Consider the following 126,702-nt stretch of genomic DNA (forward strand, 5'->3'; position numbering starts at 1 on the left):
GGACATGTTAGATGAAACAACTTATTAGTAGTCTAATTATTAGTAGTCTAATTATTACACTTCTAAATAAAGGACTATAAATGACTTGATAAGATGATTTCTCATGATTTGTCTGACTAATCATAGGCTGGTGCCACCAACAAAGTTAGAGGCACCAGTGACACCAGGGGAAAATTAGTTGGCGGCTAGTGCAGTGATGTGGGCTGGTGTGGATAAAACACCAGGGCTGAATTCTTGTCCCCTGCACATGGCAATATGGATCAGCACAGTGTGCCAGAAAGAGGCCTTTGAAGTAGAGGTGAAAAGTGTGTCAATGGAAATGGAAGCGGGAAGGTGGGACCTGTTGCAAAGGGAATACACAACATGAGCACTGACTGGTAAAAAAACTATAGGTGCTTCAGAATGTGGCACATGTGCAATAGGTCTACAGTGAGGGAAAAAAGTATTTGATCCCCTGCTGATTTTGTACGTTTGCCCACTGACAAAGACATGATCAGTCTATAATTTTAATGGTAGGTTTATTTGAACAGTGAGAGACAGAATAACAACAAAAAAATCCAAAAAAATGCATGTCAAAAATGTTATGAATTGATTTGCATTTTAATGAGGGAAATAAGTATTTGACCCCTCTGCAAAACATGACTTAGTACTTGGTGGCAAAACCCTTGTTGGCAATCACAGAGGTCAGACGTTTATTGTAGTTGGCCACCAGGTTTGCACACATCTCAGGAGGGATTTTGTTCCACTCCTCTTTGCAGATCTTCTCCAAGTCATTAAGGTTTCGAGGCTGACGTTTGGCAACTCGAACCTTCAGCTCCCTCCACAGATTTTCTATGGGATTAAGGTCTGGAGACTGGCTAGGCCACTCCAGGACCTAAATGTGCTTCTTCTTGAGCCACTGCTTTGTTGCCTTGGCCGTGTGTTTTGGGTCATTGTCATGCTGGAATACCCATCCACGACCCATTTTCAATACCCTGGCTGAGGGAAGGAGGTTCTCACCCAAGATTTGACGGTACATGGCCCCGTCCATCGTCCCTTTGATGCGGTGAAGTTGTCCTGTCCCCTTAGCCGAAAAACACCCCCAAAGCATAATGTTTCCACCTCCATGTTTGACGGTGGGGATGGTGTTCTTGGGGTCATAGGCAGCATTCCTCCTCCTCCAAACAGGGCGAGTTGAGTTGATGCCAAAGAGCTCGATTTTGGTCTCATCTGACCACAACACTTTCACCCAGTTCTCCTCTGAATCATTCAGATGTTCATTGGCAAAATACAGACGGGCCTGTATATGTGCTTTCTTGAGCACGGGGACCTTGCGGGCGCTGCAGGATTTCAGTCCTTCACGGCGTAGTGTGTTACCAAATGTTTTCTTGGTGACTATGGTCCCAGCTGCCTTGAGATCATTGACAAGATCCTCCTGTGTAGTTCTGGGCTGATTCTTCACCGTTCTCATGATCATTGCAACTCCACGAGGTGAGATCTTGCATGGAGCCCCAGGCCGAGGGAGATTGACAGTTCTTGTGTTTCTTCCATTTGCGAATAATTGCACCAACTGTTGTAACCTTCTCACCAAGCTGCTTGGCGATGGTCTTGTAGCCCATTCCAGCCTTGTGTAGGTCTACAATCTTGTCCCTGACATCCTTGGAGAGCTCTTTGGTCTTGGCCATGGTGGAGAGTTTGGAATCTGATTGATTGCTTCTGTGGACAGGTGTCTTTTATTCAGGTAACAAACTGAGATTAGGAGCACTCCCTTTAAGAGTGTGCTCCTAATCTCAGCTCGTTACCTGTATAAAAGACACCTGGGAGCCAGAAATCTTTCTGATTGAGAGGGGGTCAAATACTTATTTCCCTCATTAAAATGCAAATCAATTCATAACATTTTTGACATGCGTTTTTCTGGATTTTTTTGTTGTTATTCTGTCTCTCACTGTTCAAATAAACCTACATTAAAATTATAGACTGATCATTTCTTTGTCAGTGGGCAAACATACAAAATCAGCAGGGGATCAAATACTTTTTTCCCTCACTGTATCTGTGTAAACATAGACTTAAATTGTAAACATAAGAGTGAACATGGCTCAGGTAGGCAGTTTGGACTGGCTCTCTGTGTGTGTAAACAGATAATAGATAAACAAAGTAAACAAGTGCGTGTGTGTGTGTATATGGTGGGGTGGGTGGTGGGTTTGATTAGGATATAAACGGGTCAAGTAAAGTAACATGATTGTCTGAGACTTTGTCCCAAATGTCAACCTATTCCCTATATAGTGAGCTACTTTTGACCAGAGCTCTGGTGAAAAGTAGTGCACTATAAAGGGAATAGGGTCCTATTTGGGATATAACATGGGTGTCTTTATGGGACATAGACAGCTTAAACAACAACTAGGCCATCTAGTGGCTAGCTAAAATGCCACTGACACTGGGTCCCACAGTTGTGTCAAGTTGGCTGGATGTCCTTTAGGTGGTGGACCATTCTTCATACACATGGGAAACTGTTGAGCGTGAAAAACCCAGCAGCGTTGCAGTTCTTGACACAAACCTGTGCGCCTGGCACCTACTACCATACCCCGTTCAAAGGCACTTCAATATTTTGTCTTGCCCATTCACCTTCTGAATGGCACACATGCACAATCCATGTCTCAATTGCCTCAAGGCTTAAACATATTTTTTTAAACCTGTCTCCACCCCTTCATCTACACTGATTGAAGTGGATTGAACAAGTGACATCAATAAGGGATCATAGCTTTCACCTGGATTCAACTGGTCAGTCTATGTCCTGGAAAGAGCAGGCGTTCTTAATGTTTTGTACACTCAGTGTGTATGAGAGGCACACTCACTCAGCAGACATTTGATAAGATGGCTCAACAATGGAAAGTAGACAACTAATTTTCCTGAATTACCTAATACCCCGTTATCATGACAGCTTTGCACACTCTTGGCATTCTCTCAACCAGCTTCACCTGGAATGCTTTTCCAACCGTCTTGAAGGAGTTCCCACATATGCTGAGCACTTGTTGGCTGCTTTTCCTTCACTTAGCGGTCTGACTCATCCCAAACCATCTCAATTTGGTTGAGGTTGGGGGATTGTGGAGGCCAGGTCATCTGATGCAGCACTCCATCATTCTCCTTCTTGGTAAAATAGCCCTTACACAGCCTGGAGGTATGTTGGGTCCTTGTCCTGTTGAAAAACAAATGATAGTCCCACTAAGCCCAAACCAGATAGGATGGCGTATCGCTGCAGAATGCTGTGGTTAAGTGTGCCTTGAATTCTAAATAAATCACAGACAGTGTCACCAGCAAAGCACCCCCACACCAGAACACCTCCTCCTCCATGCTTTACGGTGGGAAATATGCATGTGGAGATCATCTGTTCACCCACACGCGTCTCACAATGACACGGCAGTTGGAACCAAAAAACTCTAATTTGGACTCCAGACCAAAGGACAAATTTCCACCGGTCTAATGTCCATTGTTCGTGTTTTTTTGGCTCAAGCAAGTCTCTTCTTATTATTGGTGTCCTTTAGTACTGGTTTCTTTGCAGCAATTCGACCATGAAGGCCTGATTCATACAGTCTCCTCTGAACAGTTGATGTTGAGATGTGTCTGTTACTTGAACTCTGTGAAGCATTTATTTGGGCTGCAATTTCTGAGGCTGGTAACTCTAATGAACTTATCCTCTGCAGCAGAGGTAATTCTGGGTCTTCCATTCCTGTGGCGGTCCTCATGAGAGCCAGTTTCATCATAGCGCTTGATGGCATTTGCGACTGCACTTGAATAAACTTTTAAAGTTCTTGAAATGTTCCGTATTGACTGATCATCATGTCTTAAAGTAATGATGGACTGTTGTTTCTCTTCGCTTATTTGAGCTGTTCTTGCCATAATATGGACTTGGTCTTTTACCAAATAGGGCTGTCTTCTGTATACCCCCCCTACCTTGTCACAACACAACTGATTGGCTCAAATGCATTAAGGAGGAAATAAATTCCACAAATTAACTTTTAAGAAGACACACCTGTTAATTGAAATGCATTCCAGGTGACTACCTCATGAAGCTGGTTGAGAGAATGCCAAGAGTGTGCAAAGCTGTCATCAAGGCAAAGGGTGGCTATTTGAAGAATCTCAAATATAAAATATTTTTTGGTTACTACATGATTCCATATGTGTTATTTCATAGTTTTGATGTCTTCACTATTATTCTACAATGTAGAAAATAGTAAAAAATAAAGAAAAACCCTTGAATGAGTAGGTGTTCTAAAACGTTTGACCGGTAGTGTATGTGAAATCCACTTTTGTAGCATCATGTGCTCTTAATATCACTATACCCCATAAATGTGAAATCCTGGTTTTAGATGTGACCATGAGCCAAAACGTGCATATATTTGTTGCTGGACTGTATAGGCCTCCTGCTGCTTTAGTTGATGCGATTAGTATCATAGCTGAGCATTTAAAACCTTTCTAGCATCTGAACTGGTGGTCTTAGGTGACTTTAACCTGGACTGGCTGACACCTATCTCAGATAACTTTAAGAACATTTGTCTTGATCTTAATCTAACCCAGCTAATCACAAAACCCACTCGGTTAAATGTGAAAAATCTAGATAGATCCTCATTATTAGGTTTAATTCTCACAAATAACCCCCATAAGTACATGTATTTTGGTATGTTTGCAAGTGACCTTAGTGATCATTTTCTTATAGCCTGTATTAAAGATACTAGACAGCATAATTCGGATCCCCGTATTATTAGGAAGATACATTTTAAAAACGCATGTAAAAAATGTTATGAATTGTTTTGCATTTTAATGAGGGAAATAAGTATTTGACCCCTCTGCAAAACATGACTTAGTACTTGGTGGCAAAACCCTTATTGGCAATCACAGAGGTCAGAAGTTTCTTGTAGTTGGCCACCAGGTTTGCACACATCTCAGGAGGGATTTCGTTCCACTCCTCTTTGCAGATCTTCTCCAAGTCATTAAGGTTTCGAGGCTGATGTTTGGCAACTCGAACCTTCAGCTCCCTCCACAGATTTTCTATGGGATTAAGGTCTGGAGACTGGCTAGGCCACTCCAGGACCTTAATGTGCTTCTTCTTGAGCCACTCCTTTGTTGCCTTGGCCGTGTGTTTTGGGTCATTGTCATGCTGGAATACCCATCGACGACCCATTTTCAATGCCCTGGCTGAGGGAAGGAGGTTCTCACCCAAGATTTGATGGTACATGGCCCCGTCCATCGTCCCTTTGATGCAGTGAAGTTGTCCTGTCCCCTTAGCAGAAAAACACCCCCAAAGCATAATGTTTCCACCTCCATGTTTGACGGTGGGGATGGTGTTCTTGGAGTCATAGGCAGCATTCCTCCTCCTCCAAACACGGCGAGTTGAGTTGATGCCAAAGAGCTCCATTTTGGTCTCATTTGACCACAACACTTTCACCCAGTTCTCCTCTGAATCATTCAGATGTACATTGGCAAACTTCAGACGGCCCTGTATATGTGCTTTCTTGAGCAGGGCGACCTTGCGGGTGCTGCAGGATTTCAGTCCTTCACGGCGTAGTGTGTTACCAATTGTTTTCTTGGTGACAATGGTCCCAGCTGCCTTGAGATCATTGACAAGATCCTCCCGTGTAGTTCTGGGCTGATTCCTCACCGTTCTCATGATCATTGCAACTCCACGAGGTGAGATCTTGCATGGAGCCCCAGGCCGAGGGAGATTGACAGTTCTTTTGTGTTTCTTCCATTTGCGAATAATCGCACCAACTGTTGTCACCTTCTCACCAAGCTGATTGGCGATGGTCTTGTAGCCCATTCCAGCCTTGTGTAGGTCTACAATCTTGTCCCTGACATCCTTGGAGAGCTCTTTGGTCTTGGCCATGGTGGAGAGTTTGGACTCTGATTGATTGATTGCTTCTGTGGACAGGTGTCTTTTATACAGGTAACAAGCTGAGATTAGGAGCACTCCCTTTAAGAGTGTGCTCCTAATCTCAGCTCGTTACCTGTATAAAAGACACCTGGGAGCCAGAAATCTTTCTGATTGAGAGGGGGTCAAATACTTATTTCCCTCATTCAAATGCAAATCAATTTGTAACGTTTTTGACATGCGTTTTTCTGGATTTTTTTGTTATTATTCTGTCTCTCACTGTTCAAATAAACCTACCATTAAAATTATAGACTGATCATTTCTTTGTCAGTGGGCAAATGTACAAAATCAGCAGGGAATCAAATACTTTTTTCCCTCACTGTAAACGATATAGACTAAAGAATAGATCAAATCCTTAGTTTTCTACAGAACTCTCAGATATCTTCAGAACAAGAAATCATGCCTGGGCCAGAGCTAGACTAACTGATGCTGTTGTGGACTGGCAGCTTTTCAGGCAACTGAGAAATAAATGCACGTCCTTAGTAAAAAATACTAAATCAAGCTACTTCTTAAGTTCTATCGCTGACTCTGCTGGTGATCCATCCTACATTTTGGAAAACAGTTAAGGCGTTAAAGCGTGGAAATTCCTCTCCTTCCCTACCCAAGCAAGTTATACTGAACTCTGACATCATTATTGAAAAGAATGAGATAGGTCATGCTTTTAATCAACATTTTATGTCAACCGGTTTTCTGTTTGAAATAAATCTTGGTTTAATAGACCCGGATCAGTCAGTAAACTGCTCGTCCCTCTCCCAGCCGCTAGTCAACTTGATAGAGGACCAGACAACCCCCAGTGAATCCTTGTACTCTCTGGAGCAACTGTCTACTTCTGATGTATTGGAACAACTACTTATGATTGATGTAAAAAAAAAATCTACTGGGGCTGATATGCTTGATCCCTTCTTATTACAGCTTTCTGCTCCATTGTGTCAAAGGCGTCAGTGAATTGCGGTGGGCGAAGTCAAACGCAGGACACAGAGCTGATCAGAAAACGTACTTTACTAGAAAGTAATCTGAGAATACACAATCTCCACACAGGGAGGAAATAACCCGCACACTAACGACTGCCGATAACAATAACAATCACACACAACACACAGTGTAAGACAGAGGGTTAAATAGGGAAGACAATACTACATAATGGGAAACAGGTGTAACCAATCAAGACAGAACAAGTCAAACATAGAAACATAGATCGGTAGCAGCTAGTACTCCGGTGACGACGAACGTCGAAGCCTGCCCGAGCAAGGAGGAGGGGCAGCCTCGGCTGAATCCGTGACACATTGATTGCGGAAGCATTAACACATATTTTTTACTTGACAATTATATCGAGTACTATTACTAGAGTTTGGAAGGCGGCCCATGTGCTTCGTCTACGTAAATGTGGCGACCCGAGTGATCTAAATAATTATAGTCCCATTTCCAAACTCTCTTGCCTAGCAGAAATCTTGGAATCATTGATTAATACTCAGCTTAGATCCCTTTAACATATTTTCTGAATGTAAAAGTCAGGGTTCAGACCAGATCATAGTACCATCTCTGCTACTTCTATGGTTTTAAATGATTTCATAAATTGTTTAGATACGAAGAAACACTGTGCTGCCCTCTTCATTGACCTGTCCAAGGCATTCGACAATGTGAATCACACCTTACTTATTCAGAAACTCTCTACGATTGGCTTAGATCGGGCTGCTTGTAGCTGATTTGAGAATTATTTAAAAGACAGAACACAGTGTATACAGTGGCTATAGAAAGTCACCACCCCCTTTCAAAATGTTCACATTTTGTTGCCTTACAGCCTGAAATTAAAACACATAAAATCAGACTTTTTCCGGCTTTATTTACACACAGTAACCCACAATATCCAAGTGGAAAACAAATCTAAAAAACTCAGAAAATGATTTAAAATGAAAACAGTAAAATACCCTATTTGGATAAGTGAACACCCCCCTGAGTTAATACTTGGTGGAACCACCTTTTGCTTGAATTACAGCCACGAGTCTCTTTGAATACGTCTCTACTAACTTTGCACACCTAGACTGTGCAATATTTGCCCATTGTTCCTTGCAGAATTATTCAAGCTCAGTCAAATTGTATGGTGACCGCTCATGGACTGCACACTTCAAGTCATTCCACAGATCCTCGATGGGATTTAGATCGGGGCTCTGACTAGGCCACTCAAGGACATTCACCTTCTTGTCCTTCAGCCACTGTACGGTTGCTTTGGCGGTGTGCTTTGGGTCATTGTCATGTTGAAACGTGAACCATCTTCCCATTTTCAAATTCTTGGCAGAGGGCTGCAGGTTTTCCTCAAGAATCTGTCGATATTTTGCACTGTCCATTTTCCCTTCTATCCTGACAAGCGCTCCAGTCCCTGCTGAAGAGAAACACCCTCACAACAGGATACTGCCACCGCCGTGCTTCACTGTAGGCATGGTGTTCTTTGGGTAGAAAGATGTATTGGGTTTTCGCCAGACATATCGTTTTGCGTTCAGGCCAAAAAGTTCAATTTTGGTCTCATGACCACAGCACCTTTTGCCACTTGGCCTCGGAATCTACAATGTGCTTTTTGGCAAAGCTCAAACGAGACTTGATGTTGCCTTTTTTAAAGAGTTGTTTTGTTCTAGGTCTCAATGTGTTTTTCCCTGGTTAAATAAAAGTTAATAATACAAAATTATAATAATTATGATGATTATTTAGAGAATGTAGGTGTGAGCTTTACCAAATGTGGTCCTATAAAGCTTCCCAAAACAGGGAAGAGTCTAGGACGGTTACTAACACAGTTCCCAAAACACAAATCTGGTCCAGTTATATTGATATTCATTCAGTCAAAACCCCAGCAGCATTGCAGTTCTTGACACAAACTGGTGGCTAGCCAGCTGCGTAGCTAACAAGAACAGAAACGATTCACTGGAAATATACCCTTGTCCTCGCTATCTCTGTGACACGGATTGAGTTGCTATGTCTCTTCTCTTGGAGGCTTCCCCGTTCAGAGGAAAAAGCGAGCGTTTCATGCACTGCAGGAGCTGTATTTACTATCCTCTCTTCCGGGACAATGTGGACCGACCAGAATTCCGATGCAACAATTGTTTACTTGCTGAGGACTATAGGGAAGAAGTGGCTACTCTTAGCAAACAGATTAAGAACTTGCACTACTGGGGAAAGTACCCCCACCCACCTTCTCCTTCTCTAGGCTACACCACAGGCTGGACGCCGTTCCGATGTGTTGAAAGTATCACCGCCATGTCAACACTCCTTGACTGAATGGCCAAATGCCTTCCAGGGAACCCTCCCCGAAGAAGTCTCCCACTCCCCTGGGAAATAGAATAGTACCGTCACTTCAGGTGGATTTAGTGGATGATACTGTCACCAACCCTGCCATGGAAGCACGTCACCCGCCAAAATGGAGGGAAGCGGCCTGTGGTGCATCTTTGGCGTTGAGAAGCCCGGCCCAAATTCAGTTTTCGACCAGCTTTGCCTTCCTGGCTTCAGAGGTTCCCACGCCATCGCCCTCTATCCGGACTCCTTCCCAGGGGGATTCTGCCTCCGATTCTGTCTTGGACTTGGATCCTCCACGTTCCCGGGGGGACTCGGCCTCGGACTCCTCCTCTCACTGGATCTCGAGGGTGTCTGACGCACCGGCTCCTCCGTCAACCACAATGGGTTTTGCAGCCAGCTCGAGGCACAAAAACCGCCAGACCTCCTTTGTCATCTCACCAGCCGTTAACGGCAGTTCTATGGGGAGAAACATCTCAGTTCCCGGGGCAAAAATGTTGTGCTATCTTGGGGCTCGGGTACAGGACATCACTAGGACACAGGGGTCGTAGTCACTGTCGTAGTCCATGTGGGATCTTATGACATTAGAATGGCTAGCTCGGAATGGCTGAAACGGGATTTTAAAGAACTGGTTGGAACTCTAAAAGACTCCAACAAGCGTCCAATTACACTACCAGTCAAAAGTTTGGACACACCTACTCATTCAAGGGTTTTTCTTTATTTTTACTATTTTTTACATTGTAGAATAATAGTGAAGACATCACAACTATGAAATAACACATATGGAATCATGTAGTAACCAAAAAAGTGTTAAACAAATCAAAATATATTTCACATAGCCACCCTTTGCCTTGATGACAGCTTTGCACATGCTTGGCATTCTCTCAACCAGCTTCATGAGGTAGTCACCTGGAATGCATTTCAATTAACAGGTGTGCCTTCTTAAAAGTTAATTTGTGGAATTTCTTTCCTTCTTAATGCGTTTGAGCCACTCAGTTGTGTTGTGACAAAGTAGGGGGGGTATACAGAAGACAGCCCTATTTGGTAAAAGACCAAGTCCATATTATGGCAAGAACAGCTCAAATAAGCAAAGAGAAACGACAGTCCATCATTACTTTAAGACATGAAGGTCAGTCAATACGGAACATTTCTAGACAACGTGGGTAAGAGCGTTGTGCCAGTAACCGAAAGGTCGCTGGTTCTAATCCCCGAGCCGACTAGGTGAAAAATCTGTCGATGTGCCCTTGAGCAAGGCACTTAACCCTAATTGCTCCTGTAAGTCGCTCTGGATAAGAGCGTCTGCTAAATGACTAAAATGTAATGTAAATGTTGAAAGTTTCTTCAATTGCAGTTGCAAAAACCCTCAAGCGCTATGATGAAACTGGCATGAGGATCGCCACAGGAATGGAAGACCCAGATTTAACTCTGCTGCAGAGGATAAGTTCATTAGAGTTACCAGGCTCCGAAATTGCAGCCCAAATAAATGCTTCACAGACTACAAGTCACAGACACATCTCAACATCAACTGTTCAGAGGGGACTGTGTGAATCAGGCCTTCATGGTCGAATTCCTGCAAAGAAACCACTACTAAAGGACACCAATAAGAAGAAGAGACCTGCTTGGGCCAAGAAACACGAGCAATGTACATTAGACCGGTGGTCTGGAGTCCAAATTGGAGATTTCTGGTTCCAACCGCCGTGTCTTTGTGAGACGCGGTGTGGGTGAACGGATGATCTCCGCATGTGTAGTTCCCACCGTAAAGCATGGAGGAGGAGGTGTTATGATGTGGGGGTGCTTTGCTGGTGACACTGTCTGTGATTTATTTAGAATTCAAGGCACACTTAACCAGCATGGCTACCACAGCATTCTGCAGCAATACACCATCCCATCTGGTTTGGGCTTAGTGGGACTATAATTTGTTTTTTAACAGGACAATGACCCAACACACCTCCAGGCTGTGTAAGGGCTATTTTACCAAGAAGGCGAGTGATGGAGTGCTGCATCAGATGACCTGGCCTCCACAATCCCCCAACATCAACCCAATTGAGATGGTTTGGGATGAGTCGGACGGCAGAGTGAAGGAAAAGCAGCCACCAAATAAAGAAAACCCCTTGAATGAATAGGTGTTCTAAAACCTTTGACTGGTACTGTATTTCAGGGCCAGTGCCATCACTGAGTCATGGCAGCGAAGGATTCAGTAGGTTGCTGGCACTACACGACTGGCTACGAGCCCACTATAGCTATTTTGGAGTTACTTTTGTGAATAACTTTGAGACCTTTTGGAAACAGAAGATGCTCTACAGCAGTGGTCACCAACATTTTTTGAGTCGAGATTACTTTCTGAGTTAAAATGCAAGCCTAGCTGTACCGTAACATATATTTTTTACATGACTTAAAAAACGTAAGCCTATGCAACATGAACCTATTAAAAACAGTACTGTAGTAATGACGTATGTGCAGTAGGCTATAGGCCCAAAACATTATCACCACATATTGGCTTTGCTTGAATTGCCCTGCCAATGCATTGTTGTTCTTCTCAGACCATTTTTAAAATTATATTTCAAGATTTGAGGTAGGCTATATGATCACACCGGTAATAGATCAGTTGTTGTATTACTTGTGAAGCACAGCTGAGTGAATATACATTTAAATAATTCGCTTTTTTATTTGATTTTACTGGGCTGATGGAGCCTGCATTTGATGGTCAGTCTCAGCGGAGGGAGAGGGCAGAAGACTGAGGTGTCCACGTCTCAACGTCCACTGACACTGACCAAAAAGGGACACCGTCTTCAAGGCGAAACTCAAGTCATCCCGCATTCATTTCTGCCTCATGCACAAATTCATGTTGTTACTTACTCCTATGGCCAGAGAAAGTGAAATATTCCTCGATATAAAAAAACACCCAAGCCGTTAATAATAACAACGCAAGCCTATCGATTCACTTTCCTACTCATTCGTTGCAGCTGCAGTGCTAGTTTTAGCGGGAGTGGAAGTAGGGAGAACACACATTTTATAGCTTATGAAAGTGCTGAATAGAAAGTGTTGACAGAGCTGAGTAAAAACTTAAACATGAACTCATTCATAAAAACAGCAGCTCTTTGCTGTATTTGTTGACAGTCTCTGTCAGTAGCTGAGTGTAGATGCGGTGAGGAAATCAAGCGCAGGAAACACGGGCGTTCGTCAACAGACTTTAGTTAACAAAATGCAGCACCAAACAGGCGAATAGCCAACCCAACCGGGAGGCAAAATACAAATTACGCACAACACACACAGTGCGTAAAATGAAGATAGCGCACACAGTGCGGACTCTCGGAAAACAACAAACACGAGAGTAATACAAAAAGAGCAACAGCTTGACAATAAACAATACCACATAACACCTGCCCCCACACACGAAAACTAAATAGGCAACCAAATCAAACTCTAACAAGGGACAGGTGTACAAACAGACAAAACCAAACAAACATGAAACATCGAACGGTGGCAGCTAGTACTCTGGGGACGACGACCGCCGAAGCCTGCCCGAACAAGGAGGAGGAGCAGCCTCGGCCGAAACCGTGACAGTACCCCCCCTTGCGCGGCTCCAGCCGTGCGCCGATCCCGGCCTCGGGGACGACCAGGACGACGCGGAGCAGGGCGCGTAGGGATGACCCCGATGGAACTCGGTCAGCAGGGACAGGTCTAATATGTCCCTCCTCGGCACCCAGCACCGCTCCTCCGGGCCGTACCCCTCCCACTCCACGAGATATTGGAGACCCCCATCCGGCGTCTCGAATCAAGGATGGACCTCACAGTGTACGCCGGAGCCCCCTCGATGTCCAACGGGGCGGAGGAGTCTCTTCTATCTCATAGTCCTGGAGTGGACCAGCTACCACCGGCCTGAGGAGAGACACATGGAACGAGGGGTTAATATTCCTGTAATCAATAGGCAGTTCTAACCTGTAACACACCTCGTTCAACCTCCTCAGGACTTTGAATGGCCCCACAAACCGCCGACCCAGCTTCCCGGCAGGGCAGGCGGAGGGGCAGGTTTCTGGTCGAGAGCCAGACTCGATCTCCAGGTGCGTACACAGGCCCCTCACTGCGGTGGAGATCGGCGCTCGTCTTATGCCGACGGATGGCCCGCTGCAGATGAACGTGGGCAGCGTTCCATGTCTCCTCCGAGCGCCGCACCCACTCATCCACCGCAGGGGCCTCGATCTGGCTCGTGCCAAGGTGCCAGAACCGGCTGGTACCCTAACACACTGGAAAGGGGTTAGTTGGGTGGAGGAGTGGCGGAGAGAGTTCTGTGCCATCTCGGCCCACGGAACGTATCTCGCCCACTCCTCCGGCCGGCCCTGGCAATAAGACCTCAGAAACCTACCCACATCCTGGTTGACACGTTCAACCTGCCCATTACTCTCCGGGTGGTAACCCGAGGTAAGGCTCACCGAAACCCCCAACCGTTCCATAAACGCTCTCCACACTCTGGAGGTGAACTGGGGGCCTCGATCAGACACTATATCCTCGGGTACCCCGTAATGCCGGAAGACATGGGTAAACAGAGCCTCAGCGGTCTGTAGGGCAGTAGGGAGACCCGGCATGGGAAGGAGACGACAGGCCTTCGAGAACCGATCCACAACGACCAGGATGGTAGTATTCCCCTGTGAGGGGGGAAAGGTCTGTAACAAAATCCACGAGAGGTGGGACCAGGGTCGTTGTGGAACGGGCAGGGGTTGTAGCTTACCCCTGGGCAAATGTCTGGGCGCCTTACACTGGGCACACACCGAACAGGAGGAGACATAAATCCTCACATCCCTGGCTAACATTGGCCACCAGTACTTAGTGCTAAGGCAGTGAACTGTCCGGCCGATACCTGGATGTCCAGAGGAGGAGGACGTATGAGCCCAATAAATGAGGCGATCGCGTACCTCGAGCGGAACGTACGTCCGACCCACTGGACACTGTGGAGGACTTGGGTCGGTGCGTAACGCCCGCTCGATCTCTGCATCGACCTCCCATACCACCGGTGCAACCAGACAAGACTTTGGTAGTATGGGAGTGGGCTCAACGGACCTCTCCTCCGTGTCATACCGCCGAGACCGGGCATCTGCCTTCCCGTTCTGGGACCCAGGGATGTAAGTGATTTTAAACACAAACCGGGCTAGAAACATAGTCCAGCGGGCCTGGCGAGGATTCAGTCTCCTAGCTGCCCGGATGTATTCCAGGTTACGGTGGTCAGTCAAAATGAGGAAAGGGTGTTGAGCCCCCTCAAGCCAATGCCTCCACACCTTTAGGGCCTGTACCACGGCTAACAGCTCCCTGTCCCCCTACGTCATAATTCCGCTCCGCCGGACTGAGCTTCTTAGAATAAAAAGCACAGGGGCGGAGTTTAGGTGGTGTGCCAGACCGTTGTGAGAGAACGGCCCCAATACCGGCCTCGGACGCGTCTACCTCTACCTGGAATGGTAAAGCGGGATCCGGATGCGCCAACACCGGCGCCGAGGTAAACAGGTCCTTCAGTCTCCCAAAAGCCCTGTCCGCCTCAGCTGACCACCGCAAGCGCACCGGACCCCCCTTCAACAGAGACGTTATGGGAGCTGCCACCTGTCCAAAACCCCCGGATAAACCTCCGGTAGTAATTCGCAAAACCCAAGAACTGTTGCACCTCTTTCACAGTGGTTGGGGTTTGCCAATTACGCACAGCTGACACCCGGTCAACCTCCATCTTCACCCCTGACGCAGACAACTGATAACCCAAAAGGAGACCGACTTCTGAAAGAACAGACATTTCTCTGCCTTGACATATAGGTCATGCTCCAACAGCCTCCTCAACACTCGGCGCACCAGGGCTACATGCTCTGCTCGGGTAGAACTGTACACCAGAATATCGTCTATGTACACGACTACTCCCTGCCCCTGCATGTCCCGGAAAATCTCATCGACGAAGGATTGGAAGACTGAGGGAGCATTCATTAACCCATATGGCATGACGAGATACTCGTAATGACCGGAGGTCGTGCTAAACGCTGTCTTCCATTCATCGCCCTCTCTAATGCGCACCAAGTTATATGCGCTCCTGAGATCCAATTTTGTGAAGAACTGAGCACCGTGTAATGATTCCGTCATAGTCGCAATCAGAGGAAGTGGATAGCTGTACTTCACCGCAATCTGATTGAGACCGCGGTAATCAATACACGGGCGCAGACCTCCATCCTTTTTCTTCACAAAAAATAAGCTAGAGGAAGCGGGTGAAGTGGAGGCCCGTATGTATCCCTGTCTCAGAGACTCAGCGATGTAAGTTTCCATCGCCTTCCTCTCCTCTTGAGACAAGGGATACACATGGCTCCGCGGGAGGGCTGCTCCTAACTGGAGATCTATCGCACAATCCCCCTGTCTATGAGGCGGCAGCTGCGCCGCCCTAGTCTTACTAAACACCAGTGTCAAATCCTCATACTCGGGGGGAATATGCAGTGCAGGCATTAGATTCGGACTTTCCACTGAGGTCGCCCCTATGGAAACACCCAGACACAGCCCCTCACACTGAGCAGACCACCCTTTAAGAGCTTTCTCTCGCCACGAAATAGTAGGGTCATGGGTAATCAACCAGGGAAGCCCCAGCACCACGGATACGCAGGAGAGTCAATCAGATAGAGCTGAATCGTCTCCTCATGACCCCCCTGTGCCTCCATCTTAAGGGGCGCTGTGACCTCCCTAATCAACCCAGATCCTAACGGACGGCTATCTAGGGCATGTACAGGGAAAGGCTTATCAACGGGAAGGAGAGGAATCCCTAATTCTACACAGAACTGGCGATCTACAAAGTTCCCAGCTGCGCCTGAATCAACTAGCGCCTTATGCTGGGAACGAGGTGCTACCTGTGGAAAACAAACAGGCAAGGTTATGTGAACGACAGAAAGCTCTGGGTAAGTAGGGCGCCTACTCACCTGGGAGGACTCCCCAATGCATGGCCTGCCTTCACCTCCACCGGGGGACCTTCCCCAACACCTAGCCGCGGTGTGCCCTCCACGGCCACAGTTGGTGCAGGGGACGGCCCCCCTCGGGTTCCTACTCCTCCTTTCTCTAGCGCCAGGTGCTGGAGGGTGAAATGGGCGACCCCCATCCGGGACGTCCACGGGTGGCGAGCAGGGTGTCCAACCGAATGGCCATGTCGACTAGTTGGTCAAACGTCAACATGGTATCCCTGCACGCCAACTCTCTTTGGACGTCCTCCCGGAGGCTACAACGGAAGTGGTCTATGAGGGCCCGCTCATTCCACCCTGCATCTGCCACTAGAGTCCGGAACTCCAGGGCAAAATCCTGTGCGCTCCTCATCCCCTGTCGGAGGAAGAACAGACGCTCCCCCGCCGCCTTCCCTTCTGGTGGATGGTCGAACACGGCCCGGAAACGGCGGGAGAACTCCGCATAGGTGATGGTAGCGGCGTCCATTCTCCTCCATTCGGCGTTGGCCCACTCCAACGCCTTGCCGGTGAGACAGGAGATGAGGGCGGAGACGCTCTCGTGTCCCGAGAGCGCCGGGTGTACGGTGGCGAGGTAGAGCTCCACCTGTAGCAGGAACCCTTGACACCCGGCAGCGGAGCCGTCGTACGCCCTCGGGAGCGAGAGCCGAATCCCACTGGGTTCCGGAATGTGGACAGGAGGACTGACCGATGGGGATGGTCCGGTAGGTTGGGGCGTGGGTACCCCGCTGCTTTCCCATCGGTGGAGAGTGTTCATCACCCGATCCAAGGCGTGACCGATCAGGTTAATCCGGTCCTCCTGTCCACGAAGACGGTCCTCCATGACCTCTGTCGGCGCGGGTGCTCCTGCTGACTCCATGATGTGATGTGGTATTCTGTCAGTAGCTGAGTGTAGATGCGGTGAGGAAATCAAGCGCAGGAAACACGGGCGTTCGTCAACAGACTTTAGTTAACAAAATGCAGCACCAAACAGGCGAATAGCCAACCCAACCGGGAGGCAAAATACAAATTACGCACAACACACACAGTGCGTAAAATGAAGATAAGCGCACACAGTGCGGACTCTCGGAAAACAACAAACACGAGAGTAATACAAAAAGAGCAACAGCTTGACAATAAACAATACCACATAACACCTGCCCCCACACACGAAAACTAAATAGGCAACCAAATCAAACTCTAACAAGGGACAGGTGTACAAACAGACAAAACCAAACAAACATGAAACATCGAACGGTGGCAGCTAGTACTCCGGGGACGACGACCGCCGAAGCCTGCCCGAACAAGGAGGAGGAGCAGCCTCGGCCGAAACCGTGACAGTCTCTCATTAAAAGTTGAGAAATCTCACAGTATCAACTTTGCTGTAGTTTTTTTTACGTCTGCTACGTTACTGCAGACATGGTAATCTGAGCCATCTGATTGGCCAGTGGTAGGTCTATAGTGCACTTGATTTGCTCCGCCCAGGCCCGCTGGGAAGGCAGTTTGTACCTTCAGACATAGGAAATGGTTCAAAATGGGAGCACGTCGCCTACCCGGTGCGCAGGGCAGCTGAATCGGGTGCACCTACTGCCAACAGCACGTGATCGACTAGGAATGCCTTGGAGATCGACTAGTCGAACGTGATCGCTCTGTTGGTGACCACTGCTCTACAGAGAGGATGGGGTCCATCCAAATCATCATGGTGCCTGGACCCTGTCCTCGCATTTCAAGGCTGCGCAGAGACATTGATTTATCAACACCCCAAGTCCCGCTCAGGTGGTAATCCCAACCATAAATTATCAGCATTATCATTATACTGCAGGCCGGCAAACAATTAACCATAATTGACTCTTGTTTTAACCCACGTCCTCGCTCGAGGCATAGGCACAATGGTACAGTTCTAGACAATCTTGTATCTATACCAATTCAAGCTAGCCCTATGGTATTTTCAAATAAGGAGTTGCCAACTGAGCATAGAATGCTTGTATTAGAGACTCCGTTTGATCTGAAATCCTGCAGCTGCGGCATTGGACTGATTCATGTACAGTACCAGTCAAATGTTTGGACACACCTACTCATTCAATGGTTTTTTCTTTTATTATAATTTTTATTTCACCTTTATTTAACCAGGTAAGCCAGTTGAGAACAAGTTCTCATTTACAACTGCGACCTGGCCAAGATAAAGCAAAGCAGTGCGATAAAAACAACAACACAGAGTTACATATGGGGTAAACAAAACATAAAGTCAAAAATACAACAGAAAATATATATACAGTGTGTGCGAATGTAGTAAGTTATGGAGGTAAGGCAATAAATGGGCCATAGTGCAAAATAGTTACAATTTCGTATTAACACTGGAATGATAAGATGTGCAAAAGATGATGTGCAAATAGAGATACTGGGGTGCAAATTAGCAAAATAAATAACAATATGGGGATGAGGTAGTTGGGTGGGCTAATTTCAGAATGGCTGTGTACAGGTGCAGTGATCGGTAAGCTGCTCTGACAACTGACGCTTAAAGTTAGTGAGGGAGATAAGAGTCTCCAGCTTCAGAGATTTTTACAGTTCGTTACAGTCATTGGCAGCAGAGAACTGGAAGGAATGGCGGCCAAAGGAGGTGTTGGCTTTGGGGATGACCAGTGAGATATACCTGCTGGAACGCAGACTACAGGTGGGTGTTGCTATGGTGACCAGTGAGCTAAGATAAGACGGGGATTTGCCTAGCAGTGATTTATAGATGACCTGGAGCCAGTGGGTTTGGCGACGTAGTGAGGGCCAGCCAACAAGAGCGTACAGGTCACAATGGTGGGTAGTATATGGGACTTTGGTGACAAAATGGATGGCACTGTGATAGACTACATCCAATTTGCTGAGTAGAGTGTTGGAGGCTATTTTGTAAATGACATCGCCGAAGTCAAGGATCACTAGGATAGTCAGTTTTACGACGGCATGTTTGGCAGCATGAGTGAAGGAGACTTTGTTGCGAAATAGGAAGCCGATTCTAGATCTAACTTTTGATTGGAGATGCTTAATGTGAGTCTGGAAGGAGAGTTTACAGTCTAACCAGACACCTAGGTATTTGTAGTTGTCCACATACTCTAGGTCAGACCCGCCGAGAGTAGTGATTCTAGTCGGGTGGGCAGGTGCAAGCAGCGTTCGGTTGAAGAGCATGCATTTAGTTTTACTAGTGTTTAAGAGCAGTTGGAGGCTACTGAAGGAGTGTTGTATGGCGTTGAAGCTCGTTTGGAGGTTTGTTAACACAGTGTCCAATGAAGGGCCAGATGTATACAAAATGGTGTTGTCCGCATAGAGGTGGATCCGAGCGTCACCAGCAGCAAGAGCGACATCATTGATATACACAGAGAATAGAGTCGGTCCGAGAATTGAACCCTGTGGCACCCCCATAGAGACGGCCAGAGGTCCAGACAATAGGCCCTCCGATTTGACACATTGAACTCTATCTGAGAAGTAGTTGGTGAACCAGGCGAGGCAGTCATTAGAGAAACCAAGGCTATTTAGTCTGCCAATAAGAATGCGGTGGTTGACAGAGTCGAAAGCCTTGGCCAGGTCGTTGAAGACGGCTGTGCAGTACTGTCTTTTATCGATTGCGGTTATAATATCGTTTAGGACCTTAAGCGTGGCTGAGGTGCGTATGAGTATGACCAGCTCGGAAACCGGATTGCATAGCAGAGAAGGTACGGTGGGATTCGAAATGGTCGGTGATCTGTTTGTTAACTTAGCATTCAAATACTTTCGAGTATACTTTTTCTTTATTTTCACTATTTTTTACATTGTAGAATAATAGTGAAGACATCAAAACTATGAAATAACGCATATGGAATCACATAGGAACCAAAAAAGTGTTAAACAAATCAAAATATATGTTATATTTGAGATTCTTCAAATAGCCACCCTTTGCCTTGATGACAGCTTTGTAGTGCACATGCCATTAGTTTGATCTCGAAAATTGACTTTATTATAACCTCTCAAACCAATGTGGACATTCTGGTAATATCTGATCATAATTATGTGCAGGATACTGATGTGTCTCTGACTGGTTATAATGTTTTTAGATCTGACAGAGTTGGCAGAGGTGGAGGTGTCGCCATATTTACAAAGGACAACTTAAAGATGTACTGTGCAGAAATCGCTACGCCATTTTCTGGTTGCAAAAATTCTAATAGTTAGCCTAATTTCAGTTCATGTGACAAAACAAGCAATTGTAGTGTAGAGAATCATTGCGCCATCTAAACCGTTGTGAAATATATTTTCCATAACCAAAAATATTATATTTTCAGCTGTTTGAAGCTGGTGTACAAAACCGAAAGTAAAAGACGCAAAAACGAACAGCTCTAACGCTTCTTAGACTTGCTTTCAATGATAATGACAGATATACAGTATAACACACATTTCTATGTGAATTTGGTTGGGTCGCCAAAAAAGTGACATATTGCAGCATTAAATGTTTCTGTATCTCTCACTACCTCTGTCCCTATGCAACTTGAATGTCTTGTCCTAAATGTGGGCCTTGGTAATAATGCCCAACTTACTCTAGTTGGAATTTATCGCCCTCCATCTGCCTCAACATGTGCTCTTGGCCGATTGTCTGACTTGCTATCTAACTAACTATCCTAAATCTAAATTATTAAAGGGGAATTTCACCCTGGGGGAATCTGGGCTTGTTTTCATCATGTCTGAGGCATTTCTAGGATAGTGAGATGTGTTTCACACATATTTGCCCAGGAGAAAGGCAGGTCTGGGCTTTGTGCGCAGAATGATACGCCCTATGACGGCTTCCTGTGCCGGGGGCTAAATATGCAAGCTGATACATTTTTCCAGTCTCTGAAAGACTACAACTCGTGTGGGGCCGTGCTTCATGCTCTGACCATGTCCCTCCCCCAAGGCGGGCTTTTTTGAAAGGGTGTCAATCAATGAGAGAAGACTTGAAATAGACAAGATGGCGGCGTACACTTTGTTGGATTACTTCATGGAGCAAAAAAAGTATATATTTTAACAACGGAGCATTTCCCCCTGCAACTGGACACAGACATTTTATAAGACTCTTGTTACCACAAATTGAGGACGAAGACAGGAAGGTTGGTTGGCAATCCTCTGTGCTACATCAAACAGTACCTATCCTGTAAAGTAATGGATACCAAAAATCTTTGGTTAAATCATATTATCGGGTGTAAAATCTGTAGCTACGGTTCTCTGCACTTTACTATACCCGAGACACACTCAGACACACTGAACTGTACTACACAGTTCATACAATTTTTTTGTATGTTACTTTTACCATATAACATTCTTGTTGAATATCCAGTTCTCTTTTTGAGTTAGCATTAAATAGTGTATTTTAGATTTGGACAAATAAACATTCTTTGGATATATCTGAATGTCTAACATCTGATTGATGCTACAGAGCCCTGTACAGGTTATATAAATATCTTATTTGAATCCATAAAGGCAGACAACTTTCGAAGATTGATAGAAAATATCCATATTTATTTTATGGTGGTTCTATATGGTCTTATGCTGAGCCACACTGGCTGTGTTTACACAGGCAGGCCAATTCTGATATTATTTTCCATTAATAGGTCTTTTGACCAATCACATCAACTCTTTTTCAGAACTGATCTGATTAGTCAAAAGACCAATTAGTGAAAAAAATATCAGAATAAGCTGCCTGTGTAAATGCAGCCATACTCCTTTATCCGGCTTCGGTACGCTGACAATGGTGTTTGGCATGGTGGGCTGTGGAAGCTGAGAATCTTTGTGCTTTTGGCGAATGGTCTTGTCCGAATGCAATGGTCCGGTGTACGGCCGGCTGACCTTAACCACCAACTGTTTGGACCTCTTGCAGAATATTTTCTGTTACTGCACGTCTCCTGGAAATACAGTGAGGGAAAAAGGTATTTGATCCCCTGCTGATATTGTACATTTGCCCACTGACAAATAAATGATCAGTCTATAGTTTTAATGGTAGGTTTATTTGAACAGTGAGAGACAGAATAACAACAACAAAATCCAGAAAAACACATGTCAAAAATGTTATAAATTGATTTGCATTTTAATGAGGGAAATAAGTATTTGACCCCCTCTCAATCAGAAAGATTTCTGGATCCCAGGTGTCTTTTATACAGGTAACGAGCTGAGATTAGGAGCACACTCTTAAAGGGAGTGCTCCTAATCTCAGCTTGTTACCTGTATAAAAGACACCTGTCCACAGAAACAATCAATCAATCAGATTCCAAACTCTCCACCATGGCCAAGACCAAAGAGCTCTCCAAGGATGTCAGGGACAAGATTGTAGACCTACACAAGGCTGGAATGGGCTACAAGACCATCGCCAAGCAGCTTGGTGAGAAGGTGACAACAGTTGGTGCGATTATTCGCAAATGGAAGAACCACAAAATAACTGTCAATCTCCCTCGGCCTGGGGCTCCATGCAAGATCTCACCTCGTGGAGTTGCAATGATCATGAGAACAGTGAGGAATCAGCCCAGAACTACACAGGAGGATCTTGTCAAGGATCTCAAGGCAGCTGGGACCATAGTTACCAAGAAAACAATTGGTAACACACTACGCCGTGAAGGACTGAAATCCTGCAGCGCCCGCAAGGTCCCCCTGCTCAAGAAAGCACATATACAGGCCCGTCTGAAGTTTGCCAATGAACATCTGAATGATTCAGAGGAGAACTGGGTGAAAGTGTTCTGGTCAGATGAGACCAAAATCGAGCTCTTTGGCATCAAATCAACTCGCTGTGTTTGGAGGAGGAGGAATGATGCCTATGACCCCAAGAACACCATCCCCACCGTCAAACATGGTGGTGGAAACATTATGTTTTGAGGGTGTTTTTCTGCTAAGGGGAAAGGACAACTTCACCGCATCAAAGGGACGATGGACGGGGCCATGTACCGTCAAATCTTGGGGTCAAATACTTATTTCCCTCATTAAAATGCAAATCAATTTATAACATTTTTGACATGCGTTTAAACTGGATTTTTTTGTTGTTATTCTGTCTCTCACTGTTCAAATAAACCTATCTTTTAAAATTATAGACTGATCATGTCTTTGTCAGTGGGCAAACGTACAAAATCATCAGGGGATCAAATACTTTTTTCCCTCACTGTACATGGTTGTGGTGTTACCATTTTACACTTTTTGTGGAAGGGATGTAGGGCAACATGCCTTTGTTGGAAAAAGTGTCAACCGATTGGGACCTAAGTGTTTAGAGACAGACTAGTGTATTGTTTAGGGAAAATGAGGGACATTGGGAGCTGCTTTTGAGAGGAAAGATCAGTCAACAAAGTGAATGGGCTGGGAGGGGGTGAAATGTCTTAGGATAGAAGTTCTTACACAGGATGTATTGTTGTGTATGGCAGATTGAGTAGAAATGGCACCTTCCAATAATTCTCATACACAACAATACATTTACTGTCTCTAAGCGCATCCAAAAAAAACTTCCTAATCTCAAAGACCTATCTGTAAACCTCCCCCAGCACATTGACTTTGACAGATCATTCTTGTCAGTAGTAGCCCTTGGCAGGGGATTTTTGTAGATGTGTCTTTGTATTGTATTTGTATTTGTATTTATTAAGGATCCCCATTAGCTGCTGTCAATGCACCAGCTACTCATCCTGGGGTCCAGCAACATTAAGGCAGTTATACACCATTTTAAATATTATATGACATTACATTTGAAACTGGATTTTAAAGAGCTAATTGACTCTCTGCTAGACACAAACAAAAAACCCATCATATCTGGCCCTGTGCCTTCTCTGAATCGTGACATTGAATGCTTTAGCAGGATTATTTCTCTTCACAACTGGCTACATGATTAATGCAGCTCAATGGGTGTAACTCTTGTTGACAATTTTGATACCTTTTGGAAACAAAACACGTTTTATAAGGAGGATGGGATCCACCCAAATCATTTGGGTTCCTGGATCCTTTCACAGCATTATAAGGCTGCGTTGACACAATGACTTATCAATGACCCAAGCCCAGCTCAGCTAATCCCTACCATTGTGACGCAGAGTCATAATGCTAAAGCAAATGTACATTACACCAAGGGCGTCGGTAGACACAATATAAGTAACCTAATTTATGTCCCTCTAACTGCCTGGAATGCCTCTGCTGATCCTACAGCTATTGTATGCAGTAATCATGTGCCTAAGAACCAGATTTATACTGTTAGCACTGAGCCAGTGTGCCCTAGGAGGAAATCCACTGTATGCAGCTCACCCTGCACTAACATAAAGAACATGAGCACATCTACTGCTGCTAAGCTTCCCAGTAAAGCAATAAAAACAAGTAAGCATCCCAGAAGAAAAGTGCTCAAAATAGCCCACGTTACAAGGTTCATGAAATCAATAATTTGCTAGTAACAGATAATATTCGGACTATCTCTGAAACTCACTTAGATAATACCTTTGATGATACAATGGTAGCAATACAAGGTTATAACATTTGCAGAAAATATAGAAATGACAATGGTGGAGGTGTTGCTGTTTATATTCAGAACCACATTAGAGAGGATCTCATGTTAAATAATGTTGAAGTAATATGGCTACAGGTTCATCTGCCTCACCTAAAGCCCATTCTGGTGGGAAGCCGCTATAGACCACCAAGTGCTAACATTCAGTATCTGGATAACATTTGTGAAATGCTTGATAATGTATGTGATATCAATAGAGAGGTATACTTTCTGGTTGATTTAAATATTGACTGGCTTTCATCAGGCTGCCCACTCAAAAGAAAGCTTCAAACTGTAACCATTGCCTGCAACCTGGTTCAGGTTATCAGTCAACCTACCAGGGCAGTTACAAACAGTACAGGAATTAAATCATCAAGGTGCATTGATCATATCTTTACTAATGCTGCAGAGATTTGTTTGAAAGCAGTATCCAAATCCATTGGATGTAGTGATCACAATATAGTAGCCATATCTAGGAAAACCAAAGTTCCAAAGACTGGGCCATACAATACGTTTTGTAGTGATTCCTATGTTGTTGATGTAAAGAATATATGTTGGTCCGTGGTGTGTAATGAGGAGCAAACAGGCACTGCACTTGACACATTTATGAAATTGCTTATTCCAGTTACTAATAAGCATGCACCCATTCTGAAACTAACTGCAGCTCTTTTTGAAGTGTTGCAGTGATTTCACTCACTGTAGTAGGTGACGTGTATAGTGTTGAGTCATCTGCATACATAGACACACTGGCTTTACTCAAGGCCAGTGGCATGTCATTAGTAAAGATTTTAAAAAGTAATGGGCCTAGAAAGCTGCCCTGGGGAATTCCTGATTCTACCTGGATTATGTTGGTGAGGCTTCCATTATAGAACACCCTATGTGTTCTGTTAGACATGTAACTCTTTATCCACAATATAGCTGGGTGTGTAAAGCCATAACACATTTTTCCATCAGCAGACTATGATCGATAATGTCAAAACCCGCACTGAAGTCTAACAAAACAGCCCCCACAATCTTTCTATCATCAATTTCTGTCAGCCAATCATCAGTCATTTGTGTAAGTGCCATGCTTGTTGAATGTCCTTCTCTATAACCGTGCTGAATGTCTGTTGTCAATTTAATTACAGTAAAATAGCATTGTATCTTTGTCAAACACAATTTTAAAAAATGTTTACTAAGGTTTGGTAACATGCTGATTGGTCGGCTATTTGAGCCAGTAAAGGGGGCTTTGATATTCTTGGGTAGCGGAATAATTTTTGCTTCCCTCCAGGCCTGAGGGTACACACTTTCTAGTAGGCTTAGAGTGAAGATATGGCAAATAGGAGTGGCAATATCGTCTGCTATTATCCTCACAAATGTTCCATCCAAGTTGTCAGACCCCGGTGGCTTGTCATTGTTGGAAGACAACAATAATTATTTCACCTCTTCCACACTCACTTTACGGAATTCAAAATTACAATGGTTGTCTTTCATAATTTGATCAGTTATATTTGGATGTGTAGTGTCAGCGTTTGTTGCTGGCATGTCTTGCCTAAGTTTGTTAATCTTGCCAATGAAAGAATCATTAAAGTAATTGCCAATATCAGTGGGTTTTGTGATGAATGAGCCATCTGATTCAATGAATGATGGAGTTGAGTTTGCCTTTTTGCCCAAAATTTCATTTAAGGTGCTCCAAAGCTTTTTACTTTCATTCTTTATATCATTTATCTTTGTTTCATAGTATAGTGTTTTATTTTTATTCAGTTTAGTGACATGATTTCTCCATTTGCAGTACATTTTGTTCAATAGTGAGTCAAGGTTTTCAGAAATCATGTTCTGTAGACCAGGATTTAAAGCGAGCCCCAGGTACCTCAAGTTTTTAGGAACCCATTGAAACCTCCAGCTGAGGAAGTCATTTCTCAGACAATGTTTTGATAGGGGCATTACTTCAGATTTGATTCAGTTTACTTTATAGCTGATATATCTGAAAATGCATTTACTAGGTCCAGTAAAGGCGATATGGAGAGTTGGGGGTCTGACATTAATAGTAATATGTCGTCTGCATAAAGTAGTAATTTATTCTCCCTACCATTTGATTGACTGATGCAGCCTAATGGCTTTGGCTAATGGTTATATTGCTATAATAAATAGGAGAGGCGAGAGACAGTCACCTTGTCTCGTTCCTCGTCCTACTGAAAATCTAATCAAATTGTATTTGTCACATGTTACCGTGAAATGCTTACTTACAAGCCCTTAACCAACAATGCAGCTTTAAGAAAATAGAGTTAAGAAAATATTTACTAAATAAACTAAAGTAAAAATAAAAAAGGGGTACCGGTACCTAGTCAATGTGCAGGGGTACAGGTTAGTCGAGGTAGTCAAGGTAATTTGTACATGTAGGTAGGGGTAAAGTGACTATGCATAGATAATAAACAGCGAGTAGCAGCACTGTAAAAATAAGGCGGGGGGGTCAATGCACATTTTATTAATTGTTCAGCAGTCTTATGGCTTGTGGATAGAAGCTGTTAAGGAGCCTTTTGGACCTAGACTTGGCGCTCCGGTACCGCTTGCCATGCGGTAGCAGAGAGTAGAGTCTATGACTTGGGTGACTAGAGTCTTTGACAATTTTTTGGGCCTTCCTCTGACACCGCCTAGTATATAATTTAGGTGGTGGGTGGCAGGAAGCTTGGCCCCAGTGATGTACTGGGCTGTACGCACTACCCTCTGTAGCGCCTTACGGTCGGATGCCGAGCAGTTGCCATACCAGGCGGTGATGCAACCGGTCAGGATGCTCTCAATGGTGCAGCTGTATAACTTTTGGAGGATCTGGGGACTCATGCCATGGAGATGATCATAGTCCGTTAGTGAGTACTATGGATTTGGGGTTGTTGTACATAAATTTAATAATATTCTGAAAGCCCTGTCCAAATCCAAATGTATTTATAGTATAATGCAGGTAGTCTCAGCCCACCCTATCAAAGGCTTTCTTTGCATCTAGGGATAAGGCTGCCACTGAAGTATCCAAATATTTTGCCTTCCAGATGACGTGCAATCGGCGGCTAAGATTATCAGATTAAGTTCTGCCTTTCACAAATCCTACCTGGTCTGGATTTATGATTTTCTTAATGATATGATTCACCCTCATAGCCAGTTTTGTAAACAATTTTCCATCACAATTTATCAAAGAAATTTGACGGTAGCTCCCACACTCCTTTCCCTTTTTGAGGATTAAGGTGATTACTGCATCACTCGCAGAAGGTGGGAGCTCACCCATGTCAATCGATGTGTTAAATGTTTTCAATATTTCTGGGCTAAGCTGCTCTACAAACCTTTTATAGAAATCACTGGGTATCCCATCCAACCCTGGAGTTTTACCACTGGGTGCTTGTCTTATAGTTTCGGTCAATTCCTCCAAAGTAATGGGGCGGTCAAGCCAATTCCTGTTTTCCTCTGTTACTTTAGGAAGGTTCAAATTCTGAAAGAATGCTTCTGCTTTCTGCATATCTAAAGGACCGTCTGAAGTATAATGTTCCTGATAGAAGTCTCAAAATATATTGTTTATTTCTTTATGATTGGTAATCAGCTTGCCTGTCTTATTTCTGATTCCACCTACTTGCCGATCTGTTTATCTAGATTTCAATTGACTGTCCAACAGTTTTCCTGCCTTTTCACCTGATTCTTACCATCTCTGCTTCAGCCTGTACAGGGAGTCTTCAGCTTTTTTACTGAATAAAGTATAACAGCTCGTATTTGGTTTTCATCAGATTTACCAGCGAAATGTTGTTAGGATTGGACTAATATTCCCTCTCCAGCATTTTGAGCTCTGTTTCAAGTTGATCCATTTTCTGTTTATCACATTTCTTAATAGCAGCTGATCGTTGTATCATTACTCTGCATATGTAAGCTTTAAAAGCTTCCCAGACATGTACCTGTTTTACACTATCGTTGTTTGTTTCAAAGAATATCGTAATGTGTGTTTTAAGGAATTCACAAAACACCTTGTCCTGTAAGAGGCTGGTGTTCATTCGTCAAAATTTACATTTGTCTCTTTCTTCTCCTATTCCAACAGTCAGATCAATGGATGCATGATCTGTCATAGCTATCATGCCCACACTGCAAGCACCCACTTTATCTATTGTGTGAGATCAGAAAGTAGTGTGCCTATTTGAAAAGAATGTGTAATCACGAGCGGTTGGATTGATCGATCTCCATATATCATAAAGACCAGCATCTTTACACAGTGTTTCAATTGCGTCTTGAGTTTTTGAGGTCCTGGTTAGACAAGTTTTGGATTGATCTAAACATGCATTAGGGACCTGACTATAATCCCCCCTAGTACTTGAGGAAAATCACTGAAATCCAGTATTATTTTGTAAAGTTGAAAGAATATTTCCCAATATTATATTTTGTCATGAAACCTTTACAAGTAAAATCCAGATTCACCCCTCTTGGTCCTTGGTCCTTAAACTATTTTTCCAATTTTCCAGTACACTTTTGGAAAATAGAATAGAGACTTTTTTTTGATTGAATGTATTATGGTAAGCACTGCCCACCCATCTGTCTCCCACCCTAGGAGCATCCTTTTCCAGCAGGTCTCTTGGAGCATAATCATGTCTGAGTGTTTTTGGTTAAGATAATTCAATATCTTTCGTATTTTTTAAATATGAACCTAATCCGTTCCCGTTCCACGACGTAACTTTAATCACATTAGTCATCATATCTGAAAGGTTGTAAATATATTATTACCAAAATGTGACAAGTATTAGAATATTTTAAATCAATGCATTTCTGATAGCCACTGCTTGGCAAATCAAAGAAAGTGAACGACTGGTAGTGTGCTCCACCTAGAACACTAAACTTCCCATGGAACAAATATGTCATAAACATATCCCAACCCCACAAAATACAACAAAAAAATGAAAATACTAAAAAATAAAATCCCTCCCCCCTAAACCAGGCCTTCATCCGTGTGAAGTGTCCCAAGGTCTTTCGAGCACTGACGCTCCAACTAGAATAAGAACATTTTACCAGCGCAAAATATAGGCATGACCATATACATTTTCAAATGACAGAGATGACATGTCATAGAAATGACATAGATCAACCAAAAACATCGAACATAAAGACAGGCTGGACATTATTCTCGCAAAGAGAAGAGATTACCTTTCTCATGATACATGTCTAATTCCAGGATGCAGTGTGATGGAACATTTTATGTTTGTGCTTTTCTAATGACCAATTTCTTCATGCAAGTGACTGATTGAACGAATCCTCACTATCAGTATCTGCAATTTGGCAGCACACACAGACCCTTGTTTTGAGAACAAAGATATCTCAGTTTCAAGGTCTCAGCTTAGAGAGAAGAAGCCTCGTGAGGTATTGGTCTGTCACATGCATGAATGAAGCAAACGTTAATGATGAATTAACTTTGAATGATGAATAAGCTAAATCATGCAAATATAACTTGTCTGCAGTATATAAGAGAACTAACGGGACTGCCCCGGTAGAGCTCCTGACAGACGTTCACTATGGTGCATCAAGTTTGTTGGAACCTCTCAGGTTAACTGTTAATAAACAATGATTCATTTAAGATTGACTTCGAGTGTCCCATGTGTAGAATTTCCACGGCAATTTGGCATCACTAACTAGATTATTGATTCTGCCTGCAGAGCTTTCCAGTGGGGGTCTTCGAGGAAAACCGGTGGTGGATTTTATGAAGCGTGAGGGAAATTCCCGTCTGACCAAAAGATGAGGTAGACCCGCCCAGACCCTTACTGTGAGCTGCCCAGGAGACACATCATCAGCAAACAATTGAAGGACACGGTGGCTGAATTTCAGTAAGTCAATTTAACAGGATTGAAATGTGGATATTAAGAAATATTAGTTAAGTGATTGAAATGTGGATAATAAGAGATAAGTACTGAGTGAATGTGTGAAAGTGCATGTGTTATTCTGATAGACAGTGCCAGCCCAGGTATTGTGAAAGTTGATCCCAGAAAGAGACTCTAGTCTCGAGAGCTACCTTAAAAAAGGAAGCTCCCTCCAAAGTTGATCTCTTCCCTTCTGAATTGGCAGATGTATTTTATAAATTCAGCGCATTACATGTTAATCTTAAAATAATAGACATTTAATAAGTGTGAAGCAGAAAGTGAATATCCAACAGAAATTGGTAATACATATTAAGAGGTAACACTGTTAGGGTAGACTAAAATTAAAACAATGCCTTCTAATACGGAGAAAGTTATCATGTTTGTTTGTTTTCTTTTGGAAAAGCAGAACATTATTTGAGAGTGATCCGTGTGTATTAGCAGTAGTGATTGGGAAGGTCTTGAGAGTCCTAGTTGAGGGAAACAGATATGGAGGCTAGTGAAAGTAACAAAGTGAATGGTAATATTAGTGGCTTTCAGATAACACTCTAATAATGCAATGTCTTAGTAATGTATAGAGTAAATGTTTCAATATAAGGTCACATGACAAACAGAGGGATTGAACATTGGGACTGATATTAAATTAGAGGCCGCCATCTGGTGTTTGGGTTAGAGATACGTTTCTTGTGGAACAATAGATAGCAGCCAGTACTAACTGAACTCAAACAGGCTGTAAGGGACACCGTGGGGAAATTTTGGACAGAGGTATGAATAATTGAAGAAGACACGTTTTTGACAATTTCCTATATTATTACTCAATTCTATAGTTTGGGTAGCACCAGTGATTTAAGTAAGAAGGTCATGTCTGTCACGTTGTATAATGATTAGAAGACAGGCGCAGGAATACGTATTAGGGTTTTTCTATTACTCCACCCAACACAAGGTACGTCATGAAAAACAACGGGACGAAGCCCAAAACAAACACGTGTATACAGTGGGGAAAAAAAGTATTTAGTCAGCCACCAATTGTGCAAGTTCTCCCACTTAAAAAGATGAGAGAGGCCTGTAATTTTCATCATAGGTACACATTTACATTTGACATTTACGTCATTTAGCAGACGCTCTTATCCAGAGCGACTTACAAATAGGTACATTCACCTTATAGCCAGTGGGATAACCACTTTACAATTATTATTTTTTTATTTATAATTTTTTTTTGGGGGGGGGTGGTTTGGAGTAAAGGGGGGGTGGGGGGGGGTAGAAGGATTACTTTATCCTATCCCAGGTATTTCTTAAAGAGGTGGGGTTTCAAATGTCTCCGGAAGGTGGTGAGTGACTCCGCTGTCCTGGCGTCGTGAGGGAGCTTGTTCCACCATTGGGGTGCCAGAGCAGCGAACAGTTTTGACTGGGCTGAGCGGGAATTATGCTTCCGCAGAGGTAGGGGAGCCAGCAGGACAGAGGTGGATGAACGCAGTACCCTCGTTTGGGTGTAGGGACTGATCAGACCCTGAAGGTACGGAGGTGCCGTTCCCCTCACAGCTCCGTAGGCAAGCACCATGGTCTTGTAGCAGATGCGAGCTTCAACTGGAAGCCAGTGGAGTGTGCGGAGGAGCGGGGTGACGTGAGAGAACTTGGGAAGGTTGAACACCAGACGGGCTGCGGCATTCTGGATGAGTTGTAGGGGTTTAATGGCACAGGCAGGGAGCCCAGCCAACAGCGAGTTGCAGTAATCCAGACGGGAGATGACAAGTGCCTGGATTAGGACCTGTGCCGCTTCCTGTGTAAGGCAGGGTCGTACTCTCCGAATGTTGTAGAGCATGAACCTACAGGATCGGGTCACCGCCTTGATGTTAGCGGAGAACGACAGGGTGTTGTCCAGGGTCACGCCAAGGCTCTTCGCACTCTGGGAGGAGGACACAACGGAGTTGTCAACCGTGATGGCGAGATCATGGAACGGGCAGTCCTTCCCCGGGAGGAAGAGCAGCTCCGTCTTGCCGAGGTTCAGCTTTGAGGTGGTGATCCGTCATCCATACTGATATGTCTGCCAGACATGCAGAGATGCGATTCGCCACCTGGTTATCAGAAGGGGGAAAGGAGAAGATTAGTTGTGTGTCGTCAGCGTAGCAATGATAGGAGAGGCCATGTGAGGATATGACAGAGCCAAGTGACTTGGTGTATAGCGAGAATAGGAGAGGGCCTAGATCTGAGCCCTGGGGGACACCAGTGGTGAGAGCACGTGGTGCGGAGACAGCTTCTCGCCACGCCACTTGGTAGGAGCGACCGGTCAGGTAGGACGCAATCCAAGAGTGAGCCGCGCCGGAAATGCCCAGCTCGGAGAGGGTGGAGAGGAGGATCTGATGGTTCACAGTATCAAAGGCAGCAGACAGGTCTAGAAGGACAAGAGCAGAGGAGAGAGAGTTAGCTTTAGCAGTGCGGAGAGCCTCTGTGACACAGAGAAGAGCAGTCTCAGTTGAATGACCAGTCTTGAAACCTGACTGGTTTGGATCAAGAAGGTCATTCTGAGAGAGATAGCAAGAGAGTTGGCTAAAGACGGCACGCTCAATAGTTTTGGAGAGAAAAGAAAGAAGGGATCCTGGTCTGTAGTTGTTGACATCAGAGGGATCGAGTGTTGGTTTTTTTAGAAGGGGTGCAACTCTCGCTCTCTTGAAGACGGAAGGGACATAGCCAGTGGTCAAGGATGAGTTGATCAGCGAGGTGAGGTAAGGGAGAAGGTCACCGGAGATGGTCTGGAGAAGAGAGGAGGGGATAGGGTCAAGCGGGCAGGTTGTTGGGCGGCCTGCCGTCACAAGTCGCAAGATTTTATCTGGAGAGAGAGGGAGAAAGAAGTCAAAGCATAGGGTAGGGCAGTGTGAGCAGGACCAGCAGTGTCATTTGACTTAACAAACGAGGATCGGATGTCGTCAACCTTCTTTTCAAAATGGTTGACGAAGTCATCCACAGAGAGGGAGGAGGGGGGGGGGGGGATTCAGCAGGGAGGAGAATGTGGCAAAGAGCTTCCTAGGGTTAGAGGCGGATGCTTGGAATTTAGAGTGGTAGAAAGTGGCCTTAGCAGCAGAAACAGATGAAGAAAATGTAGAGAGGAGGGAGTGAAAAGATGCCAGGTCAGCAGGGAGTCTAGTTTTCTTCCATTTCCGCTCAGCTGCCCGGAGCTCTGTTCTGTGAGCTCGCAATGAGTCATCAAGCCACGAAGCTGGAGGGGAGGACCGAGCCGGCCGGGAGGATAGGGGACATAGAGAGTCAAAGGATGCAGAAAGGGAGGAGAGGAGGGTTGAGGAGGCAGAATCAGGAGATTGGAGGGAGAAGGATTGAGCAGAGGGAAGAGATGATAGGATGGAAGAGGAGAGAGTAGCGGGAGAGAGAGAGCGAAGGTTGCGACGGCGCATTACCATCTGTGTAGGGGCAGAGTGAGTAGTGTTGGAGGAGAGGGAGAGAGAAAAGGATACAAAGTAGTGGTCGGAGACTTGGAGGGGAGTTGCAGTGAGATTAGTAGAAGAACAGCATCTAGTAAAGATGAGGTCAAGCGTATTGCCTGCCTTGTGAGTAGGGGGGATGGTGAGAGGGTGAGGTCAAAAGAGGAGAGGAGTGGAAAGAAGGAGGCAGAGAGAAATGAGTCAAATGTAGACGTAGGGAGGTTGAAATCCCCCAGAACTGTGAGGGGTGAGCCATCCTCAGGAAAGGAACTTATCAAGGCGTCAAGCTCATTGATGAACTCTCCAAGGGAACCTGGAGGGCGATAGATGACAAGGATATTAAGCTTAAATGGGCTAGTGACTGTGACAGCATGGAATTCAAATGAGGAGATAGACAGATGGGTCAGGGGAAAAATTGAGAATGTCCACTTGGGAGAGATGAGGATTCCTGTGCCACCACCCCCGCTGACCAGATGCTCTCGGGGTATGCGAGAACACATGGTCAGACGAGGAGAGAGCAGCAGGAGTAGCAGTGTTTTCAGTGGTAATCCATGTTTCCGTCAGCGCCAAGAAGTCGAGGGACTGGAGGGTAGCATAGGCTGGGATGAAGTCTGCCTTGTTGGCAGCAGAACGGCAGTTCCAGAGGCTGCCTGAGACCTGGAACTCCACATGGGTCGTGCGTGCAGGGACCACCAGGTTAGAGAGGCAGCAGCCACGCGGTGTGAGGCGTTTGTGTAGCCTGTGCGGAGAGGAGAGAACAGGGATAGGCAGAGGCATAGTTGACAGGCTGCAGCAGATGGCTACAATAATGCAGAGGAGATCGGAAGAAAATGAACTAAACATCTGGGAAAGGAGAGAGCCACAACTCCCAAATATAACTCTCCCAACTTCCACCTCAGAAACTATAATTGTTGTAAACTACAGCGGTTCAATGTTTTCTAGGAATAGACTAACCTAGTTTCTTCAGCTAGCTAACTAGGTGCAGTATTATTCCGTGAAAAACGTCCGGGCACCTCGTCATAACACACAGCACGAACACACGGAGAGAGCCAAACTAACGTTAGCTAGTCACCCATGTCCCAAATTCCTTGAGCGACTCGGGCTATCAATGTGTAAAAAAATTAAAATAATAATAATATATATATATATACAGTGGGGAGAACAAGTATTTGATACACTGCCGATTTTACAGGTTTTCCTACTTACAAAGCATGTAGAGGTCTGTAATTTTTATCATAGGTACACTTCAACTGTGAGAGACGGAATCTAAAACAAAAATACAGAAAATCACATTGTATGATTTTTAAGTAATTAATTTGCATTTTATTGCATGACATAAGTATTTGATCACCTACCAACCAAGAATTCCGGCTCTCACAGACCTGTTAGTTTTTCTTTAAGAAGCCCTCCTGTTCTCCACTCATTACCTGTATTAACTGCACCTGTTTGAACTCGTTACCTGTATAAAAGACACCTGTCCACACACTCAATCAAACAGACTCCAACCTCTCCACAATGGCCAAGACCAGAGAGCTGTGTAAGGACATCAGGGATAAAATGGTAGACCTGCACAAGGCTGGGATGGGCTACAGGACAATACGCAAGCAGCTTAGTGAGAAGGCAACAACTGTTGGCGCAATTATTAGAAAATGGAAGAAGTTCAAGATGACGGTCAATCACCCTCGGTCTGGGGCTCCATGCAAGATCTCACCTCGTGGGGCATCAATGATCATGAGGAAGGTGAGGGATCAGCCCAGAACTACACGGCAGGACCTGGTCAATGACCTGAAGAGAGCTGGGACCACAGTCTCAAAGAAAACCATTAGTAACACACTACGCCATCATGGATTAAAATCCTGCAGCGCATGCAAGGTCCCCCTGCTCAAGCCAGCGAATGTCCAGGCCCGTCTGAAGTTTGCCAATGACCATCTGGATGATCCAGAGGAGGAATGGGAGAAGGTCATGTGGTCTGATGAGACAAAAATAGAGCTTTTTGGTCTAAACTCCACTCGCCGTGTTTGGAGGAAGAAGAAGGATGAGTACAACCCCAAGAACACCATCCCAACCGTGAAGCATGAAGGTGGAAACATCATTCTTTGGGGATGCTTTTCTGCAAAGGGGACAGGACGACTGCACCGTATTGAGGGGAGAATGGATGGGGCCATGTATCGCGAGATCTTGGCCAACAACCTCCTTCCCTCAGTAAGAGCATTGAAGATGGGTCGTGGCTGGGTCTTCCAGCATGACAACGACCCGAAACACACAGCCAGGGCAACTAAGGAGTGGCTCCGTAAGAAGCATCTCAAGGTCCTGGAGTGGCCTAGCCAGTCTCCAGACCTGAACCCAATAGAAAATCTTTGGAGGGAGCTGAAAGTCCGTATTGCCCAGCGACAGCCCCGAAACCTGAAGGATCTGGAGAAGGTCTGTATGGAGGAGTGGGCCAAAATCCCTGCTGCAGTGTGTGCAAACCTGGTCAAGACCTACAGGAAACGTATGATCTCTGTAATTGCAAACAAAGGTTTCTGTACCAAATATTAAGTTCTGCTTTGTTGATGTATCAAATACTTATGTCATGCAATAAAATGCAAATTAATTACTTAAAAATCATACAATGTGATTTTCTGTATTTTTGTTTTAGATTCCGTCTCTCACAGTTGAAGTGTACCTATGATAAAAATTACAGACCTCTACATGCTTTGTAAGTAGGAAAACCTGCAAAATTGGCAGTGTATCAAATACTTGTTCTCCCCACTGTATATATAAATAAAATAAAAACACAAGTGTAGGTTTTGACTTACCCCTAGCAGCTACTGTTAGCTAGCCAAGTGCAAAGCTAGCCACTGAATTGACTCAGCCAGTTCGCATCAACTATGACAGATAAAATGAGGAAAAAAAATCCAAAAAATCACATTGTAGGATTTTTAATGAATTTATTTGCAAATTATGGTGGAAAATAAGTATTTGGTCAATAACAAAAGTTTCTCAATACTTTGTTATATACCCTTTGTTGGCAATGACACAGGTCAAACGTTTTCTGTAAGTCTTCACAAGGTTTTCACACACTGTTGCTGATATTTTGGCCCATTCCTCCATGCAGATCTCCTCTAGAGCAGTGATGTTTTGGGGCTGTCGCTGGGCAACACAGACTTTCAACTCCCTCCAAAGATTTTCTATGGGGTTGAGATCTGGAGACTGGCTAGGCCACTCCAGGACCTTGAAATGCTTCTTACGAAGCCACTCCTTCGTTGCCCGGGCGGTGTGTTTGGGATCATTGTCATGCTGAAAGACCCAGCCACGTTTCATCTTCAATGCCCTTGCTGATGGAAGGAGGTTTTTACTCAAAATCTCATGATACATGGCCCCATTCATTCTTTCCTTTACACGGATCAGTCGTCCTGGTCCCTTTGCAGAAAACAGCCCCAAAGCATGATGTTTCCACCCCCATGCTTCACAGTAGGTATGGTGTCCTTTGGATGCAACTCAGCATTCTTTGTCCTCCAAACACGACGAGTTGAGTTTTTACCAAAAAGTTATATTTTGGTTTCATCTGACCATATGACATTCTCCCAATCCTCTTCTGGATCATCCAAATGCACTCTAGCAAACTTCAGACGGGCCTGGACATGTACTGGCTTAAGCAGGGGGACACGTCTGGCACTGCAGGATTTGAGTCCCTGGCGGCGTAGTGTGTTACTGATGGTAGGCTTTGTTACTTTGGTCCCAGCTCTCTGCAGGTCATTCACTAGGTCCCCCCGTGTGGTTCTGGGATTTTTTGCTCACCGTTCTTGTGATCATTTTGACCCCACGGGGTGAGATCTTGCGTGGAGCCCCAGATCGAGGGAGATTATCAGTGGTCTTGTATGTCTTCCATTTCCTAATAATTGCTCCCACAGTTGATTTCTTCAAACCAAGCTGCTTACCTATTGCAGATTCAGTCTTCCCAGCCTGGTGCAGGTCTACAATTTTGTTTCTGGTGTCCTTTGACAGCTCTTTGGTCTTGGCCATAGTGGAGTTTGGAGTGTGACTGTTTGAGGTTGTGGACAGGTGTCTTTACGAGTTACTCGTAATGCCCCGTGGTCGTGGAAAAGGCTGTTTTCCATTCGTCGCCTGCACGAATGCGCACCAGATTGTAGGCGCTCCTCAAGTCCAGTTTCGTGAAGTACTGCGCCCCGTGCATTTGTTCGATGATTGTTGGGATGAGGGGTAAAGGATAGCTGAACTTAACGGTGGCTTTATTCAGTGTTTGATAATCAATGCAGGGGCGCAGTCCCCCATCTTTCTTCTTAACAAAAAGAAGCTTGAGGAGGCTGGTGACATAGAGGGGTGGATAAACCCCTGTTGGAGGCTCTCCTGTACGTAGATCTCCATGGCCTCGGTCTCCGTGTAGGAGTGGGGATAGACGTGTCCTCTCAGGAAGGCTGCGTCAGACAGCAAGTCAATGGCACAGTCCCAGGGGCGATGAGGAGGCAGGCGTGTCGCCTGGGTCTTAGAGAAAACCCGGTGCAGATCCTGGTATTCCTCAGGTAAATCCACTTGAGTGGCGTGGTCCGGACATTCCACTGTAGTGTTGACAATGTAATCTAAAACAATAATCTATTTCCATTACGTGGAACTGTGTTCAGAATTGAAGTAGATTCAAGTATATGTTTTTAGTACCGAATATTGAGCTGATAAGCCAGCAGCAACTTTTTGAAGGTCCTAGCAGATTTGTTAAACACCAGGTTTTTATATTTTGACTAGTTTATGTCCCAGGGACAGTTAGTACAGAAATGTATGTCAATGCAACAGGTCAAAAATATTAAGATTACAAGAGAGGGGCTAATTGTTTACTTTAGAAGGTGCCTATTCAGCTTTACGGGACACCATATTATCTGATGTGTCTGAAGTATAATTCTGTATATGCATGGTTTTATCAAGACTTAATCGATTAATGATGAATAATTTTTAGGACTGATTAAAATGTAGCATAGTGAAAACTAAGTACATGTTTATTTTCTTTCTTCCAGGACTGAGGGAATGTCCGCTACCAAGTTGTTTTTAACATGTTTATCAATGATTCTGTATCTCTCCCTTTGAAATGCTTTCTGAGGCAGGTGCTTTGGGAGTTAGTATAAAGGTACCCGAATCTGGCTGTTAAAGGAGCCCCAAATTAAGTAAGGCCATTTTGTTTGTTTTTACCTGTTATTGAATATTTGTTAGTGGTGTTAATACTGATTTATTGTGTGGGGTCTTTTTATTTTTTATTTTAGTGGGTTTTTCACAGGCTAGAAAGGATGCACCTTAAAGGGCACACAAATGAAAATTTCTGAAGTATCTATTGTCAGAGTTTTGGTTGCACACATGTAAACACTCTTGATCAGAAATGTACAGAAAAACCCAACGTAAACCTGATACACAAAATGTTTGAAATGTTTGAAATATCTTTAAATAATGTCTGAGGTACAGGGAAAGAAACTCTCACTTAATCTGTTCTGACTTTCTGGTGAGGCCTGAATACCCTCACTAGAAAGAGACATTGGGTGAGATTTAAATGGGCTATGTTAACACTAATAATTAGGAAGAAGTTTATAATTTATCAACAGTCCTATGTGTGATTCGGACCACGAGAAGGAGAGAGCGCTGCCCGTGAATGAGGGACACCTGTCTCTAGTCTATTTCTAAACCTTATAGGATACAATTAAGTTAAGATGGAGTCATCAAGGGTTGTAATTTTGATTTAACAGGCAGTGTTGTTGGTTTTTTTGGACTCATGAATCACGACGTGATCCAGCATATTGACTGTAGCACTCGTGCTGGAAAAACACTGGACCAATGTTACACTAATTTCCACGATGCATACAAGGCCCTCCACCACCCTCCTTTCGGCAAATCTAACCACGACTCTATTTTGCTCCTCCCTTCATATAGGCAGAAACTCAAACAGGAAGCACCCGTGCTTATGACTATTCAACGCTGGTCTGACCAATTGGAATCCACGCTTCAAGATTGTTTTGATTACGCGGACTAGGATATGTTCCGGGTAGCCTCTGAGAATAATATAGAAATATACGCTGATTCAGTGAGTGGGTTTATAAGGAAGTATATAGGAGATGTCGTACCCACTGTGACTGTTAAAACCTACCCTAACCAGAAACCGTGGATAGATGGCAGTATTCGCGAAAAACTGAAAGCACGAACCACCGCATTTAACCATGGCAAGGTGACGGGGAATATGGCAGAATACAAACAGAGTGGTCATTCCCTCAGCAAAGCAATCAAACAGTCAATATCGACACAAAGTGGAGTCGCAATTCAACGGCTCAGACATGAGACGTATGTGGCAGGGTTTATAGACAATCATGGACCACAATAGGAAAACCAGCCACGTCTCGGACACCGACGTCTTGCTGCCGGACAAGCTAAACAAGTTCTTTGCCCGCTTTGAGGATAACACAGTGCAACCGACGCGGCCAGCTACGAAGGACTGTGGGCTCTCCTTCTCCGTGGCCGATTTGAGTATCTGTATGTGTTAACCCTCGCAAGGCTGCCGGCCCAGATGGCATTCCTAGCCACGTCCTCAGAGCATGCGCGGACCAGCTGGCTGGTGTGTTTACGGACATATTCAATATCTCCCTATCCCAGTCTGCTGTTCCCACATGCTTCAAGATGGCCACCATTGTTCCTGTACCCAAGAATGCAAAGGTAACTGAACTAAATGACTATCGCCCCGTAGCACTCACTTCTGTCATCATGAAGTGCTTTGAGAGACTAGTCAAGGATCATATCACCTCCACCTAACCTGTCACCCTAGACCCACTTCAATTTGCTTACCTCTCCAATAGGTCCACAGACGATGCAATCGCCATCACACTGCACACTGCCCTATCCCATCTGGACAAGAGGAATACCTATGTAAGAATGCTGTTCATTGACTATAGCTCAGCATTCAACACCATAGTACCCTCCACGGTCATCATTAGGCTTGAGGCCCTGGGTCTCAACCCCGCCCTGTGCAATTGGGCCCTGGACTTCCTGACGGGTAAAGGTAGGAAACAACACCTCCACTTCGCTGATCCTCAACACAGGGGCCCCACAAGGGTGTCTGCTCAGCCACCTTCTGTACTCCCTGTTCACCCATGACTGCGTAGCCATGCACGCCTCCAACTCAATCATCAAGTTTGCAGATGACACAACAGTAGTAGGCTTGATTACCAACAATGATGAGACAGCCTACAGTGAGGAGGTGAGGGCTCTGGGAGTGTGGTTTCAGGAAAATAACCTCTCACTCAACATCAACAAAACAAAGGAGATGATCTTGGACTTCAGGAAACAGCAGAGGGAGTACCCCCAGATGGGAGAAATATACTTCTCCCATGGGCAAAGAAATTCAAAAGGGGTGATGATATTAATTAATAGTAATTTCGATCCGAATGTGCAAATTGTCCAAATAGATACGCAAGGTAGATGGATTATTTTAAATATGTTATTGGACCATAAACAGATATGGCTCATTAACCTTTACGGACCAAATAATGATGATCCACAATTCTTTGACAATATATATAATAAATTATCAAGCCTGCAAGCAACTCAAGACAATATTATTATGGTGGGGGATTATAATACTGTTTTAAATAGCTCAATGGACCGTAAAGGAAATCACACCACAAACAATCACCCACATGCTCTTAAGGAAATTGTGAATGTCATGGATACATTAGAACTAGTAGATATATGGAGGCTTAAATATACTGATCTAGTGAGATATACATGGCGGAGACTGAATCAAGCTAGTCGTCTTGACTTCTTTCTTATCTCATTCTCGTTGGCACCAAAAGTAAAAAAAAGTGTTGATAGGGGACAGAATGCAGTCGGACCATCATATAATAGGCATATACATTACTCTTACTGAATTTCCACGTGGGCGAGGATATTGGAAATTTAATCAAAGCCTATTGGATGATAATTTATTCATACAGTGAGGGAAAAAAGTATTTGATCCCCTGCTGATTTTGTACGTTTGCCCACTGACAAAGAAATGATCAGTCTATAATTTTAATGGTAGGTTTATTTGAACAGTGAGAGACAGAATAACAACAAAACAATCCAGAAAAACACATGTAAAAAATGTTATAAATTGATTTGCATTTTAATGAGGGAAATAAGTATTTGACCCCTCTGCAAAACATGACTTAGTACTTGGTGGCAAAACCCTTGTTGGCAATCACAGTGGTCAGACGTTTCTTGTAGTTGGCCACCAGGTTTGCACACATCTCAGGAGGGATTTTGTTCCACTCCTCTTTGCAGATCTTCTCCAAGTCATTAAGGTTTCGAGGCTGACGTTTGGCAGCTCCCTCCACAGATTTTCTATGGGATTAAGGTCTGGAGACTGGCTAGGCCACTCCAGGACCTTAATGTGCTTCTTCTTGAGCCACTCCTTTGTTGCATTGGACGTGTGTTTTGGGTCATTGTCATGCTGGAATACCCATCCACGACCCATTTTCAATGCCCTGGCTGAGGGAAGGAGGTTCTCACCCAAGATTTGACGGTACATGGCCCCGTCCATCGTCCCTTTGATGCAGTGAAGTTGTCCTGTCCCCTTAGCAGAAAAACACCCCCAAAGCATAATGTTTCCACCTCCATGTTTGACGGTGGGGATGGTGTTTTTGGGGTCATAGGCAGCATTCCTCCTCCTCCAAACACGGCAAGTTGAGTTGATGCCAAAGAGCTCGATTTTGGTCTCATCTGACCACAACACTTTCACCCAGTTCTCCTCTGAATCATTCAGATGTTCATTGGCAAACTTCAGACGGGCCTGTATATGTGCTTTCTTGAGCAGGGCGACCTTGCGGGTGCTGCAGGATTTCAGTCCTTCACGGCGTAGTGTGTTACCAATTGTTTTCTTGGTGTCTATGGTCCCAGCTGCCTTGAGATCATTGACAAGATCCTCCCGTGTAGTTCTGGGCTGATTCCTCACCGTTCTCATGATCATTGCAACTCCATGAGGTGAGATCTTGCATGGAGCCCCAGGCCGAGGGAGATTGACAGTTCTTTTGTGTTTCTTCCATTTGCGAATAATCGCACCAACTGTTGTCACCTTCTCACCAAACTGCTTGGCGATGGTCTTGTAGCCCATTCCAGCCTTGTGTAGGTCTACAATCTTGTCCTTGACATCCTTGGAGAGCTCTTTGGTCTTGGCCATGGTGGAGAGTTTGGAATCGGATTGATTGATTGCTTCTGTGGACAGGTGTCTTTTATACAGGTAACAAGCTGAGATTAGGAGCACACTCTTAAAGGGAGTGCTCCTAATCTCAGCTCGTTACCTGTATAAAAGACACCTTGGAGCCAGAAATCTTTCTGATTGAGAGGGGGTCAAATACTTATTTCTCTCATTAAAATGCAAATCAATTTATAACATTTTTGACATGCGTTTTACTGGATTATTTTGTTGTTATTCTGTCTCTCACTGTTCAAATAAACCTACCATTAAAATTATAGACTGATCATTTCTTTGTCAGTGGGCAAACGTACAAAATCAGCAGGGGATCAAATACTTTTTCCCCTCACTGTAATTAGAACAAAGGAATTTATAACTGACTTTTCCCAACATAACATAGGTACAGCGAATCCCCTTATTGTATGGGACACCTTTAAATGTGCCTTTAGAGGCCATGCAATTCAGTACTCATCTCGAAAACAAAAGCAATTTAGGTCAAAATAGTTTATACTAAGAAAGGAAATAGAAAATCTAACAGAACAGATAGATGGCAATAAAAACTGTAACATAGAGGCTCAGAATAAATTAGAGGAAAAACAAAAAGAAATGGAGAAACTTATTCAAGAAAGATCAAGTGTAATATATTATAAAAATAAAGCAAACTGGATGGAATATGGGGAAAAATGCACAAAATTCTTTTTTAATCTTCAACATAGGAATGCTACCAAAAAGAACTTAATGAAACTGGTTACAATTGCGGAGTCACCCATATTTCACCAAATGATATTTTGAAGGAAGAAACAAAGTACTTTAAGCATATGTTTTCTTTTCAGTCGCCTCCATCTCCTCTAACTGAAGCTAATTGTAGAGATTTTTTTCTATTGATAATGTCAAATTAACAGCCACACAGAAAGACTCATGTGAAGGTGAAATTACAGAGGAGGAACTTCTGGATGCAATTAAAGACTTTAAGTCCGGGAAAACTCCAGGGTTGGATGGCATACCAGTCGAGGTATACCAAACCTTTTTTGATATACTAAGTGGACCGTTATTAGCATGTTTTAACCACCCCTATGTAAATGGTAGATTATCTGACACTCAAGAAGAAGGTCTGATCTCATTATTACTGAAACAGGATACAAGTGGAAAATATAAAGATCCAGTCCATTTACAAAATTGGAGGCCCCTTACACTTCAGTGTTGTGATGCAAAAATCCTAGCAAAATGTATAGCGCATAGAATTAAAAAGGTATTGTCGGATATTATTCATTCTAATCAGACAGGTTTTTTTACATGGAAGATACATTGGAGATAATATAAGGCAAGTATTGGAAACAATAGAACACTATGGAAAATATGGGAAACCAGGCCTGCTATTCATAGCAGACTTCGAAAAAGGCATTTGATAAAGTTCGACTGGGGTTTATATATAAATGCCTGGAGCATTTCAATTTTGGAGAATCTCTTATAAAATGGGTCAAAATCATGTATAGTAACCCTAGGTGTAAAATAGTAAATGATGGCTATTTCTCAGAAAGTTTTAAACTGTCAAGAGGAGTGAAACAAGGATGTCCACTATCGGCATATCTATTTATTGTGGCCATCGAGATGTTAGCTATTAAAATCAGATCCAATAATAATATCAGAGGATTAGAAATACAAGGCTTAAAAACAAAGGTGTCATTGTACGCTGATGATTCATGTTTTCTTTTAAATCCACAACTAGAATCCCTCCACAGCCTCATTGTCAGTGGGTGCTGTAGGTGGGTGTGTTGCAGGAATCAGATGCAGGACGCAGAGAAATAAGTCCAATAGACTTTAGTAAAAAAAAACACACTCAAACAACGAGTCAAGCGCCCGGAGGCGAGAACGTCCGCACACAGGCGAAAACCAAAGGCGCACAAAACAGTGCGTAAATAACCTCCTAACACAGAGGAGGAAAATAAGAAATGCACAAGGCAACAGTAGCGCACTAACATGACAGCGAAACAATCACACACAAAACACAGACACACACAACGAGAACTAAATAGAACACTAACGAGGACTAACTAGACACAGGTGTACAACATCAAGACCAAACCAAACGAACATGAAACATAGATCGGTGGCAGCTAGTACTCCGGAGACGACGACCGCCGAAGCCTGCCCGAACCAGGAGGAGGAGCAGTCTCGGCCGAAACCGTGACAGTACCCCCCCCTTGACGCGCGGCTCCAGCCGTGCGCCGACCCCGGCCTCGGGGACGACCAGGAGGACGCGGAGCAGGGCGCGCGGGATGGTCCCGGTGGAACTCCGACAGGAGAGATGGGTCTAAGATGTCCCTCCGCGGCACCCAGCACCGCTCCTCCGGGCCGTACCCCTCCCACTCCACGAGATACTGGAGACCCCTCATCCGGCGTCTGGAGTCCAAGATGGACCGAACGGTGTACGCCGGAGCCCCCTCGATGTCCAATGGGGGCGGAGGAGTCTCTCCTATCTCATTGTCCTGGAGTGTACCAGCTACCACCGGCCTGAGAAGAGACACATGGAACGAGGGGTTAATATTCTTATATTCAACAGGTAGATGTAACCTATAACACACCTCGTTCAATCTTCTCAGGACTTTAAAGGGCCCCACAAACCGCCGACCCAGCTTCCAGCAGGACAGGCGGAGGGGTAGGTAGGTTTCTGGTAGAGAGCCAGACTCGATCTCCGGGTGCGTACACCGGCCCCTCACTGCGGTGGAGATCGGCGCTCGCCTTGTGACGAAGGACGGCCCGCTGCAGGTGGACGTGGGCAGCGTTCCACGTCTCTTCCGAGCGCCTCATCCAATCATCCACCGCAGGGGCCTCGATCTGGCTCTGCTGCCACGGTGCCAGAACCGGCTGGTAACCTAATACACATTGGAAAGGGGTTAGGTTAGTAGAGGAGTGGCGGAGAGAGTTCTGGGCCATCTCGGCCCAGGGAATGTAACGCGCCCACTCCTCAGGCCGGTCCTGGCAATACGACCTCAGAAACCTACCCACATCCTGGTTGACACGTTCTACCTGCCCGTTACTCTCCAGGTGGTACCCCGAGGTAAGGCTAACCGAGACCCCCAAACGCTCCAAAAACGCTCTCCAGACACGGGAGGTAAACTGGGGGCCTCGATCAGACACTATATCCTCGGGGACCCCGTAATGCCGGAAGACGTGGGTAAATAGGGCCTCAGCGGTCTGTAAGGCAGTAGGAAGACCCGACATAGGGAGAAGACGACAGGCCTTAGAGAACCGGTCCACAATGACCAGGATGGTGGTACTCCCCTGAGAGAGGGGAAGGTCTGTTACAAAATCCACCGAGAGGTGGGACCATGGTCGTTGTGGAACGGGTAGGGGCTGTAACTTACCCCTGGGCAGATGTCGGGGCGCCTTACACTGGGCGCACACCGAGCAGGAGGAGACGTAAACCCTCACATCCCTAGCCAAAGTAGGCCACCAGTATTTAGTGCTAAGGCAATGCACTGTCCGACCAATACCCGGATGTCCAGAGGAGGGTGACGTGTGAGCCCAGTAGATGAGTCGATCCCCGAATCTCGAGCGGAACGTACTTCCGACCCTCAGGACATTGTGGAGGGCTGGGGTCGGTCACGCAAAGCTTCGCTCGATCTCGGCATCGACCTCCCACACCACCGGTGCCACAAGGCAAGACTCCGGTAGTATGGGAGTAGGCTCAACGGACCTCTCCTCCGTGTCATACCGCGGGACAGTGCATCTGCCTTGCCATTCTGGGACCCAGGGATGTACGTGATTTTAAATACGAACCTGGTGAGAAACATACTCCATCGAGCCTGGCGAGGGTTCAGTCTCCTCGCTGCCCGGATGTACTCCAGGTTCCGATGGTCAGTCAAAATGAGGAAAGGGTGTTGAGCCCCCTCAAGCCAATGCCTCCACACCTTAAGGGCTTGAACTACAGCTAACAGCTCCCTGTCCCCAACGTCATAGTTACGCTCCGCCGGGCTGAGCTTTTTTGAGTAAAAAGCACAGGGGCAGAGTTTAGGTGGCGTGCCGGACCGTTGAGAGAGAACGGCCCCTATACCAGCCTCAGACGTGTCTACCTCAACCTGAAAGGGGTATCGGGATCCGGATGCGCCAGCACCGGAGCCGACGTAAACAGGTCCTTCAGTCTCCTAAAGGCCCTGTCCGCATCAGCTGACCACTGCAGGCGCACCGGACCCCCCTTTCAGAAGGGATGTGATGGGAGCTGCCACCTGTCCAAAACCCCGGATAAACCTCCGGTAGTAATTCGCAAAGCCCAAGAACTGCTGCACCTCTTTTACAGTGGTTGGAGTTTGCCAATTACGCACAGCGGACACACGATCCACCTCCATTCTCACCCCTGACGCGGACAACCGATAACCCAAAAAGGAGACCGACTCCTGGAAAAACAGACATTTCTCGGCCTTGACATATAGGTCGTGCTCCAACAGCCTCCTCAATACACGTCGCACCAGGGGTTACATGCTCGGCTCGGGTAGACGAGTACACCAGAATATCATCAATGTACACGACCACCCCTTGTCCCTGCATATCCCGGAAAATGTCATCTACGAAGGATTGAAAGACTGATGGAGCATTCATCAACCCATATGGCATGACAAGATATTCGGAAATGACCTGACGTGGTACTAAACGCTGTTTTCCATTCATCGCCCTCCCTAATGCGCACCAAGTTATACGCGCTCCTGAGATCCAATTTTGGAGAAAACCGCGCCCCATGCAATGACTCCGTCATGGTCGCAATCAGAGGGAGTGGATAACTGTATTTCACAGTAATCTGATTGAGACCACGGTAATCAATGCACGGGCGCAACCCTCCATCTTTCTTTTTCACAAAAAAGAAACTCGAAGAGACGGGGGAAGTGGAAGGCCGAATGTATCCCTGTCTCAAAGATTCGGCTATGTAAGTCTCCATAGCTTTTCTCTCCTCTTGAGACAAAGGATACACATGGCTCCGTGGGAGCGCTGCTCCTGCCTGGAGATCAATCGCACAATCCCCCTGTCTATGGGGAGGCAACTGCGTCGCCCTAGTTTTGCTAAACACAAGAGCTAAATCCCCATATTCAGGCGGAATGTGCAGTGCGGGCACTTGGTTTGGACTTTCCACCGAAGTCGCCCCCACGGAAACACCCAGACATCGCCCCTCACACTGAACAGACCACCCATCGAGAGCCCTCTGTTGCCACGAAATAGCAGGGTTATGGGTGCTTAACCAGGGAATTCCCAGCACCACTGGGTACGCAGGAGAGTCGATCAGATACAGCTGTATAGTCTCTTCATGACCCCCCTGCGCACACATCCTAAGTGGCGCTGTGACCTCCCTGATCAACCCCGACCCCAACGGGCGGCTATCTAAGGCATGAACGGGAAAAGGTTTGTCAACAGGTAGGAGAGGGATCCCTAACTCTAAACAAAACTTTCGATCAACAAAATTCCCAGCTGCGCCTGAATCTACGGCGCCTTATGCTGGGAATGAGGTGCAACCTGTGGAAAACCAACAGGTATACAAAAGTGCGCAACAGAAAGCTCTGGGTAAGTGGGCGTCTACTCACCTGGGAGGCCCCCCAGTGCGTGGCCTGTTGTCTTCTCCCCCGGAGAACCCTCCCCAGCACCTGGCCGCAGTGTGCCCTCCACGACCGCACTTGGTGCAGGAGACAGTCCCCCTCGGGCTCCTCCTCCTCCGTTCTCTAGCGCCGGCACCCCCGAGCTCCATAGGGCTCGGCTCGGAGGTGCCGGAGGGTGGCATGGACGGACCCCCCTCGGGACGTCCACAGGTGGCCAGCAGGGTGTCTAAACGAATGGACATATCAACCAACTGGTCGAAAGTCAGATGGGTATCCCTGCAGGCCAACTCACGTTGAACGTCCTCCCGGAGGCTACACCGAAAATGGTCAATGAGAGCCCGTTCATTCCACCCTGCATCCGCCGCTAGAGTCCGGTACTCTAAAGCAAACACCTGTGCGCTCCTCCTCCCCTGTCTCAAGTGGACTAGCCGCTCCCCCGCCGCTTTGCCCTCAGGTGGATGGTCAAACACGGCCTTGAAGCGGCGGGAGAACTCGGCGTAGGAGATGGTGTTGGCGTCCATCTTCCTCCACTCAGCGTTAGCCCACTCCAACGCCTTTCCCGAGAGACAGGAGATGAGGGCGGAAACGCTCTCGTGTCCCGAGGGCACCGGGTGTACAGTGGCCAGGTAGAGCTCCACCTGCAGGAGGAACCCCTGACACCCGGCAGCTGTTCCGTCATACGCCCTCGGGAGCGAGAGCCGAATCCTCCTGGGTTCCGGACCTGGGACTGGTAGACCGGCCGATGGGGTGGACAGGGTAGGTGGAGGTGTGGGTACCCTGCTGGCTTCCCATCGGTGCAGGGTGTTGATCACGTCCTGTAGAGCGGTCTCCAGTCGACTTATCTGGCCATCTTGCCAGTGGATATGCTCCTCGAGCGACACAGGTGTCACGGCCGATCCTGCTGATTCCATGATGGTGTGTGATTCTGTCAGTGGGTGCTGTAGGTGGGTGTGTTGCAGGAATCAGATGCAGGACGCAGAGAAATAAGTCCAATAGACTTTAGTTTAAAAAAACACACTCAAACAACGAGTCAAGCGCCCGGAGGCGAGAACGTCCGCACACAGGCGAAAACCAAAGGCGCACAAAACAGTGCGTAAATAACCTCCTAACACAGAGGAGGAAAATAAGAAATGCACAAGGCAACAGTAGCGCACTAACATGACAGCGAAACAATCACACACAAAACACAGACACACACAACGAGAACTAAATAGAACACTAACGAGGACTAACTAGACACAGGTGTACAACATCAAGACCAAACCAAACGAACATGAAACATAGATCGGTGGCAGCTAGTACTCCGGAGACGACGACCGCCGAAGCCTGCCCGAACCAGGAGGAGGAGCAGTCTCGGCCGAAACCGTGACACTCATAGAGGATCTAGATACATTTTCTAACCTCTCTGGATTACAACCAAATTATGACAAATGTACTATATTACGTATTGGATCACTAAAAAATACAATTTTTACATTACCATGTAGTTTACCAATAAAATGGTCTGATGGTGATGTGGATATACTCGGAATACATATCCCAAAGGAAATAAATGATCTCACTTCAATACATTTTAATAGAAAGTTAGCAAAAATAGATAAGATCTTACTACCATGGAAAGGAAAATACCTGTCAATTTGTGGAAAAATCACCCTGATTAACTCTTTAGTATTATCCCAGTTTACCTATTTGCTTATGGTCTTGCCTACGCCTAGCGAACGGTTTTTTAAATTATATGAGAAAAAAATATTCAATTTTATTTGGAACGGCAAGCCAGACAAAATTAAAAGAGCATATTTATATAATGAATATGAATTCGGAGGACAGAAATTATTAAATATTAAAGCATTAGACCTATCACTAAAAGCTTCAGTCATACAAAAGTTATACTTAAATCCGAACTGGTTCTCAAGCAAATTAGTAAGATTGTCTCACCCAATGTTCAAGAAAGGCCTTTTTCCCTTTATTCAGATTACAACCTCTCACTTTCAGTTATTTGAAAAGGAAATAATCTCCCAAATGTCACTATTTCTAAAACAAGCCATAGAAAGTTGGTTGCAATTTCAATTTAATCCTCCAGAAACGACAGAACAAATAATGCAACAAATATTGTGGTTAAATTCAAATATACTAATTGACAAAAAACCTTTATTTTTTGACAGAATGTTTAAAAAATGTATAATCTTCGTAAATGATATCATCGGTAGGACTGGTGGAGTTATGTCACACATGCAGCTAACAAAAACATATGGAAATGTCTGCTCTACCCAAAATTACAACCAAATAATTGCAGCCTTACCGCAAAAGTAGAAGAGGAAAGTGGAAGGGGGAGAAAGTAAGGAACTTGTCTGTCGGCCTTGCATTAAAGAACATAATTGGTTAAGGAAAACTGTGATAAATAAAAAAGTATATCAGTTTCACTTAAGGACCAAAGGATTGACAGCCGTCCCATATAGATTGCAAAATAGTTGGAAAGAGATCTTTGACGTACCGATCCCATGGCATAGTGTTTATGAACTGACACGCAAAACGACACCGGATTCAAAAATTAGAATCTTTCAATTTAAATTATTATATAAAATTCTTGCTACCAATAGAATGTTATTTAAATGGGGGATACAATCTTCCCAGCTCTGCAGGTTTTGCTGTGAAGAGACAGAATCATTAGATCATTTGTTTTGGTTCTGTCCATTTGTAGCTTGTTTTTGGACACAGGTCCAGGAATGGCTAAAGGATTGCAATATTTACCTGGAACTAACCTTGCAGATAGCATTACTGGGTGATCTGAAAAGTCATAGTCAATCAATCAATAATATAATAATACTTTTAGCAAAAAAAAATATTTTTAATTCACAATCTCTAGAAGCAATGAGAATAGAAAGGTTCAGAATTTTTGTAAAACATCACAGTATGGTTGAAATATATATGGCAAATAGAAATCCTATATGGATGGTGTTAAGAGATAGATGGGAGGTATTGAATAGTAAATGTAAATGTAAATGAATAGAGTTGAAGGATGGGACTAATAACAAATAACAACAAATAATAACAAAGATAGCTAATAATGTAAGCATACTGTGTCCATAATAAGTATATAGGTTGAATGTTGGGAGCTTTTGGGAAGGAGCACAGTTAGAAAGATATGCCATATAGAAGCAAACCGGATGGACACCATGAAAATGATTGGAGAGGTTGAGAGTAGAAGAAGATCAGGAGCAAAAAAAATGTATATATATATATATATATATATATAATAGAATTATTGTAAAATTAACTCTGTCCATAAGGTGTAGATAGTAAGTATAGACCGGAAGTAGAGGCCTGGGCATTGCTGTTCACTAATTTACTCCAAGTAGGGAAAGGATGGTGGGGTTGAAAAGTAATAAAGGGGAGTATATATATAAAAAATTTAAAAAACATGGGGGATTGGAAGTGATTCAGACAATTACATTGATAGAAGATACAATCTATCTGCAATATTAAGCTGATCCATCCCCCCCCAAGAAAAAAAAAACAAAAAAACAATGATGAGACAGCCTACAGTGAGGAGGTGAGGGCTCTGGGAGTGTGGTTTCAGGAAAATAACCTCTCACTCAACGTCAACAAAACAAAGGAGATGATCTTGGACTTCAGGAAACAGCAGAGGGAGTACCCCCCTATCCACATCAACGGGACAGCAGTGGAGAAGGTGGAAAGTTCCTCTGCGTATATATCACTGACAAACAGACAGTGTGGTGAAGAAGGCGCAACAGCGTCTCTTCAACCTCAGGAGGCTGAAGAAATGTGGCCTTTCTCCTAAAACCCTCACAAACCTATACAGATGCACAATTGAGAGCATCCTGTCGGGCTGTATCACCACCTGGTATGGCAACTGCACCGTCCACAACTGCAGGGCTCTCCAGAGGGTGGTGCAGTCTGCACAACGCATCACCGGGGACAAACTACCTGCCCTCCAGGACACCTACAGCACCAGATGTCACAGGAAGGCCAAAAAGATAATCAAGGACAACTACCACCCGAGCCACTGCCTGTTCAACCCGCTATCATCCAGATGGGACAGAGAGACTGAAAAACTGCTTCTATCTCAAGGCCATCAGACTGTTAAACAGCCATCACTAGCACAGAGAGGCTGCTGCCTACATACAAACTTGAAAATCACTGGCCACTTTAATAAATGGAACACTAGTCACTTTAATAATGCCACTTTAATAATGTTTACATATCTTGCATTACCCATCTCATATGTACATACTGTATTCTATACTATCTTAATAATGTTTACATATATGGCATTACCCATCTCATATGTACGTATATACTGTATTCTACATTTTTACATTTTAATCATTTAGCAGACGCTCTTATCCAGAGCGACTTCCAAGTAGTGAGTGCATACGTTTTTCATACTGGCCCCCCGTGGGAATTTAACCCACAACCCTTGCGTTGCAAGCGCCATGCTCTACCAACGGAGCTACAACTATACTATCTATTGCATCTTAGCCTATGCCACTCTGATAATGACATTGCTCATCCATATATTTAGATATTATTATTCCATTCCTTTAACCCTAAACAGGGGGTTGAGAGTAAGGTTTGCTTTAACCTTACAAGGACAATTTCAGCCTCATCAGTCAAAATAAAACTCTGATACTTCCATCTTTCTCCCATAGATACAATCCTGCAAGGGCTGGACTATCTCCGCATAGTCTTTCAACCATGGACGACAGTAACCAGCCACTCCCAACAGGGACATCATGTGTTGTTTAGTGACAGGTTTAGGCAAGGTCTTTGTTGCCTCTAATCTGTCATGCGAGAGGGTGCGACCCTCAGAAGTAATGTCATGACCCAAATACTTAACTGAACTACACAGCTGTATTTTAGTAGGGGAAGCTTTGTGACCATTCTCTGCTAGAAAGATCAATAGGGCCCTGGTGTCCTCAAGACAGAGCTCAGCAGAAGGGGAACAGACCAACAGGTAATCTACATACTGACCCACAGTACTCCCACCTGGTGGGATGAAACTCTCAAGGTTTCTAGCCATTTCCTTAGCAAAAATGGCAGGTGATTCAACATAGCCTTACGGCATCACTGTCCAAGTCAATGTTTTCCCAAGAAATGTGTAGGAAAACCACTCCCATGACTCTGGTTCCACAGGGATACTGAAAAAGGCATTAACCAAATCAATAACTGAAAAACAACAACTTCCAGGGGGAACCTGGGAAAGAACGGAGACAGTGTTTGGCACTAAAGGTGCTCTGGCAAACACAGCATCATTCGCAATCCTCAGATCTTGAACAAAATGACAACAACAACACTGACTGTTAAATCAAAATAACAAATAAAATTAGAATTACAACCCTTGATAACTCCATCTTAAAATAATTGTATCCCATAAGGTAATTCAAGGAATAGTAAAATAGACTAGAGACAGGTATCCCTTATTTAGGGGCAGCGCTCTCTTTCTGTCCTTCTCGTGGTCCAAATCACACATAGGACTATTGCTAAATTATAAACTTCTTCCTAATTATTAGTGTTTCCATATTACATTTAAATGTCACCCAGTGTCTCTAGGCTTTCTAGTGAGGGTGATCAGGCCTCACCAGAAAGTCAGAACAGAGGTCAGAGGTCATTCAACCCCATTAAGTGAGTGTTTCTCTTTTCTTTCCCTGTACTTCAGACTCATTATTTAAAGACATCTCAACCATTCTACGGACCAGGTTGTCACGGATTCAGCCGAGGCTGCTCCTCCTCCTTGCTCGGGCAGCCTTCGGCGTTCGTCGTCCCCGGAGTACTAGCTGCTGCCGATCGATGTTTCGGTGTTTGTCTTGTTTGGTCTTTATTGTTTACACCTGTTTCCCATTATGTTGGATTGTATTCCCTATATTAACCCATGTCTCTCATTTGGTTATTTTGTGTGTGATTGTTCGTTTGTCATTCCGGCAGTTTCTTGTATGTACGGGTCTTTGTGTTTTCCTCCCTGTTTTGGAGGTTTGTTGTTTTGTACGTTTATTTTACTGTGTTCAGTAAAGAACGTTGCCAGCCGCTCTGTGTCCTGCATTTGACTTCGCTAACCGCATACACGTCGCTTGACACAGGTTTACATTGGGTTTTTCAGCACATTTCTTATCAGGAGAATTTACATGTGTGCAAGCAAAACTCTGACAATAGATACTTCAGAAAATGTCGTTTGTGTGCCCTTTAAAGTGCTAACCCGTGAAAAACCTGCTAAAAACAAAATAAAAGGACCCCACATAATAAATCAAACACGTTATTAACACCACTAACAAATATTCATAACAGGTGGGTGGGTGCTGGCGTTTGTGGTAAAACGTAGGGCAATAACAAACAAATGGCCAGGCCTTACTTAATTGGGAGCTCCCTTTACGGCCAGATCTGTGTACCTTTATACTTAATAGAACTACAGAATTGTACTAACTGCTCTCCCAAGGCAACAGCCTCGGGAAACATTTCAAAGGGAGAGATAGGGACACCCCATCCTCTCCTAAATCCTTTTTTGGGTATCTGTACTTTACTTTACTATTTATATTTTTGACAATTTTTACTTTTACTTCATTACATTCCTAAAGAATAGTATGTACTTTTTACTCCATACATTTTCCCTGACACCCAGAAGTCTTCGTTACATTTTGAATACTTAGCAGGACAGGAAAGTTGTCTAATTCACACACTTATCAAGAGAACATCCCTGTTCATCCCTACTGCTTCTGATCTGGCAGACTCACTAAACACATGCTTCATTTGTAAATTATGTCTGAGGGTTGGAGCGTGCCTCTGGCTAGCCGTAAATTAAAAAAACTAGAAAATAATAATATGCCATTTAGCAGACGCTTTTATCCAAAGCGACTTACAGTCATGTGTGCATACATTTTTACGTATGGGTGGTCCTGGGGATCGAACCCACTACCCTGGCTTTACAAGCGCCATGCTCTACCAATTGAGCTACAGCTTCTGATAGGCTGAAAGATATCTGCATTGAGCTAAATGTAACTCAACTGATAACTGAACCAACCCACTCCAACTGTAAACACTTTAAAATATACAAACGCCCCTCATAAGTATACAGTCAATGGAATTTTTGCTAATGAGTTCAGTGATGGTAATAATTATTGTCTAATCTGGGATTGTGTGGATGGGGGATTGTGTCCGATATCTCTGACTTGGATCAGGCCCTAAATCGTTTTACTTCTTTGTTCAACTCTATTGCAGATAAGCATGTTCAAGAAACTAATGGTAAAGCATAGTGCTAATCCCTGGTTCACGCATGAACTATCAGAGAAATTTCAGGAGAGACATTTTGCTTGGGAGAAGGCTGACTGATTCTATGTCTGACTGGTTAGAAAATAAAAAACGCCTTCTGGAAGGTAGTCACATCTCTGAAACAAAACTCTACGCCCTCATTACCCTAGCAGGTAATGACTAGAATACAGTATATACAGTTGAAGTCGGAAGTTTACATACACTTAGGTTGGAGTCATTAAATTCATTTTTAAACCATTCCACAAATGTCTTGTTAACAAACTATAGTTTTGGCAAGTCGGTTAGGACATCTACAAGTAATTTTTCCAACAATTGTTTACAGACTGATTATTTCACTTAAAATTCACTGTATCACAATTCCAGTGGGTCAGAAGTTTACATACACTAAGTTGACTGTGCCTTTAAACAGCTTGGAAAATTCCAGAAAATAATGTCATGGCTTTAGAAGCTTCTGATAGGCTAATTGACATAATTTTAGTCAATTGGAGGTGTACCTGTGGATGTATTTCAAGGCCTACCTTCAAACGCAGTGCCTCTTTGCTTGATATCATGGGAAAATCAAAAGAAATCAGCCAAGACCTCAAAAAAGAAATTGTAGACCTCCACAAGTGAAGGTACCACGTTCATCTGTACAAAGAATAGTATGCAAGTATAAACACCATGGGACCACGCAGCCGTCATACCGCTCAGGAAGGAGACGCGTTTTGTCTCCTAGCGATGAATGTACTTTGGTGCGAAAAGTGCAAATCAATCCCAGAACAACAGCAAAGGACCTTGTGAAGATGCTGGAGGAAACAGGTACAAAAGTATCTATATCCACAGTAAAACAAGTCCTATATCAACATAACCTGAAAGGCCGCTCAGCAAGGAAGAATCTACTGCTCCAAAACTGCCATAAAAAAGCCAGACTACGGTTTGCAACTGCACATGGGGACAAAGATCGTACTTTTTGGAGAAATGTCCTCTGGTCTGATGAAACAAAAATAGAACTGTTTGGCCATAATGACCATCGTTATGTTTGGAGGAAAAAGGGGACATCTCAAGACATCAGTCAGGAAGTTAAAGCTTGGTCGCAAATGGGTTTTCCAAATGGACAATGACTCCAAGCATACTTCCAAAGTTCTGGCAAAATGGCTTAAGGACAACAAAGTCAAGGTATTGGAGTGGCCATCACAAGTCTCTGACCTCAATCCTATAGAAAATTTGTGGGCAGAACTGAAAAAGCATGTGTGAGCAAGGAGGCCTACAAACCTGACTCAGTTACACCAGCTCTGTCAGGAGGAATGAGCCAAAATTCACCCAACTTAGTGTGGGAAGCTTGTGGAAGGCTACCCGAAATGTTTGACCCAAGTTAAACAATTTAAAGGCAATGCTACCAAATACTAATTGAGTGTATGTAAACTTCTGACCCACTGGGAATGTGATGAAATAAATAAAAGCTGAAATCAATCATCTCTCTACTATTATTCTGACATTTCACATTCTTAAAATAAAGTGGTGATCCTAACTGACCTAAGACAGGGAATTTTTACTAGGATTAAATGTCAGGAATTGTGAAAAACTGAGTTTAAATGTATTTGGCTAAGGTGTATGTAAACTTCCGACTTCAACTGTATATCTGACCAAATTATGAAAGACAAACATTGTAATTTTGAATTCCGTAAAGTAAGTGTGGAAGAGGTGAAAATATTCCCCTACCTAAGAATAGTAAAGCCCCCTTAACTGGCTCAAATAGCCGACCAATCAGCCTGTTACCAACCCTTAGTAAACTTTTGTGTTTGACCAGATAAAATGCTATTTTACTGTAAACAAATTGACAACAGACTTTCAGCACGCTTATAGGTAAGGACATTCAACAAGCACAGCACTGACACAAATGACTGATGATTGGCTGAGAGAAATTGATGATAAAAAGATGGTGGGTGCTGTCTTGTTAGACTTCAGTGCAGCTTTTGACATTATCGATCATAGCCTGTTGCTGGAAAAACGTATGTTATGGCTTTACACCCCCTGCTATATTGTGGATAAAGAGTGACCTGTCTAACAGAACACACAGGGTGTTATTTAATGGAAGCCTCTCCAACAAAGTCCAGGTAGAATCAGGAATTCCCCAGGGCAGCTGTCTAGGCCCCTTACTTTTTTCAATCTTTACTAACGACATGCCACTGGCTTTGAGTAAAGCCAGTGTGTCTATGTATGCGGATGACTCAACACTATACACGTCCGCTACAACAGCGACTGAAATGACTGCAACACTTAACAAAGAGCTGCAGTTATTTTCAGAATGGGTGGCAAGGAATAAGGTAGTCCTAAATATTTCAAAAACTAAAAGCATTGTATTTGGGACAAATCATTTACTAAACCCTAAACCTCAACTAAATCTTGTAATGAATAATGTGGAAATGTAGCAAGTTGAGGAGACTAAATTGCTTGGAGTAACCCTGGATTGTAAACTGTCATGGTCAAAACATGTTGATACAACAGTAGCTAAAATGGGGAGAAGTCTGTTTATAATAAAGCGCTGCTCTGCATTCTTAACAGCACTATCAACAAGGCAGGTCCTACAGGCCCTAGTTTTGTCGCACCTGGACTACTGTTCAGTCGTGTGGTCAGGTGCCACAAAGAGGGACTTAGGAAAATTGCAATTGGCTCAGAAGAGGGCAGCACGGCTGGCCCTTGGATGTACACAGAGAGCTAACATTAATAATATGCATGTCAATCTCTCCTGGCTCAAAGTGGAGGAGAGATTGACTTCATCACTACTTGTATTTATGAGAGGTATTGACATGTTGAATGCACCGAGCTGTCTGTTTGAACTACTCGGTCACCCATGCATACCCCACAAGACATGCCACCAGAGTTCCCCAAGTCCAGAACAGACTATGGGAGGCGCACAGTACTACATAGAGCCATGACTATATGGAACTCTATTCCACATCAAGTAACTCATGCCAGCAGTAAAATTAGATTTATAAAACAGATAAAAATACACTTTATGGAACAGCGGGGACTGTGAAGCAACACAAACATAGACACATGCATACAAACACACGATAACATATACACTATACACACATGTACACATGGATTTTGTGTTATAGATATGTCGTAGTAGAGTAGAGGTCTGAGGGCACACACTTAATATGTTGTGAAATCTGATATGAATATATTGTAATGTTTTTTAAATGTATAACTGCCTTAATTTAGCTGGACTCCAGGAAGAGTAGCTGCTGCCTTGGCAATGGGGATCCATAATAAATACAAATACAAACAGACATTTATCCCTCAGAAGGGTCTTTCTACGGAAGCCTTCACCCTGTGCATGTGGCTGGCCACCGAGCTGGCAACAGGCAGCCGTGAGATCATCCTGTTCGCCTACCGCACAGAGTGCTACGACAAGTTCAACGTGTGGAGAAAGGCTGACGGCACCTACTGCCTGTACATGAGTGGGGACTGGGTTTTCTTCCACCTGCCTGAGCTCAGCACATTCCAGACCCACCTGTGTCTCACCTGGGAGTCTATGTCAGGCATGGCCATGTTCTACGTAGATGGGAAGAGGAGCATTAGGAAGGTGTATAAACCGGACACAAAGTGCAGGCTGTCGGTACAGTCATCCTGGGACAGAACCAAGACTCCTGAAGGAGTTTGACACCAAGCAGAGTTTTGTCTGAGGGATCAAAGACGTCAACATGTGGGACTACGTGCACTCCAATGCCATGATGGAGGCTTTGTATGCTGGGAAACGTGTGCCCAAAGGGAACATTTTTGACTGGGAAACCATAGAGCTCAAGGTCAACGGGAACATCAAGGTGATCACTAAAGACAGTGGCGGTCGGTGCTGTTTAAGATGAAGGAGGACAATTATTATTTTTATGAGCATGGCACTATTGTTATTACAGCATATTGGATGACTGTCACTCATATACCATTCACCCAGCTCAATGTAACATGGATAGGTTTAGGCTACTTACGACATAATTCTCAAATTTTCCCTATACCCATCATGAGGTTGCTACAACCTAGCCTATGAATGAAAGATTACAACGTGGGTGCACACAGGTCGAGATAAATTTGAGTAATCAAGGTGACAGACATTGACACATTCAATATCACCTTGCACAACATTCCCTGCATCTAGCTGATTTAGGATGTAATCATTAGTCCAACAGTTGCAAACAAGAGTTTCTATTGGACAAATTCAGGTATGTTTATCCCCGTTTTGTTTGCTTCCGTTTAAGAAACGTTTTTCAACAGAATCGGCGGAATGACACCCCTGATCACTCGCAAACACAGTTCACTTTCATAGCAGCCGGGGGTGCCTCGTAAGGATCTGACGGCGAGAGAGTAAACTGCCTCTTCCATCAATCCTATTAGCCAATCTTCAATCATTGGAAAATAAATTAAATGACCTATGATTACGCTTATCCTACCAACGGGACATGAAAAACGGTAATATCTTATGTTTCACCGAGTCGTGGCTGAACGACGACATGGACAACATACAGCTAGCGGGCTATACGCTACATCAGCAGGAAAGAACGGCTGACTCAAATAAGACAAGGGGTGGCGGTCTGTGTATATTTGTAAACAACAGCTGGTGCACAAAATCAAATACTAAGGAAGTCTCGAGGTTTTAGCCTCCTGTAGCTCAGTTGGTAGAGCATGGCGCTTGCAACACCAGGATTGTGGGTTCGATTCCCACAGGGGGCCAGTATGAAAAATGTATGCACTCACTAACTGTAAGTCGCTCTGGATAAGAGTGTCTGCTAAATGACTAAAATGTAAAAATGTTTTAAAAAATTGCTCGCCTGAGGTAGAGTATCTTATGATAAGCTGTAGACCACACTATTTACCAAGAGAGTTTTCATCTATATTTTTCATAGCTGTCTATTTACCACCACAAACCAATGCCGGCATTAAGATTGCACTCAATGAGCTGTATAAGGCCATAACTAAACAGGAAAACGCTCATCCAGAGGCAGTGCTCCTAGTGGCCGGGGACTTTCATGCAGGGCAACTTAAATCCGTTCTACCTAATTGCTACCAGCAGGTTAAATGTGCAACCAGAGGAGAAAAAAAACTCTAGACCACCTTTACTCCACACACAGAGACGCATACAAAGCTCTCCCTCGCCCTCCATTTGGCAAATCTGACCATAACTCTATCCTCCTGATTCCTGCTTATAAGCAAAAACTAAAGCAGGAAGTACCAGTGACTCGGTTAATAAAAAAGTGGTCAGATGACGCTATTGCTAAGCTACAGGACTGTTTTGATAGCACAGATTGGAACATGTTCCGGGATTCTTCAGATAGCATTGAGGAGTACACCACATCAGTCACTGGCTTCATCAATAAGTGCATCGATGACGTCGTCCCCACAGTGACCGTACGTACATACCCCAACCAGAAGCCATGGATTACAGGCAACATCCGCACTGAGCTAAAGGGTAGAGCTGCCGCTTTCAAGGAGCGGGACTCTAACCCGGACGCTTATAAGAAATCCCGCTATGCCCTCCGACGAACCATCAAACAGGCAAAGAGTCAATACAGGACTAAGATTGAATCGTACTACACCGGCTCTGACGCTTGTCAGATGTGGCAGGGCTTGAAAACTATTACAGACTACAAAGGGAAGCACAGCCGCGAGCTGCCCAGTGACACAAGCCTACCAGACAAGCTAAACCACTTCTATGCTCGCTTCGAGGCAAGCAACACTGAAGCATGCATGAGAGCACCAGCTGTTACGAATGACTATGTGATCACGCTCTCCACAGCCGATGTGAGAAGACATTTAAGCAGGTCAACATTCACAAGGCCGCAGGGCCAGACGGATTACCAGGACGTGTACTCCGAGCATGTGCTGACCAACTGGCAAGTGTCTTCACCGACATTTTCAACATGTCCCTGACTGAGTCCGTAATACCAACATGTTTCAAGCAGACCACCATAGTCCCCGTGCCCAAGGACACTAAGATAACCTGCCTAAATGACAATGACCCGTAGCACTGATGTCTGTAGCCATGAAGTGCTTTGAAAGGCTGGTCATGGCTCACATCAACACCATTATCCCAGAAACCCTAGACCAACTCCAATTTGCATACCGCCCCAACAGATCCACAGATGATCTCTATTGCACTCCACACTGCCCTTTCCCACCTGGACAAGAGCAACACCTACGTTAGAATGCTATTCATTGACTACAGCTCAGCGTTCAAAACCATAGTGCCCTCAAAGCTCATCACTAAGCTAAGAACTCTGGGACTGAACACCTCCCTCTGCAACTGGATCCTGGACTTCCTGACGGGCCGCCCACAGGTGGTAAGGGTAGGTAACAACACATCTGCCACGCTGATCCTCAACACGGGGCCCCTCAGCGGTGCGTGCTCAGTCCCCTCCTGTACTCCCTGTTCACCCATGACTGCATGGCCAGGCACGACTCCAACACCATCATTAAGTTTGCCGACGACACAACAGTGGTAGGCCTGATCACTGACAACTATGAGACAGCCTATAGGGAGGAGGTCAGAGACCTGGCCGTGTGGTGCCAGGATAACAACCTCTCCCTCAACGTGATCAAGACAAAGGAGATAATTGTGGACTACAGGAAAAAAAAGAGGACTGAGCACGCCTCCATTCTCATCGACGGGGCTGTAGTGGAACAGGTTGAGAGCTTCAAGTTCCTTGGTGTCCACATCACCAACAAACTATCATGGTCCAAACACACCAAGACAGTTGTGAAGAGGGCACGACAAAGTCTATTCCCCCTCAGAAGACTGAAAAAATGTGGCATGGGTCCTCAGATCCTCAAAAAGTTCTACAGCTGCCCCATCGAGAGCATCCTGACTGGTTTCATCACTGCCTGCTATGTCAACTGCTCGGCCTCCGACCGCAAGGCACTACAGAGGGTAGTGTGTACTGCCCAGTTCATCACTGGGGCCAAGCTTCCTGCCATCCAGGATCTCTACACCAGGCGGTGTCAGGGTAAGGCCCTAAAAATGGTCAAAGACTCCAGCCACCCTAGTCATAGACTGTTCTCTCTGCTACCGCACGGCAAGCGGTACCGGTGCGCCAAGTCTAGGTCCAAAAGGGTTCTTAGTAGCTTCTACCCCCAAGCCATAAGACTCACGAACAGCTAATCATGGCTACCCGGACGATTTTTTACTTATCTATTTTTTACTTAACACTTATTTTTATTAAAACTGCATTGTTGGTTAAGGCCTTGTAAGTAAGCATTTCACTGGTCTACACCTGTTGTATTCGCCGCATGTGACAAATACATGTTTATTTTATTTGATATTATAATTAACTGTGGACTGATCTCTACACTGTTCAGATTTGATTGATTGGTTCATTAATTGATTGATTGGTTGATTAGACCATTAGAAAAATGCTAGGTCTACACATCAGCCATATAATTGACTGTCTGAATAAGGACCCATTAGGTATGGTGTTCAGTTACTACTACAGGCTGTTACCATGTTGCAATGTAATACTGTAAATGTTGCCTAATTATCTCACCACACTCAACAGGAGGATGGTAGCAGAGATCAACTGCCCCCTTGCATTGAGGATTTCAAGTTTAAAGCCGACCCTGGTATTGCAGGCATTGTTTCCAGGAAATAGGATCCCCCATTGTACTGAATGGGGAAATGGCCATTTTCGTGGTCAATATTCGTGGATATGTAAAAAAACTAAAAACACAATCATAGTACTAATAATTGCTTATATTTCACCAGAGGTACAGTTTGTCCTTGGATCGATTACTTTAAAATCACACACAGACTAAGTTAAAAGGATAATTTAGTTGCTAATGGCAGCCTGCAGTATCTCGGTCGGCCTTCAACTTGATATACTCAATAAGAGGTGGCAGCACTGAGCTAGCCTGCAACGTCACTTCCTAAAGTAGCTCAAAATGTGTATGCGATGTTTCAAAAAAACTCCTCCATGTAGCAGGATGGTGACACGCTGAAATGACACTTGCTGATCTTCAAACGTGCCACTGAGTTTCTCATAGTAATCAATGGGGTGACGTCATCGATGGCTTCTTCCATATTTTTATTTCAGACTATGGTAGCAGGACATCCCCTGCCACAACCAGGCAGGCATGAATAGTCCAAACACAGCCTGCAGCGGACCATACCACTATGACTACAAAATTAGGGATGTCATCTAATTTCTTTGATGATTAAATTATATAGAAACAACGCCTACCCTTCTTGGCAACAAATTATATTATATTTTTATCCTTACGCGAACGAAATGGACATGAAATGACACGCAGGATATTTTGGACACCCCTACATCGACATAATGGGACATGACCAGTGGACTGATCATGTGACATTTCCAGTGTCGCCATTTTCTGCAGCTACACCGGTGTTCCTGTGAAGAGGTGGCTTCTTCTTGTCGTTCCTGTGTTGCATGAAAGGGCCTTGCAATTGACAGTGCTGAGAATCGACAGAAACGTTGACGTTTGGTTTATAAGAAAGGAAATACACGGTTGTGCGTTTTCACTGTCAGTAGGTTTTCCCTGAGCGCGTGGAAGAATGTCGTCAGAAAGCCCCGAGTACTCCCCGTTCTTCGCAGTGATGGGAGCCTCTGCGGCTATGGTCTTCAGCGGTAAAGTTAACTATCACAACCCTCGTTTAATCATATGTCTCATATGCCTCGTTCGATCATAAGCTGTGTGTGTGTGTGTGTGTGTGTGTGTGTGTGTGTGTGTGTGTGTGTGTGTGTGTGTGTGTGTGTGTGTGTGTGTGTGTGTGTGTGTGTGTGTGTGTGTGTGTGTCGTGTTACTCTCGGCCGAAAAGGAATTTTGTGTCGAATATGGAGCGGGCAAGAAAAAAAAAAAACCTAGGAGGATGCGGTTGATTGTTATATAACTGTCCATCACACCTGTCATGTGAGGGGGTAGGGATTCGGCCTGGAGATTTCCATCATAGCAGATGACGTTGCCATTAACGAAACAAGCTGGCCAATTTCTATTGATACAGTTTGATGTACACTACAGGTCAAACGTTTTAGAACACCTACTCATTCAAGGGTTTTTCTTTATTTTTACTATTTTCTACATTGTAGAATAATAGTGAACACATCAACTATGAAATAACACATGGAATCATGTAGTAACCAAAAAAGTGTTAAACAAATCAAAATATATTTTATATTTGAGATTCTTCAAATAGCCACCCTTTGCCTTGATGACAGATTTGCACACTCTTGGCATTCTCTCAACCAGCTTCACCTTGAATCCTTTTCCAACAGTCTTGAATGAGTTCCCACATATGCTGAGCACTTGTTGGCTGCTTTTCCTTAACTCTGCGGTCCGACTCATCCCAAACCATCTCAATTTGGTTGAGGTCGGGGTATTGCGGAGGCCAGGTCATCTGATGTAGCACTCCATCACGCTACTTCTTGGTAAAATAGCCCTTACACCGCCTGGAGGTGTGTTGGGTCATAGTCCTGTTGAGGAACAAATGGTAGTCTGCTCAACTTGCTCAATTTCCACATAATTCATTACGAGACGTAGTTGAGGTTTAGGGTTTAGTGAATGATTTGACCCAAATACAATGCTTTTAGTTTTGGAAATATTCAGGACTAACTTATTCCTTGCCACCCATTCCGAAACTAACTGCAACTCTTTGTTAAGTGTTGCAGTTATTTCAGTTGCTGTAGTCGCTGATGTGTATAGTGTTGAGTCATCCACATACATACACACACTGGCTTTACTCAAAGCCAATTGCATGTCGTTAGGAAAGATGGAAAAAAGCAGGGGGCCTAGACAGCTGCCCTGGGCAATTCCTGATTCTACCTGGATTATGTTTGAGAGGCTTGCATTAAAGAACACCCTCTGTGTTCTGTTAGACAAGTAACTTTTTAACGACATTATAGCAGGGGGTGTAAAGCCTTAACACAAGTTTTTCCAGCAGCAGACTATGATCGATAATGTCAAAAGCCACACTGAAGTCTAACAAAACAGCCCCCACAATCTTTTTATCATCAATTTCTCTCAGCCAATCATCAGTCATTTGTGTAAGTGCTGTGCTCGTTAAATGTCCTTCTCTATAAGCATGCTGAAAGTTTACAGTAAAATAGAGTTGTATCTGGTCAAACACAATTTTTTTCTCCAATAGTTTACTAAGGGTTAGTAACAGGCTAATTGGTCGGCTATTTGAGCCAGTAATGGGGGCTTTACTATTCTTAGGTTGCGGAATGACTTTTGCTTCCCTCCAAGCCTGGGGGCACACACATTCTAGTAGGCTTAAATTGACAAATATGGCAAATAGGAATGGCAATATCGTCCGTTATTATCCTCAGCAATTTTCCATCCAAGTTGTCAGACCCCGGTGGCTTGTCATTGTTAATAGACAATACTTTTTTCACCTCTTCCACAGTCACTTTACGGAGTTCAAAATTACAATGCGTGTCTTTCATAATTTGGTCAGATATACTTCAATGTGTAGTGTCAGCAATTGTTGCTGGCATGTCATGCTTAAGTTTGCTAATCTTGCCAATGAAAAATTATTAAAGTAGTTGGCAATATCTGTTGGTTTTGTGATGAAGGAGCCATCTGATTCAATGAATGATGGAGCTGAGTTTGCCTTTTTCCCTTGTTTCATAGGGTTGTTTCTTCATCTTTTTATTCAGTTTAGTCACATGATTTCCCAATTCGCAATACGTTTGCCAATCGGTTGTGCAGCCAGACTTATTTGCCATTCCTTTTGCCTCATCCCTCTCAACCATACAATTTTTCAATTTCTCATCAATCCACTGTGATTGTAAAAACTGTTGTCATTTTATTAATGGGTGCATGCTTAATAGTAACTGGAATAAGCAATTTCATGAATGTGTCAAGTGCAGTGTCTGTTTGCTCCTCATTATACACTACGGACCAACATATATTCTTTACATCAACAACATAGGAATCACTACAAAACGTATTGTATGACCTCTTATACACAATATTAGGCCCAGCCTTTGGAACTTTGGTTTTCCTAGATACAGTGGGGAAAAAATGTATTTAGTCAGCCACCAATTGTGCAAGTTCTCCCACTTAAAAAGATGAGAGAGGCCTGTAATTTTCATCATAGGTACACGTCAACTATGACAGACAAAATGAGAAAAAAAAATCCAGAAAATCATATTGTAGGATTTTTTATGAATTTATTTGCAAATTACGGTGGAAAATAAGTATTTGGTCAATAACAAAAGTTTCTCAATACTTTGTTATATACCCTTTGTTGGCAATGACACGGGTCAAACGTTTTCTGTAAGTCTTCACAAGGTTTTCACACACTGTTGCTGGTATTTTGGCCCATTCCTCCATGCAGATCTCATTTAGAGCAGTGATGTTTTGGGGCTGTCGCTGGGCAACACAGACTTTCAACTCCCCTCCAAAGATTTTCTATGGGGTTGAGATCTGGAGACTGGCTAGGCCACTCCAGGACCTTGAAATGCTTATTACGAAGCCACTCCTTCGTTGCCCGGGTGGTGTGTTTGGGATCATTGTCATGCTGAAAGACCCAACCACGTTTCATCTTCAATGCCCTTGCTGATGGAAGGAGGTTTTCACTCAAAATCTCACGATACATGGCCCCATTCATTCTTTCCTTTACACGGATCAGTCGTCCTGGTCCCTTTGCAGAAAAACAGCCCCAAAGCATGATGTTTCCACCCCCATGCTTCACAGTAAGTATGGTGTTCTTTGGATGCAACTCAGCATTCTTTGTCCTCCAAACACGACGAGTTGAGTTTTTACCAAAAAGTTATATTTTGGTTTCATCTGACCATATGACATTCTCCCAATCCTCTTCTGGATCATCCAAATGCACTCTAGCAAACTTCAGACGGGCCTGGACATATACTGGCTTAAGCAGGGGGACATGTCTTGCACTGCAGGATTTGAGTCCCTGGCGGCGTAGTGTGTTACTGATGGTAGGCTTTGTTACTTTGGTCCCAGCTCTCTGCAGGTCATTCACTAGGTCCCCCCGTGTGGTTCTGGGATTTTTGCTCACCGTTCTTGTGATCATTTTGACCCCACGGGGTGAGATCTTGCGTGGAGCCCCAGATCGAGGGAGATTATCAGTGGTCTTGTATGTCTTCCATTTCCTAATAATTGCTCCCACAGTTGATTTCTTCAAACCAAGCTGCTTACCTATTGCAGATTCAGTCTTCCCAGCCTGGTGCAGGTCTACAATGTTGTTTCTGGTGTCCTTTGACAGCTCTTTATTCTTGGCCATAGTGGAGTTTGGAGTGTGACTGTTTGAAGTTGTGGACAGGTGTCTTTTATACTGATAACAAGTTCAAACAGGTGCCATTAATACAGGTAACGAGTGGAGGACAGAGGAGCCTCTTAAAGAAGAAGTTACAGGTCTGTGAGAGCCAGAAATCTTGCTTGTTTGTAGGTGACCAAATACTTATTTTCCACCCTAATTTGCAAATAAATTCATAAAAAATCCTACAATGTGATTTTCTGGATTTTTTTTCCACAATTTGTCTGTCATAGTTGACGTGTACCTATGATGAAAATGACAGGCCTCTCTCATCTTTTTAAGTGGGAGAACATGCACAATTGGTGGCTGACTAAATACTTTTTTTCCCCACTGTATGGCTACTATATTATTATCACTACAGCCAATGGATTTGGATACTGCTTTCAAACAAATCTCTGCAGCATTAGTAAAGATATGTTCAATACATGTTGATGATTTCATTCTAGTACTGTTTGTAACCACCCTGATAGGTTGACTAATAACCTGAACCAGGTTGCAGGCACTGGTTACAGTTTGAAGCTTTCTCTTGAGTGGGCAGCCTGGTGAAAGCCAGTCAATATTTAAATCACCCAGAAGGTATACCTCTCTATTGATATCGCATACATTATCAAGCATTTCACACATGTTATCCAGATACTGGCTGTTAGCACTTGGTGATCTATAGCAGCTTCCCACCAGAATGGGCTTTAGGTGAGACAGATGAACCTGTAGCCATATTACTTCAACAGTATTTAACATGAGGTCCTCTCTAATCTTCACAGGAATGTGGTTCTGAATATAAACAGCAACACCTCCACCATTGGCATTCCTATATTTTCTGTAAATGTTATAACCTTGTATTGCTACCACTGTATCATCAAAGGTATTATCTAAGTGCGTTTCAGAGATTGTCAGAATATGAATGTCATCTGTTACTAGCATATTATTGATTTCATGAACCTTGTTTCTTAAGCTACATATGTTATCCTGGGCTATTTTGAGCACTTTTCTTCTGGGATGCTTACTTGTTTTTATTGCTTTACTGGGAAGCTTAGCAGCAGTAGATGTGCTCATGTTCTTTATGTTAGTGTAGGGTGAGCTGGCCACGGTGGACTGCCTCCTCGGGCACACCGGCTCAGTGCTAACAGTATACATCTGGTTCCTAGGCACATGATCACTGCAGGATCAGCAGAGGCAACCAGGACAGCTAGAGGACACAAACCAGGTTACCCACATTGTGTCTACCAACGCCCCTGATGTAATGTACACTTGCTGAAGCATTTTGACAACTCTGCGTCACAATGGTAGGGATTAGCTGAGCTGAGCTTGGGTCATTGCTAAGTCATTGTCTCAACGCAGCCTTATAATGATGTGAAAGGATCCAGGAACCCAAATTATTTGGGTGGATCCCATCCTCCTTATAAAATGTGTTTTCTTTCCTAAAAGTATCGATACACTCATTGAGCTGCAATAATCACGTAGCCAGTTGTGAAGAGCAAGAATCCTGCTGAAGCGTTCAATTCCACGATTCAGAGAGGGCACAGGGCCAGATATTATGTTTTTTTTGTTAGTGTCTAGCAGAGAGTCAATCGGCTCTTTTTAAAATCCAGTTTCAACTGTTCAGAGCTGCCCTTCATAATGTCATTATATCGATAGAATCGATTTCCATGTCCTGACGTAGAACATTCGGGGGCAGCTTAGACAGAGGGCTCCATTGCAAAACTCATCTGGTACCAACTTCGTTAGCTTGATGGCTAGCAGCTTAGCGTCTCTGTCAAGCAGGCTTCAACCTGTCTCTTAAGCGCGATTCCGGGACAAGAAATAGCTGTTAAACGCTAACCGCGTCGTGGAATTCAGGCAAAAATATGTTCTGTATTCGTATTTTGTCATCAATGCAAAGGGTGGCTATTTGAAGAATATAAAATATATTTAACGCTTGTTTGCAACTGTTGGACTAATGATTACACCCTATATCAGCTAGATCTAGGCAAGAGTGTGCAAGGCGTGTGAGTGTCACTGTCTGTCACCTCAAATGTTTATCTCGACCTCTGTGCACCTATGTTGTAATCTTTCATCCATAGGTTAGGTTTTAGCAACCTCATGTTGGGTATAGGGAAAATTTGGGGGCAATAGCATATACATCAGTATCATCGGCATACAAGTGCAGGTTACAATGTTACAGGTTACAAGTCGATATTGTTAATGTAAACTGTAAAAAATACAGGACCCAGAATCGACCCCTGCGGGAACACTTTCGTAATATCCAGGAAACCTGAATTAACACCATCAGTAGAGTTGAGTTCTACAGTGAGGGGAAAAAAGTATTTGATCCCCTGCTGATTTTGTATGTTTGCTCACTGACAAAGACATGATCAGTCTATAATTTTAATGGTAGGTTTATTTGAACAGTGAGAGACAGAATAACAACAAAAAAATCCAGAAAAACGCATGTCAAAAATGTTATAAATTGATTTGCATTTTAATGAGGGAAATAAGTATTTGACCCCCTCTCAATCAGAAAGATTTCTGGCTCCCAGGTGTCTTTTATACAGGTAATGAGCTGAGATTAGGAGCACACTCTTAAAGGGAAGATGAGGAATTTGTACGCTTCAGTTCATTTACTGTTTTCCAAAATTTAGAAGGATCTCCAGCGGAGTCAGAGATGGAGCTTAAAAAGTAGCTTGATTTAGCTAGCTTAATCGAGAGTACATTTGTTTCTCAATAATCTGAAAGATTGCCAGTCCACTACAGAGTCGGTTTTCCTTGCTTTGGCCCAGGCCTGATTTCTCATCTGAATGAGCTCAGAAAGATCTAACCATTTGGTTTTCTTAGGAGCTGTCTTTGAATTTTTCAAAAGGGACATATTTATCTGCCAGAGGAATAATGTTCTAGAGCCAACTCAGGGTAAGGAATACAGGAGATAGTGGCTAAATCAGAGTAGAACGTGTCATGTAAAAATCCCTGAGGAGACTTTTTAAAATCTATCTTAATTAAATTAGGATTAGTATTTTGCTGTTTCGTATCTCTAGTACATACTATAGGACAATGATCACTGAGATCATATGCAAATACTAGACAAATAATTATGGGGGTTATTAGTAAGAATTAAATCAATCAAAAGAGGAGTTAACAGGGTTTTTCACATTTAGCTGTGTGGGTTTTGAGAGCAATTGTCAGATTTAAAATAAATGCATATACTTTTAAATTGATCTGAGGCCGGGGACAGCCAATCCAGACTGGTGTGGCTCCTGTTGCAGGGTTGTGGCTGCCATAGGGGGCAGGAGTGCAAAGGCGAATTGAGTTATTGCACATCTTCATTTCAGTGTAGGCGTTCCGTAACAAATATGCAAATACATGCTAGAACGTGCCAATAGGATCTCGCTAGCTCGTGCTTCACTCTGCCCACCACCTTGCTTGTTCTACCCACTATGATTAATTTGCTCCCATTGGAAACGACAGGCTGTGGTCTTGAGTTAGTTAAAAAATCTTTAGCTCAACGAAGGCTCTGCGGCTGAGCTATCCACATTCGGATGTCTTCGGAACCGCTGGCGGTTTCGCAGAGAGAATCATCTTTATCTTCACCGCGCGCACACAGTTCAGGCGAGGTACCCAGGCCAGTATGCATGGGTGGAAAGTCCCTGGCCGTCATTAAGCTTGTGAGTCATATGACTGCGGGTGAAAGATGTGTTTAGGAGAAAGAACTTGAAAGACCAGTGACTTCTTGTAGGCTTGGGCGGTATACTGGGGTATTTGGAAATAGCCATGGGATGGTTTTTCAATATCGTCAGTACCATTTGAAACTATTTAGAAATGTGAATATTTGTAGCTACTTTTTAAGTAAATACCTGCAGTCAACTTCTGCAATACGTTAGGAGATTAAAGAACATTGCGTTCTTCATTTCATCTGTCACATAATTTTTCATGATGTAGTCTCCAGTCACGGGGTGGTTGTTTACAAGCACACAACGATGAGAGACCGGAGCCTTGTGAGTCACTCACTGTTGTGCAGCACGCGGCAGGTGATCTAGTTACAGGATGGAATTCACAACTAAATGTTTGCCAGATAGACAGTTAACTTAATAGTTATAAGATATCTCAAATGTGTTAAATGCTCTGCAGTTGTGCATTTAGTTTGCCAATTTAGTAGCTAGTTAGCTATCTAGCTAAATGGTTAGCTTCTTCCAAAATCAAGCTTCGCTTGGTAACAGCAGAGAATCCCCTCCTGGATCAAGAGCCTTGCTGTCAAATATTTGTTTTATTGGTGCACCAAAATGTGAGTAGCATTACTGAGTTACTTGAAAAACGTTGAGCTGGAATGTCTGTCTTGCAAATAGTTTAGGTCAGAGACTGTATAAAATGTCTGCAGTGCGCTCCTTAGCATTTAGTTAGCATTCTCTGTGATTTTACATGTACTTGTTAGCATTGCTAACCTTCTGATTAGAGTCTCAGTGGGGTTTGAAAATGGCGCCCCTTGTGTTCAGTGATTATATTACCAAATATCTCGGTATGGCACAAGGTCGGTATGACAATCTGGATACCGCCCATGTCCAACCTCTTGTGTGCGTGCCCCACACTGATATTTGTGGAGGAGGTGTGAGAATAGGCTACATGGCTAATTAGAGTAGTTTGGACAATAGGCTGGTTAAACCAGACTGACTGACTGGCCTCGCTCTCTGGCATTTTTTCACTTCAGTTTGGCTAGGCTAGCTCTGTGCTGAACCCCTATGTCCCCATTTATCTCTCATTCAGGGACTAAAATTAACACCTGCCAAATGCGGGTAGATTTTGGCATTGGCGGGTCACATTCCCCAGCCATGTTGGCAGGTGGTCAGGCTCCACATTTACATTTCACTCGCATTTGTGAATAAAAATAGTCAAGTAGGATCACATTTATAGACAAATTAATTCTGCAGTAGCTATTTTCAAAGTATTTCTACCATTTTGTTTCATAGCTGGTAAATGATTTGCACAGTCAAAGAACTACAAATCCTATAGCCTATCCCACCTCGCGCTTCAACACTGCATGTGAAGAGCTGAGTTGAAAGATTCATTTTTAGAAGCGTTGCACAAAGGTTGGTCTAATTTACTTGAAACGAAACTCTACTGAAGTGAGACTTTGTCCTTGTCTCTTGGCTATTTACACTGAACAAAAATATAAACGCAACATGCAATGTGTTGGTCCCATGTTTCATGAGCTGAAATAAAAGATCCCAGAAATGTTCCATATGCACAAAAAGCTAATTTATCTCAAATTTGTTAGTGTGCAGAAGCCTTCGACACCCGAGGAAGAGAAGCATAGAGCTGGGTTCACTAGTAGATGTGACATATTTAAGAATTTCATATTTTTTGATAGTATGATAGAAAGCTTACGCCTGTCGTATTGCTGTTTAGATATGATGACATGTAAAGGATGTATGCAGGTGCATTTCTCCTTTTGCCAAGATAATCCATCCACCTGACAAATGTGGCATATCAAGAAGCTGATTAAATAGCATGATCATTACACAGGTGCATCTTGTGCTCGGGACAATAAAAGGCCACTCTAAAATGTGCAGTGTTGTCACACAACACAATGCCACAGGTTTTGCGGGACCGTGCAATTGGCATACTGACTGCAGCAATGTCCAACAGAGCTGTTGCTAGAGAATTGAATGTTCATTTTTCTACCATAAGCTGCCTCCGATGTCGTTTTTTCCCCCCCAATTTCGTGATATCCAATTGCGATCCAATTACGATCTTGTCTCTTCGCTTCAACTCCCCAACGGGCTCGAGAGAGGCAAAGGACGAGTCATACGTCCTCTGAAACATGACCCGCCAAACCGCGCTCCTTAACACCCACCAGTTTAACCCGGAAGCAAGCCGCACCAATGTGATCGGAGGAAACACCATTCAACTGACAACCAAAGTCAGCCTGCAGGCGACCGGCACGCCACAAGGAGTCGCTAGAGCGTGATGAGCCAAGTAAAGCCCCCCCCCCGGCCAAACCCTCCCCTAACCCGGACGACGCTGGGCCAATTGTGCGCCACCCAATGGGACTCCCGGTCACGGCCGGTTGTGACACAGCCTGGGAACGAACCCGGGTCTGTAGTGATGCAGTGCCTTAGACCGCTGTGCCACTCTGGAGGCCACTGAGGAGTATTTCTTTCTGTAATCTAAAGCACTTTTGTGGGGAAAAACTCATTCTGACTGGCTGGGCTCCCCAGTGGGTGGTCCTGGCTCCCAAGTGGATGGCCCTATGCCCTCCGAGGCCCACCCATGGCAGCGCCCCTGCCCAGTCATGTGAAATCCATAAATTAGGGCCTAATGAATTTATTTCAATCGACTGATTTCCTTCTATGAACTGTAACTCAGTAAAATCTTTGAAATTGTTGCGTTTTTTTATATTATTGTTCAGTATACCTCTTGCCCATGCCTCCATCAAGCCAATGTTTTTTTAGATTTGTGGAAAGTAATGAACAAGTGTACACTTCAGGAGAAAGGAGATATTATTGGGGGACACACCTTGTTTTCTCTGGCTACATCTGGAGTCTTTCTCTCCGTGGCTCTTTTTTAAATAATATTTCCTTAAATCCTCGCATCCTCTTTCCTCGCTGAAAGAACTGACCAGGTGAAAGCCATCCTAATGATGAGCTGAGTTGTCACCATATTGTTTATACCTGTCAAGTCTTTGCCAATCAGTACAGTTGAAGGGGAGAAGAGGACTGATTTTTAAGCAATTAAGGCAGCCATATAGGCTCAAGAATTTAGGAACCTTGGCAATCACAGATAGGTGCGAGCCTCAGAGTTCGGGATGTTGGCAATGAAGAACTTGATCTACTTCCCCAGAGTCAGATGAACTCGTGGATACCATTTTTATGTCTGCTTTCAGTTTGAAAGGTGTGTTAACTAGCGTTAGCACAATTGGTAACTAGTGCAATGACTGGATGTCTATGGGAACAGTCATTCCAGTCATTGCGCTAATGCTAGTTAGCATTGGCTCGCGAATGTACCTATAACTTCCTTCATACTGGACGCAGAGACATACAAATGGTATCCAAACTATCCCTTTAGATGCACACAAACTCCCCTACCTCTTCAAACTCCTGAAACCATTGTGATGGTGCTAATGCATTTGTTGATCTATTGAGTTTTCCTCATAGATGTAAAGACTTATGAAGCGTGGAAGGGAAGCTTACCTCTGGTTTTCGTTGGTCCTTACCTGATCACTGAGCTGTTCAAAAAGTAATAGTAATGTGATGAAAACAGGCTTTGATCAACAAGCGCAAACAATACTGTCAAACTCCATTGCCTTTAATAGCCCCACGCTCTATAACGATCTAATCTCTCGTTCTCACGTTTTTTTAAAAACTTGAAACAAGTGTGTTCTGTTGACCGAAATAGGATGGTCTTGGAATTCTGTCTTTTTGAAATTCTAAATTCTCCTTCTCTCCTCCAGCGTTGGGGGCAGCCTATGGCACGGCTAAGAGCGGCACGGGCATTGCTGCCATGTCGGTGATGCGGCCGGAGCTCATCATGAAGTCCATCATTCCTGTGGTCATGGCGGGTATCATCGCCATCTACGGGCTGGTGGTGGCGGTGCTCATCGCCAACAACATTTCAGAGAAAGTCACGCTCTACAAGTAAGAGCTCAGACAGTGCAGATGCTAGTTACCCATTCTCAAGTCTACCGCTAGGCACTGCATGTCTGAAACGATCTGATTGGTAGTAATATGGTATTGGCTCCACTTGATAGGATTGGTGGATTTTTCCCCATATTGTTTTTCAGAAGTGTTAGCGATGTACTACATTTGTAAACTGATGGTCTGATCTCTTTGGGATGCTATGACTGCAATTGTTTTAAATATTCCTCTCTCTCCCTCCCCATCACATTCTCCTTCTCTCCAACCCATCTCCATCCCTCTCCATCCCTCCTCTCACTTTCTACGCTCTCTCCATCTCGCTCTATCCGTCACCTCTCTCCTGTAGGAGTTTCCTCCACCTGGGTGCTGGGCTGAGTGTGGGGCTGAGCGGGCTGGCGGCTGGTTTCGCCATCGGCATTGTGGGTGACGCAGGCGTTCGGGGTACCGCCCAGCAACCCAGGCTTTTCGTGGGCATGATCCTCATCCTGATCTTCGCAGAGGTCCTGGGGCTCTACGGTCTTATCGTGGCTCTCATCCTCTCCACGAAGTAGAGAAAGAAAGAAAATAACAAAGTCCTTCCATCCGTCTGTGTACGTCGAGTCAACGCTACGTCATCCATTCCATATATAAACAACTAAGAAATACAGAACAAATTGGAGAGCATGCCTTTATGCCTGGTTCCAAATCAGCTCCCTTTAGCCACTTCTTTCCTAGTGACACTACTTGATGGTCCTTTGTAGATCTAATAGGTTTGAATAAGTGTTAGCAATATGGTAATGGTAAAGCCACATACCTACCCCCTACCTACCTACCTACATTGCTTATTCATGCCTGTCAGATCTACGAGGGAGGCATCTTGAGGTGTTATGGGCTGTGCCCCAAATGGCACCATATTCTCTACATAGTGCACTACTTTTGACCAGAGCTGTATGGGCCATAGTGCTCTGGTCAAAAGTAGTGCACTCAATAGGGAATAGGGTGCGATTTGGGACACGGCATGGGGTTGATTTGGGATTGGGTGGGAAGCGAAAAGCGTCTCATCTATTCCAGTCGTATCTCTTTTCCTGTACAGTCGTCCTTGAGTCCAGTGGTCAACCCCTTGTAAATGTAGTGACACGTTCGTCCTGTGCGTGCGTATCGGTTTACCTCCTTCCTCCCAATTTCCTCTCATTTGTGTGTCTGCTAAATTGCTTTTATTATTGTTCCTTTGTTTTTGTTTTTTCTTTTAATGTCCGAAGAACTGACTGTTGGACAAATCATTTTATTTTTCTGGGGACCATTTTCACATTAAAGGACCTAACTAATACGAGGACATGGATAACTATATATTTTTTGTTTGGTTGTTTTTTCACTAATTATTTATGAAGATTTTGAAATGTTAATAAAACTATTTAAATGGAACAAAGTGTTTTGAAATGTTAAAACTGTTTAAATGGAACAAAGTGTTTTGAAATGTTAATAAAACTGTTTAAATGGAACAAAGTGTTTTGAAATGTTAAAACTGTTTAAATGGAACAAAGTGTTTATCGAGTTCCCAATGAGAGGTATGTGTATAGCTAGGGTTACTATGGAGACTGTCTCTGATGTCCAGATGTGGGAGTTAACTGTGTTTATGGCGGCAGGCATGTAAGTGTGTGGCATGTGAGCGTTCGTGTGTATGCTGTGTAAGAGTGTGTTTTAACTCTAATACGTCATTCTCAACACTCATTCGTACCGTTGACCTGTAGTACTGGGGTGTAATCATTACTCCAAACGAAAACTAGACAGATTCTATTGGACAGATTCAGGTAGGTTCCCCCCCCGTTTAGTTCGTAAATGGTTTCTGTTGCAAGACGTAATGACTAAACATCAGCCGTGGGGTTGCAGTTGCTCACTGTCGGGCCTCGTCTGTCTAATTTCCAATTAAATCTCAACCTCCAAACCACATATTTTCTTGCATTATTTAATGATTTTCTGTAACAATTTTAGAATGGAAGAATAGCTCTTTACCCATTTGCATTGAAATTGTACATTCACTCTGTGTGTGGGTGGGTGGGGTAAATGCTTTGCTCAAGGGTTCAACGGCAGTATGTAGCACATGGATTTGGATATTGATTCCATTGCCACTGTAACAGCACTACAGATGCAGGCTCAGTCGCTGCCAATTTCTCCCATCAGCTTTATGTGATTCGTTCCCAGCAACAAGCAAGTGGTGGTATGTATGAAATTGATCCTATATGTGCTGTAGTGTAGGAATGTTAAGCCATGTTCATGTTTCTACAGCAGCACTATAAATACACTTAGCGTTCACCATCTTCACCTCTATGCAATTGCACTATAGTTGGAGAGAACATTTCCCATATCGCAGCAGTTGGGTTGCATGACAATACAAGTATCCAATCACTGGCGGCAGCTGGGTGGGGTTTGACAATGTATTGTTTGTCTGTGTCCTGAAAATAGGTCATGATCGAGTCAAATGTACAGTATGAACACAGGACAATGAGCCAGATATTTCACCAGATGTATAAATGTGAAGCATCCAGTTGGCGTTTCCGCTCACTACCAAATATGGTCACGAGGAAGCCCATTGGAGCAAGATAGATTTGGCCAAATTTCTGCAAATGTTCTCATTGATCAAACATTTTATCTCCATACAGTTTTCTGTTTCCACAACTAAAATCTGTAACAGAGTGCACAGCGTTTTGTAGACTATACCCTTTGCCAGAGTTTAAAAAAATTTTGTTTAGGAGTGCAAGGGCGAATTGAGTTACGGCACACGCGCACTTCACAGAGTAGGCGTTCCCTAACTTAAATATGGAAATAAATGCTAGAACGCGCCAATAGCATCTCACTAGTGGGTGTTTGGCTCTGCCCACCTCTGCTTGTTCTGCCCACTAGGATTCATTTACTATCATTGGAAACGACAGACTCTGGTCTATCTTGGACCAGAGCCTGTTAAATAGCCATCACCAGCACATTAGAGGCTGCTGCTGCCTATTGAAACCACTGGCCACTTTAAGAAATGGAACACTAGTCACTTTAATAATGTTTACAGTCATTTTAATAATGTTTACATATCTTGCACTACTCATCTCATATGTATATACTGTATTCTATTCTATAATATTCTACTGTATTTTAGTCCATGCCGCTCTGTCATTGCTTGTCCATATATGTATATTTTGTTAAATTCCATTCCTTACTAGTTTTGTGTGTATTAGGTATATGTTGTGAAATTGTTAGATATTACTGCACTGTCGGAGCTAGAAGCACAAGCATTTCGCTACACCCGCTATAACATCTGCTAAACACGTGTATGTGTCAAATACAATTTGATTTGATTTATAAAAAAATATTTGCTATGAAGTTGGGAAGAAACTGCTTCTCCAATAGAAATCCCGGATCACACATGTAGGCGATGTCATGGCAACGTTGGCTATCTAAACGCATGCGTAGAAACACCGAATCGGGTCTAACGGTCGTCTCGCGCCAAACTGCGCATGTGTAGGCCGTCAAATCAAATCATTCCTTAGATATAAATAAATATTTGACGAAAATGAACACGTGTCAGTTTCTCACTTTCATGACGTTGGAATAATAACATGTTGAACTACTTAAAACATTGGCTCGAATCCAGGTTGTGCCTTTAGGTTTTGAGAAAATTAACAACTAAGGAATAATTTTTCACGTATCTCATTGAAGTCTCAAACCCCGGCCTGGTCTGCTTGGCAAGCGTTCCCGGAAGTCTCGCGATGTTGCGCCTCTGGGTTTAGAAACTCTGTGATAGAGAGTGAGTTAAGCTAGTTGGTAGACTAGCATGTTAGTAAAGAAAGTACTTCGCTGCAAATGTTTGATAAAGATATTGGCCTATACAGTCCTGTGACATTTAACGAAGACGGAGGGCTTATTTTTAAGTGTCGGACAAGAAACGGACGACTGGCAAGCTGGTAACGTTACATTACAGGTAAATTAGCAATCGCGCTAACGCTATCTAGCCAGCCAACTGTAACTAGCTAGGTACTCGCAAGCTAGCTAACGTCAACAAAAACAACATGTTGTTGGAGAAAGGTTACAAACTGTAGGTTCATGTAATTAGTTATGATGCATATTATTTCCTACATTTTTGCCATGATGTAAATGTTTAGTCCTTGACCAAGGAGGGACAGCTAGCCCGTTAACGTTAGTTAAATAGAAAAAGTGTTGCAGCACGCTAGGGCTGTTCGCGAGCCAGCTAGGCCCAAAACGTAGCGGACGAAATGCACGAGATGATTGATTGCATGATCTAATCAATAGCCTAGCCTACATATTTGCGTGGCTTAGCTATGAATGACATTGCTTAATCATAGTAGTCAAACGAGTTAAATCGACATCCATTTATGGAAAATGATCTGCCGAGTTTAAGGGCGAATTATCTTTTCTCTTGCCACATATTCAAATTCCTTTATTATGTCATAAGGCACAAGGGGTATGGTATATGGCCAATATACCATGGCAAAGGGCTGTTCTTAAGCGAGACACAACGCGGCATGCCTGGATACAGCCGTTAGCCATGGTATATTGGCCATAGACCACAAACCCCCAGGGAGCCTTATTGCAATTATAAACTGGTTACCACTGTAATTAGAACAGTAAAAAGTAATGTTTTGTCATACCAGTGGTATATGGCCTGATATACCACGGCTTTCAGCCAATCAGCATTCAGTGCTCGAACAAGGTTTATACATGTAAATAAATTCCCTTTGCGCATATGCGTAACTATAGATAAATCCGATAGGAGAGTTTGAGTGATGAAAGTTGGACAGAGGATCTCGAAATCTCTGAGCAAGAAACACTTGGATGAACATAAACTAATGTTAGGCTACAAACTTTTATAAATGGCCCATTTGAGAGATTGACTTGTCATTTCAATAGGCATAGGCTACAGATTAAAATCAGGGTTTATGAATGTAATTACATTTTGCCATAGTTTGCTTAGCTAAAGTCAGGTATCCTATAGCCCCTGATAGGCTTACATGTAATTTCAGATAGTCTACAGTAGCCTAGGCAAGATGTAAACTGAACGATTTAGCAGCTTGCTTAGTTCAAATTAACAGACAAATGTATTCATTAGTAGCGAGGCGATTTCACAAATAAGAAGTGCTTGTTTCCCAATAGCCTGCTGGAATAGGCTACTGATGATGGGGTCATCATTTCAATCATTGAATTAAATATTACTTATATGAACTGAATATGCTTGTCAACAACAGCCAGTGTTTATTTTTGTAAACATTTTTTTACCTGTAGCCTAATCTGACAACTGTTTGTTTTTGTATTTATTATGGGTCCCCATTAGCTGCTGCCAATGGGGTTCCAGCAAAATTAAGGCAGTTTATACAATTTTAAAAACATTACAATACATTCACAGATTTCACAACACACTGTGTGCCCTCAGGCCCCTACTCCACCACTACCACATATCTACAGTACAGAATCCATGTGTACGTCTGTGTATAGTGCGTATGTTATCGTGTGTGTGTATGCATGTGTCTGTGCCTATGTTTGTGTTGCTTCAGTCTCCGCTGTTCCATAAGGTGTTTTTAATGTTTTTCTAATGCGTTCATAATAACACAAGGCTACAACAACAAACTGTAGTCATAGGCTATTTATTAAATTGGTTTGCCAGCTCCAGGTAGGCTACACAAATGGCACAAATTGATTTGCAATGACTCCAGTGATATCGTCATTTCAACATATTTATTGTATCAAATTGTAGCCTACAATGGCATATACATTAATAGGCTACTTACATTTACATTTTAGTCATTTAGCAGACGCTCTTATCCAGAGCGACTTACAGTTAGTGAATACATATTTTTTTATACTGGCCCCCCGTACTTGATGGCCAACAGAGGCAAATGTATAATTCTCCACATTTAGCCTAATGTCAGTTTCATTGAGGACTTTTCCCCATAAAAAGAACCACGTGAGGGAGTACCATAACTTCCATTTCAAATTTCCACTCGGGTAGCTCCCAAGAACTGAGCATGCATAAAATACTTTGCTTGATACCTTTTCTTTAAGCAGGCAACATTAGAATGCAGTTTTAACCTCAGAGCGAATCTATGTAATGCGCTCTAGTGCGCCCAAAGTCGTTTTCCAGTGCTTTTGTAACCGGTTCTGTACCGGTACCTTTCTGCTTTGTTCTGGTGAGGTGGAAGGGAAGGGAAGGCTCTGGACACAATTCTACAGGTTCTCTCTTTTAATGACTGCATGGAATGGATACAAATGCAAGGCAAACGTTAATGCTACCGTCTGGACTAATACACAAGTATATTTGCCTGACAAAAGATAGTGCAGAATGCCTGTGAGAAAATCGTCAGAAAACTGTACCTGAAAGAGACCGTCTCCTGCACCCAAAGCTAACTGTAGCTGGTCTAGCCTTGCAAAGTTGCACTCTAAAATTATCCCCATTCATGCTAATATATATTCTTACCAACAATAGTGCAACAACACTATATTGATGACGATATATAATATATACAGTGAGGGAAAAAAGTATTTGATCCCCTGCTGATTTTGTACGTTTGCCCACTGACAAAGACATGATCAGTCTATAATTTTAATGGTAGGTTTATTTGAACAGTGGGAGACAGAATAACAACAAAAAAATCCAGAAAAACGCATGTCAAAAATGTTATAAATTGATTTGCATTTTAATGAGGGAAATAAGTATTTGACCCCTCTGCAAAACATGACTTAGTACTTGGTGGCAAAACACTTGTTGGCAATCACAGAAGTCAGACGTTTCTTGTAGTTGGCCACCAGGTTTGCACACATCTCAGGAGGGATTTTGTCCCACTCCTCTTTGCAGATCTTCTCCAAGTCATTAAGGTTTCGAGGCTGACATTTGGCAACTCGAACCTTCAGCTCCCTCCACAGATTTACTATGGGATTAAGGTCTGGAGACTGGCTAGGCCACTCCAGGACCTTAATGTGCTCCTTCTTGAGCCACTCCTTTGTTGCCTTGGCCGTGTGTTTTGGGTCATTGTCATGCTGGAATAACCATCCACGACCCATTTTCAATGCCCTGGCTGAGGGAAGGAGGTTCTCACCCAAGATTTGACGGTACATGGCCCTGTCCATCGTCCCTTTGATGTGGTGAAGTTGTCCTGTTCCCTTAGCTTAAAAACACCCCAAAGCATAATGTTTCCACCTCCATGTTTGACGGTGGGGATGGTGTTCTTGGGGTCATACGCAGCATTCCTCCTCCTCCAAACACGGTGAGTTGAGTTGATGCCAAAGAGCTCCATTTTGGTCTCATCTGACCACAACACTTTCACCCAGCTCTCCTCTGAATCATTCAGATGTTCATTGGCAAACTTCAGACGGCATGTATATGTGCTTTCTTGAGCAGGGGGACCTTGCGGGCGCTGCAGGATTTCAGTCCTTCACGGCGTAATGTGTTACCAATTGTTTTCTTGGTGACTATGGTCCCAGCTGCCTTGAGATCATTGACAAGATCCTCCCATGTAGTTCTGGGCTGATTCCTCACCGTTCTCATGATCATTGCAACTCCACGAGGTGAGATCTTGCATGGAGCCCCAGGCTGAGGGAGATTGACAGTTATTTTGTGTTTCTTCCATTTGCGAATAATCGCACCAACTGTTGTCACCTTCTCACCAAGCTGATTGGTGATGGTCTTGTAGCCCATTCCAGCCTTGTGTAGGTCTACAATCTTGTCCCTGACATCCTTGGAGAGCTCATTGGTCTTGACCATGGTGGAGAGTTTGGAATCTGATTGATTGATTGCTTCTGTGGACAGGTGTCTTTTATACAAGTAACAAACTGAGATTAGGAGCACTCCCCTTTAAGAGTGTGCTCCTAATCTCAGCTCGATACCTGTATAAAAGACACCTGGGAGCCAGAAATCTTTCTGATTGAGAGGGGGTCAAATACTTATTTCCCTCATTAAAATGCTAATCAATTTATAACATTTTTGACATGTGTTTTTCTGGATTTTTTTGTTGTTATTCTGTCTCTCACTGTTCAAATAAACCTACCATTAAATTTATAGACTGATCATTTCTTTGTCAGTGGGCAAACTTACAAAATCAGCAGGGGATCAAATACTTTTTTCCCTCACTGTATATATATATTTTTTCATTTTAACATTTGCTAACATGTACAGTGGGGAGAACAAGTATTTGATACACTGCCGATTTTGCAGGTTTTCCTACTTACAAAGCATGTAGAGGTCTGTAATTTTGATCATAGGTACACTTCAACTGTGAGAGACAGAATCTAAAAAAAATCCAGAAAATCACATTGTATGATTTTTAAGTAATTAATTTGCATTTTATTGCATGACATAAGTATTTGATCACCTACCAACCAGTAAGAATTCCGGCTCTCACAGACCTGTTAGTTTTTCTTTAAAAAGCCCTCCTGTTCTCCACTCATTACCTGTATTAACTGCACCTGTTTGAACTCGTTACCTGTATAAAAGACACCTGTCCACACACTCAATCAAACAGACTCCAACCTCTCCACAATGGCCAAAACCAGAGAGCTGCGTAAGGACATCAGGGATAAAATTGTAGACCTGCACAAGGCTGGGATGGGCTACAGGACAATAGGCAAGCAGCTTGGTGAGAAGGCAACAACTGTTGGCGCAATTATTAGAAAATGGAAGAAGTTCAAGATGACGGTCAATCACCCTCGGTCTGGGGCTCCATGCAAGATCTCACCTCGTGGGGCATCAATGATCACGAAGAAGGTGAGGGATCAGCCCAGAACTACACGGCAGGACCTGGTCAATGACCTGAAGAGAGCTGGGACCACAGTCTCAAAGAAAACCATTAGTAACACACTACGCCGTCATGGATTAAAATCCTGCAGCGCACACAAGGTCCCCGTGCTCAAGCCAGCGCATGTCCAGGCCCGTCTGAAGTTTGCCAATGACCATCTGGATGATCTAGAGGAGGAATGGGAGAAGGTCATGTGGTCTGATGAGACAAAAATAGAGCTTTTTGGTCTAAACTCCACTCGCCGTGTTTGGAGGAAGAAGAAGGATGAGTACAACCCCAAGAACACCATCCCAACCGTGAAGCATGGAGTTGGAAACATCATTCTTTGGGGATGCTTTTCTGGAAATGGGACAGGACGACTGCACCGTATTGAGGGGAGGATGGATGGGGCCATGTATCGCGAGATCTTGGCCAACAACCTCCTTCCCCTCAGTAAGAGCATTGAAGATGGGTCGTGGCTGGGTCTTCCAGCATGACAACGACCCAAAACACACAGCCAGGGCAACTAAGGAGTGGCTCCGTAAGAAGCATCTCAAGGTCCTGGAGTGGCCTAGCCAGTCTCCAGACCTGAACCCAATAGAACATCTTTGGAGGGAGCTGAAAGTCCGTATTGCCCAGCGACAGCCCCGAAACCTGAAGGATCTGGAGAAGGTCTGTATGGAGGAGTGGGCCAAAATCCCTGCTGCAGTGTGTGCAAACCTGGTCAAGACCTACAGGAAACGTATGATCTCTGTAATTGCAAACAATGGTTTCTGTACCAAATATTAAGTTCTGCTTTTCTGATGTATCAAATACTTATGTCATGCAATAAAATGCAAATTAATTACTTAAAAATCATACAATGTGATTTTCTGGATTTCTGTTTTAGATTCCGTCTCTCACAGTTGAAATGTACCTATGATAAAAATGACAGACCTCTACATGCTTTGTAAGTAGGAAAACCTGCAAAATCGGCAGTGTATCAAATACTTGTTCTCCCCACTGTACATTCAAAAGACGAGCATACATACATAAACACATACCTCTCCTCATCACGCTTAGAGCAAACTGAGTAAAGCATGGCTCTCGTTGATGACATCACATCAAAATTTAGGAAAAAAATAAAATAGTTAACTCTTGAAAGTAGTGTAATACATCTCAAAATAACCTTAAATAAATGATGGAATTTCGGTGAAATACAAAGTATATTTTACACCTGTTACACTTTGTCTCCATTATTTCTTGATGTGCATCAGTTCTAACGTATTATGTTTTATGGAAAAGGGTTTGGAAATAGGTGTCTCCATATTGACAATCTAAATAGCCTACCTACAACTGGTAAAAAGTTGTCACAACGTGACTCAGCCAATAACTGTAGTGCTCTCTCAACAAACACACACACACACAGCCCTCCCCACCAATCACTCACTCAGCATCAGCTTGCCTCACTGCCTGAAAGTCAGCAGCAGGTCACAGTGAAATATACACTACCATTCAAAAGTTTTGGGGTCACTTAGAAATGTTGTTTTCGAAAGAAAAGCAATATTTTTGTCCATTTTAAAATAACATCAAATTGATCAGAAATACAGTGTAGACATTGTTAATGTTGTAAATGACTTGTATCTGGAAAAAATAATGAAATATCTACATAGGCGTACAGAGGCCTGTTATCTGCAACCATCAGTCCTGTGTTCCAATGGCACGTTGTGTTTGCTAATCCAAGTTTATCATTTTAAAAGGCTAATTGATCATTAGAAAACCCTTTTGCAATTATGTTAGCACAGCTGAAAACTGTTGTGCTGATTTAAAGAAGCAATAAAACTGGCCTTCTTGAGACTAGTTGAGTATCTGGAGCATCAGCAATTGTGGGTTCGATTTACAGGCTCAAAATGACCAGAAACAAATAACTTTCTTCTGAAACTCGTCAGTCTATTATTGTTCTTAGAAATGAAGGCTATTCCATGCGAGAAATTGCCAAGAAACTGAAGATCTCGTACAACACTGTGTACTACTCCCTTCACAGAACAGCGCAAACTGGCTCTAACCAGAATAGAAAGTGGAGTGGGAGGCCCCGGTACAAATACATTAGTGTGTCTAGTTTGAGAAACAGACGCCTCACAGGTCCTCAACTGGCAGCTTCATTAAATAGTACCCGCTAAACACCAGTCTCAACGTCAACAGTGAAGAGGCGACTCCGGGATGCTGACCTTCTAGGCAGAGTTGCAAAGAAAAAGCCATATCTCAGACTGGCCAATAAAAATAAAATATTAAGATGGGCAGTCTGAGAGATGGCTTTTTCTTTGCAACTCTGCCTAGAAGGTCAGCATCCCGGAGTCGCCTCTTCACTGTGTTAGGAGCATGCTAGATGGCTAATTAGCACATGTGGTCCCTCTTTCTTCCGTAAACATGCTGTAACATGGAGATGGCGGTGTGGGAACACTAACCCTATAAAGGTGTGTGTGTATCAATGTATAATATTTTGTTTTTTGAAAATGATTTCTCACTGATATTAAATATAAGGTCCTTATGCTTCCAAAACGGTACCGCAAGTGATGCGTGTTAATGTTCAGACCGAGCGTCGGGCCCCTTAACAAAACTCCCCAGTGTAGAAGACGCCTTCGTCCAATGACTCTTAAGTGTAATGTAATGGAACTGAAATTCATGATCAAGGGCTAGGAATCAGTAGGCCTGTCCATATAGGAAAGGGAGAATGGACAAAGGGGCCAGGGTTCCGGTCTAGAAGCTGCTCCTGCCAAAGGTGCTTCAACAAAGTACTGAGTAAAGGGTCTGAATACTTATTTAAATGTGAAGTTATTTTATTTATTGCTTTGTCATTATGGGGTAAAGATTGATGAGGGGGAAAAAACTTAAATCAATTTTAGAATAAGGCTGTAATGTAATAAAATGTGGAAAAAGTCAAGGGGTCTGAATACTTTCCAAATGCGCTGTATATCACATATTTGCCTACATTGTAAAAATGTCAACGTCTGTAGCTCATAGGGCTCTGGTTAAAAGTAATGTGCCGAATATGGTGTCATTTTGGACGCAACCTTTGTCCATCCAACCCTGACTCTCCTGACTCCTCCATTCCCCAGGTGTCCTGCTGCGATGTCAAGGCGGAGCAGAAACAGCCGGGCGTGGCGTTACGTGTGGAGTGGAATACGGCGAGACGCTGATTCCCGGGCGCTGGTACTGTCCTCAGAGAGTGAGGAGTGGGGCTACGAACGCTTACAGGTAAGCGTTCGTAGCCCCCCACACTTGATCTCTCTCTATTGTCGAGAACTGTTCTATAATTTAACGTTTTTTGTTTCTGTCTTTTCTATGTCTTTGTCTACATGTTTATTTATGTTTACAGCAAGCAAGGGGAAGATATCAGAACAGGGACATTGGGGAATAATAACATATTGTAAGGGATATATTTGTACTGTAGTGACGCAGTTTCTAAAGTAATACAAGGTCTCTTTCATGATCATGTGAAACGTCAATTGCTATGGAACTGCTGGGATGTATTTTTCTATGAAAATGATGTTAAAGGTAATTATGATGCAACTATGATGGTGATACGATATGGATTACGATTATCATCCTGAATATTAAGGCTATACTCACTTCATGTTACACACACAGACACTCAACCATGCAAATTGTCTGGGTTATTATTTACTTGGACATCACACATTATAGTCTTACTCTTATCCAGACATCATACACACTCACTAAATCACATCCAATATCATACACATCAACCTACAGTGGGGAAAGAAAGTATTTAGTCAGCCACCAATTGTGCAAGTTCTCCTACTTAAAAAGATGAGAGAGGCCTGTAATTTTCATCATAGGTACACGTCAACTATGACAGACAAAATGAGATTTTTTTTCTCCAGAAAATCACATTGTAGGATTTTTAATGAATTTATTTGCAAATTATGGTGGAAAATAAGTATTTGGTCAATAACAAAAGTTTCTCAATACTTTGTTATATACCCTTTGTTGGCAATGACACAGGTCAAACGTTTTCTGTAAGTCTTCACAAGGTTTTCACACACTGTTGCTGGTATTTTGGCCCATTCCTACATGCAGATCTCCTCTAGAGCAGTGATGTTTTGGGGCTGTCGCTGGGCAACACGGACTTTCAACTCCCTCCAAAGATTTTCTATGGGGTTGAGATCTGGAGACTGGCTAGGCCACTCCAGGACCTTGTAATGCTTCTTACGAAGCCACTCCTTTGTTGCGCGGGCGGTGTGTTTGGGATCATTGTCATGCTGAAAGACCCAGCCACGTTTCATCTTCAATGCCCTTGCTGATGGAAGGAGGTTTTCACTCAAAATCTCACGATACATGGCCCCATTCATTCTTTCCTTTACATGGATTAGTCGTCCTGGTCCCTTTGCAGAAAAACAGCCCCAAAGCATGATGTTTCCACCCCCATGCTTCACAGTATGTATGGTGTTCTTTGGATGCAACTCAGCATTCTTTGTCCTCCAAACACGACGAGTTGAGTTTTTACCAAAAAGTTATATTTTGGTTTCATCTGACCATATGACATTCTCCCAATCCTCTTCTGGATCATCCAAATGCACTCTAGCAAACTTCAGACGGGCGTGGACATGTACTGGCTTAAGCAGGGGGACACGTCTGGCACTGCAGGATTTGAGTCCCTGGCGTCGTAGTGTGTTACTGATGGTAGGCTTTGTTATTTTGGTCCCAGCTCTCTGCAGGTCATTCACTAGGTCCCCCCGTGTGGTTCTGGGATTTTTGCTCACCGTTCTTGTGATCATTTTGACCCCACGGGGTGAGATCTTGCGTGGAGCCCCAGATCGAGGGAGATTATCAGTGGTCTTGTATGTCTTCCATTTCCTAATAATTGCTCCCACAGTTGATTTCTTCAAACCAAGCTGCTTACCTATTGCAGATTCAGTCTTCCCAGCCTGGTGCAGGTCTACAATTTTGTTTCTGGTGTCCTTTGACAGCTCTTTGGTCTTGGCCATAGTGGAGTTTGGAGTGTGACTGTTTGAGGTTGTGGACAGGTGTCTTTTATACTGATAACAAGTTCAAACAGGTGCCATTAATACAGGTAACCAGTGGAGGACAGAGGAGCCTCTTAAAGAAGAAGTTACAGGTCTGTGAGAGCCAGAAATCTTGCTTGTTTGTAGGTGAACAAATACTTATTTTCCACCATAATTTGCAAATAAATTCATTAAAAATCCCACAATGTGATTTTCTGGGGGAAAAAATCTCAATTTGTCTGTCATAGTTGACGTGTACCTATGATGAAAATTACAGGCCTCATCTTTTTAAGTGGGAGAACTTGCACAATTGGTGGCTGACTAAATACTTTTTTCCCCCACTGTACTCAGATTTACTACACACAATATCTTGACTCAATTTTCTAACATCTGTAGCATTAGCTAACAGGCAAATAGGAAAGTGACCGTCAAAATACCTCTTATGGCAGTAACTTTACAAGCACTAATTATGGTCAATTTAGACTGAGAATAATATCTAGTTATGGTAAGGGGTGAAATAAGTATAGCCAGATATAATTGTAACGGTTTAGCAGATTATTTAAAAAAATCAGTCATTACGTGGTTAAAAGAAAAGGAATGTAACGTATACTGTTTACAGGAAACTATTTCTACATCCTTAGATTAAGTTGTGTGGAAACAGGAATGGGGTGGTGAAATAATTTTCTGTCATGGACAAAGGAACTCAAAAGGTGTGATGATATTAATTAACACATTTCGATCTGAATGTGCAAATTGTCAGGAATGATTCGCAAGGAAGGTGGATCTTTTTGAATATGAAAGTGGATGAAAAACTGATTTGGCTCATTAATCTATATGGTCCAAATCAGGATGATCCATACTTCTTCGAAAATATTCATACCAATTTATTGAATTTACAGGCAACAAATGATCACATCGTTATGGTGGGAGACTATAACACAGTACCTCAATGGACCGTAAAGTGAATCACTCTACAAACTATCATCAACGTGCCCTTAAGGAAATCACAAATATTATGGACACATTAGAAATAGTGGATATTTGGAGACTAAAAACCGCCGTCGTAGTGAGATATACAGTGGGGAAAAAAAGTATTTAGTCAGCCACCAATTGTGCAAGTTCTCCCACTTAAAAAGATGAGAGAGGCCTGTAATTTTCATCATAGGTACACGTCAACTATGACAGACAAAATGAGGAAAAAAATTCCAGAAAATCACATTGTAGGATTTTTTATGAATTTATTTGCAGATTATGGTGGAAAATAAGTATTTGGTCAATAACAAAAGTTTCTCAATACTTTGTTATATACCCTTTGTTGGCAATGACACAGGTCAAACGTTTTCTGTAAGTCTTCACAAGGTTTTCACACACTGTTGCTGGTATTTTGGCCCATTCCTCCATGCAGATCTCCTCTAGAGCAGTGATGTTTTGGGGCTGTCGCTGGGCAACACAGACTTTCAACTCCCTCCAAAAATTTTCTATGGGGTTGAGATCTGGAGACTGGCTGAGGCCACTCCAGGACCTTGAAATGCTTCTTACGAAGCCACTCCTTCGTTGCCCGGGCGGTGTGTTTGGGATCATTGTCATGCTGAAAGACCCAGTCACGTTTCATCTTCAATGCCCTTGCTGATGGAAGGAGGTTTTCACTCAAAATCTCACGATACATGGCCCCATTCATTCTTTCCTTTACACGGATCAGTCGTCCTGGTCCCTTTGCAGAAAAACAGCCCCAAAGCATGATGTTTCCACCCCCATGCTTCACAGTAGGTATGGTGTTCTTTGGATGCAACTCAGCATTCTTTGTCCTCCAAACACGACTGAGTTGAGTTTTTACCAAAAAGTTATATTTTGGTTTCATCTGACCATATGACATTCTCCCAATCCTCTTCTGGATCATCCAAATGCACTCTAGCAAACTTCAGACGGGCCTGGACATGTACTGGCTTAAGCAGGGGGACACGTCTGGCACTGCAGGATTTGAGTCCCTGGCGGCGTAGTGTGTTACTGATGGTAGGCTTTGTTACTTTGGTCCCAGCTCTCTGCAGGTCATTCACTAGGTCCCCCCGTGTGGTTCTGGGATTTTGCTCACCGTTCTTGTGATCATTTTGACCCCACGGGGTGAGATCTTGCGTGGAGCCCCAGATCGAGGGAGATTATCAGTGGTCTTGTATGTCTTCCATTTCCTAATAATTGCTCCCACAGTTGATTTCTTCAAACCAAGCTGCTTACCTATTGCAGATTCAGTCTTCCCAGCCTGGTGCAGGTCTACAATTTTGTTTCTGGTGTCCTTTGACAGCTCTTTGGTCTTGGCCATAGTGGAGTTTGGAGTGTGACTGTTTGAGGTTGTGAACAGGTGTCTTTTATACTGATAACAAGTTCAAACAGGTGCCATTAATACAGGTAACGAGTGGAGGACAGAGGAGCCTCTTAAAGAAGAAGTTACAGGTCTGTGAGAGCCAGAAATCTTGCTTGTTTGTAGGTGACCAAATACTTATTTTCCACCATAATTTGCAAATAAATTCATTAAAAATCCTACAATATGATTTTCTGGATTTTTTTTTCTCAATTTGTCTGTCATAGTTGACGTGTACCTATGATGAAAATTACAGGCCTCTCTCATCTTTTTGAGTGGGAGAACTTGCACAATTGGTGGCTGACTAAATACTTTTTTTCCCCACTGTACATGGAGGAGACTTAATCAAGCTAGTCATCTTGACTACTTTCTTGTCTCTTTCTCTCTTGCATCAAATGTTTAAAACGTTTTAATAGGAGACAGAATGCGATCGGATCAACATCTAATTGGCCTTCACATAACTTTTATAGAATGTCCACGTGGACGGGGATATTGGAAATGTAATCAAAGTTTACTGGAAGACAATTTATTTTTAACTAAGACAAAATAATTTATAAATGAATTTTTCCAGTACAATATAGGTTCAGCAAATCCCCTTATTGTTTGGATACCTTTTTAAATGTACTTTCAGAGGTCATTCAATTCAATATTCATCAATAATTTAAAAAAGCACTTTCTGGCTAAAGAGACAAGACTAACAAGGGAAATACATGAGCTAATAAATTCAGCAAAAAAAGAAACGTCCCTTTTTCAGGACCTTGTCTTTCAAAGATAATTCGTAAAAATCCAAATAACTTCACAGATCTTCATTGTAAAGGGTTTAAACACTGTTTCCCATGCGTGTTCAATGAACCATAAACAATTAATGAACATGCACCTTTGGAACGGTCGTTAAGACACTAACAGCTTTCAGACGGTAGGCAATTAAGGTCACAGTTATGAAAACTTAGGACACTAAAGAGGCCTTTCTACTGACTCTGGAAAAACACCAAAAGAAAGATGCCCAGGGTCCCTGCTCATCTGCGTGAACGTGCCTTAGGCATGCAGCAAGGAGGCATGAGGACTGCAGATGTGGCCAGGGCAATAAATTGCCATGTCCGTACTGTGAGACGCCTAAGACAGCGCTACAGGGAGACAGGACGGACAGCTGATCGTCCTGGCAGTGGCAGACCACGTGTAACAACACCTGCACAGGATCGGTACATCCGAACATCACACCTGCAGGACAGGTACAGGATGGCAACAACAACTGCCAGAGTTACACCAGGAACGCACAATCCCTCCATCATTGCTCAGACTGTCCGCAATAGGCTGAGCGAGGCTGGACTGAGGGTTTGTAGGCCTGTTGTAAGGCAGGTCCTTACCAGACATCACCGGCAACAACGTTGCCTATGGGCACAAACCCACTGTCGCTGGACCAGACAGGACTGGCAAAAAGTGCTCTTCACTGACGAGTCGCGGTTTTGTCTCACCAGGGGTGATGGTCGGATTCGCGTTTATTGTCGAAGGAATGAGCGTTACACCGAGGCCTGTACTGTGGAGCGGGATCGATTTTGGAGGTGGATGGTCTGTGGCGGTGTGTCACAGCATCATCGAACTGAGCTTGTTGTCATTGCAGGCAATCTCAACGCTGTGTGTTACAGGGAAGACATCCTCCTCCCTCATGTGGTACCCTTCCTGCAGGCTCATCCTGACATGACCCTCCAGCATGACAATGCCACCAGCCATACTGCTCGTTCTGTGCGTGATTTCCTGCAAGACAGGAATGTCAGTGTTCTGCCATGGCCAGCGAAGAGCCCGGATCTCAATCCCATTGAGCACGTGTGGGACCTGTTGGATCGGAGGGTGAGGGCTAGGGCCATTCCCCCCAGAAATGTACGGGAACTTGCAGGTGCCTTGGTGGAAGAGTGGGGTAACATCTCACAGCAAGAACTGGCAAATCTGGTGCAGTCCATGAGGAGGAGATGCACTGCAGTACTTAATGCAGCTGGTGGCCACACCAGATACTGACTGTTACTTTTGATTTTGACTCCCCCCTTTGTTCAGGGATACATTATTCAATTTCTGTTAGTCACATCTCTGTTGAACTTGTTCAGTTTAAGTCTCAGTTGTTGAATCTTATGTTCATACAAATATTTACACATGTTAAGTTTGCTGAAAATAAACGCAATTGACAGTGAGGACGTTTCTTTTTTTGCTGAGTTTAGTACAGGTAGATAGCAATAAAAACGATACTGCAGAGATACAAAAAAAGTTGGAGGAAAAACAAAAAGAACTGAAGGAACTTATTCAAGAACGATCTAAGGTAATCTATTACAAAAAGAAAGCAAACTGGATGGAATATGGAGAAAAATGCACCAACTTCTTTCTGAATCTCCAACACAGGAACGCTAATAAAAGGAATTTACAGAAACTTGTTACTGAAGACGGAGTCATCTATGATTCTCCAAATTATATTTTAAAAGCTAAATATTTTAAGCAGATGTTCTCTTTTCCGTCTCATCCTCACCCACTGAATGACGATTACAGTAAGGAATTGTTTCCAAATAAATATAAAAAAAAGGAAAATTAACAAATGTACAGAAAGATAAGTGCGAAGGCCAAATTAGAGGAATAACTTTTTGAGGTTATTCAATCCTTTCAGTGTGGAAAAACCCTAGGGCTTGATGGCATACCGGTAGAGGTATATCAAGCCTTTTTTGATGTACTCACAGCTCCATTGTTTGCTTGTTTTAACTACTCCTATTGGAATGGTAGTCTGTCAGGTACTCAGCAGGAAGGTCTGATTTCACGATTATTAAAACAAGACCCAGATGGCAAATAGACTGGATCTTTATATCTTAAAAACTGTAGGCCTCTTACACTTCAATGTTGCGATGCAAAAATACTAGCGAAATGCATAGCACTCAGAATGAAAAAGGTTTTACCAGGTATTGTTCATACTGATCAGACAGGTTTTTCACATGGATGATACATTGGAGATAATATACAAGAACTACTAGAAATAATAGAACATCATGAAACATCTAAGAAGCCAGGCCTGGTATTTATAGCGGATTTTGAAAAGGCCTTTGATAAAGTAAGACTGGATTTTATTTATAAATGCTTGGATTTTTTCAATTTCGGTGATTCTCTTATAAAATGGGTAAAAGTAATGTATAGTAACCCCAGGTGTAAATAGCGGCTACTTCTGAGTTTTTAATTGTCAAGAGGAGTTAAACAAGGGTGTCCGCTGTCACCATATCTATTTGTTATGGCCATCGAAACGCTAGCTATTAAAATCAGATCAAATAACAACAGAGGATTAGAAATCCAAGGCTTAAAAAAAAGGTGTCCATGTATGCCAACGACTCAAGTTTTATTAAGTCTGCATGATAGACCCCTGCAATGTCTCATTGAAGATCTAGATAATGTTTCTGGACTCTCTGGACTAAAACCTAATTATGATGAAGTGTACAATATTACGTATTGGATCTTTCAAAAATACAACTTTTACATTACCCTGCAGTTTACCTATAAAATGGGCTGATGGTGAAGTAGACATACTTGGTATTCATATCACAAAATATATAAATGAGCTCTCTACAATGAATTTCAATAGAACACTTGTAAAAATAGAAAAGGTCCTGCAACCATGGAGAGGTAAATACCTGTCTATTTATGGAAAATTGCCCTGATTTATTTCCTTAGTCATCTCAGTTTACTTATGGCACTGCCTACTCCTGATGATTCGTTTTTCAAATCATATGAGCAAAAAATATTTTGCTTTGACCTCCCGAGTGGCGCAGTGGTCTAAGGCACTGCATTGCAGTGCTAGCTGTGCCACTAGAGATCCTGGTTCGAATCCAGGCTCTGTCCTAGCTGGCCGCGACCGGGAGACCCATGGGGCGGCGCACAATTGGCCCAGCGTCGTCCAGGGTAGGGGAGAGAATGGCCGGCAGGGATGTAGCTCAGTTGGTAGAGCATGGCGTTTGCAACGCCAGGGTTGTGGGTTCGATTCCCACGGGGGGCCAGTATGAAAAATAGCCACTGTATATAATGAATATGAATTGGGTGGGTTGAGATTATTAAATATAAAAGCCCTTAACCTCTCAAAGCATTACTTATTCAAAAGTTTTACTTGAACCCTAAATGGTTCTCAAGTAGATTACCTTTTTGCCTTTGTGCAGATTGCCATGTCTCATTTTCGATTAATTGGAAATGATATTTTGTAATTGGTTGCACCAGATCTTATTTAGGGGCTTCATAGCAAAGGGGGTGAATACATATGCACGCACCACTTTTCCGTTATTTATTTTTGTAGAATGTTTTTTAACAGCTAATTTTTTCATTTCACTTCACCAATTTGGACTATTTTGTGTATGTCCATGACATGAAATCCAAATAAAAATCATTTTAAATTACAGGTTGTAATGCAACAAAATAGGAAAAACGCCAAGGGGGATGAATACTTTTGCAAGGCACTGTATCTCTCTTTTTCAAACAAGCATTGCAGAGCTGGCTACAATTTCAAGTTCATCCTCCTGAAAAGAGAGAACAAACATTATGGCTGAACTCAAATGTGCTGGTTGATAAAATACCTGTATTTACGGGAAAGATGTTGGAAAAGGGTATTTTGTTTTTAAATGATATTGTAAATTTGAATGGTAGTTATGTCTTTCATGGAGTTATCAGAATTGTATGGGAAGGTTTGCACAATCCAAGATTACAACCAACTGATTACAGCATTACCCCAAAAATGGAGGAGGCAGTGGGAGAAGGTAGGGAACTGGTCTGTCTGCCCAATATAAAGGAGCAAAACTGGCGGAGGAATAAATATAGCATAAATAGGAAAGTATACCAGTTTCATTTGTGGACCAGGATGTTGACAGCTGTGCTATACAGATTGCAAAATAGTTGGGAAGAGATTTCTGATGTACCAATTCCATGGTACAGGGTGTATGAGTTGATATATAAAACGACGCAAGGTTCAAGACTTCATGCTTTTCAGCTAAAATTATTAAATACAATCATCGAAGCTCTGCAGATTTTGTTGTGAGGATACAGAATCAATAGACCATTAATTTTGGTATTGCCCTCAGGTAGCCTGTTTCTGGTCTCAGGTTCAGGAATGGCTGAAAATGCATAACATTGATCTACATTGGTCTCGGATGGTTGAGGGGCAGCTCTTGGGGAACTGTGAGGGGGATCTTGGAGGGCTGGTGGCTTGGCGGTTGGGAGCTTGGGCCGGTGGCTGATGGATCGCTGGTTCGGGTCCCCGTTTTTGACCTTGTTGGAGATCTGTCGACATGCCCTTGAGCAGGGCGTTGACCCTGGTTGCTTCTGGATGGGCGTCTGTTAGATGACTAATGTGATGTGGTTGTTGAGTGGCTTCACTGCAAGTATATTGTTTTAAATATTCAATAAATATATATATTTTTAAAAATAGGGTCCGTTTGTGACGGACGTAGACCAGGGGTGTCAAACTCATTCCATGAAGGGCAGATTGACTTCTGGTTTTTGTTATTTCCTTTCAATTTGTGTCCAATTTAAGACCTAGACAACCAGGTGAGGGGAGTTCCTAACTCAAGCACAGCTGACATATTTGAGCACTGTTATGTACTGTTTGTAAATTGTGTTTGTGGCCTCTGCAGTACAGTGACTCAGACTCTGAGCCAGACTACCGGCCCGTGGTGCCACCGGTCCCCAGTGCCGTGCCCGTTACCGGAGAGTCGTACTGCACCTGCGACTCCCAGGCCGAGCCCAGCTACAACCCACGTCTCCAGGGCTTCCACCGCATCAAAGACTGCCACTGTGGAGAGGAAGACCAGGGTGAGGACGGGAGGGCCAGGGTGGGGAAACCAGGGTTGTGTTCAGAAGGGCACGCTGTAGCAAAATGTTTTGAAGTGGAAAATTAGTGTTTTGTTTTTGGTCAAGTTCAGGTAGTCCCTCCAGGTATTTCAGGTATTTCACACTGTTTCTGAGGGTTTTTTTCTGTTCCCAAAGTGAAACTCACCATTATTTGCTTATTAAAATATCTAAGTGTCTGAAATGTTGGAAGTCAACTGTCATTGGATCCACTGATGTCTTGACATTGCAGACTTCGACTGGGTGTGGGACGACAGTAACCGCTCCACGGCCACGTTGATGACCTGCGACAACCGCAAAGTCAACTTCCACACGGAGTACAGCTGCGGCACAGCAGCCATCAGAGGCTCCAAGGAGCTGGCAGATGGACAGCACTTCTGGGAGATCAAGATGACATCACCAGTGTACGGGACAGATATGGTGAGGCGCCGCCCATCATTACTCAGGAGACAGGATTGTGAGGATCAGTGGAGGCTGGTGTCACCTTAAATCGGCGGACGGGCACATTGTAATGGAATGAATGGAACGGTTTTCATTCATTCCATTCCAGCCATTACTATGAGCCTGTCTTCTGATTTCTCTCTTCACCAGCCTCCACTGCTGTGGGTTGGGGCTTAGGCTTGTAAAACCTTAGGAAGTTTAGTGGTTTCTCTTTCCTAAAGCTTATTTTGTGAACCTTTTGCATGCTGTGTGTTGGTGAGCATGTTGATGACGGTTCTATTTTGATGTTATGTGATTTAAGGTGAACATGTTGAATGACTCTTCTATGTTGATGTTGTGTAGATGGTAGGCATCGGAACCTGTGACGTGAACCTAGATAAGTACAGACATACCTTCTGCAGCCTGTTGGGGAAGGATGACGACAGCTGGGGTCTCTCCTACACTGGTAAAACCATATAATCCATCAGATAATCCTTATCACCAACAGACCTGGGTTCATATAGTATTTGTTTTCTTTCACATACATTCAGCGTTTGATTGAGCCTGCCTGGAGTGGTGCCTGCTCTGCTGGACAAGGTTTTCACTTTTTTAGCTATCCCATTTGTACCAGGCAAGCTCAATCAAACACAGCTCAAAGTATTAAAAAAAACTAATAATATTTGAACCCAGGCCCCTGATCACAAAACATATACAGTGAAATCATCAGCTGCAGTGTTAATCACCCAGTGTTACCTGTTTTGTTTTGTTTTGTTTTGTTTTCTTTAAAAAGAAAAGCTTCACAGTAGTAGTAGCTTCTAGTAGCTCCGATGCAGGGTTGTTAAACACTGTGGGGTACCAGTCAAAAGTTTGGACACACCTACTCATTCAAGGGTTTTTCTTTATTTTTTACTACGAAATAACACATCTGGAATCATGTAGTAACCAAAAAAGTGTTAAACAAAAAATATATTTTATATTCTTCAAAGTAGCCACCCTTTGCCTTGGTGACAGCTTTGCACACTTGGCATTCTCTTAACCAGCTTCACCTGGAATGCTTTTCCAACAGTCTTGAAGGAGGTCCCACATATGCTGAGCACTTGTTGGCTGCTTTTCCTTCACTCTGCGGTCCAACTCATCCCAAACCATCTCCATTGGGTTGAGGTCGGGTGATTGTGGAGGCCAGGTCATCTGATGCAGCACTCTTCTTCTTGGTCAAATAGCCCTTACACAGCCTGGAGGTATGTTGGGTCACTGTCCTGTTGAGAAACAAATGATAGTCCCACTAAGCGCAAACCAGATGGGATGGCGTATCGCTGCAGAATGCTGTGGTAGCCATGCTGGTTAAGTTTACCTTGAATTCTAAATAAATCACACAGGATCACCAGCAAAGCACCCCCACACCATCACACCACCACCTCCATCCGTTCACCTACTCTGCGTCTCACAAAGACACAGCGGTTGGAACCAGAAATCTCAAATTTGGACTCATCAGACCAAAGGACAGATTTCCACCTGTCTAAAGTCCGTTGATCTTGTTTCTTGGCCCAAGCAAGTCTCTTCTTATTATTGGTGTCCTTTAGTAGTGGTTTCTTTGCAGCAATTCGACCATGAAGGCCTGATTCACGTAGTCTCCTCTGAACAGTTGACGTTGAGATGTCTGTTACTTGAACTCTGTGAGTTTATTTGGGCTGCAATTTCTGAGGCTGTTAACTCTAATGAACTTATCCTCTGCAGCAGAGGTAACTCTGGGTCTTCCTTTCCTGTGCGGTCCTCATGAGAGCCAGTTTCATCATAGCACTTGATGGTTTTTGCAACTGCACTTGAAGAGACTTTCAAAGTTCTTGAAATGTTCCACATTGACTAACCTTCATGTCTTAAAGTAATGAATGACTGTTGTTTCTCTTTGCTTATTTGAGCTATTCTTGCCATAATATGGACTTGGTCTTTTACCAAATAGGGCTATCTTCTGTATACCACCCCTACCTTGTCACAACACAACTGATTGGCTCAAACGCATTAAGAATGAAAGAAATTCCACAAATTAACTTTTAACAAGGCACACCTGTTAATTGAAAAGCATTCCAGCTGACTACCTCATGAAGCTGGTTGAGAGAATGGCAAGAGTGTGCAAAGCTGTCATCAAGGCAAAGGGTTGCTACTTTGAAGAATCTCAAATATAAAATATATTTTGATTTGTTAACACTTTCTTTGGTTACTACATGATTCCATATGTGTTATTTCATAGTTTTGATGTCTTCACTATTATTCTACAATGTAGAAAATATTAAAAATAAAGAAAAACCCTGGAATGAGTAGGTGTCCACATTTTTGACTGGTACTGTATATCTTTCTTTCCAATGGACACACGCAGGTGTTTGTAATCATGGCCGGCTATGGCACAATATCATTGGTCAATTTACAGATATCAACAATTTATTTAAAAAAGGCCTGAATGTATATCAAACAATCATAGATACAATTACAGAATACAGTGCCTTCAGAAAATATGAATACCCCTTGACTTATTCCACATTTTGTTGTTACACACAATACCCCATAATGACAAAGTGAAAACATGTATTAGACATTAGCTAATTGATGAAAACACAAATATGTAATTTACTTAAGTATTCACACCCCTGAGTCAATACATGTTAGAATCACCTTTGGCAGCGATTATAGCTGTGAGTCTTTAAGGGGTAAGTCTCTAAGAGCGTTGCACACCTGGATTGTTATTGTCCTGCTGAGAGGTGAATTTGTCTCCCAGTGTCTGTTGGAAAGCAGGCTGAACCAGGTTTTCCTTTAGGATTGGATTTAATTGTCATTAGTTGTCAACGATCTACATAAAATACTCTAATGTCAAAGTAGAAGAAGAATTCTAACATTATTTTAAAATTAAGGAAAATAAAACATATATCTTGATTATTCAACCCTATGAGTCAATACATGTTAGAATGACCTTTGGCAACGATTACAGCTATGAGTCTTTCTGGGTAAGTCTCTAAGAGTTTTGCACACCTGGATTGTACAATATTTGCCCATTATTCTTTTTAAAATGATTCAAATTCTGTCATCAGTTGTTGATCATTGCTAGACAGCCAATTTCAAGTCTTGCCATATATTTTCAAGCAGATTTAACTGTAACTCTGACACTCAGGGACATTCAATGTCATCTTGGAAAGCAACTCCAGCGTATATTTGGCCTTGTTTTTAGTTAATTGTCCTGCTGAAAGGTGAATTTCTTTCCCAGTCTCTGTTGGAAAGCAGACTGAACCAAGTATTCCTCTAGGAATTTGCCTGTGCTTAGCTCTATTTCGTTTATTTTTTTATTTTTAACTTAAAGAATTCCCTTGCCGATGACAAGCATACCCATAACATGATGCAGCCACCACCATTCTTGAAAATATGAAGAGTGGTACTCAGTGATGTATTGGATTAGCCCTAAACATAATGCTTTGTATTCAGGACATAAAGTTAATTTCTTTGCCACCTTTTTTGCAGTTTTACTTTGGTGCCAAAACAGGATGCATGTTTTGGAATATTTTAATATTCTATACAGGCTTCCTTCTTTTCACTCTGTAATTTAGGTTAGTATTGTGGAGGAACTACAATGTTGTTGATCCATCCTCAGTTTTCTCCTATCACAGCCATTAAACTCTGGACCTGTTTAAGTCACCATTGGCCTCATGGGAAATCCCTGAGCGTTTACCTTCCTGTCCGGCAACTGGGTTAGGAAGGATGCCTGTATCTTTGTGGTGACTGGGTGTAGTGATACCATCCAAAGTGTAATAACTTCATCATGCTTAAAGGGATATTCAATGTCTACTGCAAAAAACAAAGCAGAGCTCATGCCTTTTCATGCAACTTTTTTCAAATCATCATTAGTCGCATCATGCAGCCTTAGAATTAATTAGAAATCTAAACATATAGCCCAACATTTGTATCACAACTAAAGTTACATAACTCTAAATTAAGCATATAGGAGGACCTGTTTCTTTGTTAACCACTCAACACAGAAAAGCTGCATGTGCTCACTCCCTCATCATTTTGGAGAAAATATCCTTTCTATTTTATTCAGCTATGTTCAATTGTATTAGTCATACTATAAAATAATGCCACAATTCTTAGCAAATCTTGTCTGCTAAATTAACAAGTGTAGCCCACAGCAATATGGCATAGCCAGATCAGGGCCTAACATAAGGACAACTCAGAGTATGCTATTCTGTTCTTCTGAAATAGACTACATTTTCTTCATATCAAGTTTGTTTAGACCTGTCTAAAATAGATCATGTATTTATTGTGATGGTGTAGGCTATATTACATGGATTTCTTAGACTTTTTTAAATGTAGATGTTCCAAAGGTCTGCATCAGTGGCTTGTAGGCTATGCGTGGAAGGCAGGAGATGCTAAATGTGTTTGTTATTTACTGGTCAATTACTGTGAGACCGGCAGTTATTTGCTTGACAATCACCGGCTGACAAAATTTCATGACTGCAACAGCCCTAATTGGGCTTCTCAAGTTCCACTCTGCTGCGTTTGTTACCATGTGGGAGGTGGGAATTGACCAGTTGTAAAGTCGTAAATACCAGTTGGATGCATTATTTGATTTAAACTTGTGAGAAACACCGATTGGATAATGGCCAACAAGCTGTGTCAACCATAAACTACATGTACAGCCATCATGCTTGTAAACAAATTATAGAGTTAAAAAAACACAATAGATTGCTTTTAATAAATAATGTTTTGTTACATTGAACTGTCGACAATACTGTTAGAGGCCATTTCCTTAGTAGGTGACGTCAGAGGTCACCAACTGGGAGAAGTGAGTTCAATGTGTCAAATCGGAGGGCCTGTTGTCTGGACCTATGGCAGTCTCTATGGGGGTGCCACAGGGTTCAATTCTTGGGCCGACTCTTTTCTCCGTGTATATCAATGATGTCGCTCTTGCTGCTGGTGAATCTCAGATCCACCTCTACGCAGACGACACCATTTTGTATACATCTGGCCCTTCATTGGACACTGTGTTAACAAACCTCCAAACGAGCTTCAATGCCATACAACACTCCTTCAGTAGCCTCCAACTGCTCTTAAACACTAGTAAAACTAAATGCATGCTCTTCAATCGCACGCTGCTGGCACCCGCCCACCCGACTAGAATCACTACTCTCGACGGGTATGACCTAGAGTATGTGGACAACTACTGACCTAGAGTATGTGGACAACTACAAATACCTAGGTGTCTGGTTAGACTGTAAACTCTCCTTCCAGACTCACATTAAGAATCTCCAATACAAAGTTAAATCTAGAATCGGCTTCCTATTTCGCAACAAAGCCTCCTTCACTCATGCTGCCAAACATGCCCTCGTAAAACTGACTATCCTACTGATCCTTGACTTCGGCAATGTCATTTACAAAATAGCCTCCAACACTCTACTCAGCAAATTGGATGTAGTCTATCACAGTGCCATCCGTTTTGTCTCCAAAGCCCCATACACTACCCACCACTGTGACCTGTACGCTCTTGTTGGCTGGTCCTCACTACATGTTCGTCGTCAAACCCACTGGCTCCAGGCCATCTATAAATCATAGCTAGGCAAATCCCCGCCTTCTCTTAGCTCATTGGTCACCATAGCAGCACCCACCCGTAGTCTGCGCTCCAGCAGGTATATCTCACTGGTCATCCCAAAAGCCAACACCTCCTTTGGCCGCCATTCCTTCCAGTTCTCTGCTGCCAATGACTGGAACGAATTGCAAAAATCTCTGAAGCTGGAGACTCTTATCTCCCTCACTAACTTTAAGCATCAGTTGTCAGAGCACCTTACCGATCACTGCACCTGTACACAGCCCATCTGAAATTAGCCCACCCAACTACCTCATCCCTATATTGTTATTTATTTTTGCTCTTTTGCACCCCAGTATCTCTATTTGCACATAATCTCTTGCACATCTAGCATTCCAGTGTTAATACTAATTGTAATTATTTTGCACTATAGCCTATTTATTGCCTTACCTCCATAACTTGCTACATTTGCGCACACTGTATATATATTTTCTGTTGTATTTTTTTGACTTTATGTTTTGTTTTACCCCATATGTAACTCTGTGTTGTTGTTTTTATCGCACTGCTTTGCTTTATCTTGGCCAGGTCGCAGTTGTAAATGAGAACTTGTTCTCAACTGGCTTACCTGGTTAAATAGAGGTTAAATAAAAAATAAAAAATAAAAAAAGTGGGTGCTCAGGATGATAGGTGAGTTTCCCACCAGTAATTACTAGTTTGAGGGCCGTTCCAGTGGATTCTTCCTCAGTCGTATGTGGTAAATTCTCACTTGGTTACAAACGCACCATGACACTGCCTCTTTCAGTTCAGTGCCAGGTGTGGGTCTGTAGCACGGTAAAGTGTAGCACTCCGGGGTAATTTGATGGGCTGTCACTGTTAAGTAAGCGCAACACAGGGTGCATTGGCCAAATAATTGAAAACTTTGGCTTTGGTTTGCTTATATAAAGCGGGGTACTAACTTTGCTGAAATGGGTGCAAATAGGGCTGTTACGGTGACCGTATCACACTGGTGGTCACGAGTCATGATGGCAGTCAAATTCCATGTGACTGTTCAGTCACGGTAATTAGGCTTCTCCAAGCTCTGATGATGGTCATTAGTAGCCTACCAAACTTGCACTCTGGTACTCAGCACTCTATTGTCCCTCTAATCACTCTGACATCAATGCAAATGTGATAAAACATATAATCAAACACGTCATGAGAGCCCATGTGCTCATGTTGCACAACATTTCTATAGGCTATGCAACTGCGTGAGAAAACAGTGAGTGATGGCCTCTATAAATAGAGGATCCCATCAGCTTTCTATAGGCTGCCTATGTCAATCTACTATTCCCCCATAGTACAAAAGTTGATGGGCTAGTGTTTTTGCTGTTCGTTAGAACTACTCATCTTGTTGACTGACAAAGTAAATGTCAACAGTTCTTCCAATATCTACAATCTGTGCCTCGGAATTGGATAAGGACGCACATAGTTGCGTACCAGGTGTCTTCACTTGTAGCCTTGGAGAAAGACCTGATCACGTGACGGCATTCACTAATAAGAATATAGCTATCTGAGAGAGCCATATGAGTGAGAGGTGCTTCGGAGCACACAGCCGGGAGAAGTGAATAATAATAATAATAATAATAATAATAATATTATTATTATTATTATTATTATTATTATTATTATATTCAGCCCAAGGGCACAACGGCCACTGACCGCAAAGGGCATGTATTTTTTTAGGGGGCATTACGGCCACACAAAGGGGATGCCACCGGGAAATTCAAGGCATTATCAAGTGCTTGTCAAATTTGTGAATGAGAGACTGGTGAAATATGTGCAGCCTGTGCAAATAAAGCAGAGCTCATGCCTTTCATGCAACTTTTTTCATATCATCATTAGTTGCATCATGCAGCCTTAGAATGTATTAAAAATACAAACGTTGGGCTATGCAAAGTATTCAGACCCCTTCTCTTTTTCCACACTTTTTCCATTACAGCCTTAATATAAAATTGATAAAATAAATAACAATTCTCATCAATCTACACACAATACCCCATAATGACAATGCGAAAACTGGTTTTTAGAAATGTTTGCAAATGTATGAAAATAAAAAAGGGATACCTTATTTACATAAGTATTCAGACCCTTTGCTATGAGACTCGAAATTGAGCTCAGGTGCATCCTGTTTCCATTGATCATCCTTGATGTTTCTACAACTTGATTGGAGTCCACCTGTGGTAAATTCAATTGATTGGACATGATTTGGAAAGGCACACACCTGTCTATATAAGGTCCCACAGTTGACAGTGCATGTCAGAGCAAAAACCAAGCCATGAGCTCGAATAAATTGTCCTTAGAGCTCAAAGACAGGATTGTGTTGAGGCACCAAAAAAGTTTGTCTGGTCTGATGAAACCAAGATGTAACGCTTGGCATTCAGGCCAAAGAGTTCAATCTGGAGGAAACCTGGCGCCATCCCTACGGTGAAGCATAGTGGTGGCAGCATCATTCTGTGGGGATGTTTTTCAGCGGCAGGGACTGGGAGACTAGTCAGGATTGAGGCAAAGATGAACGGAGCAAAGTACAGAGATCCTTGATGAAAACCTGCTCCAGAACGCTCAGGACCTCAGACTAGGGCGAAGTTTCACCTTCCGACAGGACAACGACCCTACGCACACAGCCAAGACAACGCAGGAGTGGCTTCGGGACAAGTCCCTGAATGTCCTTGAGTGGCTCAGCCAGAGCCTGGACTTGAACCCGATCGAACATCTCTGGAGAGACCTGAAAATAGCTGTGCAGCAACGTTCTTCATCCAACCTGACAGAGCTTGAGAGGATCTGCAGAGAAGAATGAGAGAAACTCCAAATACAGGTGTGCCAAGCTTGTAGCGTCATACTCAAGAAGACTCGAGGCTGTAATCTCTGCCAAAGGTGCTACAACAAAGTACTGAGTAAAGGGTCTGAATACTTATGTAAATGTGATATTTCAGTGATCTTTTTTTTTTTTTTTTAGCAAAAATTAAACTTTTTGCTTTATCATTATGGGGTATTGTGTGGAGATTGAGGGGGAAAAAAACTAATTTATCAATTTTTTAATAATGCTGTAACCTAACGAAAAAGTATAGGGATCTGAATACTTTCTGAAGTCACTGTATCTACAGAAATAAGGATCCCACTTCTATTGCCTGTTTTGAGTGTTTGTTTAATAGCCTACTGATTCCGTGAGTACCAAGCCTCACGCAACCACGTCGGATAAACAATTTCACAAATTCAGCTGTTTTTCATCTTTGCTATGCTGTAATAAAGGCTTTACACGTTTTTTTCGTTAGAACAGCCTTTGATATTATTTGTAATTTATTTAGTGTTTATACTGTTCCAAATTGTCTGAAATATTTATAATTATAACCCTCCTTTTTCTTGATCTCCTTATTGTTATTATTATTATTATGATGATCATTATTATAATAACGGTTATTATAATTAGTAGGCTTAGTATATAGCAGCCTTGTATAACCACCATCGAGGTGTAGGCCTAAGAGCGCATCCTGTTCAGTAATGCCGTAACTTACTTAGGCCTATATTTAATTAGTTATATAGGCTACTGTATCAATCAATCAAACAATCATTCATTCGTTCATCTCATCACATAGCATACGAGTCATTCATTTGTATTCATGAATTGAAATGCATTTTAGTTTTTAAATGAAATAACAAAGCGACCTTTGAATAATTAGTGTAAACAATGAATACACCGTTCCATTTCGGAAATTGCATTCACGAATGAATGCGGCTGTTTTTAGTCTTTGCTGTAACACAAAAAAAGTTTACATTCTCTGGTACGCTTATAATTTCTTTAGTGTTTACGTTGTTTATCTGTTTGGCGCAGATTTTGCTGTCACGCGTTAAGATGGTCGGAGTTTGTTATAATCCATTTATGATGCGATTATGATATGCTATAGGTCAGGCCCAATTGGTCACGTGCATGCAATTGTATACATGTCACATAAAGAGATCAAGGGTTGAGGGAATAGGGAATGTTTTTTCTAAACAAATGAGGGATTTCGGTAACAGTAACTTTCAGTCAGAAGGCTGCAATTATGTTGCAGCTTCAGCAACATGGACAGCGCGATAAACACTGTTGATGTTCTGTGGTGGTCGCTGCAGCAGGGAGGAGAGAGACAACGGGTGCTAGTCAGTCACTCGCTGGCATATTTTTTAACACAGAGCAGCAAGTCTTAGCCCGGCCCAATCAAATCAACTGCTGTTGTACTCCCTCTAGTCATTTGTGAGTCTTTTATTATATCATCAAACAGTGCGCTTAAATCATCAGACAAGCTCAGTGGAAATAGATTATTTGATTAAAACACGTAGGATGTGTATATAAATGGAAAAATACATGTAAAAAATGTGTTTGTTTTTTTGGTCAGGACTGCTATACACTGTTACATCCCTGTGGATTGATGAGGAACTGAAAGATTGTATGGTTGAGAGGGATGAGGCAAAAGGAATGGCAAATAAGTCTGGCTGCACAGCCGATTGGCAAACGTACTGTAGATTGAGAAATCATATGACTAAACTGAACAAAAGAAGAATAAATTGTACTATGAAACAAATAAATGATATTAAGAATGATAATAAAAAGCTTTAGAGCACCTTAAATGAAATTTTGGGCAAAAAGGCAAACTGCTCCATAATTCATTGAGTCAGATGGGTCATTCATCACAAAACCCACCCACTGATATTGGCAACTACTTTAATAATTTTTTTCATTGGCAAGATTAACACATTTAGGCATGACATGCCAACAACAAATTCTGAACCTACACATTAATGCATAACTGACCAAATTATGAAAGACAAGCATTGTAATTTTGAATTCCATAAAGTGAGTGTGGAAGAGGTTTCCTTTTCTGTGCGCATGAGCAACAGAACTCTGTTCTGTAACATCTGCATTTCACATAAACTCGTCACTCTTTTCTACCCAAACCGTGACATCCCTCCCAGACTCCTGTCTCACCTTGGCAGTTGGGATCACCGTCTGTTGGCTCTGTTCTGGTTTTTCTGCGACGATGTTCAGGCATCGGAGGTGGAGGCTCGAAGTCAACATCACAATCAGATGAAGACTCGGCAACATCGATTTCAAGCTCAATATCCGATCCTCCATCCAACTCCAACTCATCTAAATTCTGCAGCATTTGCAATGCGCGGTCAAATTATTTGCTGCTGATAAATAGGCATAACAAACGTAATCATTACACTATTGTCTAAATTAAATCAACCTCTTCACCCTACTTTATCATTGTTGGGCTTATTTAAATTAAATTGTGGTATGGTGCACAATTATCGTCCATTCAGCCATTTGCATTCAATGAGGAGAGAGCGAGAAGAATTAGCACCTGGCTGCGTACCAACGTCCTACAGCACATTGTCTTGGCAGGTTAAGTTGGGAATAGGTGTGAAAAACAGCTAAAAAGGCTCAATACTTTTCTGTTTGTATTTCAAAAGTCTGACAGATGAGCAGTGTAAAATACAAACATTTAGGAAAAGTCAGGGAAGGAGCAGGACAGCTTTTTTTTGGGCATATTTTTTATTTATTTCCAAAATCAAACATCAGTGGCCATTGGCCTATGGCAGTTCTAGTGTTAATGGAAGCTTTCCAACATAATCCAGATAGTTAGGCATTCCCCAGGGCAGCTGTCTAGGCCCCTAACTTTGTTCAATCTTTTCTAATGCCCTGCCACTGGTTCTGAGTAAAACCTGTGTCTGTATATGCTAATTACTCAACACTATACACGTCAGCTACCTCAGCAAGTGAAATCACTGCAACACTTAACAAAGAGCTGCAGTCAGTTTCAGAATGGGTTGGCAAGAAATAAGTTAGTCTACATATTAAAAAAACTAAAAGCATTGTATTTGGGACAAATCATTCACTAAGGCCTAAACCTCAACTAAATGTGGAAATTTAGCAAGTTGAGGGGACAAAACTGCTTGGAGTAACCCTGGATTGTAAACTGTCCTGGTCAAAACATATTGATGCCACAGTAGCTAAGCTGGGTCTGTCCATAATAAAGCGCTGCTCAGCTTTCTTAACATCACTATCAACAATGCAGGTCCTACAGGCCCTAGTTTTGTTGCACCTGGACTACTGTCGAGTTGTGTGGTCAGGTGTCACGAAGAGGGACTTTTACAATTGGCCCAGAACAGGGCAGCACGGCTGGCCCTTAAATGTACACGGAGAGCTAACATTAATAATATGCATGCCAATCTCTCCTGGCTCAAAGTAGAGGAGAGATTGATTTCATCACTACCGTATTTTCCGCACTATAAGGCGCACCGGAGTATAAGCCGCAGCAGCTAAATTGAATGATATTGAATGATGTGTACATATATAAGCCGCACTGGACTATAAGCCGCAGGTGTTTTAATGTTTAATTACCATATGTAAGGGTTCGTGCACAGAGGGGATTGTCGGGAAAGAGATGGCTGCTTGAGGAAGCTCCCATTTATTAACATTTCAACAAACAAGTTGCATATTTGCATAACGTATTCAAGTGTTACCATTTAGTGCAATAGTAGCTACAGAACATATACTGTGCTGTGTAAACTGTACTGTATCACATAGCGTTTCAGACACACAAACTTTTCAACTTTCAAACTTAAAGCGAGTGCGCTCCCAGCGCATGTACCGGCAGTGATCTACAGCAGTGGTTTTCAACCAGTGGTCCTTGAGGGAGTGCTAGGGGTTCCCCAGCAAAATTAGTTAATAGCGTCACAATCATTTAACCACTTAACTTTTTTTTTTTTTGAAAAACCTTGAAAAAGTGTGCACATCTTTGAATATTTATCTACATTATAGCCTACAGTAGTACCATAACAAAAACAAAGCTTACAGCGCTTGACGAGGCAATATCAATGGCTAAATTAAATGTGTTTTTTTAAAGTGCAAAATAAAGTGCCTGTAACACGACAGTAAGCGCGTAAGCCTAAAGTTGCAGCAACACGGCTGCTTAAAATATACGGTAATCAGCCTACCAGAAAAGTCATCAATCCTCGTCTTCATCTTTTAGGCTAAGGTGCAGTACACGGCTGTAACCAGAAAAGTCAAGTCATTAATCCTCATCTCCGTCTTCTTCCTGCGTACTAAAACCACCAAAGTCCTCATCTTCAGTGTCGGAAACAAACAGGCTCAGGGTGGCTTCGTCAGCCACTCTCCTCTCTCCCTTCGTTGTCGCTCTCAAAACCAACGAACTCCTCTTCGTCACTGTCGGAATCGAACAGCCTCTGAAGGGCCTCAGCTGTGGCGGCGTCCTCCTCTTCATCACGCAGCAGTCCAGCCTTTCGGAACCCGTTAATGATCGTGGATGTTTTGACAGCCAGATTGACTGCCTTTAACTTAAAAGCTGCATCATATGCATTTCTACGTTTGTTTTCCATAATGAGGGTTTGTGCATGAAAACTTCCTTTGCACAAACTGTCTCGCTCTCGTAATGTCTGTCTGTCTTGCTCTCGTTCTGTCTCTCGTTCTGTCTCTCGTACCACTCTCGGTTCCACTTTTACTTTTGAGCGCTACCTGTCTCACTCTTTTCCGGCCTCCAGCTTTTCCTGCTGGAGCCCGCCGCTTAAAGGTGGAGGGCGCGGACCGGTCATAAAGCCCATAGAGTTAAAGTTGGTGGACTGTAACCTGTAAAATCCATAGATTTAGGAGGTCTTCTAGTGGCTGTTAGCTGTAAAAATCCATAGATTAGCCGCACCGTTATATAAGCCGCAGGGTTGAAAAATTGGAAAAAAGTCGCGGCTTATAGTCCGAAAATTACGGTACTTGTATTTGTGAGAAGTATTGACATGCTGAATGCACAAGCTGTCTGTTTAAACTACTAGCACATAGCTCGGACACCCATGCATACCCCACAAGACATGCCACCAGAGGTCTCTTCACAATCCCCAAGTCCAGAACAGACTATGGGAGGCGCACAGTACTACATAGAGCCATGACTACATGGAACTCTATTCCACATCAAGTAACTCATGCAAGCAGTAAAAAGATTAAAAACAACAGATAAAACATCTTATGGAACAGCAGGGACTGTGAAGACACACACACACAGGCACAGACACACACATACACACATACATACTCATTATGGGGTATTGTGTGTAGCTTGATAAGAAGGGGGGGGGGGGGAACAATCAATTTTAGAATAATGCTGTAACCTAACAAAATGTGGGAAAAGTGAAGGGGTAAATCCCAGCAACAAATAAATGTGTAGTCTGGTTTATGGACACATCTACGACCAGGAGCTAAAATTTCTTGGGAACAGAAATATTTAAAGATTGGGATGCCATGAAATTAGATTTTATATATGGCCACTCCTCCCCCTTTCTGTAATTTGTCACATCTAAATACGTTATCGTTTATTTTGATGTCTTTATCAGAGACATAACCATTGAAACATGTTTCTGAGAGAACCAGAATGTCAGGACATGAGTCATGTACATACAGTGCATTCGGAAATTATTCTGACCCCTTGACTTTTTCCACATTTTGTTACATTACAGCCTTATTCTAAAATTGATTTAAATAGTTTTTTCCCCCTCATCAATCTACACACAATACCCCATAATGACAAAGCAAAAACAGGTTTTAAGAAATGTTCGCAAATTTATAAAAAATAAAAACCGGAAATATCACATTTACATAAGTATTCAGACCCTTTACTTAGTACTTTGTTGAAGTACCTTTTGGCAGCGATTACAGCTAAACGCTTGGCACAGCTGTATTTGGGGAGTTTCTCCAATTCTCTGCAGATCCTCTCAAGCCCTGTTAGATTGGATGGGGAGCGTCGCTGCACAGCTATTTTCAGATCTCTCCAGAGATGTTTGATCAGGTTTGGGCTCTGGCTGGGCCACTCAAGGACATTCAGAGACTTGTCCCGAAGCCACACCTGTGTTGTCCTGGCTGTGTGCTTAGGGTCGTTGTCCTGTTGGAAGGTGAACCTTCGCCCCAGTCTGAGGTCCTGCGCGCTCTGGAGCAGGTTTTCATCAAGGATCTCTGTACTTTACTCCGTTCATATTTCCCTCGATCCTGACTAGTCTCCCAGTCCCTGCCGCTGAAAAACATATCCATAGCATGATGCTGCCACCACCAAGCTTCACTGTAGGGATGGTGCCAGGTTTCCTCCAGACGTGACACTTGGCATTGAGGCCAAATAGTTCAATCTTGGTTTCATCAGAACAGAGAATCTTGTTTCTCATGGTCTGAGAGTCTTTAGGTGCCTTTTGGCAAACTCAAAGCTGGCTGTCATGTGCGTTTTATTGAAGAGTGGCTTCCGTCTGGCCACTCTAGCATAAAGGCCTGATTGGTGGAGTGCTGCAGAGATGGTTGTCCTTCTGGAAGGTTCTCCCATCTCCACAGAGGAACTCTGGAGCTCTGTCTGAGTGACCATCGGGTTCTTGGTCACCTCCCTGACCAAGACCCTTCTCCCCCAATTGCTCAGTTTGGCCGGGCGGCCAGCTCTAGGAAGAGTCTTGGTGGTTCCAAACTTCTTCCATTTAAGAACGATGTAGGCCACTGTGGTCTTGGGGACCCTCAATGCTGCAGACAGTTTTTGGTACCCTTCCCCAGATCTGTGCCTTGACACAATCCTGTCTCGGAGCTCTACGGACAATTCCTTTGACCTCATGGCTTGGTTTTTGCTCTGACATGCACTGTCAACTGTGGGACCTTTTATATAGACAGGTGTGTGCCTTTCCAAACCATGTCCAATCAATTGAATTTACCACAGGTGGACTCCAATCAAGTTGTAGAAACATCTCAAGGATTATCAATGGAAACAGGATGCACCTGAGCCCAATTTCGAGTCTCATAGCAAAGGGTCTGAATACTTATGTAAATAAGGTATTTCTGTTTTTGCTTTGTCATTATTGGGTATTGTGTGTAGATTAATTAGGATATTTTTTTATTTAATCAATTTTAGAAATAAGGTAATGTAACAAAATATGTAGAAAGTCAAGGGGTCTGAATACTTTCAAATACACTGTATATTCAGCACGACATTCATGTGAGCATTATAATATGATTACACAACCCAAAATGATTGTGAAATGTACTCATAACTTGACAGCAATATATTTAGACTACTTCACGTTTGCCTGGGCTTGCTAGCAGTAGCCAGCCAGTAGCACTGGGAAGTGAAGTGCAGTCTGGGAATCGTAGTATGCTGTGTAAATTCCATTGTATTTCTATGGTGTGTAGAATATTGTAATATTCAAGCTTCAGAAATGAGCTTAATTTTTTTCTTCTTTATTTTGAACTAAACTATTCATTTAATACATAAAATGATTTAGCTATAATGAATCATAGGTCTAATGAATGTCATTTGACCCAATATTATTGCTATAGTTGAGCAAATTAACACTATGGATCAAATTACATTTTAAAACGGTTTAGATGTAAATGTAAAATAATTTTGTCTGCTCTGAGTCTCCGATATGGTTTTGCATAAACCTTGAAAGTATTCTTCTGTTATTTAATATGGTCTTTTATTTTTGCGAGCATAAAGGCATTTAGCTCGTCTGGTAGGCTCGTGTCACTGGGCAGTTCGACTGGGTTTCCCTTCGAAATCCTTGATAATTTGCAAGCCCTGCCATGTACATATGGTCACTGTGGGGACAACATTGTCGATGCACTTATCAATGAAGACGGTGACTGATGTGAGAAACTCCTCAATGCCATCGAATGAATCCCGGAACATTTTCCAGTCTGTGCTAGCGAAACAGTCCTGTAGTTTAGCATCCGCTTCATCAGACCACTTCCGTATTGAGCACATCACTGGTACTTCCTGTTTGAGTTTTTGCCTTGTAAGCAGGAACTTGGAGGATATATTTGCCAAATGGAGGGCAAGGGAGAGCTTTGAATGCGTTTCTTTGTGTGGAGGTGATCTAGTTCCACAGGTGACATGCAGGTAGAAATTCGATAAGACAGATTTCAGTTTTTCTGCATTAAAATCACCAGCCACTAGGAGCGCCGCCTCTGGATGAGCATTTTCTTGTTTGCTTATGGCCCTATACAGTTTGTTGAGTTCAGTCATAGTGCCAGCATTGGTTTGTGGTGGTAAATAGACAGACATTAAAAGCTCTCTTGGTAAATAGTATGGTCTACAGCAGGGATCATCAACTAGATTCAGCCATGGGCCTATTTCTTTATTGAGCGGATGGTCGGGGGGCCGGAACATAATTGCAAATTAACCGCAAGAAGCCCAAACAGATATGTTGTTTGACTAAAACAATCATTTCAAACCTTGCTTACATTTCTTTACGATCACGTGTCTCTATTTTGCTTGGGAATACTTGGGAACAGAGTTCTTAAATTAAAATAACTTGGAGCTGATTTCTTGGTGTTTTTAGTCTTATGTCCAACAACAAAAAAATATATACTTTTTTTTTGGCTCAGAAAACTTTAGGGGCCACATTAAACCACCCACGGGCCAAATTAGGCCTGCGGGCCACCAGTTGGGAACCCTGGTCTACAGCTTATCATGAGGTATTCTAACTCAAGCGAGCAGAACCTCGAGACTTCTTTAATATTAGAGATTGTGCACCAGCTGTTGTTAACAAAAAGACACACACCTCCCCCTTTGAGCTTATCCGATGCTGCCGTTCTGTCCAGCCGATACATAGAAAAAACCACTAGATGTGTATAAACCCTGGCCTTGTTCAGCCAGGACTGAGAAACATATAGGATATTACAGTTCTTCAGGTCCCGTTGATGGTATAGTCTCAAAACTGAGCTCGTCCGGTTTGTTCTCCAGTGATTGTACATTCGCCAATAGAACAGAGGGTAGAGGCGGTTTATGTACTCACCAATGTAGTTTCGTCAGGGAGTCGGCACGTCGGCCTCTCTTACGCCGCCACCACCTTTTTCCGAGTCTCAGGGATTAGGGCCTGGTCCGGGTTGAACAGGATGGCCTGCGCCTCCAACTCGTTGAAGTAGAAATCTTCATCCAAATCTAGGTTAGTGATCGCTGTTCTAATGTCCAGAAGTCATAGGAAACGATGGCTGAAACATTATGTACAAAGAAAGTTAAGATCAGCGCAAAACAAAACACTAAATAGTAGTTTGTCAGGAGCCCGTAAAACGCCTGCTGTCCATTGCAGTGCCGTTCTTCTGCCAGGAGCTAATGACTTACCGAGACTGATCTCAGAATGTGCCAATGTTTGTGAATTATTCCTTTTATTTGTTCCGAGCATTTTGAGTAGCGCTTAGTAATAATAATTATTTTTGCGAGACTGTCCTAGAAAGAGATCACGTCTCTTTGTTTTGGATTTTCTCGATGGCAGTATTGATCTGACCATTTATTGAATTTTCTTTGCCATCTGTGTTTCTTTTGCTAATTCTTTTGATTCTGTAGAATTGCCTGTAAAAACTGTTTTTCAAGGGACGGGGGTGACAGCTATCAGCCCTTAGCAAACTGTTATGATCAGTGGGTTTCTTGTAAAGATCTGTGTATAGGACATTAACCTCACAAATAAGCGTGTCAGATGTGATAATTAATTAATCTTTGGTGCTCCGAACAAGAGTTAAAGGGATACTTCGGGATTTTGGCAATGAAGACCTTTTATCTACTTCCCCAGAGTCAGATGAACTCGTGGATATCATTTTTATGTCTCTTCGTCCAGTATGGTTTTGACTAGAAAGAATACAGCTTTTGTCAGATTTGACTTTTCGTAGCAGGTTAGGAGAATTGGGTTAAGGTTAGCTAAAATGCAAAAAAACAAACATTTGATGTCAATTTGACAAAAGCTGTATGAAGGTAGGTCGTTTCGCGAGCCAATGCTGACTGGAAGTCTACAGGATATGCAGCTGTTCCCATTGACTTCCAGTCATTGCGCTAGTTGGCATTTGATGATGAGCTAACTGGAATGGAAAATTCAGTGGAACAAAGATATCAATGTACCATTTCCAAATAATAATGTTGGGCAAAAATTTTTTATTTTTTGAGAGGGTTGAGAATTGACTGTTTCTCCATGTAACCCACATACAAAGTAGCATAATTAGGAGCCATGGGTGATCCCATAACAGTACCCTTCATCTGGATAAAGAAATAGTTTTGAAACATGAAATAATGATGTATGTGTGAGCCTGTTTTGTTTTGCCCTTATAATAATAATGCTAATATGGTCATCTTCTTCTAGGTCTGTTGCATCATAAAGGAGACAAGGTGAACTTCTCGTCACGTTTCGGCCAGGGCTCCATCATCGGAGTGCACCTGGACACATGGCACGGAACACTCACCTTCTTTAAGAACCGCAAGTGCATAGGTAATTACAGGGGTCACAGGTCAAGGAGACCAGGTGGGCAGTGTTGGGAAGTAGTGATTTACATATAGTTCAACTAGTAATTTAATTACGTTTTGCAGTAGCTTGGTGGTAGTTGAACTAAATTCAAATCTTGGTAGCGTTTTCAGTGGTTAATTACTTTTTTGCCATGTAGTGTTGTAGCTAACTACTGGAACTACACACTACTTTTTTGGCAAAAAGATAAGAAAATATGGGTGAAGTAGGCAAGAATTTCCTTTCTTTTACGGCATCAGACATGCCTAATTCTCACTTGAAACAGTTTTTGTTATTAATAGGCTAAATTACACATTCTGTTAACATTTGACTGTTGCAATTTGTAGTCTGACATTTCAGATGTAGATATAATTTATCACAAAGTAGTTTGGATGCAGTGAACTACTTTTTCAAAGTAACTTTAGTTAAGTAAACTATATTTTTCTTAAAGGAAAGTTACACTCAAAAACTATCTTTTGGTATTTGCTTGATTAGTCCATTGTTGATATAGTCCCAAAATGTTTGCATGCCAGCAATCAGGTTACAAAAATACTGCCGGTAAGATCGTTTTTGGGTGGAGTATTCCTTTAAGGGTAGCTTAACTTCCTCCAGTGTGAAGTAATTGGTAGCTTGGTAAACTATATTTTCAGGGTAGCTTCCCCAATACTGCATATTAGATGGGTGGTTGGGCAGTATGTAACTAGATGGGCATTAGGGGCCAGTTTCCCAGACACTGTTTAAGCTTAGTCCTGGGCCACAATGCATGCTCAATGGAAAATCTCCATTCAAAGTGATTTCTAGTCCAGGACTAGGCTTGATCTGGGATGGGAAAACCGGCCCTATATATCACTTCTAGACCTAATTAACATGGAACCTACCTAGGATTTCTCATATTCCCCCTCTGCATGTACCCAGCTAGTTACCCAGGTGCTGCGCCTAGCCATTTGCTTGTGTGTGACGCTGGGTAATGTGACAGCAAATGGATCCATTTCCATTCTAAACTGGACAGTAAAGTGTATATTCTATTCTGCAGGAGTGGCGGCTACGGAGCTACAGAACAAGCGTTTCTACCCCATGGCGTGTTCCACAGCAGCCAAGAGCAGCATGAAGGTGATCCGCTCCTGCTTCACGCCCACCTCCCTGCAGTACCTGTGCTGTGCCCGCCTCCGCCAGCTCCTCCCAGAGCGCCCAGACACCCTGAGCGTACTGCCGCTGCCCCCTGGCCTGCGCCACCTGCTACACAATAAGCTGGGCTGGGTCCTCAGCCTCAACAACGGCCTCTTAGGGGCCCCAGCGGGGGAGGAAGGGAGAGGGGGGGCCTCGGGGTCTGACTCGCCCCCTGTGCCCCCCTTGGCTGGGGCCTTGTCCTCTGAAAGTGATGACTCTGAGGGGTGTTCGTCGGACCGTGAGGCGTGTCAGAGGAAGAGATGTCGTTGGACGTGACGGGAATCCGACGCGACCCCCAATATAAACACATGGGGTGCATCCTAAATGACACCCTATTCCCTATATAGTGCAATACTTTTGACCAGGGCCCATATGGCTCTGGTCAAAGGCCCATAGGACTCTGGTCAATAGGGTGCCATTTGGATGCAGCCATGAACTGGACTGGATCCCTGCCCCCTCCCTGAGACACACTCAAGTTATAACCCCTTACACACACACACACACACATACGCACGCACATGTTACCGTTAATGGGTGATCCCAGGACCTGGGGACAGTGTTGTGGGAACATTTTAATCAAGATCAAACAAATGTGGCACTAAGACCTATGGCCAAACTTCAGTGTACATTAACAGTATATGCAACAACAATGATGACATGGAATCAATGAAAAGAGAACAAGTGCAGCATTATGTGGATTGTCACCACGCTTTCTCCTTGTACATGAAAGGTTGGTTGGATTGCTATAGGAGTGGCCCAAAAGGCCCTATTTTAAGTTATTTTTTAGCTGACTGAATTGTCACAATTCTCTAAGACATTTATTTGTTACTTTTTTCTTCCCTCTTTGATGTGCCTTTGTCTGGTCCTGGCACGAAAATCCAAACAATCCATGTTACATTATTAATGCAAGGCGTAAATAAGACAAGACTCGCCTTCCAAATTGGACATTTTCTAAATAGGAAAAAAGGCCTGCTTAGGAGGTGGTCTTGGTCAGATTTCTTGCATGTAAAACATGACATTCAACAACTATCCTAGCTGGAAGACCCGTCCCTAGATCAATGTCGATGGAGTCTGTCTGTCCAATGGTTAAATTGATGCAAATTTGGCGAGAGCTTGCGTTTGTTTGTCAGCAGCTGTTCTCTTCTGAAATCATAACTTCATTAGGCTGCCATTAACACTGGAATTGAATCAAAGTTTTGGAAAATCTATGGGAAAATGTCTGTTCTTGCTCTGCAAGAATACACAGTTCAAGTAATCAGTTTGACAGTTTTGAATACTTAGTGAAACAAAGTTATTTTGTTGTTAATCAACAGATTGGTTTCGGAGCAGGAACAATGTTTATTATTTTATTTAGATCAGCTTGACAATGTATTTCCCTGAATTATTTTTGTCATATCGTCACCAGACATGGCATCAACCTGTTTTTTGTGTGTTTTTTTAAACTAGATGTTTAAGGGGGGGGGGGGTTCTGATTTGTTCCACTCAATACTGCTGTCATATTAGATATGGGTTGGGGGAGTGATGACTGTTACACATACACTCTGTTGAACTGTGTGTTGTCACCCACCGTTCTTATACTGACCTTCCTGTAATGCTCTCCTTTATGGTTGACTCATTGTGTCTGTTAGTCAGACAGACCGTTGGTTTTGTTGTCATGTGCATTTCAAATCAAATCGAATCAAGTTACATTTTATTTGCAACATTCGCCAAATACAACAGGTGTAGACATTACAGTGAAATGCTTACTTACAAGCCCTTAACCAACAATGCATTTATTTATTTTTAAATAAAAAAGTAAAAAAATAAAGCAAATAACTAAAGAGCAGCAGTAAAATAAAATAACAGTAAGGAGGCTATATACAGGGGGGTACCGGCTAGTCGAGGTAATTGAGGTAATGTACATGTGGGTAGAGTTAGTGACTATGCATAAATAATACAGTAGCAGCAGCGTAAAAGAGGGGGATGGGGTGGGGGGGGCAGTGCAAATAGTCCAGGTAGCCATGATTAGCTGTTCAGGAGTCTTATGGCTTGGGGGTAGAAGCTGTTGAGAAGCCTTTTGGACCTAGACTTGGCGCTCCGGTACCGCTTGCCGTGTGGTAGCAGAGAGAACAGTCTATGACTAGGGGGGCTGGAGTCTTTGACAATTTTGAGGCCCTTCCTCTGACACCGCCTGGTATAGAGGTCCTGGATGGCAGAAAGCTTGGCCCCAGTGATTTACATTTACATCATTTAGCAGACGTACTGGGCCGTACGCACTACCCTCTGTAGTGCCTTGCGGTCGGAGGCCGAGCAGTTGCCATACCAGGCGGTGACGCAACCAGTCAGGATGCTCTCGAAGGTGCAGCTGTAGAACTTTTTGAGGATCTGAGGACCCATGCCAAATCTTTTCAGTCTCCTGAGGGGGAATAGGCTTTGTCGTGCCCTCTTCACGACTGTCTTGGTGTGTTTAGACCATGATAGTTCGTTGGTGATGTGGACACCAAGGAACTTGAAGCTCTCAACCTGTTCCACTACAGCCCTGTCAATGAGAATGGGGGTGTGCTCAGTCCTCTTTTTTTTCCCTGTAGTCCACAATCATCTCCTTTGTCTTGATCACGTTGAGGGAGAGGTTGTTATCCTGGCACCACACGGCCAGGTCTCTGACCTCCTCCCTATAGGCTGTCTCATCGTTGTCGGTGATCAGACCTACCACTTTTGTGTCATCTGCAAACTTAATGATGGTGTTGGAGTCGTGCCTGGCCATGCAGTCATGGGTGAACAGGGAGTACAGGAGGGGACTGAGCACACACCACTGAGGGGCCCCCGTGTTGAGGATCAGCGTGGCAGATGTGTTGTTACCTACCCTTACCACCTGGGGGCGGCCCGTCAGGAAGTCCAGGATCCAGTTGCAGAGGGAGGTGTTTAGTCCCAGGATCCTTAGCTTAGTGATGAGCTTAGAGGGCACTATGGTGTTGAATGCAGAGCTGTAGTCAATGAATAGCATTCTCACGTAGGTGTTCCTCTTGTCCAGGTGGGAAAGGGCAGTGTGGAGTGCAATAGAGATTGCATCATCTGTGGATCTGTTGGGGCGGTATGCAAATTGGAGTGGGTCTAGGGTTTCTGGGATAATGGTGTTGATGTGAGCCATGACCAGCCTTTCAAAGCACTTCATGGCTACAGACGTGAGTGCTACGTTGGTTGGAACCCCTGTGCATCCAATGTTTGGGCTGCAGACAGTGTACTGAAGAAAGGCAAAAGGGGTGTCCACATATTATAATATAAATATAATATCTGTGTGTTATTATTTGACTGTACAATGTTTATTTGATGCATCAAAGCATTCAGAAAGTATTCAGACCCCTTGACTTTTTCCACATTTTGTTACGTTACAGCCTAATTCTAAAATTGATTAATTTGTAATTTTTTTCTACACACAATACCCTAAAATGACAAAGCAAAAACAGGTTATGAATTTTAGCAAATTTATAAAAATTAAAAGATCACATTTACATAAGTATTCAGACCCTGGAGCAGGTTTTCATCAAGGATGTCTCTGTACTTTGCACCGTTCATCTTTCCCTCGATCATGACTAGTCTCCCAGTCCCTGCCGCTGAAAAACATCCTCACAGCATGATGCTGCCACCATGCTTCACCTTAGGGGGGATGGTATTGGCCAGGTGATGAGCTGCCACCACCAAGCTTCACTGTAGGGATGGTGCCGGGTTTCCTCCAGACGTGACCTTGGCATTCAGGCCAAAGAGTTAAATCTTGGTTTCATCAGACCAGAGAATCTTGTTTCTCATGGTCAGAGTGCTTTAGGTGCCTTTTGGCAAACTCCAAGCGGGATGTCACGTGCCTTTTACTGTGGAGTGGCCACTCTACCATAAAGGCCTGATTGGTGGCGTGCTGCAGAGATGGTTGTCCTTCTGGAAGGTTCTCCCATCTCCACAGAGGGACTCTGGAGCTCTGTCAGAGTGACTATTGGGTTCTTGGTCACCTCCCTGACCAAGGCCCTTCTCCCTCGATTGCTCAGTTTGGCCGGGTGGCCAGCTCTAGGAAGAGTCTTTGTGGTTCCAAACTTCTTCCATTTAAGAATGATGGAGGCCACTGTGTTCTTGGGGACCTTCAATGCTGCAGACATTTTTTGGTACCCTTCCCCAGATCTGTGCCTCGACACAATCCTGTCTCGGAGCTCTATGGACAATTCCTTCAACCTCATGGCTTGGTTTTTGCTCTGACATGCACTGTCAACTGTGGGACCTTATACATACAGGTGTGTGCCTTTCCAAATCATGTCCAATCAAGTGAATTTACCACAGGTGGACTCCAATCAAGGTGTAGAAACATCTCAAGGATGATCAATGGAAACAGGATGCACCTGAGCTCAATTTCGAGTCTCATCGCAAAGGGTCCGAGTACTTATGGAAATAAGGTATTTCTGTTTTTTATTTTTAATACATTTGCTAAAATTTCAAAAAAAACCTGTTTTCACTTTGTCATTATGGGATATTTTGTGTAGATTGAGAATTATATATATATTTTTTTATCCATTTTAGAATAAGGCTGTAATGTAACAAAATGTGGAAAAAGTGAAGGGGTGTAAATACTTTCCAAATGTACTGTATAAACCGGATATATCAATGGATCTTCTATGTAATGTTCATACTGTATGTATAGTCCTTTATTCTTGTCTTTCTCTCCGATAATGTATATCTAAAGCATGGCCTTTAACTGAAACTAAGATGAATAGGTGAAATATGCACAGAACTAAGGCTGTATTGGCAATGTTTTTTTAATGTAGAAAATAATTGGAGGATCATGGTGCTTTTTGCTTTTCTTTTTTCCCTTGGTTCAAACAAATGTTTGTAATCTTTAATAATCCTTTACATTCAGTATTATCTTCTCTGTTAAGATGTATATTGTTAATGCAACCTATGTTTGCATATCATTGGTTTGCACACAAATGTTCCTCCAGGAACTAAGGATTAAGTAAGTAATGTTTGCGTATGTCTGTTGGTCTAAAGAACCTACAATGGCACCTTGGTATATCAACATCAAATAAAATACAAATGAAAACCTTTCTTTGCTAATCAAAACAAATGCCACTTTCAGAGTACAGACAGCGGTATCAGTTGAGGCAGCTCTGGCAATACAAAATACATTTTCGTGATCTGAAAATCATATTGACAATAACATTCTACTGGTATTCATCTTTGTAGTCGCTTCCCAACCTAGCAGGTGACATCACAACTGAGATGGCCATAGATACGTGAAAGGAGTCAATGGAATGCAGACCGTTTCATTGCCCAGATTGGCGCACATTCAGCAAATCTGATCTAACAAAGTGAATATTCTTCAAATCCGTCATGATTTATGTATTGTAATAGGCCCGCAGTGGTTACCTAAGCCTGATTTGGATATATTTGTCTGTTTTCGCTGCATAACATTTAGAAGTTGTCCCTTTTCAGGTTTAGAAGAAGTGACTGCTAAATGCTAACTCCTGGAAATATCTGACATATCTAATTTACATAAGTATTCACACCCGAGTCAATACTTTGTAGAAGCACCTTTCGCAGCTATTACAGCTGTGAGTCATCTTGGGTAAGCTTAGAAGCGCTTTCCACACCTGGGTTGTGCAATATTTCCCCATTTATTATTTTCAAAATTCTTCAAGCTCTGTCAAGATGTTTGGGAGCATGGCTAGACGGCAATTTTCTTGCCATAGATTTTCAAGCAGATTTAAGTCAAAACTGTAACTTTGCCACCCAGGAACGTTCACTCTCTTCTTGGTAAACAGCTCTACGGACAATTCCTTCGACCTCATGGCTTTCTTTTTGCTCTGACATGCACTGACAGGTGTGTGCCTTTCCAAATCATGTCCAATCAATTGAATTTACCACAGGTTAACTCCAATCAAGTTGTAGAAACATCAAGGATGATCAATGGAAACAGGATGAGCTCAATTTCGAGTCTCATAGGAAAGGGTCTGAATACTTATGTAAATGTGATATTTCAGTTTTTTTATTTGTAATACATTTGCAAAAATTTATAAACAGTTTTTGCTTTGTCATTATGGGGTATTGTGTGTGGATTGATGAGGGGGGGAAACAATTTAATCAATTTTAGAATAAGGCTGTAATGTAACAAAATGTGGCAAAAGTCAAGGGGTCTGAATACTTTCCAAATGCACTGTATTTTATTTAAATTACAATATAATTTTTCTGTATGGGATACAGAAGCTGTGACTACAACACAGTATCAAAGACAGTACAGTATGTTTAGAAACTGTGACCATATGATAGGATCCTTGTCACAACACACAGGACAGGTGAAATCTTGCACTGGGAGAGATTGTCTATAAGCCATTTTTTCCTTCCCCATCCAATTCCACCTTAGCTACCTGTGTAGCTAACCCATAGACTTAGATAGACATCGCATCATTGCATCTGTCCCATTATGGTGTCTTTGAGAGCATGGGCCACAGATTATCCATTATATCACGTGTCAAACTCATCTCACGGAGGGCCGAGTGTCTGCGGGTTTTCCATCCACCCTTGTACTTGATTGATGAATTAAGGCCACTAATTAGTAAAGGATCTCCCCTCATCTGGTTGTTTTAAGTCTTAATTGAAAGGAAAAAACAAAAAAAATGCAGACACTCGGTCTTTCGTGGAATAAGTTTGTCAGCCCTGCATTATATTGACCAGATACTCAAGTGGCTGTTCTAACAATGAAAATAAATGTCTTTAAAGATGGAAGGCAGTCTGGAGCAGTGTTGCCAACTCCTCAGTAAGGAAAGTAGCTATTGGCTGTCCTAGAAGTCGCTAAATGACGTCATCACCTAATTTGTATAAGTTTTTGGTATACAATCTACATTAACAATCTAAATGGACTAAAACAAAATAAGGGCGGGATCAGCCAGCAGCGGCTTCCCGCATGCGCGATTCATTTGCAGTCTGGACGCGGAGGGGTGGATTTCAACAACTCGTCTCTTCCAACTTGTTAGGCAATCACATGTACTTACAGGGGGGAGGATGGCCAGCCACACAGGAGGGTGATTTTTTACTAAGGAGGAGGCCGTACTGACCGAGATGCATGCTGGCCATTTCGGAGTGAAGCGCATTATTGCCAAAATCAACCTACCTTCTGATGTGGAATTGTCAAGGAGGTGGACAGCTGGGCAAGTGAAATAACCTTTTGTTTATCAATCACATTCTATTATATCTGAAATTATTATGATTTCAATGAATGTCATATCAGAGAGCACACAATGTTTCAATTTGTCACATTGTGCTTAAAGGTCAGTACCCTGTCTAGCCTGCCAGAAGTTTGAGAGGGTGAAGACTGTGGCACCGGAGTTAAAGCCCATCAAAGTTGTTTCACCATGGCACATGATCGGTAAGTGGACCTCATCGGACCCTTCACGAAATCCAGGTATGGCAACAGCTGGTGTCTAACGGCGACCGATCACTTTAACAAGTGGGTGGAGGCAATACCCATTAAGGTCAGTAAAGGAAGAGAACGTGCTTAACTCTAAATTCCCTTCTGAACCCATTTAAAAAGGGTGCTTGGAACCAAAAATAGACTTTTGCTTTGTATGATACTGTAAGAATATTCTAAGATAAATATGCACAACACAGAGGACTAGTGGTCAACAGGGAATTAACGATCAATGGAAATAGTTGTTTCGAATCTTTGTAGGGGTTCCAACCAGCGACTCATAGCTACATGTGGCAAGTTCTAATTGGTCCAAATGGTCTATACATTGAGCCTGAAACAGGATACTTGGTATTTGGCCATTGGCCCAATTTTATTGCAAGGAATTCTAATTGGTCAGCCACATGCTATGCTTGAGGCTATAAACTACATCCTGTCTCTTTGTTCAGTGGAGAAACATTGAGAACAGGGAAGAATGAACATCTACCATCTACTTTCCAGCATAACAACTATGATTTGTTCTCTTTGAATAAATATGTTTTTTTCCCCTGATTTGCTTTGGGGTCTGTGTTATTGAAGAATAACATCAATTGCTAACAATACCCATCAAGGACGAGACTGGTGAGGCCACCTCCAAGGCGATGATGACCAACGGTTCTCCTGAGGTCATGTTGAGTGACCGAGGTCATGAATGCTGGAACAAGGTATGGATGTTATAGGTTATATTCTGTCACTAATGGTTTGTTTAATTAATTTTTTTACAATTTGTTTTTGTTTTTCCATGGTACATAATCAGACATATTTCAATATCTTATATTGTCAATAGATATCGCTTTCCTACTCCAGGTTTGAATGAATGGACCAACCAGACCCTCAAGACTGCCATGGGCAAGTCCCTTGACGGGTACCAGGAACGGTGGGAGAACAACCTGAAGGTAATTCTCTTTACACACAACAGCAGCGTCCAGGCCTCCACAGAGTATGGACAGAAGGCTATATACAATTATTGCATATACTGTAGTCTTTCAAATTTGTGATTGTCTATTGCTATTTTTGTATAACGTACTTTCAGATCACTGAAACCCC

General features: G+C 43.1%; 2 protein-coding genes and 1 pseudogene across 2 annotated transcripts; all 3 read left to right on the forward strand.

The window, feature by feature from the left end:
- Positions 1-38,056: 38,056 nt before the first annotated feature.
- LOC121550774 lies at positions 38,057-64,312 on the forward strand (annotated as a pseudogene).
- On the forward strand, positions 64,258-77,720 carry LOC121550275 (V-type proton ATPase 16 kDa proteolipid subunit). The gene is made up of 3 exons (XM_041862463.2): positions 64,258-64,543; positions 75,611-75,794; positions 76,141-77,720. The coding sequence occupies exons 1-3, from the start codon at positions 64,471-64,473 to the stop codon at positions 76,343-76,345; spliced, it is 462 nt and encodes a 153-aa protein (XP_041718397.1). The 5' UTR covers positions 64,258-64,470; the 3' UTR covers positions 76,346-77,720.
- A 1,807-nt stretch (positions 77,721-79,527) lies between these two features.
- LOC121550268 (SPRY domain-containing SOCS box protein 3-like) lies at positions 79,528-119,965 on the forward strand. The gene is made up of 7 exons (XM_041862455.2): positions 79,528-79,737; positions 87,634-87,772; positions 97,531-97,708; positions 97,977-98,164; positions 98,528-98,630; positions 116,895-117,020; positions 118,066-119,965. Exons 2-7 carry the CDS (start codon positions 87,647-87,649, stop codon positions 118,473-118,475), a joined length of 1,131 nt encoding a protein of 376 aa, XP_041718389.1. The 5' UTR covers positions 79,528-79,737; positions 87,634-87,646; the 3' UTR covers positions 118,476-119,965.
- Positions 119,966-126,702: the final 6,737 nt, after the last annotated feature.

Source organism: Coregonus clupeaformis, chromosome 35 (assembly GCF_020615455.1).
Source record: "Coregonus clupeaformis isolate EN_2021a chromosome 35, ASM2061545v1, whole genome shotgun sequence".
Taxonomy (NCBI): Eukaryota; Metazoa; Chordata; class Actinopteri; order Salmoniformes; family Salmonidae; genus Coregonus; species Coregonus clupeaformis.

Bases quoted from the DNA above. Each gene is read 5' to 3' on its own strand.
- LOC121550275 (XM_041862463.2), top strand. From the start codon at position 64,471: ATGTCGTCAGAAAGCCCCGAGTACTCCCCGTTCTTCGCAGTGATGGGA. The intron at 64,544-75,610 runs GTAAAGTTAACT...TCTCTCCTCCAG, and splicing joins TGCGGCTATGGTCTTCAGCG to CGTTGGGGGCAGCCTATGGC. The intron at 75,795-76,140 runs GTAAGAGCTCAG...TCTCTCCTGTAG, and splicing joins GAGAAAGTCACGCTCTACAA to GAGTTTCCTCCACCTGGGTG.
- LOC121550268 (XM_041862455.2), top strand. From the start codon at position 87,647: ATGTCAAGGCGGAGCAGAAACAGCCGGGCGTGGCGTTACGTGTGGAGT. The intron at 87,773-97,530 runs GTAAGCGTTCGT...TGGCCTCTGCAG, and splicing joins GGGGCTACGAACGCTTACAG to TACAGTGACTCAGACTCTGA. The intron at 117,021-118,065 runs GTAATTACAGGG...TCTATTCTGCAG, and splicing joins TAAGAACCGCAAGTGCATAG to GAGTGGCGGCTACGGAGCTA.